General features: G+C 38.9%; 2 protein-coding genes across 6 annotated transcripts; one reads left to right on the top strand and one right to left on the bottom strand.

Annotated features, from left to right (window-relative positions):
- Positions 1 to 4808: 4808 nt before the first annotated feature.
- Positions 4809 to 113820, bottom strand: RALGPS2 (Ral GEF with PH domain and SH3 binding motif 2). 4 transcript variants are annotated; one of them, XM_014874766.2, is made up of 20 exons: positions 113587 to 113820; positions 90916 to 91047; positions 88180 to 88287; positions 79764 to 79814; positions 73712 to 73795; positions 67922 to 68011; positions 64665 to 64757; positions 60528 to 60654; positions 37079 to 37216; positions 36038 to 36128; positions 33637 to 33704; positions 32842 to 32977; positions 31853 to 32004; positions 22581 to 22635; positions 19282 to 19359; positions 17622 to 17727; positions 16775 to 16867; positions 9547 to 9652; positions 8239 to 8330; positions 4809 to 6450 (listed from the first exon to the last, which is right to left on the bottom strand). In XM_014874766.2, the coding sequence occupies exons 2-20, from the start codon at positions 90970 to 90972 to the stop codon at positions 6421 to 6423; spliced, it is 1755 nt and encodes a 584-aa protein (XP_014730252.2). In that variant the 5' UTR covers positions 90973 to 91047; positions 113587 to 113820; the 3' UTR covers positions 4809 to 6420. The 4 variants fall into 4 exon arrangements, with proteins under 4 accessions (XP_014730252.2, XP_088026458.1, XP_088026459.1 ...); XM_088170332.1 differs by lacking the exon at positions 113587 to 113820 and adding an exon at positions 113104 to 113238; XM_088170333.1 differs by lacking the exon at positions 19282 to 19359.
- ANGPTL1 (angiopoietin like 1) lies at positions 39524 to 57955 on the top strand. Of its 2 annotated transcripts, none has more exons than XM_088170336.1 (5): positions 39524 to 39906; positions 46330 to 47185; positions 52068 to 52261; positions 53733 to 54003; positions 54964 to 57955. In XM_088170336.1, exons 2-5 carry the CDS (start codon positions 46360 to 46362, stop codon positions 55149 to 55151), a joined length of 1479 nt encoding a protein of 492 aa, XP_088026462.1. In that variant the 5' UTR covers positions 39524 to 39906; positions 46330 to 46359; the 3' UTR covers positions 55152 to 57955. The 2 variants fall into 2 exon arrangements, with proteins under 2 accessions (XP_088026462.1, XP_088026461.1); XM_088170335.1 differs by lacking the exon at positions 39524 to 39906 and adding an exon at positions 43574 to 43699.
- Positions 113821 to 116533: the final 2713 nt, after the last annotated feature.

Genomic DNA, 116533 nt, shown 5'->3' on the forward strand with positions numbered 1-116533 from the left:
ACCCAAGGCTATTCGTTCATTCTTCCTTTTCGGCTTCTCTGCCATGCAGTTGCTCCTTAAGAGCCAATCTGCCTGATGACTGCTTTCAGTGAGCTTAAATTCACCACAGCTTTAAGTATAGGGACAACAGAAAAAAAATAAATCTGATGAACTACCAAGGAGAGAAGAAACACATCATTTTACAGAACAATCTCTGAGACCAGACATGCATCTCTTCAGTGAATTGTTCTTCCCTGCCAGTCTTCAGATTCCTCTGGCACCAGCAGACATTGGTATCTTTACGTGCTTCATTTCAGAGGTTCATTGAAAAATGCCACTAAAATTCCATCTCATCTCAGCACTATCCCAAAAGACAGTCAAATGCCACGTTGCAAAACGCAGCTGGAGTTTGGATGCAGTTTTTTTTAAATGAGAAATTAAAACTTCAGACACGGGCCATCTTTTAAATCCTTTATTTCAGTAGGAAAGATTTTTGAAACCTGTTCTTGAATTCGTTTAAACTAGCTTATGCAAACACACAATTTTCACACGCACACACAGAATAAAGTATTAAAAAAGGAAGCAAGGAAGGAAGGAAGGAAGGAAGAGGCCCGAGGACAGCCAAACTGCACATCACTCAGCAAGATCATAGTGCAATCCCTCCATCCCTGCAATGCCTCATGCCAGTAGGGAACATTAAAAATGGCTTGTGTTTACTGCATGACACCTTCATCCCCCTTCCAGTGATGGTTGGTCCTTACAGGATTATTATCAAACACATCTATGTTTCCTGGGGCTTTTCTCACTCCAGGACAGTATTTTTGAATGTATACACTCCTGCACACAAGGAGCCAGAAGTGCCAGTAAACCAGGCACCCCAGAACTCTTTATTTCAACATTTTATCGATTTTTACTGCTTGTCTGCTTTGCAGTTTCAGCTGTGAACAGCTTTGGAATGGTAAGAAATTACTTCAGTAAACACACATGAAGGCCAGAACCCACCTGAATAAAGAGACACAATAATAATGAAACACACAAAGGAAATGGAGTATTTCTGGTGGTTTTAGTCACTCAAGAGCAAGACCAGGCTGCCAGCCAGAACCGTGCCATGATCTGCAGGAACTTGCATTTCATTCCATTTTATACACCTCCTTTTCCTTAGCAACTCAGTAACTTGGAGAAAACTTGTCAGCTCAGCTCTGCCATAGCCAGAGCTACACCAAGTAATTTGTATTTTCTCCTTTGACCTTTCTGCTCTCTTTGAATATTCTTAGAAAGTATAAGAATAATTTTCAAATTACCCTTCCAACATGTGAATTTATAAAAAGACTATAGTAAAACTGCTGTGTTTTTATAAGGATGTATTCCAGGAAAACAAACATTTACTTGCTTAAGAACAACACATTCTTTCTTTCATTTCCTCTTCCAAAGCTTCTGAAGCCTTTGCTGCAAAAACAGTTCCTAGCAGTGATTTCAGTGAAGGACAGTGCTCCCTACACAGTGTCAGCACTAGAAATACAATATACAAAACTGAGCTTTTGGGATATTAAGACTAAGATTTATCCAAGCCTCCCCTTTCCCCAAACAGCTTTTTCCTGTGGTGTTTATTTTACATTAACAAAAGCTTGCAAGGTAAATTGTCTCCTAAGAATGGCCCTCAGTGCTCCCATCCAAGTGGGACAGACAAAAGCAAGCTCCTTTCTGACAGTGTGAGCTCTTGGGCTCATGTGCTCTAGACCATAACTGGGACTATACTCTTCATTCCCCCCACACCCCCCAACTAAATCTACTCCAGAGACCAAAATAAAAATAAGTTAATTTTTAAGAGGTCTGAGCTACTTCTGATAAAAGCTGAACAAGCCCAAGCTACCAAACACCTCTGCACTTTCTCCTAAAAAGAGGCTACTCAAACACAGAAATAATACTAAAGCAACTCAAGCCACAGCTATTTTATGCTGACCAAAACAAACGACTGCTGCAGAAATGCAATGGCTGTCAGGAATTCACCCCTGCAAGTCTGCCATGGTGGGACTCACCAATGAAATTAAGGAATTGGTCTTCAAGTTAATAATAAGGCACTGACAAAAATTCCCCTCAAATCCAAGCACTCACCCTTTTCACACAATACAAATTAGAATGATAGTTTTTAAAAGAAGGGATAACACCTAGGAAAGATTTCCATGTCCACTCGTACAGATCCTTTTGATGGCAACTTTCCCAAGCCAAACCATCTTATGCTCAAGCAGCTTTTAGAGAAAAATTAAAGAAAAAGGCTAATATTAAAGAATAATAACAAAACTTTCACAGCTGTCTCCTTGCAGGAAGGACAGACAATTCACTGATGTGATTTAGTACCAGCAGCACTAAGAGCTGCCCATGAGTAAGGTCAGAACTACTAGTGGTGGTGGGTAAGAATACCAAAAAATTAAAAAGGACAAGTAATGAAGAAAAAGGCCACTGACAGAGCTAGAAGAAAAAGCATCCCATGTTTTACCTTGATTTGGACAAGACTTGTTACAGTTAATCAGAACTATAAAATCAACTTGCCCTTTGTCAAAAAGGACCTTTACTCCTCCCATGCCTCACAAAATCCTGCAACTGCTCCTGCTGTGAGAGAGCACCTGCTGTCACCATGTGTTAACCAGTGCTGAAAATACACAAATGAAAATGCAGCAGCTGATGTTGCAAGAAACATTACATTAGACAAATTTACTTCTAGTGAGGAGTAGATAACTAATAAAACCCTGCTGTGTTTTTTTATGTTTCCTTGTGCTTCCAGTGTTTTCCAATGCACGTACTTCTCTAAACACAATTTTAAAGCTGGGTGCTAAAGCTCATTCATTAAGTATTTATGTGACTTCATTTAGTATTTGCAGTTTTAATGCCTAAAATGTGCACCTAAATACTTAATGAATCCTAATAGCTTGAGTAATACTCCTCTGGCATGAAATAGACATTTGAGAATGAGAAACTGTCTGGGATGAGCTATGTTTATCCAAACTATCAATATTTTTTACAAATAAAAGTTATAAAAATTATTTGCTTTCTAAGGACAGTGGAATAGAACTCAGGTTTGAATATCCTAGCCAAAAGTAGCACAGATTAATTAGATAAAAACTAGCATTAAGCAGTGCAATGTTATATATTTTTAATGCAATGCCAAATTTCTTAAACCTGACATTCCTCACTGCTTAATCTTTCCCAAAACTTTTAGTTTAGTTAAAAGGCTGGTTATCAGTCAGCAGATAATTAATATTCGTATTTGAAGTCTTGCTAGAAGAGCTACTCTAAATTTTTGCTCAAATGCAGCCAAAACAAGGAACTGCAAGGGTTATCTTTAGTTTAAAAATCAAAACATTAAGGGATAAAATGACAAATACTAGCTGAAGTGGCTCAGCAGTTATTAACAATATAAACAATTAGAGCAACACATTACAAATGAAAATCAAAGAGAAACTGCCAACTGTCTGAAGCAGTCTGGATGAAGTCTTACCTGAACACCATGAGCTCGCTGCTCTCCTTGTTTTCTCAGCAATACTTTCAGTTATTTAACTTTTTAAACCCCCCATTTAAAAAAAATAAATAAAAAGAGCATCAGTACATTCTTTACAGTGTGTCACTTGCCTTGTGTGAGTCTTTCCATGGCTTAGCTGAGGCAGCTTTCCCTGAGGGAACCAACCCAGCATGTCTGTGAGCACCATTTCTCTCCAGCTCAGAAATGGCAGTGTCTGTGTGCTGCCCTGTGCATGGCCATGGATAACTGGAAAGGACTGAACTACTCACTGGAACAAGTGCCAAAAATACTTCCTGTGTTGTCATTACTCACTCCAGTTATTCTGGCTACACATTTTAAGAAACTCCTACCACAATATTAAATCTCTCCCACAAAAACCCAGCAGATATGAGGGCAGTAAACAAGAGTAAGAGGGCTAAGAACAATGAAAGCTGGTAATAGAACAATTCATTAAAGGATGATTTGTGAATTGTTTTCCCCACCATCCTCCTACCAAAAAAAACCTAACTCAAAACAGCTGGAAAAAAGCAAAAATCCAGTAATAAATGACACGTCCTGACCTGGCTCTGTCCTTAGCAAAGCTGTGGCTCCCAGTTGCATGTTAACTTTTATTAACAAAAGAACAGATACAGTTATGCTGCAATGAATCTAGAATAGCTTATTTAAAAATTCAAAATCCACAGGCTATTATCCACAATGCTTAAAAAAAGGGCACAAATTGTTAAAAAACCCTAAACAAACACTTAGTCATTGAGAAGAAACAAACGTTAAGAAAGTTTTAAAACAGAAAAAGACCAAACTCAACTTGTGCAAAGTCTACTAAGTAACACTGCTGGCTGTGAGGATGTTGTCTTTACTATACACCCAACGTGGGTAAACTTGGGAGATGTGTGAATTGCAGAGGGATTCAGCACAAGCAACTCTTCCCAAAATTCATTACTTCAGAACAGACTATTCATTCCCTATACACAAAACAGCAACAAAAGAACTGCAAATTCTCATAGTCCTTGTGGTGTAATTTCAACAGAAGCATCATTCCACTGTTTTTCTTTCTACCAAGAGCCAATTCAGAACAATTCTTGGAAACATAAACCACCCTAATACCCTTTACATCACCAAGTGGTTGAGGTTTTTGTGTTTTGTTTTGTTTACTGTTAGACTGGATTATCCTTCTTTTTGTCAGCCAGAAATCAAAAATTAATAATTTCCATTGCACGATTAATTTGACTCTGGAAAAAAAGACAACCCTCAAATGTGAATTTATAGGCTTCTACTCAGATGCAATAAACAAAGTATACATTTTCAAAATAACAACTACTTAGTAGAAACCTTTATTTGATCGTCAGAGAATTCTGCAACAGACTGATAGGTAGCTTGTATCTGTTTAAAACAGAGAATTCATGGTGGAATCTGCAAGCATATTTATGGTCACTAAACCACAATGTCAATGGAACAGTTACTACTTTTTCACAGACTTCAAAGTTCCAATATCAGAGTCATATTTTGGACAATGTTTCCTTGCTTTACAAAGATCATATTTTTGAAGATTAAAGAAAGACCATCCAGGAAATGAAAATCATCCAGGAAACAAGGTGATGTCAAGGAAACCCCAATAAAGCAAGAATCAAAGTCTTCAGCATCAAACGCACATACAAAGCACAGCTCCCTTTTTACAACCATTATGGTTTTCTCTGTGAGTAATTTCAGTGACCAAGAATGATTCCTGTCAAGGATGGAATTTTGATGGCCTCACACCTTTTCTCTCCTTAGATTATCCTACCTTCTAATAAATTAGTTAATTGCCTGAAGATCAAAAGAGCTTCTGTATGTAAGGTCTGCTTTAGGCCATGTTATCAACACCACACAACGTCAACTACTTTGACCAAGACAGATACTAAAATCAATTATTGCCCAATGAGAACATGAAAGCTTGAAATTGTGCCTCTATCTTTTTAAAATGTCCATCTGAAGTGATATTATGAAACACCACACACTAACAAGTGGTCCCTAGCTGATAATTAGCAGATACCCAAAGTCAAACATCTCAGTGAGCTGTACCCGGGTGTTGGTGTTTTGTCATTCAGCCTTTCTGTGTAGGAGAGTCACAGGCAGAGAAACAAACGGGACAAAACCACTCAGTTCTGACCCAACAGTGCTTTCAGTTATGTCTGGTACACACACCCCTCCCCAGCTGCCCAAAACACGTGTTTTTAACCAGGAATTAGGTCAAAATGTACCAAACCCATTTTTGGCTCAGCCTCTGTGCTGCTGTCGGAGTCTGGCTCCCATGCAGGACCAAGGTTTGCAAGCTCAGTGCTCCTCTGAACTTGCAGTTGTCTTACATTTCTTATAGGTCTGAGAGAAATAACACTGCAGGCTACATGTGCCTGGGACAAGCTCCCCTCCAGGACTCCTGGTATAGCCTAAACAACATCTCCAGAACATGTAGTACCTTTTACCTGGTTCATACACAGCTTTTGATACAACTCTTAAATACCAGTTTACCTGTTTTCTTAAGAATGCCTAAAAAGGTGAGTTATTTTCAAAATTAGTATAAAGTTTAAAGAAACTCAAAACTAGCTACAATCTATTTAACTCAAGCACAGCACCGCCAGAAGTTTCACACACGCTATTTGGTGTTTCATGTTGTTTTTCCTTTCACTCTTTAAGGCAGTGGTTTCCACAGGTCAGTTCTGAGAACATAATGAAGCATGGTCCATGGCAATTCATGTTGCAACTCCATTTTTAATTTGGGGGACTCCACTCCCCACCCATTAGTGGTTTTGTTCAGGGCTCCAGAGTTCAGAGATTGAGTCGATAGGTTCTGTTCTGGCACAGAATACAGCTGGCACATTTTTCATCAGGACCTTGTTCTCAATTATGAGGTGGTTCAAATTGTCCTTTTTTTATTATTTTGAATTTGCCTGCTATTCAAAGGTCATCAAGTTGGCAGGAACCTGAAAACAAAAACATAAATGATAGAAGAATTTACTTCAGGTAGTAGCACTTGCGTTCAACTATTTCACAGACTAGACACCTTGCTGAAATGCACATCATTCTGTCTTCAAAAAAGGGAGGAGGACTGCAACTATCATTCAGCAGTACACTTAGAGCTGTAGAAATCCCAGGTATAATAAAAATATCAAACTGCTATGAGGTTTATAGTTTTCTTATATGGCCATAGAGCTTCCTAATTTTGATGACATTTAAGATTTGAGCTGTCAGTGAAACAACCTTAACATGATAAAGCTCAGCTCTGCTAGACAAGGAGAACCCTCTCACCTGAGTCCCAGCTAGAAAATTCTTGGCACACAGATGAGTGATTGATGTCGGCCCCTTACACTTCTTAAGACTAATTTAAAAAAATGATGCATAAACACTTGTTTGGGCTTTTCCCACAGCAAACCTGAATGGCTGTTGCAGATTTCACTCCCTTTCATGAAGACTAAAGCTAATATTTGCAATACATTGGTTTATATCCCCATTTTCTCTCCATCAGGAATCTCTCTGACAGCAACATCTCTTATTTAGTCGAGTCATTAAAGAGCCACCAAATTCCTGACAACTGCCAATAAACAGTCAGTTTGGTCAGCATGAATCAAGCATTTCTTGCTTTGCATTTACCATTTACGTGTAGAAGTGAGAACGCTCAACTGGGCTAAAGCTGCACCATTAAAATCACAAATAGTATCTATTAAAATAGTTCTTACTATTATTCAGCTATTACTATTAAACAGACTAGGTGTTCATATTCCATTGAAAACAGACTTAATCATCCAATTTTTCTAAGGCAGTTACACTGTTAACTATAAACAGTATTGCCAACCCTTCCTGAACCAGGTCTGTCTCCAGAGAAGTTTATCACCACTTACTTGCAAACTCTTTGCCACTATTAGCTACTATCCCCAATTTCTCCAGCCATGAACACAATTTATCTCCTTTGCACTGTCTCAAATACCTTCAGATGAGCTTCTGCAACCCTCCTAACTTCTTAAGATCCCTCTGAGGCAGAATTGAACAAGAAAGCACAGAAGGATCTGGAAAAGCCTTTTTGTTTCCCCTTGAAATTCAGTACGATTTCTGCTCTGGGAACTCCATAAACAAACGTGTAAAGAGAAGAAAGAGTTCAGGGAGATAAAATAACTTAAAAAGGATTTTGCTGATGAAAAAGGTCAGTAAGAATTTATATGAGAACAGCATTTAATAGGGGCTGGAGCAGTCTTGTCTTCCTTTTTGATTCATGGAAAATGCTACTTTTGCTTTCAGAGACTGGAAAAGGTACCAAGGGCTAGACTACTTTCTATATATTTTAGGAATACATATTTTCTGCTGTGTATGTATTTTGTATGTCCATGACCTGAAAAAAAGGCACTTTAGGAGAGTTATTTGGAATTGATATTGAATGCTGTAGTTTACAGCTTTTTATATGATTGTGCAATTGCCTTTTTCAGATGGGCAAGACAAAAATACTGGCACTCAGACAGATATTTTAGAGCATTCCTTGTATTTCTGCAATTGCTTTAAATTAGTCTCAAGGTAGCCCCAAATCTTTCTGCATTACCCCAGGAGCTCTGAGGACCTGTTTGCAAAGGGCCAAACAGAAAAGCCAAGGCAAATCAATCATGTGAAACAGTGGAGTGGCTGCAGGGGGAACACACAAAGCCCTCAGTGACAGCTTGGTCAGCTCGAAGATCCATCAGGTTGGAGCTTTTAAAGCTCCTTCCTTTCCATGGTCTTGCTCTCACCTGTTGTCTGTTGCTTTGGCAGGCAGCACTCAGGTGTTTAAACCAGAGCATGGCATTCATTCTGTTTCCAGCTTGAAATTTATACGAATTTCCTAAGAAACAGAAAAAAAACTTATGAAGAAACATAAACAGCGCTGCTTTTTAAACACTTAAATCCTACCAATATTCAAGCACCTCTACATTGAAATATTATGAGAAGATTTACTAGCAGATGGTTCATATAACTACACTTTGTCTAGAATAGCTGCAATTGCTTGACCTATTGAAGAGAAGTTTCAGCTTGCCTCTGTTCCTTTCAAACATTCAAGATTTCAACAAATGCCTGGGTCAACTAGGAAAGAACAAAACATCCCTCAAGACAAAAGTGGTTTTGTTCATTGGCATTACTGCAATTTGTTTGTAGTATCGTGATTTTTTTAAATGAAGTGCAGGATAACACTGAAATGCACCCTGGAAAGATTTTTGAAAAGATTTTTGATTATTTGAAAATATCTGAAAATCACTCCTAAATGTATTGATGTATTTCACACTAGTATTTTCAGTGGCTGGAGTTACATAGTGTTTGTTCAGGGTTCAGGAAGGTCAAATGTTACAAAAATATTTCAGATTGCTGTGGCAGAGTTTAAGCTGACAAGCACTCACAATTTATACCTCATATCAGTGGTGTTAGGAGAGGTGTTTGGAAATAAAACCTATTAAGACTTGAAGCAGACAAAACAATAAATAATTTTAAGCACCTTTATCAGAACTTCCAATAATGTTCTTTCTGAACAATTTGAAGTGCTATGAAAAGGTAACATTTTCTTCAGTGTTTTAGCTGAAAGCAGGGACTGTGTTGAGAGTAATGGACATCCACAGGCTTCTCCACATAACAGTCAGAATCTCTGAAGGGTTTTTCCTGGCAATGGCACTGCATTTGAACAGATGGTTTGGGTTTGGTTTTCATTTGGAGAGAAGGGACTGCTTAAGCACCTAGTGTTAGCTGAATCTTTCTTTTTTATTGTTATGTACATTTTCACAAGTGAAAATACCTCAAAGTGTTCTAAATACAGTTTAAAAGAATACAGATGAATGCTTCCAATTAAAAGCACATCTGGGGTTGTTAAGAGTTTGGAGAACTCTTACAACTCAATGAAGACACTAAGGATTCTCCATGGGTTACTGTTCCCATACCTTTCTGAAGGCAAAGAGGACGTGTTGGACAGCAGCTGGAACTGGAAGGATGTCACTTGTCACTTGCTCATTCAGTTGCTGAAGAATGACCTCAGCAAAGAAAATGTTTGTTCTGGGAATCAGTGCACTGCTTACCCTTCTCAGAATCAGTCAGCAGGAAGAGATCTGGATGCTCAGGGTCATCTGCCATCATCACCATCCAGCCCACCACCGAGACGCTCTTACTCGGCGTGGATTTGAACTGACAACACAGAGATGAAAATGGAATTAAAACAAGAGATCTGCACAGAACAAGTACCCAGCAGGGCAGCTCCTCTCAGGGACAGTGTTAAAGACTGGGTAACTTCAAATGAAGCAGAGCACTTGACAAGATTAAGACAAAGGCTGTATGAAATTAGAGAAAACAGAACTTAAGACAATTAATGCCATTCAAAACAAATTAAAAGGAATATCACAATCTGCAAAAGCTTATTAGACATCTAATCCACACCACATGATTCCATCAGCATTCCTCACCACATTAGTGCACATTTGAATGTACAGTATAGTTCAAAAGTGTATTAAAACTATTCCCTCCACTGTTCTCAAATGGAAGAATTGAACTTGCCTGTGCTATTCACAGTTAGCATGCAGCAATTATTATGTACACTCTAATGACAAATAACATGAGTCTTGGGGACAAGATAACACAACTGTGTAATTAAATATGATGACCTGATGAAATAAATGGATCAAGTGAAGATGTAAATTCAATAAACAAGTGCCCAGAAATGGGCAGTCAAGCTCATTTATCAATAAGATATTCAAAATGATGGTGTTTTCCTGTTTCAGGTGTTATTCATGGACTGACAAGTAACTTAGACCTAAGCACAAACACTTGTCTTTGCTACACCAGTCCCTCTCCTGACAGCTCCTTCACCCCACTGTTTTTCATTCCCCTGATCACAGTATTATTTTCTTCTTCTCATGCTTCTCTCAGTTCCAGGCTCTACTCACCCATTCAATCTGACTTATTTCCAAAACATAAGCTTCCTTTCTCCCAAGCGTTCTTTTTTATCTTTTAGTAGACCCAGCCAATTCACTTCCCCTTGCCTGCTCAGGCACTCCCATCCACACCCCAACTCCTGATTCATCCAGCTGCTCTCATGTCTTCAGCTGCCAGGACTTCTCTTCCCAACAGAGACTCTTCCAACAACCCCTGCACTCACCCTCTGCAGTGCTTTACCTCACTTCTCTGCCCAGAAAGTCTAATTCTGGCACATGCTCATCCTCATCAGATGCATCTTCCTCCTATCTTGGGAATCCATATTCCAACCTCTTTATTAACACAGCAATTTTGATCTCTCTTTAATTGCATTATTAGAAACAATAAAACATCACTGAGATTGTTGTGGCTTGAAGTAATTAAAATTGATCTACAGTTCTAAAATACCTTTATTCTTCATGCTAATGTGGCATGTCAACCCATTACATAATGCCACAAGGCAGATGTACAACATTAAGCATCAAGTTACTTTTGTTTCATTTAAGAACTATTGCTTTAGTATTACAGTCCTGGAACTCTGGTTCAGCCAAGGAAAGAGTTACTGGTAATAAATTTGAAGGTATCATGAGTAAAGTAAGAGTTTATAAGAATGTGCTGTGCATGGGAATACCAGTTGCTTTATAAATAAAATTTCACTGCAAGTCAGTTATTCTAATCTATGCCACAGATTAATTGAAGACCTAGAAGGTCACAGAATCATCACAAAATAACAGAATATTTTGGGTTGGAAGGGACATTAAAGATCATCTCATTCAACCCTTCTGCCACAGGCAGGAACATCTTCCATTAGATCAGGTTGCTCCAAGCCCCATCCAATCTGGCCTGGAACACTTCCAGGGCTGGGGCAGCCACAGCTTCTCTGGGCAACCTGAGCCAGGGCTTTACCACTCCCACAGGGAGGAATTCCTCCCTAATATCCCATCCAGCCCTGTCTTCTGTCAGTTTGAAGCCACTGTCCAGGTAAGCTTATCTGCCTGGGGACTTGCACAACTGGTTACATTTTAAATGCTAATTTAAAATCCATTAGAACTTGGAATGAACAAGTGTTAAACCAGCAGTTGAAAGAAAAAGCATTTAAACCAAGTTCAAAATAGTTTGAGTCCAGGCTCTTTGTATACACACACCAAAGTTAAGTAACTCACAGAGGTGGAGAGATGTAAAGCCTCATAAGAGGAGGAGGTAAATTATAAAGCTCTATCAGTAAGATTTCATTACAATGAGGGCTGTAACTTCTTTTCAAACAGAAACTGAAATTTCTTTGAGGAGGCAGTAAGTAATGTCAGCCTGTATTGAAAATTAAGACATTTTATCTGAAAATAAGTCATAAAGACAAGGAAAGGGAATAAAGTTAAGGATATAGCTCCTGAGTTCTTTAAAAAAAAGGAAGTACATATAAAGGATTTGTTATACTCACTGACAACACTGCCTCAAAAAGTATGATGACACAACTTAACACTTAAAAGGGACTTGCAAAATGCAAACTTCCTATCAAAGTATTAATAGACCCTTTTCAAAGAGATGAAAATTTGAGTCACAAAGCAGTTTTAATGGATTACAGATCAAAATATACCTCTTGAACAACACTTATTTCTAGAGTTTCATGGAAACAACACATTGGGCTTTCCTATCTTAGCTGTATATCCCAACAGGTATCCAATATGTGACACTGCCATGAAATCCAAACTGCTAGAGCTTCTTGCCTTTTCACTCAAAAGCACCAGTTAATCATGGTGCTTCTCCATAAAATGGAAAGCTCCACACAAGGAAGGTGTTTCCTGCCAGCATCAATCCATCATTGCTTGAAACACATGTCAGCTTTCCTGTGCTCAGCTGGATTTGTGTTCCATATGTACCCAGTCCCCCAGGGCAGCTCACTCTCTGCTGATGCACAGAGCCTTGCTAACAGCAAGTCGGCTTTGTTAACATGAAGGGAATGAAAGCGTCATTGTAATTTAATGTTCCTGGTTCCTATTTGCTTTTTGTAATATAGGCCACTGGAATGACTCTTATTATATACATGGAAAACTGCACAGCTCTGGAACTAGGTTCACATAATTGATTTTTGCTGCTTTGTTGTTGTTTTTCTGAGCTCAAAGGCTTCTATAAGTAAATCTTTGAATCAAAAACTCTGAATTAATCTGTGAACAGACTTTTCACTCCAACATTTTGATACCTATAAATCTCCTCTTCCACATCTCCTGTTGAGATTCTACAACTTTCTAATATTCAAATTATTCTAATATTCAAATAATTTTCTCAGTGGCCAAACATCCTTACCAGAATGGCAGCATTCTTCACCAAGGTGTTTCAGTGAAAGTGCCTGAGCCACGAGTACCAAGTTTTCTAGACTGCAAATAAATCTAATTTTGATCACAGCATGCAATGGAAGGCTTAGAACTAATCAGAGTTTGTGCTCAAGCATGAAGCATAAAAAGTCTCTGTTGTTTCCAAGTACCTACAAACATGTAAAAATCTCTCATGCATGCGATGTTGTCACAGAAATTGGCAAGGCTTTCAGACCAATCACTATAAACAGTTATTTTACAGGTGTATTCACATTTTTCAGGGTGCTTATTTTAAGTCTAAGCTCAAGTGGCTATTCTTACTGTTGTCCTTTTCTAAATGTGCACAAGTGCTATAGTTTTTCACAGAGGCTTCTCTGTGAGTTCCATTTCAGCATACTAGACAAAACCATTGTCCACACATTCCTCTCAGATGGTGCTGTACTACATCTCTGGGCTATCAAGTTCACATGCTCATTTATAGACAATTCTCCATTACTGTAGTAATAACTGAAACCTGTTCACTAAAGTCAATGCCAATTTTATGCTGTTACTCTTAGGAGATGCAGCACACAATACTGGATGCACTGCTTGGCCTTTGACCACAGGCAGAAGAGCTGGCTTGTCTGTGCCTAAAAGGGAGGAGATTTCTCGCTCCTTTTGCTGAAATTACTCTGGGATTTTTATGAGGTAATTTTCCAAAGAGGCTGGCTATTATAAGCCTGGAAGAGCTCTGAGTGTCAGTGCATTCCAAGCTGCCTGGAGCAATTGCAGCAGCAGAATGGTCAAAAGCATGCCTGTAATCAAGACACATTTACCAGGAGAGCTCCAGCCAGGAAACTTTATATAGCAGACTGACTTTTGTTGCCAGCGCTCCTTTCCATGTCACAGAGGGCTTGAGAAAGGAAGCAGAAAAGACAGATGTTTAAATGGCTCCAGAAGATGCTTGGAATATTTTTCTGAGGTAAATCTCCGATGTATCAATCTCTGAAAAAGAAACCTGCTTCAAAGTAGATGGATCATCCTTTTTATCTGGGAAGTAAAAAAAACCAAAGCCTAAATCTAGCCTTGGATCTTGGATTTTGCAGAGTGAGCCTCTTGGGAATATCACTGCACAGTATTTGGAGCATTTACTCATGCTCCAGCTATCTAGGGAAGATTGACCATGTGCAGTTCATTCTCTCCTGATTAACTTTTCCTGAAAATGCAACCAAACATGAACTGAAGCATGACCCTTGACAAGACATCTCCACAGACTCCAGAACCAAAGCTGAAGCTCTATACAGTAACTCTGCAGTGCAATGGGGATGGAAAGCTAAGCCATCAATAGCCAGCCTTAAAGTACAACACAGGCAGAGCAGCTGAACAAGTTACTGACCACCTGCTACTGACCTGTTTAATAAACTGGAAACCCTCAACCAATCCCTCAACCTCAACAGCAGTTACAAGGTTTCCCACCCTAATTTCAACATAAAGGTCATACTCTGTTATAACAACCTCTGAAGCAGAGGTTCACTGTGACTGCTCACTGAAAACTATTTGTTTAAATAAAAGACAACCCAAACTGTAGTAAATAGTTATTAAAATATTTAACCTCGACTGCACCTGGGAAACCAAATCAGAGACTGAGCTCCATGATAGGCCTGGCATCCCCAAACAGAACACAGACTGTTTGCTGCCCTAAAAAGCTGAAAGCAAGACATGAGCTGTGGACAGCCAAATCTAAGGTTGTGCTGGACAGTTCAGCCCAACTTCATAGAGCAACTACTAAAAAGAAATGAATGTTCTCCAGCAGTTATTGCTTTTAACTACCACTCCTCTTCCTCCTTTCCCTGGTGATTGCCTTGCTCAAACTCCTCTCAGGATCTGCAAGTCATGGGGCTGGCAGGCTCCTAATGGGAAATCCTGCAAGCACCCTGGACTTCAACACCTCCTCACCTCTCTCTGCAAACTTCCTTGCTGGAACAGCCTTGGACAAAGAAACACAAGCATGTGAGACAGATTTTGGCTTCTTAAGCCTCCATTCATGAGCAGTTTAGATTTTGTAGGTGTCACAACATATCACTGACTTGGGGAATATCAGAAGTCAATTCAAGAAGTTTAGAAAAGAATCTCTGGAAGAACATTCTAAATGGATGTGACTGCATTTCCAGGCAAAGTAAAGGCTTTTGTAGGAACAGAGACTCAGAAGGATCAGGTACCAGACTGTTTACCTGTTTCCTTCATTTACTTTTGCAAAAAAAAAAAAAAAAAAAAAAGGTAAGACTATTTCAATTATTGAAATTGTTATTCTGAAGGAAATGTGTAAACAATGTGAATTCAATGTACTTAATTTCCAATCAATACAATTCCTTGCTAAGCAATTTTTTCGTGTTCTCTAAATCTGTATACTATTTAGATTGTTTTAAAATGCTAATACAGAAGGGTAAAAAAGCTTCTGAATGAATAAAGTCTGATAAAGTCCTCCATAATTTTGTAAACAACAGTGAACCAGGGAGACTTAAAAATACATATTCTATTTCTAAAGAAAGCAAAATGCAACTTTGGCACAAAGCCAAAGGAAGGAATCACAGCAGGAACAGGAACACAAAGTCTGACATTACCACAAAAATTTCTTTTCCATTTCTCAATATTTCCAGAAAAAACAGGCGACTAGCTGTGAGTGACATAATGCCAGGACAAGTTCACTCCTGGTTCCTTCTTTTTTTTTTAATATTTTGCATTTCTACTCCTAATAGCTTACAAGTCTGCTCTTTCCTTTTAATGAGGTGGAATCCTTCCCTAAAGTTTTCACTGAAGCCAGAAACAAATGCATCCAAACACACACACTTCTCCCAAGAAACCCAGAAGTCAGAAGGATTGGCTAATGAACCTTTAGCCTGGGCTAGACAAATTAAGTAGGATCAGTTTCAATCTTACCTCAGCAAAGCTAGTAGGGGTGGATGGCCAAGAAACCACATAAATAGTTCTGAAAGTAATTAGCTTTTATTAGCTACTTTGAGTATTAGAATAGAGTTTCCTAATGAACTTCTAATAAAAGTGGGAAATAATCTCTTAGATTAAGAGAACTTTATACACAAACTTTCCACACAGCAACTCCAAGTATCTAGAAGCCTGTGAACCAGAAATGTTAAGCTTCAAAATCTCTACCCTCTGCACATAAAAACGTTAGGATAAGAAAACATTATTTTGTACCAAGGAGAAAGTCTCCTTTACAAGGATTCCCAAAGCACAAGTCAGTTTGCAAAATTCCATAAGCTCTATGCAAAGCAAACGCTCTACAGTGACTGCTGTCACAAATTAACCTGAAATACCTGCCAAGGCAACCAAGTAAAGATTCTCAGTAGTGAACGAACTCAGATTCAAGTATCTAAAATGTTACCCAGTTTCTTAAGAGAATCATTATACTTAACCAGGGACATCAAACAGGAACAATGCACATCTTAACATCTGTGAGAAGGGTACAGAAAATTCTCTTGCTCCTTCCCCACATAAGCAAAGCAGTTTTAGCTTCTTTCAGATCAAGTTGCAGAAAATAAAAGGAACCCCAGCATCATCTGACATCACAGCTCTCTGCTGAGCAGATGAAGTTTTTGGTACTCCACTGCAGTTAATGGATTACAGGACTATACAGAAAAATCAAATGGTCTAATTTTACCATATAGATGAAATTAGCACATGTTTATTTGTTTTATCTTGTGACTCCTCAATAGCATGACAAACTGCTGCAAGACTCAAACCATCCAAAGACAGAACTTCTGCCTTCAAAAATGGACAGACCCATGACACAGTTTCTTTCCTAAAAGACCAGCAAAGTCAGAGACACACGGCAGATGCAAAGCAGATGTTTTTGGTGTAGCATATAAATGTAAATGATATTTCCCTGGGGTATATCCATATGAGGTGACTGACTGACTGGGAGACAGGCTAGTGCTGACTAGAAATCAGGCAAGGCCTGAATTACTCTCAGTGTTTACATCAGGAAATCCCATTTTCGTTTTGGCAGGTGATACTGGAACATGCCTGGTTTACATACATGTTTTCTCTCTGTAGCCTTCAGGGATTTTGCAGCGTAGTAGAAGAGTTGGGTTCCACACAGTGCTACCCAGTATTTGGTCCAAGATGCTACCTGGAGAGAAAAAAAACAAAACCCAAACAAACAAAAAAACAAACCAAAAAGTGCAATGGATAAGTGAAATGCTTCATAACACTGAGCTGTGAAAGAGGAGGCACCATCCTGCAAGAACACGAGAGCACTGACTGTCCAGCCAAGCATCAGTCATGTGTCCAAAGCTGCTGTTGGTTATTCATGCAGGCCTATGAATGCATGAAAACTCCAGAAAGCAGAAAGAACATGTGCCTTTCCTCTCTACTCTGAGAAAAATGTTCTGCATCTTGCTCTACACTTCCTGCAATCCCTACAGAACACTTTGTGGAGTCAGAGTACATCTGTCCCTTTCCTTTTTCATCTTAGGTGCTGCCATAAGGTATCCCCCATTGTCCTGAATACGCATTTTGATTTAGAATTTATCATCAAGTATTTGCAAGGTAAATGCTAAGGGTTATCATCTATTGATAGATTGCTGGGACTTCCCTACTGTTAAGGAAGACAAAATAAGATTCTCTCAATTTCAAATCAGTAATTGTAGAAAATTTCATGCAGCATTCTCTTCTGCTTCCCAGATTATGTGTATAGCCTTACAAACAGAACATATGCACCAAACAGAAGAATCAAAACTCTGTCAGTGACCCTAAATCTTAATCAGCAAGACAGAGGAGATCTCAGACACTTGAACTAGTTGCCCAATGGCCATTTTACTGTATTTATAACTGGGCAAAGGAAGAAGGTGAGAAAATTAATTTATTAAAACAAAGAATCTTACTGTGGGTTTTTTGCCTTCTTTCAACAAAGTCTTCCTCCTGAGAACACCTTGAATAGTAACTGCTCCTGGGTACAAATGAACAGCCAAATCTTCAGATTCTAGGGAGCTGAAAGGAGCATGTGAAGAGTTGTGTGAAAAAAAATTTTCCTAAAGTAATTTTCGAATGATTACCAAAAACTAATGCAAATACCTTTATTGTAGTTTGAAAATGTCAACTTTTTATTTATTTGACTTCATTGTGGAAAAAGACTTTGGCTGTTACAAGGAACTGCTGTTGTGGAATTAACACTCGCAAGCAAAAGTGATCAGAAAAATTAATTAGCCAAGCAGGTAATCCTTAATTATAAAATTAAAACTCAAAACACGACTGAAAGACAAGAACAATTAATTTTAAAAAGCAAACATCTGAAGTACCTTGGTACAGTTGCTGTACATGTTAAACCTCTCCTTCGGCCCTCGCAGGAAAGATTTGACTACTTTTTGGTTAGAAACACCAGAACCATTAGCACATCAAAAACAAAGCACAGCTCAAACATGCACAATCCTTATAATATCTGAAAGCAAGGAGAGTGGGCAGGAGCAGCAATAAAGAGTAGAAACCCAAACCACAGCTTTAAGGTGTTTTAATGCAACTGGTGCTCTACTGAGCATTTGCCCTATGAACAATCAGAGAGCAACGGGCTGAAACAAAGGCCAGGTACAGCACTGAGCAAAGAAAACTGAGCTTGATTCAAATTACAAAGCTTGACTGGCTTCAAAAACATTTCCAATCAGAGAAAAGTTACAACATGAATCATTTTGGTAAATGTCAATCAGAGCATGTAACTGAAGTGCTGAACCCAGCAGCTTTCTAGAAAAGCCAAGAGATTGAACAGCATCCGAAAATCATTTGCCAGGATTTGCTGTTTCATCCATCCTCTGTCCAAAGTAAACTGGAAACATGGCAAACACTTTCACTGCAGCACCTACTGAGAATGATGACATGGAGACGAGTTTGGACACTGACAGATGTGAACATGGGTTTAATTCTGTGAGACAATGCTTGCTTCTTAACATGACAGAGGTTTCACAATTAATGGCAATTTCTTTCTCAACTCCAGTGACACAGCTGGAAACCGAATCTGTATCCATGAGGACATATATTATATAACTGAATAATCAGTTACATTACTCTGTCAGTTTGCAAATATTATGTATATTAAATTGGGGGCAATTTGAATGTGTCATTCATTTTAGGCATCTCTCTGATTTCAGGGAAGAGGAGCAAAGAAATTCATTACAGAACTGCCAGCAAAGCAAACATCTGGAATGCCATCCATTAGCATCAGAAACAGCTTTGTTTCCCCATGAGAACTACCAGCACTGCTCCACAGTGACAGGCAGTTCAAAATGTACCCTGGTAAAACATCTTTAAGCCTTGATAGAAAGATCCAGTGCTTCAGAATTTGGATTTGCAGACTGGAATGCACAGTCCTTATGCTGATATAGAGTAAGTCATTGAAGGGAAAAGTTTTAAGTCTGAAGAAAAAGGTCTCTACCTTTATTTTGACACGTAAGTTAGAAAGGTAACATCAGAAAACACCCACTTAATTATTAAACCAAACCAAATCACCAACAGCAGAGGGAAGGTTTGACACCTCTGTGTGCAGTGGGATTGTACCTGCTGGCCTTCATGTGGCCTCGATGGCCATTTCGTGACACTCTTGTCCCCGGACCGAGAGAATGGTACAACCTGTTCCTGTTGGATTCCATTATAAATTGTATGTATTACATATACTTTCATTCACACAAACAGCACGACTGCTAAAACAGCACAGAACGTTTTTTGTGTGCATATATAACAAAGCCACTTCTTCCATGTAAGAAAAAGCGAATAATTTTATTTAGAAAAATGCATGCAGAAATCAATAGTATTGTTTTTCATTTCAGCAGATGTTCTCGTTTGTCAGAACTCACAATACTGAAGTGTTTTACTGGCACTGAAGAATAACACATTTTTAGAGCAAAGTTTGCATTTACCTTAGACTAAATAAATGTAAAGGAATCATATTGATAAAACTTATTTTGAAATCTGACTTTAGATGTTACTGCAAAAGCAGTTTCATCTTCTGCAAGTATGAAAACACACAAGCTGTTGGGCTGAAAGGAACTGCAAAATACACCTGACACTGTTTAAAATCCTGTTGAGCTAAGTAACATTGAAATCAGCTCAGCAATATTTCAATTTTCCAGTTTCATCTATGCTATGCTATTCACCTGTAAGCTCCACATTTTAAAATCATTTACCTGATCCATACTGTGATGCCTATTCAGGAATTGTGCCTTTTGAACACTGCTTTGCTACACTGAACCTTGTTTTTCTGAATCAGATCCCCTTAATCAACTGAATTCCATTTAAGTCAACATAAGCATTTGTTGAGGCACCTTGTCCTCATATCCTATTTTTTTACCCATTTTTCTAGTTGCTTGTATTCTGTTTAAAGACTGAAGCTCAGCAATTCTGTGGGAGCAGGCAGTTAAGTACAAGCCTTATTATGAAAAAGATATTAATGAATCACCATCAAGTAACCTGTTCCACAATTTGTCATCATTTGCTTCTCAACATAACAGGTATCTTTGAACTTATGCATTATTTTTTAGAACACACTCAAGATATAGGCATATAAAACAATAAAGAAAAAAAGCAATATAAGCTGTTTAATTTTGTATCCATATTTTTGGCATGCAAATCCAGTACGTTTTCTTCTTACCTTTAAGCTTGTGGTTTTTTGTTTTTTTTTTTGCATAACAAGGAGTCTACCACTCTTGGAATCCTGCTATTTCCTTCAGGGAAATCTATTCAGAGATTCTCAGGATGACAACCAGTGAGACTGAAGTGTCACTCAATACACTGCCCTTAACAGGATATATAAGGACTTGGAATTTTAGTCCTTCCAGTAATTTTGATTGGCCTGAAGGTACACCCCAGTGCAGAAAACTTTCTCAAGTTTCAAACTAAGATTCTGCTGCACTTAAAAACATCAGTGGCTCTAGTTCTCATCCCTTCTGCATTCCCCAGCTACAAGCAGAAAAGCCAGGAAAAACAAGAATATATTTTACATTTCCTTCTTTTACTTGGGGAATCTGTGTGTGGAGGAATTGTTTTCTTCCTCTTAAGGCATATGATGCAGATTTAAGCCTTCCAACCCAACGATGTTCCCAAATTACAGATAAGTACTGAATTCTTACTTGCACTGCATAGAAAATAGTCATTAACACTGGATGTATGCCAGTTTTGCTAGACTTGATAATTCCAGGCAACTAATGCCTCTCCTTCATTTAAATATCTTTATAAATGGAAAACACTGTGCTTCACTTTACAGACCAAAACCAGAGAGAAAGACCCCTCTCTAGTTACCTTAAATTCTGACACTTGCACCTCAGTGTATTACCTATTAAATTTTAAAACATGCCTTATTATCTTATGAACCAAGGAACAGACTCAGGGTGCCACAGATCTCTAGGAATTTCACACATGGTGTTGGGAGTGTCTGTAAGGAATTCTACCCCTCTCCCTGGAAGCAGGCAACAGAACTCACCCTGAAACAACAGGCAACTTCCAACAGGATTCCCAGAAGCTCTCTCAGGAGAGAGGGAAGTGGAATTTGGAGGAGGAATCTTCTGTTTGACATGGAGCAAAGCTTTTAACTGGGGGAGCCTGGGGCTGCACAGGGATGGAAAGCCCCTGCTTTGTCTCAGAAGTCCACACAAGAATTCTCAAGAGTGTTATCATAAGTTTAAACCTAAATTTTCGTTTCTTATGGTGCTCTGGGTAAAAACACCTAGCTCACCGTTTTTTCTAACTTAATGACTTTTTATCTTTGAGAAACAACTTGATAACAGTACACAATTCCATAAGGCAGCAGGGAAGGAAAAGAAAGAAAACCTTTTGAATGTTGTATGTGCTTTGTGATGCAGCCTGCAAGTTAAGTCATTGCCTTTCTGACCCCACTTGTGCTCTCTGCTCATGTGGAATGTTACCTAATGAAATTGTTAAGGGCCTTTCCTCATGTATGTGTTCATATTTAGGGCATGAAGCATCCAGGAGTTCACCTTTGGCACAGAGAGATTTTCAAAGACCTTTTCCAAAATTAACACAAAATTAACTGCTTTGATGAGTTCAATCAGAATATGTTTGTGGTAACAGTTTCCAACTAAAAAGACAACGTTTTTTGACAAAAATTCCTACAAAAATGAAAAAAGCATGGTAGCAAAAGTCATCCATGGCAACTCTGAAGCTGTTGGATCACCTGAAATTGGGTTATAGAAGCAAGCAATACTGTGCATCTTACTCAGCTGTGGGAAGGTGAATATTTCACCTTTTTCTGAGTTAAACTGTTAACTTTACAGCTGTTTGTCTTTTTCCACATTCACAAATACAACATGAGAATGGGCTGAAGTGGTCAGTGCCACCTGAACACTCGCAGGTGCTGGATAAGGAACAACTTGTTAATCCTGGACCACAAAGTCAGACATTAGCAAGGGGCATTGTTGTGTCTTCCCATGTAACAGTGAAGGGAAAAGAGCATGAGAGAGACAAAAGAGGTGACAATGTCAATGACAAGGGAGCAAAGGGACTATGAAGTGTCTCAGGGCAAATGAAAATGAAAGTCAGACAGACACAAACAACACATGTGACATCCACATATGTAAAACCTTTGGGGTCTAATGGTTCTCTGCCTCAGCTCCTTAAAGGATGTGTGCACAGAGTAAGCACCCAAATAGATAAAAGCCCTATTAATCATTAGTGAGCAGAAGGTGTTTCTGTGCTGCTTTAGCAGATCCAGTGAACTTACTACAGCTTTTTAGTGTTCTTACATACAGAAGATCTCTAGTGCAGTAAAAAAAAGCATCATTTTTCAGGACCAAGTGAGAGACTCTAAGTAACAATGTGAAGAGAGAAACACAAGTTTTTCTCACCTTTCAAATGCTGGCCAGGAAGTCTCTTCACTGAGTTCAGAACCATCACTGCTACCTGGAGAAATATAACAACAAAATGGTACATTATTTCTTCATCTACAAACCATCTCTGTCAACTGCATCTGACCAAATCAGAATACCTGAGATTCTGAATTTCAGATTATTTAAGATGAAATGCCCAAAAATACTTTAGCAAAATACTACAAAGAAAACACTTTGTGATTTGCTTCAGGAATTTCACATAAACTGAGATGGAGATTGAAGGGACAGGGTCTCGTTCCACATCAAGAAGTTGAAGAAAAGAAGCACTAGTAAATGGGAACCACATTTTCAAAAGATAAAGAACATCCTAAACACAGATTTGCCTGCATTTAGAAAAACAGGTCACTTATTTAAATGATCTTATCAAGTCACACACAGTCATGACACAGAAGTGCAAATTCATTGCTGAATCTCCAATACATGATTTTTTTTAAGGTATCTCCCACTTACTTGATCAGATCACAACAGTATTATTTCCTTCTGTGCTTTGTAAACTAATCCAAAAACACTTTATTTTCAACACTTAAAATAGAGGAAAATCTCAAACTCCAAAAGTCTGACGCATCCACTCATGGCAGTCCCATAAATAAGACAGTAACTTTACAATTCCAGTGAACACATCAGTCTGTAAAATGAGTATTTAAATATAGATACAAGGTGGGTATTATCTGTAATGTTAAAGATCAGTAAATAATTATCAGTAGAGATGCTGTTAACAGAAGTCAGTAGCCTCTATCCACAATTCCAAGCTGTTGCCTTGCTGCTCTCCACCTTTCAGACCAGCCCAGCTGCCCACATGAACTTTATCCTTGTTCACCACTTCACACCAACATTTTTGGCTCCAGATAATCCCAAAGCCTAAATATTGGTGCAATTCAGTGTCAGTCAATGCTTGAAGCCATCTTTTGGCACACTAACTTGCTCTGCTTGCTCTTGTTTGTTCTGCTGCCTGAACACCCATATATAAAGAGAAGAATTTATTCACAATTACTCTGAAACAAACCAGAAAACAAACAAACAAACAAAAAATCTGAATCAATACTCCTTATTTAAGAGTCCCCTCAGAGAAACAGCAGCTGAAAACAGGAACCAGTTCCCTGTAATTTTACACAGAAATTCAGCAGGGAAAAGTGGTGCTCTGAAAAATAATGTGTACAAAGTAGGTCTGGATATTCACTGAGTAAACACAGAGTAAAGATGGAGGCAATAAAGATTTACACACAGCAGGGGCAATTCCAGCCAAGAGCCATGAAAATCTCAGCATGGGCTGAAGTTCCCTCTGTGCAAAAATAAAGAGAAAATACATGCCTTTATCTGCCAGCCAATTCAACTGAGATGCCTCTTTTGCAAACATTAGCTCAACATTCACATATTAACACGATCTCTATGGGATACTAGATAATTTGGTCTCAGCTAATTCTAAATTTTTCCTAAAGGAAAGTCCTAATCTGGTTCATACCACCACTACAGTAAAAGCCTTTTGTGCAGTATAGAAGTGATGTTCCAGTGGAGGCATAAAGGGCTGCAAGCAGGGAGGTAAAATATTCATCAGGTAACTGGCACTACTTTCTAGAAGAGCCTTTAAGTTTTTAGGACTTCCATTTGCAGATCATTGGTCCTTAGGCATCCAGCAGCAGGTAGCTCTGCCCACAAAGAGAACACAGTTACTCCTGCTGTGACTTACACCTCCTCTGGAACTGTGGGGACAAGGGACCAAAGAGACCCAGTCACTACAGCTGAGTAAGGGCTTGCACTTCAAGTGACCCTCTGAGACTGGATCTATCAGCAAACACTCAGGTGCCACAGAGCAGGTGAGCAAAGAGGTGACTATAAAAATAATCAGAAGTTCTGCTCAGCACAGTTTACACCTGATCTGCAACGTGGAAAATATAATGTGTGGGTTGAACTTCACATTACACCAAGCACTTCTATACAGAAAGACTACCAGGTAAATAATGAACTACCTCAGGAAAAAAAAGGAATAACAAGTGGAGTAACCTATCCAGGTGGAGTCCTTATCATTTCCTGGAAGAAACAACTGTCACTCAGTACTTTCAGCAAATTCTACAACCCACATCACAGTGAAAAGCTCAGTGCTAATGAAACCACAGCTGCATTCTCTCTAAGGCAATACATGAAGTCTCTTCAAATTAATAAGTAGCATGGTTTGGGGATGAGGAGACAGAATCAGATGCAACAGTTTAGACAACTTTAAGCAGGCATTTTGGGTAAGACCTCCCAGCTATTTGTGGTAAAATCTTTTACAGTAAGACCTTAAGGGGCTGAAATCCTTTTTTGGAATGACAATTAGGATGGCAGACTGCAACCCAACATGGAAATAGCTTTCCTTACATATAATTGAAGTTTTCCTTGTGATTACTTGGACCAATCTGTCCTGCAAAATGATGCAGCAACTTCTGTCAAGTCATCCAGCCAGCACTGAAAGTATCAGGGATTCTTAGAATCTTATTTATTATCTTACTACTATTAGATTTAGCTTTATATTATCAGTAAGTGCAGATCTAATATGACTAGAGCTCTACTTAATTTAGGCCCATGTGAAAAATCCACACAATTAAAATCCCCTAATAAGACAGTATTATTAAGTTATTGTTTGCATTTAAAGTAGGCTGATACATTAAAATTCTACCTGAAATGACATTTTGATGGTAACTGTATCAGTTTAGCTAAAAAACTTATATTCAACTGCAGTGCTAAGTACACTACAGAAAGATTTAAAAGCAAGTGTTGCTTTGTAAAAAAGCCATCTAGAACAAGAGCTAAAATGTCACCTGTCACAAAGTGACAATCCTTGGTATAGTATCAGTACAGTGAGAAAACCTATAGGAACTTGGGGGCTTTGTATACCAAAAGTTTCACTTGAAAAGTTAAAACTATACAGAAATTGCCAATTACACTTAAAAGGAACATCAATTTGCAAAAAAAAAAAAAAAAAAAAAAAATTGGGCAAAACATCATAGCAATTGATTTAACATATACATTGATGCCTACAGGGGTTGTAAAAATTGTAGCAAAAACCTGGAAAAGGTTGAATTTTAGTGTGTGACTATTCCTCTAACATCCATATAAAAACATCTCCAAGAGGATTCTTTAGATTCTAAAACCCTCTAGGAGATATTTGCAAGACACAAGTTCTGATATTAAAAACACCCCTTTCCTGAAAAGCAAAAGAAGTAAGTGATATCCCTCCTTCCAAAACAAAACAGAGGTAAAAGGGACTGTTTTGAACTTAATAAAAGTTAGATGTCTAGCTGAGTTCTGTTTAAGCATTAAGTGCACTATTTGAGTGTCACCTCAACTGGAAATATTTCATTCATTCAGTACTCTAAAAATCATCTTCTTAATTTTTTTCTTAAATTTTTCTCAAGTATGTACTCAATATTTGAGTTTTTCCAACAACCTCAAGCAAGTTCTTCAGGTTAAACTTAAGAACAAATCCCAGGTAGTATAAGCCTTTTCTGTTAGTTAGTTCTAAGCAAATTTTGGCTTTATGTAAGAAGCCACTTAACACAAGGCACTATCTTCCTTGTTTTCTTCATTGCTAATAAATTTCTTGTGCAGGGGTTGAAATCAAATAAAATCTTTATGAAGGTTTTTTCGTATCTTAGGAGTAACAGCATTTGGCAAGATGGCTTTTTTGCTAACTGTGCTGGTGATTATCTGAGAAGGCTCAGGATTGTCTGCAGAGCCCTGGCCCTGCAGCTCTGCTCAGATGTGAATTTCTGCTCACATCTGCAAATATCTGTGAGATGTCTGTGCTCCAGCCACACAAACAGCATGGGGTTCCCAGTTATGGCACAGGGAATGCTTATGCTATCCCACATCCACTCCCCTGGTCACAGCACCCACTCATTGCCCCAAGTTTGGGGATACTGAACACTTAACACAGGCTTTCTTTATCCAGAAGTTAGTCCCCAAAGTTAAACAGGTGTTAATATAAACAAACCAACCCCAAAGAGTTTAAAAAGTTTTCAGACTAAAAATTCTTTCCCCTTCCCAAATCTGTCATCGACACTCTCCTGACTCAGGTTACACCGTGTTTCCAGAGCTGGTGACGAACCTGACAGAGTTTGAAATTCTACTGTGAAAACAAAACTGGTCAAGAGGCCTGAACATCAACAGCTGCAGCACAGCACAGCCCAGATAACACCACACAGAAGGGCTCCATGCCCTGAAAGCTCTGTTGGGCTTTGGTGAGTTCACAACCACACTGCAAGTCCTCATATATAGCTCATGACCATTTAACTATTGTAAAGTTTAAGCAGCTTAACCCTGGCTCCCCAGTTAACCAAATAGAGATGGTAGGAACTCTGGCAGAGAACTGATAGAAACCTTTAATACCATCACTGAGTTCCACTGTGAAAATCAGCAAAAGCAAATAACCAAATGGATAAAGATGGGGCAGAAACAGGGGGTTTGTACAACTACATTAATTTCAACACATTCAGAGCATGAGCCTTGGACCAAACAGTACCAGGAAAGACTGGGGAAGAACTGGAGTGCTAAGACTATCTTCTCTCAAATCCAGGCACCACATATGCATTTTTAACTTCTAATATTATACAGTTCTTAAATCTATCCTATCACTAAAGATGTAGCAGTTCACAATAACAAAACTGGGTTTTAACACAAGAGATAGGCACCCATATACTCATATAAAGAAAATATATAAATAAACTCAACATACTTCTTCTGCCTGAAACCCTACCTGAAATCTGATCAGATGACTCACACCTTAACAGCACAGTACAGGTTAAAGAATCAAACAAACACTGGCTGTGTAAAGGTCTTCTCTACTCTACAGGCTGCCAAGACCCCTGAGAGTAAATGCACACACTGTATACCTACACCTATACTTCATTTATTTAAAGAGAAATATAATCCCATGTAGAATTCAATAACTTCGAGGTGGTGACTTAATAGAGGAATTCATCAAAATGCTGATATTCTCATATGTAAAATATGTAAACCTAAACCAGCTTAGGTTTGGAAATGTACTGCTCTTACAAAGGCACTTTCTTACATTAATTCACGTTGATTTAAAATACCTTTCTTTGATTCTGCAGCATTAATTCCTCCAACTGCATTAGAATGAAGGCTGAAGCTATTCTCCAGTGATTGCAACACACAAACAAAGGCAAATGTTCAAGAGTATTAGATTTTTCCAGAGCTTTCATCCATATAATTGTAGATTAGGAAAAATAAGTGGGGAAAAAAAAGCTTAAAAAGAATTTGCATCCAACACTGCTACAAACATAACCCATAATTGTTTCCTTTGAATTTTTGAACATCTGAAGTTACAATCTCAATTTCAATAGTGTTCCTGTGTTCATACCTTGACATCTGTTTTTAAGTGGTATGCATGAGACAGCACTCTCAAAGAATAACTTCCTTAGCAAAATGACTTTGCATCCTCTAGGTTAGATGCTCTAAAAGGAGAAAAGCCACACAGAAGCAATACATAAAAGAGGGGCCTATTTTACATTGTCCCTTTTCTTCAGAATTATCTGAACAATTTGCCATTGGAAACAAACTCAGCTTAAGAAATTCAGTAACGTAGCAGAGCCAAATTGTAAGAAATGGTGGAAATCCAAAGCTTGAGATCATTAATGTAACAACCTGAACATTCCTGCAAAGATATTTAAACGCACATTTAAGCAACAAATACTTAAAAGTGTAAGAAAATTTGGAATTAATAGAGAACCATGTATTCTTTAGAAAAATATCTTAAAAATTAAAGGAAATTTCATGCTATTTCTGAGTGTAATCATCTTAATTTATCCTGCTTTCAGGTGAGGAGGTGACAAGAGGCAAATACAGGCAAGAGAACAGGTGGTACGAGTGTGCAGGTGTTCCTTGGACCCAGCCAAGAGCAGTGCTCACACCTCAGGAGGGCAGAGTGTACACAGTGACCTCATCCAAACACAGCCCTCCGAGAACAAAACCACGTTGTAGCTTTAGGTCTGGCTGATAGCAGTGAGTGGTGGCTCTCAGTGAACTTCCACTGCAAGTAAAAGCATTTGTCCCAATTTACTGAAAGCAGATATTCTGGACTGTCTGCACAAAACAGACATTTTCAGCACTATTCATCTGTCTGTATTTTCATGTGTTGTCTCTCAAAAGTGTCTGCAATCAACAGAAATAAAGTGAAGTTGTAAAGGCTCAAGCCATATAACCTCTTTTTAGCCACCCATCTAAGAATGAGATGAATCATAAGCTTGAGGATTTCAATTCTCTATGTGATTACAAAGAGCTCCAATTGTAACCAGCTCAAATGCAGCCATCTACATTATAAATGTCTAAAACTTACAAGATATTATTTCCTCTTGTTACATTCCTGAATTCAAGAGAACATTTCCCATCTGACACTGTATATAAGACTGGACAAGTGTTTCTTCCTTCTTACTAGACTAACCCTGGCATTACTGGAAAAAGATTTCTCACCTTTTAAAATCGTCTGTCCAGAAAACAAGCCCCTATTTATAATAAAGGAGGATGGCAACAGAACCAGATTCCAGCACACACATGACCATCAGCTATGGAACACTGTCCCACAGCACCAGGAACAACAACTATTTTGACCCAAGCACAAGAAATCAATATAAAAGAGGCTGTATCTTTAATATTTTTGATTTTGTTTGTTGTTTTCAGAATGAGTTGAATGTACATAATCAGCCTCCAATTGCTGGAGAAATTAAGAAGAATAATTAAGAAAATAATCTGATAAAGGTCTCTGACCATGGCTGTCACATCACAGATTGGCCTTTTTTGAGCAAACCCCATACCTGTCTCAACTTTCTGCATTGCTACTGCTTTAGGAATCATTCATTGCAATGAAAACCACTCAGTATATTCTTCATATGTGAAATATTAATGACATTGATGTAAAAACTGTGGCATGCTCTGCACCATTCCCAGAACGGACTGTCAGCCTTTCCCAGCACATCACAGCCAAAATGTCCATCATCACCTCAATGTGTGTTTTAGGTTAGACTTGCTGATGGATTCCTACTGACAGTGTTATTACATTGGTGGTGTTTTTATATTTAACAGAGGCAGATCCTATCAGATCCTCCAATATGAAAGGACTGGAAAGGTCTAAACACCTCTGAGCCCTCAAAACATGGTGATCAAAAGCACCATTACAGTTGTCTTTAAAGGCACATTCAAGGTGCTGACATAGCAGAAACTCTGTCCATGTTTTAATTTATCTGAAAAGTTAAGTCCTGCATAGGCTTATATGTAAAAAAGGTAGTCCTGTTTCTAGAGCAACAGGTTTAAATCCAGGTTTATGGGCAAGGTGAGGAATAACACTCCTTTCAGTGCACACATTCAGGAGACATTTTCCCGACTGTCTTTTGAAGCTGTGTTGTAGAATATCATAAACCTCCTCCCTGCTACAGTGACTGTACTAATTCCAAGTCCTGAGTAAACAGACTACTTCAAACACGATGGAGGAACTCAGCAGCTTCAATCAACTTCCTTAAATCCTGCCGAGGCAGCAGCACAGAATGCCAGACAACTTACATTTCCAAAAATTCTGTAGTAATAGATACTGCAACCCTCTAGAACTTATCCTCTTCTTCCATGTCTATTTCTAGCATCTCTATCAAACTTTTTGTGCGTTGAAATTTTCATCATCAACAAGCAGCAAAAATAACACCGCTGTTGGACTGCCAAAATAGTGATAAAAGTGAGTATGGGGAGGCTGGAGGTGAAAGAGAATGGGAGAGGGGAATTTCTAACCACAACTGCTGATCTTGCACAAAATGCCCAAGGTTGTTGCTTTACAAGTCATTTATACAAGTCTTCTAAAGTGGCAATTTTGTTCCAGCTTGTCAGGTCATGCTTGAGCTAGAGAAGAGAATTGAAAAATTCAGAGAGGAGACAAAGTAGGAAAATCCTATACTCTCCAAAATATATAAATGGTGACTGGTTCTCAACTGTACCTTATGAAAAACTGCCTGCCAGCTCTGGCAAACCTTCCCTGCTACGCTCTAATGGAGGTATAGAATTAATTTACCCAGGGAAAAAAGGACCGACTGCAGAGAGTTTCTTAGGCATTTAGATAGAAAACATCCATAAAACATTGCCCTGAGAAAAGGGCAATGCTACATCTCAGCTTGGTTCTCCTGCACCATGCAAGCCCTGGGAATGGAAGCTGCCTGGATGCTGAGGAGAAGCACCATTCCTGATGGATGACTTTGAAAAGCAAAACTTTGCCACAGCAAAGAACCTGCAGGAAACAGAGAAAGGCAATGCACATTAAATAGTGGAAGCTGTCTAATGTGAACAGGTTCACTTAGACCAACTACTCTGGTCTAATTTCATATGGCCTTCTCCTCAAGAAAATATATGTACAGCTCCTGAAAGCAGCATCATCTGACAATCTGTGACCTTGTTTCCTTCCACAAAGGCTAAAAAGCAAACCTGCTTTTAAAATTCAGTTATCCAAAGAAATGTGAAGCACTACAAGGATCTTTCATCACCATAAATGCATAAAAATTGAACACCATTGAATTCTATCAAACAAAAGGACTGCAGTGAGAGAATTTGTCACCCCTAGCTGCAAACAGGTGGATTTGAGAGGCACCTGTGTCCTGTCATCCCTCCACTTAAAAGATCTATGTGCAAAAGGAAAAAAGAGCACCTCTTGTCACAGAAGAAACTCAGGAAGCAGAACTTCTCAAAGAAAGCACCACCCTGAACATATAAAGATAAATAATTTATCAAAATTTAGTAGATTCTGACATTTTGAGGTATTTGAGAATTAGATTTCTATCTTCTGTCAAAGTCAGAAGCATTTAGAAATTATGCTCTTTAAACGGTCAGCAATTTGCACCGTCAAGACAATATGGCATTTTACATAGAAATCTCACTATAAAACTTTGTAAACTTGAATTGATTTTGGGGGGGGAAAGATAATAGAAAATCATATCCTGCACTTTTTTCCACCTCTATTGAGGAAGAGGAGTGTCAGAAGCTGTATCACTAACAGGGATAGGAAAAAACCAAAACAATCTTCTTTTTTGTAATTTCTCAGTTCATGCTGTATAAATGAAGTCGCCCTCCTTCCCCTACACTTCTCACATTCGTTCTACAACAGAAGCAGTATTTTAGAACAGCACTGCTGCAGGCACAATCACCACCTAATTGTGCTGAAACCTTTATTAAAAGCCCAGGCTTTTGGGTGTGTTTGCAGCTCCCACCTATTGAAATTCCACTGGAAAGGGTGGAGCTCTCAGCCTGCCCTCGGGCCGGGATGTGGGGCTCCATGACGCTGTCATCCAGCAGGTGCCGCGGTCCCGCGTTGGGGAATGTCGCACTTTTAAATTCGGCCGTGTTCATTTTGTGTATGAAACTAGAAACCAACAAGACACAACTGTTACAACCTCACCTTTGCTGCGTCTCAGGACTTGCTTTAACATCTTGCAGGATTGAGTGCACCGAGCTCCTAAAGCCAAATTAAATCATGGCCAAGCCATAAGCAATTGTGCACAAATAAATGATTGGTAGCAACTGCCAGTTTTAAAACTGCGCAGAACTCGTGTAACAAAGAGGAAGTCAGGAGTACATTAACAATTATTTTCAAAATCTTATTTTTTCTTTCTATTTTTGTCTTCTATAACACATAACTGAACTGCAGCATTGCATTCCAGCTCATTAAAGGTAAATTTACATAATAGAAGTTATTCATTACTGGGTAGCTACAATCTTGCATTTTGAAGACATGACAAGGGAAATGATGAGATAATGATCAAGACATTATTAGAAGTACACTTATATGGAAAAAGCCTGAAGCCATTACTAAACAGAGTTAGTCTACAAAGAAAGTCTATAAAGGATGTCTCCCTGTAAAAATATCAATAAAGCAGTGATATAATTTTGAATTTGAAATAATTACAGTGGCATTGACTTACTAAAAAGTGATAGTTTTCTCATTGAGAAAGAGCCATTCTGGTTAACCCATCAACTAGTCTTATCATCAAAACTTCAGCCTTCCTATTTTAATTCTCTTTGGGTGGGATACCAGCATTATAGTTCTGAGCTTGCTCCCTGGCCGCAAACTGCTCTGTAAGTGAAGCACTGGGTACAAGTCATGCTACTTTTAACAAAGCAAAGCTTTTGTATTGAGAGATGACATATCACTTCAAAAAAAAAAAACCCTCAGGATTTTTAGGTGAAGTAAAATGCTGACTTGTATCCCAGACTGTGACATTTCCTATGTCCGTGGGGTATCAGGTTCCGAGGTGAGGACGGGGTTGGTGGTAGCAAAGCTCCTTCAGCTGCAGCATTTTTCCGTCCACTTTGTGGAGATGCTCCGACTTCAGAGCCTGGGAAGAAAAAAGCCATTACTCCCAACTTGCTTCAGAATTACTGTCAGGGGTCAGGTTTTCTTAGAAAATCATGGAGAAGTTGCAAAAACTGCCTAAACTCCCTTTATAAATGATAGCTGCAATAAAACTCATTGATCTATTGATAATTAACCCCCCTGCACTGCAGGGTTTTGCACAGGATTAAAACCAAACACACTTAGTTCAAACAGATCATCCAGTGAAAATATTTTGCAAGTCCTAAAGGTGGCTGCATTCACTACACCAACACTGGGCACTTCTTACTGATTCTACATTTTCAGACTCTTGCCTTCAACCACTTTTGGCATTGACCAAGAAGAATGTTCATTTTTGGAAGCATATTATGCCATGAAAAGTTTAGATGAAGGCTCTTCTGTCTAGACACAACAAAGAATGAATATTTAATAGCTCTTCACCCCAAATGACATTAACAACTTAGTGCCACAATACATACAAGAATCTAAAAAAAAAATTACTCAGTTCCTTCTTTACAGATCACCTTTAGACTTTTTATTGCAAACATGCAGTGTTTAAACTTCACACTTCTTTATAGCCTCAGGTAAATATTTTCCACGTCTGCAATTCTAAAATAATGCACATGACAACCTCAAGTCTTCTTACATTTATTAAGCATTTACCTACTAAATCTTCTCTGGAAGCAGCAGAGTGAGGGGTGCTGGTCCCTGGTTCTATCTTTAATGAAAGTCTGCATTAAAGAAACATTAAAAATTACTTCATCAGGATATAAAATTGTAAGTCCGTGAAGAAGAATTTTTTAAATTCATGATTGCAAGCTGCCTGATTCTGTGATTGCAAGAAATACTATGAAGGTAATACAAACAGTGCAGAGTTATCTTTAGCACACACTATATCCAAACTTGATTTTTCCTGCCTAGTGCTTTGGTTCAGACCACCAGGACCTCCAGTGGCCCGGGATAGCTGCCACACACATGAAACTGCTACTCCAGCTAAAATTTGGGAAAATAAAAATGAAAATAATACAGAACTTCTCTCCCCACCTTGGCTGAAATATTTATTCTTGGAACACTTCATATTTTAAATTTTTATATGAAGTGCACTAGTGTGCCAAGCACCAAGCCTTTTGTCTTTACTGGTCCAAAAGCCTCTTTTGTGTTTTGGAAAATATATTATCAACTAGATTTCAGCCATAATTCAGGCTTTTTCTGTAACTTTTTAATGCCATTTCCAGCAGGCCCACAAAGAAGGCGGACTATTGGAGCAGATAATTCCAGGAAGATGAAGTGTATCTTGTCCACACAGTTTGCAGAACTAAAATCTTTGAAACTACTAACACTGAAAAAGCATCTACTTAATTTTGAGGAGAAGTTTAAGTTTGACAGGTCTCTCTCTCCCATTCCCAGACAGTATAGCAATGATTCATTACAATTTTATAATTTAATTTTTAAAAATAAAATCTTTTAGGAAGATAAAACATGCATTCAAGTCACAGTCACTGTTCTCTAACTTCGACCTTTTTGCTGACAGACACCTTAGGAGATAAAGAGTAGAAGAGCCAATTGTTCTTCAGTAAGAACAATTCTTCAAATACACTCCTTGACCATAAAAACATTCAGCTTGGAGATGTACAAAGCCCATCGATGCAAAACCAGACACTGTGAACAGCAGCCATCTTCTGATTTATGTGCCATTGTCTCCAGTCACTGCTCTGCTACCAAAACCTGGACTGTACAGGATGAAGAGACTGCAGCTCCTTCAGCAAGCAAATTCCCTCTGCTACTGAGTCCTACCCAGTGAAGACAGAGGAAGGTGGAGAGTAGAATTCACGGATACAATGTACTAAGGAGACACTGCACGTAAGAAGCTTGTGTTTTTGTTGGCTTTTTTTTCTTCCTTCCTTCAAATGTTTCACCAGAGCTTTAGTCTCAGTGATAGACAAGTGACACTTCCCAAATCAGGCTGTAGAACATCCCAGGAAAAAGGTAAAGCTAGATGCTTCCAGAGGGACATGCACAGAACAACTTACCAACCTCAGAAAGAAGGCAAAGGTCTTCTTGTTAACTGAGTCCTGTTAACTGTTCTCTGACATAAACTGAAGGGTCCCCATTTGCTGTCTTTCAGTAAATCCAAGTTAGGGGCTATTAAATGGCAAAGCACAGCTGTTCCTAAAGCGTGCATCCCCCTCCTGCTATTCCAAGGGAGCTGCACAAGCAACCAATTCAAGCCCTGTGAGGTGACAAACTTCCCAGACGGGCAGGATGGGAATGGGTGGGGAACCTCCTCGAGCACATCAGCCAATGAACAAAACCTTCCTTCATAGGCAACAGATTTGCCTTAGGGTGTTTCCTATCCTCAGTTCCTGTCTCTTGCCAGAGATTTCCATCCCGCAGTTTTGCTGGATGCCAAATCACTTAATACAGTAATAATCTTTTAATTAAGGACGTAGAAACCTTGGGTGGGAGGCTGGGAGGAACAGGAACTTGCCTCTCAAAAATCAAGCGCTTACATTTTACTCACACTTTATAACCTAATCAAAGAGAAAAGTATAAAATGAAGTATTATCTGCAAGTGAAAGCTTTAAGTCACCCTCAGTAGGAATCTGGGACTGGATGCAGAGATAGTTTTACTCTGATGAAGAATGACTTAAGCCATCTCCAATCATAGGATTCCTCCTAATGACAGAGCAGTGTTACAGGTGAGCCACGTGTACAGAGTGTTTCTCAGCAGATCAAACTGAAGCAAGGCCTTGGTGCAGTCTGGCATAGAAAAGGAAGCAGATCTGCCATTCAGCATGTGGGAAAGTGCCTTGAGCACAACATCCTGCTGGAAACACAGGGGCTCGCAGCTGGTGTGTCTGAGGCACATGACCATAGAACCACAGAATTGTGGGGGTCACAAAGAACCCTAAATCTCATCTAGTTCTAACCCCTTGCCGTCAGGGACACCCACATAGTATGATACAATTCCCCAGTGCAAGTGCAATCTCATAAGTGACAGGCTTTGAGCTACAGAAGTCATTTTCTAATAAGTTATGGTCAGTTGATAGCATTTTGTACTTACTTGTAATTGTCATCTTCTACAAACTTTTGTAGTTCTTCTATGTACTGAACTGAGTTTAGATATTTTTGGACGTGAGGCAACATAGGAATATCTGGAAAAGAGACAGCATTCACTGACACTGTGCCACTCATTGGTAAGCAAAGCTTTTCCCAGAAACTATTTGAATAGATTCACATCTCTTGCCTTTTTATGTGAGATGGAGACAGAAACTACAGACCCTAATGATGCTGAAATTTTAGAACTTGATAGCAATTCTCATGCACTGAGCTGACACTCCCCATACACGTGTAAGGGAAAAGTAAGACAACATCCTTGGCCAAACCCAAGGCCCAGAACTGGAACATGGAGGGCTGTCTGAGAACTCCTTCACAGCCCACATTGTCCTTACACTGAGCTTTCAGGGAAGTCACAGTCCTGTGCCAATTCACATTCCACCACCACAAACACAGCATTAGGACTTCACTAGGATGGGAAGAGGACTGTGAGGGAAACCATCTCTGAAGATAAAAAATACATTACTTGATCTATGGACACAACTATAAATGTCCAAAAGACAAACTGAATGTATTTTATTTCTCCAGTAAAAGTACTATTCCAAAAGCAATCCTATTTTTAGAATTCAGTCATAAAATTATGAACACAGGGATACAATACCAGTAAAACTACTCTTGAGTATGATGTACTACTACACATTTATCATCAGAAAATATATACTGCAGTTTGCTCGATATAAGGGAAAGGCAATTTAATTCTGTCTCCTCACCCTGATGCTCTGTCTTAACCAACAATATTAGAATAAATAATAAATTTAAATAATACCAAATTTAAATAATAAATTCAAATAAATAATACCTAAATTTAAATAATAAATACTAGAATAAATAATACTAGAATAAACAGACTTTTGGGCTGAGAGGATGAGGGAGGGTGTTAATGGCATTCAGATGGGTCCAGCCTTACTTAAATCACATCACAGCAGACAAAAATTAAAGCTTCTCAAGTTCTTCTCTTTAGCACTATGATATTTACACTCTGGCTTACCATATTCACACGACTGCTGCAAATCTGAGATAATACGAAGAATGTTGTTCATTAAATTTGTTCTCTGCTCATTTTCCAGAATGCTTGCTGTTGAGGGGTAGGCAGAGTCAATATATGTCAAGTCTGACAGATAAATACCTGAAATGAGATTGAATGAAAAGTTTCTTTGTTTAATGTCTTTCATTGAGCAGAAAAAAAAAACCCTCATCAAGAATATTGTGAAGAATTTTTGCTTGCACTAACATTAAAGCAGGTTGACAAAAGCATTGTCTCAGAACAGGATTTTCAATTTACCTGGGAAATCATTTTAGAAATCCAAAAGTAATTACAAGGACATGCACAGCTACTCATAAACCTCATCTTCTCCACAGCACCAATTTACTACTCCCTTGACAAATATGAAGCATACTAAACACATAATGCTAAAATACACCATCAAAATTAATTGTTTAGGAAGTCCACCACTTCATTCCTCCAATGCAGCAATTAAAATACAATAGAAAGATAAATCATACCCATAACTCTTCAAGCTGAATAAAAGCTCAAGCTCAACTTGCAGCAACATGGGAAAGATTAACTAGGGAAAATGGGCACCCAGACTGGAATGAATGAATCCTGCAGTTTGTAATAATCACAGCTCCAAAGATCCTACAGCCTCCTACATGTCACTTCATATTCCCTACTTGCCTTCTTCCCCTGCATTGCTTGCAACCTTACTGTTCCTTCAATCCCCTGATCACACAGAGGAAAATCCTCCTCCTTACACACTAATGCTAGATAACTAGCATTTATCTACTAATGTAGATAAAACGTTTATTTTATTTCTAACCACAACTCCATTTCTTGAACTTCACCTGTTTGTTTCAACTAAGTGAAGCATATCCTGACCAACTCTGCTGTTCAAAGGAATTGGTCTGCATCCCTTGCATCTTTCACAGATACCCCAACTAAAAAATTACACAAACTTTAATATTATTTAAGAAGCTTGTCTGAGTAACAGGGAAAATTTAAAATTATATTTCACTACACCTCTCAGCCTTGTACAACCAAAATCATAACAAGGACTTTGGCTTTACAGGTGGAAGACTATTAATACAACCTCACAAGAACAGCAGTTGTGTTTGTATAGCACCTAACAAGTACAGTCCTCAAATGTGAGCTGGGAAACTCTGGGCATCCCTCCAAAAGCAACACACACACACACACACGTGTGTGCGCACACACAGAAACAAATTAAAATACTTGTGGTTGAAAGGTGACATATAAAAAAGTGAATAAAAAGGTATTATACATGACCTGATATACTACTAAATCTCCCAATTTTCTGTTCTACTAGAAACAGTTTGCTAAAAACCAGAAATGATAATCAGAAACATTGGGTAGTCACATTTAATTGCTAGGCTACCTAGAGTGCATAAGCTGTCCTGAACCCGAATTTACTAACCCATGTGCAAACAAGCCTTAAAAATCCCAAACCCACTCAGTCTTCCACTGAAGGAAGTAAATCATACTTATTAACTATATATAAGGAAATTCCCTGTAATAGGCACCTGCACTATTATGCAGGATTTTATAAACCACTGTATTTATAGAATTACCTCTGAATGACTTGTACTGATCTTTCCTTTGAGCTAAATCAAAAACAAGTCTTCTGTAAAGAGCAGTTCTCTAAATCTATTGGATGCATTTCTATGAAATCTAAAATAATTTTCAAAGCATGCAAGGGTAATTCTCTTTCAAATGTAATTGGCACTGCCTTTGTGAAGAAACCAGAAAGATCAATGGCAGTAAATCGAATGCACCCAAGTGCTGGCTGAGTATGGACAGAACCAAACCCAGATCCTGTATTTCTTGTAGAGCGTAATCTCTGTGGCTTTTGCTACTTTTAACACCAGTCAGATGTTATCAAATATTCTGATACCTACCCAAAATCATCACACACAGAGTTTTAACATGTTCCACATGTATTGGAGAATTCCTGCCTTTAACAACTGGAACTGTTTCATATTAAGTGAACGTCAAGAATTGAATGCGGCATTCTGTTGAACATTCTTCTAGACTACAAATGCTTCATTTTTCCTGTTGTATCCAGCCAGGCTGCCCCTTTTTTATTCCCAGGAACACAAATCGAGTTTTATCAGCCTGAAAGAATCTTTCTTCTAAATGAAGCCCAGTACTGTAATAACTTGAAAGGCATCTTTAGGCAGCATAGTAAAAATGTTTGATTTGTAATTGCCTGCTGAACTCTTGCACAGTCCGTTGCCATATGGTACCTCCCTTCTACTGGCAAACAATCTTTCCTTGTTCCTAACTTCTCAGCCTCCCTACCCCCTCCTTTTCTGGAGGGTATGGATAGGAAATCCGAAGGAGGAGTTTCTTCTGCTCTCCGAGTGCTCGTGGTGACATCATAGGTGGGCTGAACGGCTGAGCCGAGTGTGTGTTTGTTTAAAAAAACACTGTCCAAAAGTGATGTATATGGAATCTGGGTCAGCTGTAGCTAGTTAGAGCACTTCTGCATGTGAGAATTAAACACTGCAGTTTCAAAAAACATTTCTCTTTCTCTCCTGGAATAACACATACTGGAGCATTACTTTTTTTCTTCTCTTTTTTTTTTTTTTTTTTAACTGATCAGTTAGCTTGGTTATCGTATGGAGAAACCCAATTCCTCAATACAGCTTGGATCTAACAGAGAAAGACAAAAGCAGTTTTCAGCTCCAGCTGCAGATTAACACTCCACACCATCGGGTAATATAGGAAGCAAAAGCAACTTGGCCTCTGGATTTTCCATCTGCCACAGAAGCAAACCAGCTGGAAGACTTTATTTCTTGGTAAGTTTTAAAGTTATTCTTACTTACAAGTTTAATTTTGAGCTATTTCTGAATGCTACATACATCTCCCTCAACATACAATTGTGGAGAAACAAATCTCTCTCAGCCTAAGAAACATTTGACAACTAACATTAAGACTCATTTTTGTGGCATTTGGTAGACTTTGGAATAAAAAGGCACTGCATAAGAGCACAGACTAACTTGTCCCGCTTGCAGGGATGAACAAGTTTCAGTTGTTTAGCTGTATTGTTATCTTCAGCTACAGAAAATTAGCACTACCAGATTCTTTGCTAAGCATGTAATTTGGGTACTGTGAACATACTCATGTGAAATTCTGATCCTACCAGAAGGCAAAAGCCAAAAATCCTATTGATTTCAGGGAAGCTGGATTTCACCCAACACCAGAGCATAGACCTAGCATTACTAGAACTAGAAAATGGATACCTCAATAAAACCACTGTGAAAAGTCCCAAGCAAATCAATGCACATCTGTAAGTAGCAATCATTGTATATTGTTTCAAGTAAGTTTTTATTTATGGTACTTCTGAGGAGCTGAAGTTGCCTGAGTCCCAGAGCCAACCAAGAAACCAGAGTCATACACTGATTGAGAACATGATCGAGTCTGCAGCACAATCAATTGTGCAGCTGAAAATTCAAAGATATCGCTGCAACAGGCACTAATACCTTCCTTATTTGTACCTCAACTGAACGGCAGTTTGTTTCTAAATAAAGATCCATTTCATAAACATGAAATGCAGTGTACAAAGCAACACTACATTAAGCGGGAAATTGAGGGTTTGTTACAGTTCATTAGAGGAAGGAAGGGAGAAGAATGCTGCTGCTAATCAATGATTAAAACAAAGTTGTTTACAAACAGAAAAGCACACATGAAAACCAAAAAACAGTTGCTTATACATAGGAAAAGCACAGAAAACTTTCTTCATGCTGACTTGGAATTAAAATACAGTAAATAATCCAGAACAATGCAAATTAATTTAAGTGATGTATTTGCATTTACAAACTCAGAGCTGCCTGACACAGTAAGAGAGAAGGGGCTGATGCTAAAAGGAGAGACAAAGTGTAACAGAAGACAAACTTAAGATTTAGTAGCTACCAGAGGAAAAAAAGTCTGAAGCAGCCCTGATAAACAAGATGGATCCTTTCCAAGTTCTTGAGCCCTTTTCCTTACTATCCTTTTGTGCTGATTTACATAAGGAAAAGAATCATCTAAACAACAACAACACCACAATCCCCATTTGAAGCACAATGTGCTTTGGACACCAGGCTCCATTCATTCATCATCAGCCAAGGGTTTGATTTACTCTGCTTAGAACAATTCCTAAATCTTCCACAAATGAAAACAGCTGAGTCAATAATTTTAAAGCAATAAACTGGCTGTATATAAGGTTTTAACTCTCTCTCCTTTGCTGCCTTCCAACTTTAAGAGTTCAAATTTTGAAATGTTTATTTTAAAACAAATAATGCAATACTAATATTATGCTGCTGCCAAAAGAATGATCTGAAGTACAGTGAAAAAAAATACACGAGTTGAAGTTTTAAAGGAACTTACCAAAAAGAATGGAAATTCTGAGCCTTTAAACTTTAGCAGTAACTACATGGCTCTGTTAGGTATTAATCATTGTTTGACTGGGCTTTGTTTTTTGTAACGTGCCCTATTGGTTAGGTCCTTAAAATTTATACACTGGTGAATGAAATACAATTTCCAAGCATAACTAGATGCTTAATATCTTCAGTATCTGTTCTAAGCAGAACTGTGGAGCCCCAGAGTCACACATTTCCAAACACAAAATGCAGCACTGCCTTGTACCTGCCTGCTCAAACAGTGCAAACACACACAGTGGCTGCCAGCAAACACAAAGGAACCCCCATACTAAAAAAACTTCACGAAAAAATCTGGAAATGCCATGAAATTTTGCTGTGCTTTCAGAATATCTACTATGATAAAATTAACAAATCTCTTCTGTGGAGAATTTCTAAGAAGTTATTTCTAAAAGGGGCACATTTTCAATGACAACCTCAAAACCCCTTGAAGATTTTTAGATTGCCTTTCCTAAAAGGAATCAGGTTCATGGCAATGTCTGAGAAGCAGAATTCTGTGACTCAATATATCACGTATCTGACGAACAAAACCCATTATTATTCCTGGATCCGAGTCAATACAATTGAAAGTAATCTTGTTATTTCAGCAGAGGCAGAGGGACTTGCCGGAAAAGCTCTTGTTTATATAGGGAGAAGTAACTTACTTAAATACAGAAATATACTGAAATCCATGGCAACATTTCTCCCATAGAAAGAGGGTTTTCTCTGCATCAGTATTACTTCTAATGCCATGGACCCGGTTTTAAGCTAAAAAAATCTACAAAAATCCTCACTTAGCCTGTGCAGACATAGGGGAACATAGCTGGGTTTACTGATTTCAGCTGCTAAGGAAAAGCTCAACAGAAATTGAAGTCCATGTAACATCAATAACAGAGCTCCCTGATCAGCTGGTATCATGGTCAGAGCATCTTTAGTCTCAGTATTGTAATTTACTTCCTCAAAGAACCCAGTCTTTCTCTTCCTGTTACAGTATGAGGGCACTGCTGACCTTTACCACTTGACCATATTATTTTAATAAATATTTGGAATAAAAGTCAGTGCTGATACTACATTTTCCATACAAAAGGAATCCTACATTCCCATTTACCTGTAACAGCTTCATTACATTCAGCTGTATCACCCTACACTGCCCAAGGAGAACGAGCCTTTGTCACCTCTGGAAGAACAGATTCCAATTTGTGTTGTGGGTTTCCAAATTTTGCATCCTGCAGTACATGAGCCACAGCAGTACAACAAAGAACAAATAGTTTGTTGCACAGAAAACTAAAAAATGCCAAATATATACCAGATTCCCCACATTCTGATCCATGCAACTCTGTATTTGTGATTCCAATATTTCTCAGGAGGATAACACAGTCTGTGTTACAGCAGTTAAAAACAGTAGTTACTGGCTTATTTTGCTCTTTTAAATTGGAATTTTGTACCTTTAAACGCTTTTTAAAGTAATAAATCAAAAACTAATTTTGAAAGCAAGTTGGGTTTTCTTTTTTTGCACAGGGATCACTCTGGAAAAAGAAAGAAATCAGAAGCCCTATCCACAGCTCTGAGTGTTTCTGACAAGCTGACGAAGAAGCTTGTGTTGCTGTGAATAACTGCACATTTTCCTCTGCAGAAGCTATAAAACATCAGCAGGCCAGAACATACATAATGAAACTTCTACAGAAATCTGAGACTCAAAACTGGGTGGCACAGAAACATGACAGAACCAGCTGAAATGACAGTTTATTCAATCTAAAAAACATGGCATTTAATAAAGAGTTCAATAATGTATTTCAAAGCAATGGTACCTGTAGTTACAAACTCCCTTGCTGCATTTCCATGGTCTGCACCAGCAGCCCCACTCAGTACAGGCGACTCCAAACCTGCAGGGAGGGTTGGAGACCATGGTTCTGTCTGAGCTGCTCCCTGAGCCTCAGCTGCCTCCTAAGACTTCAGTTCTGCCACTACCTACATTCCTAAACCTGGGAATCCAGAACAAAATGTGTCTGATCTAAACCCCCTAGAACTATTTCCCAACTCTAATTTTAATTTGTCATTTAGGTCTTACATATTAGGCTATCATTCTGGGATACTTTGGATAAACAGCTGCTATTTTTTTAAGCTGCTTGCCCAGAACATCAGGAAATTTCTGAAACAGTATTTTCATTTCCTTCTAAGCTGATTAAAACTCCAGGTAAATATCTTGCTCAGAACCTATTCTTGTATAACAAGTTAGGCATTAAGCTGCTCAAACTTGACAAGCAATATTTTAAGACATTTAATTTTTTCAACATCAGCATTTCCATGGAAGTATATACACTCCCTACCAGGCAGATTCTCAGAAGGAACTCATCCCTGCTTATCTGAATGTCTCAGTTTACTACAAGATATTTCTGAATTTCAGATTCCAGGGCATAATATTATGCTGGATTCGGCTGTGCTATATTAGACCCTTTAATTCATTTAATGGTCTGACAGCACATGTATAGACCCAGAGCTTGAAACTTTAACACATAAGGGTAAAAGTTCAAAAGGAATACATTCAATACTAAAAAACAATGCAGAAAGCAGACTACAGAAGAATACATAGCTAGAATGTAGACTGCATTACAAAGTGTTTTGTTTTGAAAGATTAATTTAAGTTCTATGAATTTCAGGGGAAAAATGTGCTGTGTGGGAAAAAATCCCCAGCCATTCATTATTTCAGTAATTCTGCAGGGTCTTTAAAAGTTCCCAATAACTAAAATGTTATTCACTTTCTTGGACTATGAAGTACCTATTATACACCTTGAAAACAGCAAAATATGGACTTGTACTATGGCTTCATCCTCAACCATATGCCACAAAGTCTCTTTCCCTCAATCTGCAAATAGTAAATGCAAAAGTATTGAAAAATAAGTTAGGAGATGAAAAGAGGTTTTAAACCTCAAACAATTAATTCAGTTCATCCTTGTCAAGTTGGAAACCACACACAGACCAGTATCCCATGATGCATGTGAACATTTAGCCTAATGAACTACCAAATGTGAGCACTGTCCAAATGATTACTATTTAAAATGTCTGGAATTACGGAAGAAAAACACACAATCAGCTCTGGAGAAAAGTGATACTTTTTCCTAACATTTATTTTTTCCTTTTAACAGAAGTTACAGTTTCAGCAGAGAAATATCAACAAAACTATTTAGATTTGTTTTTGATAAAAATATTTACTAGTAGACACAGAAATAGCTATTAGTAGAAACTAAGAGAAGTAAGTATTTTAAAATATATTTCCTGAAACTTATGTGCTCCCTCCATTTATGCAGGGTAAGAAAGGGTTTTTAGTTCATGTTAAATGTGTTTTCTTCCCCTTCTGGAAGCAGGGCTTGCAATACAACCATCAGACAAACAAAAACTTACCAAATATTTAAGGAGAATTCCTAGCTCTTAACTCCTGATTGCATGTACCTTATGGTTTGAAACTTGTAACCACTGCTGTAAGTGAAGCCAAGAAACAAAGACTTGACAGGTTTCCTGAGGCTGAGCAGACACCATTTGTTGCCGTAATATTAATGCCAGTAACAGAACTGGGAAAAATGACCTGACCCAAAAATCACCTTATCATTCGTAATGTGAATGCAAAGGAAGCAGCACAGCTCTGGTTCTCCTTTGGGATCACTGTGACAGGACAGCCAAATGCACTTAAACATAGCAGGAACAGCAGGATCATTAACTTGCCCTGCTCTTACTTTTCTCTTCTTATTTCTCTTTTTAATTATCCAAAGGCTTGCAAAAGGAGTCTGGAAAGGAAAACCAGATCAACAGCTGAGATAAGAAGAGTGATCTGCTTCAAAAAGCAAACGAACTATTAAAAAAAGAAAGCTTTTTCCCTTATTTAAATGCTACCTTTGTTTATCATCTCAAATATTTAAAGCTAAAAATCAGGTCTCAAAAAACATTCCTGGATCTTTATCACTGCACTTTAATTCTGCAGAGTTAAAAGACATTCCTAGTTTTCTTTGAATAATCAATGAAACATTTCAGTATGGTATTTATAACGACAACACACCTGATACTCCAGCATTATTTGGAAAAAGGTGTTCTCAAAGACACAAAAATAGTGTGACAATTCTAAGTGTTCATCTCAAGGCAACTAAATAGGGACATATATGCAGAGCAAACAGTGCTCTAAGCTTTTCTTACAAATTCAAAGTCACTTGAAAAAGTAATTTTCAATGTTTGCAACAGGATCTAATCTCCTGCCTTCTGCCTAACACTCTTGTCCAAAAATAATTTTAAAGATGCATTTTTCAAGTCTACTAAAACTGTGTATATATAAACTTGAAAAATGGGTGTATGTATGAATCAGTATGTATTATACTATTTAACAAATTATATCTATATCTCTCTATATATAAAGCTAAAGGAGGACCAGAAAAGCTTATATAATCCAAATTCCAACATCTATATAAATAATTTCATCTCCCTACTTCCCTTCCAGGAAAGTATTCTGAAAGCACTCCATGTTCTTTAACCTCGTGCAGGTAATTGCAGTGAGCAGAGATCTGAGAAGTCCAACTGATAATGGAGTATAACACAGAATCTAAGCACAACATTGTTTCTGAAAACTCAGCCATTTCAACAATTCCTTTACTAAATCCCCCACCTAAATTTTAGTTTGCTGCTCAAAACAGCCAGCCAATCTCATGGAATCTAACTCCAAGCAAGAGATTCCAAAGGCTTGGCTACATACATGCAAGCATGGCAAATCCATCAGTTTAGGCAGTTCAAAAGTCCAGGAGCCTTGGCTGTGCCTCTGATTTAATGACTTTATCTGTTCAACAGGCTCCTGACAGCTGTCACACTTGCTTTAAAATGAAGCTATTGAAGTGGACTTTGGGTGTCCTGCTGTTCCTGCTGCTGTCTATCGGGCGCTGTATGGAGCAATCCACGCCGAGTAAGACGCCCCAGCTGAGGCAGCCTCGTTCAGCAGACGGGGGAGGAGAAGGGAAGAAATGTGGCTACACCTTCCTGGTCCCAGAACAAAAAATCACAGGGCCAATCTGCGTGAACACCAACGGCCCAGGCACTGGGAACAGGAAAGATGAAGTCACCAGGATGGACATCGAGAACCTGAAGGATGTGCTGTCCAAGCAGAAGCGGGAGATTGACATTCTGCAGTTGGTGGTGGATGTGGATGGGAACATCGTGAACGAAGTCAAGCTGCTGAGGAAAGAAAGTCGGAACATGAACTCGCGCGTGACCCAACTGTACATGCAACTCCTGCACGAGATAATTCGCAAGCGCGACAACTCGCTTGAGCTTTCCCAGCTGGAAAACAAAGTCCTTAATGTTACAACGGAAATGCTGAAGATGGCAACAAAATACAAGGAGCTGGAGGTAAAATACGCGGCGCTAACCGACCTGGTAAACAACCAGTCCGTGACTATCTCGCTGCTGGAGGAGCAGTGCCTGAGGATCTTCTCGCGCCAGGACCCGCACGGGTCGCCGCCCCTGGTGCAGGTGGTGCCGCAGCACATCCCCAACAGCCAGCCCTACACGCCCGGCCTGCTGGGAGGCAACGAGATCCAGAGGGACCCAGGCTACCCCCGGGACAGAGATGTACGGCCACCACCCGACCCCGCCACTTCTCCCACAAAGAGTCCCTTCAGAGCACCACCTCCGGCTTTGATTAACGAGGGTGAGTCACTATTGATCTAACCTGAGATGTCTCCACTTCTGAGAGAAACTGTCCTGACCATAGAAAGAGCAGGAAGAATTGAAAGTACCTGGTACACTATTGCTCCTGATATTCTCTCCCCATTCAACCTCCTAGGGAAAGCTTTTAGTTTGCCACATGGGCTAAATCTCCCCAAGATGAATTTGTTGAAATGTCTAATACTCAGAAATTCAGTCTGAACAATACTGACCTTTAAGTCACAAAGTGTTGGGGGTTCTCTCTGCAGTTGGATTTGAGTTACAAAAATATGAAAATTCAGTATTAGCATAAACTTTCTAATATTTATCCATTTCTTTGATGATGCCTGCTAGGTACATGTTACAGTAGCTGGCAAGAGTGAATAAGAGGAGCTAATTAATCATAAACAACTTAGGTAATTTCAAGTTTTTGTCCTTAATACTTACATTTGTCAAAAGAAAACTCTACTAGAAGGATTTTCATCCTTCTATATACTGACCTGCTTTAAAATGAACATCACAGTCATGCAATGAGTCTCTTAGTGTTTAGCTGAAATATTCAAGAGTATTAAGTTTGAAAGGATAATTGAATCAAGGCTGGATCCAATTAGAGACAACCAGCATTGAAAATTTAAAATTAGTAACTACATCTCCAGAAACCTATCATCAGTATGAGATGGCAAATTAAACTAAAACCATAAATATTATGAAAATACATTCACGAGACTGTATCCCACCTTCACATGTTATACTCTTTAGGTCATTAGATAAATTCATGTATCACTAAGAATCAAAATTAGTGATAAAACAATTAGCTACCTCTGAGCTGCCCTGAACTCTATCATGTTTCTTACTTTATTGAAATGTTGACAGAATTGCTATTGAAAAGAAATTCAAGGACTCAGAAAAACAAGTTTTTCTCAGCTATCCCTTTGAGAGCTTGCTCTTGGCTCCTGTTTTGCACAGCAAAAGGTTTTGGTGGGGGGTTTTGGGTTTAGGTGGCTGTTTTGGTTTTGTTTCTTTCAAATTCCCTTCAGTCATACCTGAAAGTTCGACTTGGTTCCTAAGATGAAGCCAAACATTCATTTGTGACTGTTCTGCAAGAGTACACCCAACTAGCTGCTGATGTGAAGAAGAACTATTTTTATTCAAGGTCTGCAAAAAATTCAGGCATGAGCCCAAGCAAAATGCCAGATGTCATGCAAATTTCAGTGGCACATCATGACAGAAAGGAAACAGTTCATATCAAAGAATTGCGCTGATGTCTGGTCAGACAGCACAAGTATAATTCTAAAAAAAACCCACAACTTCCCAGCAAACCCTTGCTTCCAAGTTCTGTTCTAAATGCATCTTTTTCTCAATACACGCCTGCTGCACATACTAAGTGAGGCAATAGCACTAAGTATTATCCTCTAAATTACCTACCCCCATATTCACTGACCCCTCTACCCCTGAAAGTTCAGACTTTGAATCCATTTTTGGAAGAGAACACAAAGAAATTTTAGGAAGCTTTATTTAACATTATTCGCCTTCCTTAAATACTAGATTCTTGAGTTGGAAGTTTAAATGTTTCTTGCAGTGCTTGGGAAAAGGATGGTTGAGAATTGCTACAGCTGGTAGAGGATCAGGAGTCACATCCAAAACTTGGACATCCAACACAATGCCTATCCCTGATTTTTAAAATTAAGGTAAACAGATTTCATGGTGCACAGAATCAAAATTATGTCAAACAAGAAACATCTTTATGGTTACAAGTTAAAGATCTTTTATGTATAAAGATGTCAAAGAAGATCCATGAAAACCAGACAGTCCCAATTAGAAATTGGCCTGCTAAAGACTGATAAATTAACCTGGACCTCCTCATAAATACTTGGATGCAGCAGATGGGTCAGAAAGGTCAATGTGCATCTGAATATTGTGAGTGGGAGAAAAACGCAAAATATATGGGGAACAAAAGGATGAAGTTCTGTTTTCTGAGTATGGTGGTTGTTTTATACAAAAATTGCTCTTAAAATTGAGGAAGGTTAATGCACCTGTGAATTGTAGTTGTCACAATTACCCTTAATATTTGGAATAATAACCAGTGACCACCAAAATTACTGCCACTGTTTCTGCAAAAGGTAGTTTCAAGTTAGTTAAGTACTTAAAAATTAGACACACCCTGCCCCATATAATGATTTCTAATACCTCTGAGTTAACAATATACCTTCTTTTTTTCACTATATGTCCAAATTTATTTTGGATTTTTCCTCTACTAATGTCCCCAAAAAGCCTCTCTACAAAGCTTGCACAAGCACAACTTCTGTATCATCTGCTCAAGATAAAAATCTGGCATCTCAAAATGGGATTCAGCCATCAAGTTATCAAGCTTTCAACTTAAAATATTTAATCTCTTTCCTTCTGAACTTCACTTAATTTAGCACAGAATATGATCTGCACTAAATCATACATGTAAGCCACAATTTTGGAAGTAAAATATTTAACAGATCATCTTCTTAGAGTATTTCTGACTTATCACTGTCTCAGTGATTTAGTGTACATAGACTCTTACAAAAGACTAGATGTGCATGAGATCCTTATTCCCTACATAAACTACAAAACCTGCAAGATTTTACACAAAAAAATCATGCTTTTTGCATCAGTCAGACCTCTACCCACACCAGCACTGTGAAGAATCTCTCAGTTCCACAAACCTGAACAAGATCAGTTCTTATAATGTGAACTTGAAATAATTACAGAATTTACTTCAGTAAAAAGATTCAAGGGCTATACACCAGAAATTATGGGATATGTTGGATTTCCTTACATTCAGAGCAGAAATCTCTTACCTCTACACAACATTAATTTATGTTAATACATGCAGACAAAGCTCAACATCAAAGCAGATCAGTTGCATGCTGTGAACTTAAAGCCAGTTGAAGTCCAAAGTGATGCAAGTATTACATGAACAGACTGGTACAATTCTGTCTGCCTTAAAAACTACTTAAAATGACCCCAAACATCTGTTTGGGTCTCTCATGGAAAAATGAGTGCTCAAGTCCTCCTCCAATAATCATAATGTGGGATAATACCAGATAACAGCAGATCTAATTAAGCTATTCTTAATCTTCACTTAACATTACAAAATACAAGGCTTATTTGTTTATACTTTTCCTAAAGCAGTAACGATTTCACAAAAATACTTCTGGAACAACGTCCCAGTTCAGTTATAAAGCACCCAAATTAACTTCAGACAGTTCAAGGAATGGGAATGAGACCCAGCCTAGTCCAGGAAATTCTCTCTCCCCTGGACAAACTCCACAATATTCACAATCTACCTGGGAATTTTAATAGTGTACAAGAGGGGAAATAAGCACATGTATATCAAAGCTACAGGATGTATTTCCTAAGGTGCCACTGCCTGCACTGGAAGAATGAAAAAGCCATGCCAATCCACACAGTGTAGTAATACTTACAGCAATGGCTCAGTGTCTGTGACTTAGAGTCCCAAGCTCTAAGTACTCCTCATTAGATACACAAGCTTCATGCTAATTATGCTTTATGGACTTATTGCTAATTACATACTTGTCCAACTGGCAACTACTACCCAAAAATCTAAGAAAAGTGCGATTTCTCAGCCTGCTTTTGTCACACAAGCTTAATCAGCAGTGAAGGTCCCTTTCCCTCAGCCTCTACTTTTGATTAATGAATAACCTCAACAAATGTCTTCCATGCTGTCTTGCATATGAGCTGTTTCTGTGACTGATGGGTTGTCTCTGAATTTCCAAGGAGATTTGAGAAAATAAACCCTCGGGAAGGAGAGGAAAGCTGTAGTTGATTTGTTTTCAGATGTGCTGAGTTTTCAAATACACTTAGGGCATCCACTACTAACTAGTCATCAGAAATCACTTTGCTTTTCATTAGTAAATTACCAGTTTCTTAAAAGCAACTGAAATAATGACACGCAAACAATTTTTTTTTTTAAAGCAGAAAATAAAAAAATTACCAAAAATTGAAAGGCAAACTAGGCAAGGTTTTCAGAGACATGTAAGCGGCATCCTTCTCAGAGAATTACCAGATGGTCTTCTCTAAGTATTATCTGTAAAACCACTATTCACATGGACTAAAATAGAGCTTTCAAGCAGTACTCAAAACAGCAACAGCAATTTTGTGCAACCACAGCCCTGAGAACAAATATGTGAGTCCTTTCAGCTGCTCAAAAATCCTTCTCCATTGCTTGCTTATTTCCTTCATCATTATCCATCTACACATCTCACACCAGGATGACACATGAAACTTTAAAAGATTCCTATCCACAGTTAACAGCCTAATCCTCAAACTGGCTAAGTACTAATAATAGCAGAAAATTATGCAGTGTAAGAATTCTCTCTGACTAAATTCCATGTCTGTAGACTCTGGCAGTCAATATTTCTTACAGCAGTTCTCAAACTACTTATATATTCAGAAATAGGGAGAGTTAGTTGGGTATCCTGGGTCTGTTTTGGTTTTCACTTCCACCATTTTCAAACTGGTGCGCCAGAAAATGAAGGAAATTGATGTCTGCCTTTTGTAAAAAGAAGAAAATAATTAATGGAAAACAAATCATAATGTTTTCTTCAGTATCAAAAGCCAGAGTATAAATCTTTCCCACAGCAGATAAAAAAGTCAGGTGTTGGTAACCAAAGTCTATAATTTGTTTAGCAAAACGAAATTTTTCTTCAAAAATATATCAAGACAGGATATTGACATTTATTTATATATACAATTAATCTCAGTAACTTTTTGCACTGTTTTCCATGGTAGGTTTACACCTTGATTGAATAACTGACTTTCCATTACTAAATATTCCTGGACAATGGGCACTGCACAGCCAAGCTTGAAGGCTTACAGTATTTCTTTTCCAAAAGGTCCATTCAAAGACTGCCAACAAGCCAGGGAAGCTGGGCATGCCAACAGTGGCATTTACATGATCAAACCCAAAAACAGCAACGAGCCAATGCAACTCTGGTGTGAGAACAGCCTGGACCCAGGAGGATGGGCAGTTATTCAGAAGAGGACAGATGGATCTGTCAACTTTTTCAGGAACTGGGACAGTTACAAGGTAAACTCTAGAATGCAGAAAATCAGTGGGCAAAGAAAGATAACTGAAAAGAGTGATCATCCCTCAGAGGCAAACATATTTCAGTGGGAATGTGCTATTTCCCTGAATGCACAGTTAACTTTGTATGAACCAACCTGGCTGAAACACCCTGGGTTTGTAATGCACAACACAACTGGGAGACATGTTATTCTAGACACTGGCTGGGAAGTAATTTATTACAAAGTTCTAACTGAACACATGATTTTTATTAACACACTGAGAACTACAGTGAGTACTTGTAAAGCTTCATTTGTCTCCCTTATGAATAAGCAAACTCAGCCAGTGAAATTATTCATTTAAACACACTAATCGATTTGCTGGATTGGGGGCTCAACTTAAAAATAGTCCTAATAATGAATTAAAGGAAGCCATTTCCGCCCATTAATTTAGGCTAGAAATCTAAAGATGTCAGGCTGATGAAAGGAAACACATTGCTGTGTGTTACTGTGATATTATGCACTAGCAGTAGAATGTCTAGGCTGAAAAGAGGAGGCTGCTTTGGAGTAATTACATGCTAAAGAGGAAACTTGAAGATCATTTGATTGGGGTAATAATAACAACATATAGCACACAAATTAACGTGAGGATTTTTGCTTCATGCATTCTTGGAATTTTCTGATTCAAATATTAATCCCTAAATCAATAAGAATTAAAACAATTATTCAATAATCAAACAAAAAGCCCCCAAATTATTATGCAAATTATGCAATTATCTTCTCAGAGCAATAGATAGTTGGTTCTGAAGTTCTTAAGTGTTGTAAAATGTTTTAAGGCAGTTATTGAGTGCCTTATAAAGCAATAAACATTTTGAACCTAATGCAACACCAAACATTAACAACACTGGTTTACTCGAGGAAAGAAGACAGCAGATAGGAAATATCACTTCACAGCTACTGTGCTGGTAGTCTGTGATTTGAAAGAAAAGGTGTCTTTATATTTAATTTCTAATACATCCTGTAAAGAACACAGAAGAATAGCGTGATTAAATTCACAGCAAAAACAACACCGGTTGCAACAAGGAAGCAAAAAGAAGTTATTTGCCTTGAACATTGAGACTGTTGATCCATAAATACCTTTTTCAACCTGGAATTATAACATAAAATTCCATTATTCACCCATTTTTACAAATCTCCTTAGCATTGTCAAGAAATATTTTTCAGTTTCCTTATTCTCTCTCCCTTTATCTTAAAGAGAGGAGGACAGCAAGAACAGAGCTGCTTTGCCACCATTGCTGGTGCTGGCAGCATCTCGTGCAGCTTAGCATTCCCAGTGCAGCAAAATAAAGCACTTAAATGCATGGGTTGAAGTCATTGAGATGTTTAAAAGGCTTTCAGCACCCAAGTTACACTGGTTTATCACACTCCTGCTGATGAGTGTTTTAACAAACACAGAAAACTAAGCTAACAGCACCTTCCCATCTTCTTTTGCACAGAAAGGATTTGGGAACATTGATGGAGAGTACTGGCTGGGACTGGAAAACATGTACATGCTCACCAATCAGGATAATTACAGACTCTTGATTGAGCTGGAGGACTGGAGCAACAAGAAGGTTTATGCAGAGTACAGCAGCTTCCGCCTGGAGCCCGAGAGCGAATTCTACCGCCTGCGCCTGGGCACGTACCAGGGCAACGCCGGAGACTCCATGATATGGCACAATGGGAAGCAGTTCACAACACTGGACAGGGACAGGGACATGTATTCAGGTAAGCAAAGCAGTGTGCCTGTGAAAAGTGAATCATGCACGTTCCACCAGTGACACCATGTCAAAAAATACAGCATAGGACAAACAAAAAGTACATCAATTCTGATAAAATAACCCTATTGGAAGACGCTTCGAATCAATGATGATAAAAACCACGTTGGCAGGTCCCCCTTTGAGTCCCTACACTGTCAGAAATTCAGAATCTATTACCCTCACTGACAACAATCTGCAGCAGTTTTCTGTTTAGCTCATCACTTGCACGTGACTGCAATCAGAGTATCTGTCCAGGCGATCTCTGAGTAGTGCTGCTGCCACACAATCACCAGGTACTAAGGCCTTTGAAGAGCATGAAGGGAACTGAAAGTGTGCAAAAGTTTAGTTGTGTACCAATACTTAAGAAAGGGGCACATCACTTGGTTTTTGTACTCCTTAAAGCTCCCTTATTCTCGTTCCCAGCAGTTTTTCCCTTGCAGTAACAGGAAGGTCGGGGAGTGCTTTTCCTCAGCTGTCAATAACCATAAAGCTGGACAAATCCTGCAAACTCTTAGACAAGCCTGTAACAGCAAAAACACAAGTTACAAGCAACTCTTTGTGGAACCGTGGCCCCGTGTGCTGCTTGGGGCTGTATCAACTCACATTGCTTCCGCTGAGTATTTCTAAACAGCACATAATCTGAGTTCCTTGGGTGTTAGCTCATGGACAAGCAGTGCTAGCAGGCTGAGAAGAGTTCTCTCCTTCATTTTCTGCTGTCACATTAAAGATCATGTCAATAACCACCCCTCCAGCAATGGCTGCTGTTACAACAGAATTTATAATTTAGCAAGAACAGCAAGATGTGACCACAACAGGCTATGAAGTCCTTCCAAGCTGCCTCTGAGAATAAGCCACAATATGAAAACATTTAGTAAATCCATTTCTACTGCCTAAAGCTGAAGCTCACCCATGTCCTTCTGTTCCACAGGAAACTGTGCTCACTTCCACAAGGGCGGCTGGTGGTACAACGCATGTGCCCACTCCAACCTCAACGGGGTCTGGTACCGAGGGGGCCACTACAGGAGCAAGTACCAGGATGGAATATTCTGGGCTGAGTACCGGGGGGGTTCCTACTCCCTGAAAGCAGTTCAGATGATGATCAGACCTATAGACTGAGGAGGAAAATCCCACAGCGCTCCCATATAAAATTCTCAGTGTTTGAGCTCCAGAAAAATAAAATATTACTTTTTAATCATTATTTTGCACAATTTGCCCCTGCAAGAAGCAGGTCTCCAATCTTCCTGTCTTCTTTCCCCTGTCATGTTCCCCTCTCCTTTATTAGGACCCTTCTCTACTGTGACAGAGAGGTTTTTTTTTAAACACACATTCACAAAATAAGGTGTTTGTGCTTGCAAAGCATATTTATCATTTTTTCAAGATCAACATGCTTGATGTAAACAGTCAAAACTGGTAAAAAATTCCAGATCTTTGACAAGATATAAGCTTTTCCAGTTCAAAAAGCTTATGCTTTTTCAGGTCAGCTCAACTCTTAAATGTAAATATGTGAAATGACATTGTCTTGCTTTAATATGAAAATTGACTAGTTATTTAACGATTTATTTAAAAATGTTGGTATTACTTTTAATGAAAAATCTGACTTCACATTACTGTTCGACATTTACTCCAAGAACCTACATATAAAATTGGAGACATTTTAGCTTTGCCAGCAGAGAAAGATTTTTGAAACAAATAATTATTCAAAATGAAGAGGCAAATTTAACACAAAATACAAAATTTCTTCGGGAATTCTCTACACTGCTAAGATCTGCAAAAGTCCTACCTTCTGTAAAAATTTAGGCAAAATGTTCCCTGCATAAGAAAATTAATTGTATGAAATTCTTTATAAACTTGAGACACCCAAATTACTTGGTATTTTTTTTACTTTCAACCTCCATATTCAAGCTTTCTAATTAAACTTTAGACTTATATGGCAAAACTGAAAGTCCTGGTTTTAAAATCGTGACTTAACACTTCCCTGCTCCAATTAGGAGTGGTGAGGGCTGACCAAGCATTCCCACGTAGTTATCAAGATAAGTCTCTGAATATTAGAAGTTTACCTCCAACACAGCTTTCTGCTCCCACATTAAAACAAAGGTTAGAAATCAGCTCTGAGAGCGTTCTCCCTGACACGCCAAACTTGGGCTGCTCTTATGACACATTTCCCTTCCACCTATACAACTTCTGATACTGTCTATACTAAATTTTACCTTCTAGATATCAGATTTCCACTGGAATATGTAATTTAAGAAGATAATTAGAAAATACTTACCCAAGATTTAACAAAAGCTATACCACACACTAATTCAAAACAAGGTATTTCCAAATTAAGATACAACCAAACATTTGCTTTAGGTACCAGAATCTCTGAACTAAAGCTTTCTTCCTGTTATATAAAATTATTTAATAACTGCACTTATAGCCACACAGGTTGCCTAATTTAATTTTATATTACATAAAACTGAATATACTGTTCTGAACTGTAACCAATGTATTTGCCATCAGGATTTTAAGGAACTTTGTTCCTATTTAAAATAAGAAACCATAATAGCTAAAAGAGTAATCTAGTATTGTTGTTAAATTAGTCAATATCAATTACTATGCAAAGCCTTGTATGCAATTCAGAGGAGAAAAAACAGCATTTTACTTTCAGAACACACTTTCTGGAGTAGAGATAAAGCTTCATTGATAATGTATGGGTGCAAGGCCTGTAGGTAAATCTTTGGTCAGAGATCAAAGCAAACCAGTTCCACCAATATTTAATTGGGGTTGGCAGTGGTGGGCCATCAGTCCCAGCATATTCCATTCCCAAATTCCAAGAATTTTAACTGACACAAATGTTTATGATTACAATTCTGAAATTGTTCTTCATATAAGGAATATTTGTTTGTTACAAATATCATACAGACCTCATTGATTGAGTGTCCTGCAAAACATTTTTAATTGCAAATGCTTAAAATTCAGACTCTCTATAATCTGTCCTTTTTTCTCTATGGTAGCTGGATAGAAGAGCAGTTCAGGTAAACTTAAAAAAAAGGAAAATGCACTCCAAAACATTCCTTTAATGATCACTTCTGACAGCTTTTAGTTCATTCAACCAGCAGATTTCCTCTCCTTGGCAGAGAACGTATTTTACCCCAAGAATCTCTTGCCTGCTACAAAAACAGTGTTTGTTTATTCAGGGCACTCAGTGAAAAGTGTACTTTGCAGAAACCCCAAAGTAAAATTAGCTTGCATTCAGCCTTTTAATTAAATCTTATATATTAGACATTTTAAAAATGAACCTTCCCCAATTTAAAGCTGCAGGATGACGTTAACTAAACATTACAAAATCCACCCAGCAACCTTGGACTGTACAAATGCTGTGCTCTGAAAGGAAAGAGTTAATTAAGTTAGCAATTTAAGATTATGAGGAAGGAAAGCATAGCAGTCTTTTTCAAGTCGGTTTAAACTCTGTACAATAATTCACTTTCAAATGCTTGTAACTATTAGTTTGCAGCTTTTGGGCCGAATTTTGTAAGCAGGGTGAACAACTTCTAAAGTTCAATGTTTTCTCTCACACTTTCTCTTTTGAAAGACTTTCAAGAGAGGCTGTAGCATCCCTCAGGCTTCTTGCCCTGGCATTCAGAAGCAGTCTGTCTGGGAAGGATAAACCCTTCACCATTCCTCTACCATCAGTCCAAATTTAACCAGGCAGACCTCAAGAAAGTTCAACTTGTACAAAACCTGAAACACAGTTTTCACATCTATTTCCAAAATCTATTGCAAGCACTATCACTGAAGCAGCTGAATATTCCTCACATGAATAATTAATAACCTGTTTTCAGCTTTTCTCTTTCTGGATATCACTCCTCAAAGACAGCTATAAGAAAAATATCTCACAAGGTAGTACTGCTTAGTTAAATAAAAATCTTACTTCTCAAGATATGGCTCAGTTGTTTCATTGTGCAATCTCAAATGGATCAAAACTCCAGAACAAGACTCCCTTAGGGATCAGGGTTTTATTCTAAGGTGAAATATAACATCAGACACACAACTCCCATTTCTCCTGGCTGCTTTAGTTGCCTGGGTGATGCAACACTGACGATATATCCCACACTGTGTATTAAGGGCTTGGTAGTGAACAATTGGTGTTGCACAGCTTTTCACACTCACATGTAAGTAGGTGAGTCCACACTGATGATGTACTGCTCTCACCTGCATTTCTAGAATTCTGGAATCACATCACAATCATTGCTGCAAGGACCTGAGAAACATTTTTATTTCCCACCTCTCCCCCCCTAGTTAAATGTGGAAGTACATCATTATCTTGTCCACAGAGGGTGAGCTGTGGAAATAAGACAACAGTCTGTACTTCTGTGGCTCTGCTCCTATTGCAAAACCTTCCCCCAGAAAGGATTTAAGATTTCTCTTATAATGCCAAGATGGCCATGAAAAAAAATCTATACCCACATCTGATATTTGGCTGCATAAGGGTGAAACATTCATCCTTGAAATTGCAGCTGAAATTCCTTTATATGCTCACTTTCCTATGACATTCCAAAGAGAGGTCTCCATGACCAGTGCCAGTGTTTCTCTACAAGGGATTTGCAATGCCAAAGTTAATTGTGTGGCAAGCCTGATGCTCTAAACTCTTCCAAAGAGCATTCTGAGTGAGCTGGGCAGCTGCTGGCTCTCCCCACCAGGAGTGAAGAACCCCCCACTCCTCCTTTCATCAGGAGAGGGAATGGTCCTGCTGAGGAATCCCCTTCCCTGTACATGCCACCATCACCATTTCCATCTGCAGACTTCTAGGTAGGCTTTCCCACATGTTTTAAACCAGGAGCAGCACTACTCCCTTACAGAATCTTATAGCAGAAGTATTCCTTTTAGGAATTGTAACCTGTAACTGATAAGCTTAAAACAGTAAGTTAAAAAAAGCAATTTAAGTTACTTCTGTTCCAAATTATATTAGTAAAAAATGCCTTGGGAAAGAAACTGAAGAAATAACAGATCTACTCAGGTCTTAGAAGAGATTAAAGCTTTCATCAAATGAGAAAACTTGGACTCGACTATCAATCCTCCAAAGTGGATCTAGATTTATCATGACTGTATGTTCAAGGCAATTTTTTCCTTTTTTTCACTTTTTTTAAACCATAAAAAATTAATTTTAGAAGGAGTGCACTGGTGGGAATTTGCTATTCCTTTGGAGAATTAAAAAAGAACTGAGGACATTCCTTATGTCACTAGTAAGAACTGGTATCACATAAACCCAGGGCACAACAAATGCTTTAACTACAGCAGGTCACAGTAAAGAGCATTTCTTTCTAAATAGAAAAGAATTATATATTTCATGAAACTTAAAAACTGTTTCCCAATATTTGGCTTGGGATTTTTATAACCAGCAAGAAAACAATTTGATGCTGGCTTCATGTTTCAAAAATCATGGCATACAGGTAAAAAGCATCAGCATAAAAAGCATTTCAGAACTATGTATCAAGTCTCTATACTGTCCATGTAAACAAGGGGGGAAAGCTCCATGGTTTATCACATTACATAATGCTTGGTTTCCTTTTTGTGCCTTTCAATTCAGGCCCTGAATGACAAACACTACAGAGCATTAAAATCTGGTCCCCACAGTGAAGTATTTTTTCTATTTCTGTAGCAGCATGCAAAATTCAACCAATTAATCCTGGAAAAGTTAACAGCCTATCAGAGTAAAGGAAGTATCAAAATTCAGGAACAGAGATTACAGTTTAATAGGCCTTAATGACCACAAGAGCTCATCTTGAATTTAGGTGTAAGAGTAACTTATTATCTGCAAAAATACAAAGAATTGGATAGAGTTCCTTAATTTTGTGTGATTATCAGCATCTCATTAAACAAAAGCTACTTTAAAAACACCATACTTATCATTTTAATGTCTGTTTAGTTTAAATAACACTAAATTAGCTTGACAACAAAACCAACACATATTAAATGCATTCATCTAGTTTTCAGATACAAAGGAACATAATTTACTAATAATTACTCCATTAGGTTGTTATAACTGATTCAGCCTTGTTTCTCTTGTCACATTGGTGTATATTAAATGCAGCAATATCTCCAGATTTTACCAGATCTCCAGATTTACTCTAAGATCTACATTTATTTCTCTCAAAGGCTTGTGATTTATAGCTTCTCATAAATGAAAAGCCATCATTACTAGAACAGTCAAGTATTTAGTATTCAGGAGGATTGGCAGGCATAACAATGGAAGTAATTCTCCAGAAGTCATTGTATCAGTACAACATGTGGCAAAATAGTTTCCTAGAAAACTGATGCTGGATGTAAAACTTGCAGTGATTGTGAGCTTTAAGAGGTTTTTTCTTTCTGAGGTTCTGTCCTATCACATACAGAGTGTCCAGAATCAACCTTGTCTTGCAGACTCTCCACTGAAATACTCAAGAGTTTCCTGAATGCTTCAAAGATGGTGTTTAGCTGATGTAATTACTGGAGAAACAGGCTACAGCTTACCTAAGTAGGGAATACAAGGAGTCATCTTCAAGCTGCTGATATAGTCTCGAAGCCTTTTGTAATTATCTTCTTTACTCATTACATATTCCAGCTTGTCAAAGGTGGCTTTATCCTTCCGGCTCAGTAACTATGTAAAGAAAAAAAGAAGGCAAAACCAGATGAGTTTAAGTTTGATCATTATGATTTCCTCTTTTACCATTACAAGCACAGATCTCCACTTCCCCACTGTGGTTGCTGTTATTGGTGTGCTGGCTTTTTCTGTTTATTTTTTTTTCCAGCTGCTTCAAAATTACATCCTTTACCTCTTAAAGAGGAGCACGTGGAAAGTTTACAAAGAAAAACAACAATTTTAGGTGTTAAATTTAAAAATACTTCTAAAAATTAAACACTGGTGTCCTGAAGGATCCTTCTGAAACAATGTAAGTTACCAAAAAAACAAAACTAGCTAACACACATCACAACTTCATGTGCTGTCCACATCAGCAGTATTCAAGCCAGTAACATTTTCACTCTGATTGTCTCTAAGCGTGTTGGCTTGGAATGGGATGGAGTCAATTCTCTTCACAGTGGCTAGTATTGGCTATATTTTGGATTTGAGTAAGGATTTTATCTATCGTTTTTTACAGAAGGCTCATGGATTTGTGTTTGTCTGACAACTGGCAATTTTACTGGCTCTTAAATATTACAGAAATGTTCACTTTGAACAGAAAACTTAAAAGTCATGGTTCTCCTTCATGATCCATTCCTCCTGTCTCCAATTCCTTCCTTTGATACAATTAACAGCAACCAGACTCTCTTTGTAAGATGGGGAAAGTAAGTTAAGATATTTTCCAAACATCTTGCTGAACTGCTGCTGCAAAACTCCCTCAAAGTCTTCACTTCAACTCAGAGTCAGAATTTAACAAAGGGTGTAAGATCTTCCCACCAAACATTTTGGCAGGAGATTCAGTGTTCCAAGTCCCAGTCACAATTTTCCCCCTACAATGCCATTACAAGGGTCAGATCACTGAATTTCTACACATATTCCCTCTTCACTTCAGTTAAAGATCAACCTAGGTGAGCCTGACAGAAGTGAAGTCTCCCTTGTGCAAATTCACTGTTGAAATAATTTATTTTCACTTCCATTTCCTATATCCAACTCTTCATGAGGACAGACAAACTAAACACTGGCTTTCCAGAGAAAGCCACTAGTTGAAAGTGAATTGTCTCCCAAGACATACTCATCACTGACATTCCAGCAATTAATTGCATCCCTAATTCAGGTTTGGTTCCAACACTGAAATGAACAGAATCTCCACTCATCAGAACTGCAGACTCTTCCAGGAGAAGGAAGCAGTAGACTGACATGACTCCTTTCCAACCACCCTAACATGACATTTATCTTTTGAAGTTCATCTTCTCAAAGCTGGCTACAGTTTTATCAGCCTGGATCAGCTTGCTTCTAATAATATCCTGAAACATTCTGCCATCATTTAGTGTCTGAAAGGTTTTTGTAGTTCTGCAGACTGAAAGGTAAGACAAGACTAACAGATATAATAATAGCCTGATTTCAAACTTGAATGAAATGAACTGCATTTTCCTCAAAACATGCTGATTTACACACTCCTATTCAAGTCTGATGTATCTTTTCAGGCTCTTTGGATCATCTCATAACAAGCTGATCCTGCATGACTTCTCCTGGTGCTCCTAGGCCAATCCATGCCATGCTTCCACTTCCTGCATTCAGGGAGGAAAGTCCAGAGAAGCCAAGCACATTAGAAGTGTTTCTGTAATGGCCAAGTAAGGACCTATTTCTTAGTCCTTCAGTTTTGGAGCTGCTTCTTTTTTAAATAATGTTTCTTCTTCTGTCTCTTGGATGAAAAGAACAGTGAAGAGCTGTACATATGCAGAGAGAATAAAAGCTAAGGCTGACTGTTTATAGCAGCAGGGAAGAATTTGGAGCCTTCTAAATTGCTCTTGGCTTTCTAGCTATAGTGTGCCAGCACTGAATACAACCTTCTTGAAATGCCAGCAAAAAGAGATGAGGTCTCAGGATGGCTTCACCCCACTTCACACGTTTAATGATTATTTGCTTTATTGCCTAAACCCTCGCTGGTCATCTAGAATTCCTATAACATTAAATGGAGAGAAGCTGAATATTCTATTCTGTGATCTTTCTTGGAAAGGCTCACAATTCTTCTCAAGTTTTGCATGGGGTAAATCACACATTAAAAGCAGCACTTATTATTCTCCAGAGTTCAGAGTGTGTGCAGGCAATGAGCGAGACAAATTTCAGACAAATTCAGACATACTGTCAGAAGACATGCATTTCATCTTTTTTTGGAGTATTAGATTCCAAGCAAGTATTTAATGGCTCCTTTCAACTCTAGATTCCAAACATTTAAGGTGGCTTTTTTTTTTTAGGGAATGAATATACCTGCAGCTATTTTCCTGACTTTGTAAATTGAGTTGATTGAGGGTTGCTACAAACCATCTCAGAAATGGAGAAGAAATTCTTCCTTGTTGAACGTTTTGGAGGGTTCCTGTGTAACTTACCCAAATAAAGGCTTGGTGTGCCTTTTCTTGCTTTTAATATACAGAAAACCAAAGGCTTAGAATTACCTTCATGAATGTATATGCTGAACTTCCAAGAGAAGGACAACTAAATCAGTTTGCAGTGCACATTGCTGGGAGCTACCCTGCAACTTGAATTTGCAAGGGCTTATGTAAGATGATGAAAAACACAGACTCACTTGGGATTGCAGGAGGAATCCAACACCTGCAGAAATGTGGGAGAAGGTACCTGGACTTTCAGAGGTTGGAAGAGGGATGAACTTTAAAGACTGATACATATGTCAAGTGCACACAAATAAATCTGTAAGTGCAAACTAGTGCATAACTCAGCAGCAAAACAAACTGGGGAGTCCCAGTTCTGAATGGCATCATCATGGTAGTAATGAATGTGGTTATTATTCATATATGGTAATAGTTACATTTAATTTGAGCCGTGTACAAAAAGAGATTTAAAAATCAACTCGGCCTCACAGTTACATAAAACTGTTGATGCATCAATTCCTCAACATAAATCTGAAAACCAGAAGTTCTCCTCGAGATCATTTTGAAGTGTTAATTTCACTAAGATTTCCTCAGAGAGATTTTTGGTATTTGGAAGCAATGTCTAACTCAACTTTGCATTTGCAAAATGTGACCAGAATTCTAGATGAGTATCTTGACAGAAGTGAATTATATTCAATTTTGGGAATATTAATCAACTGAACAACATTTTCATGCAGTTCTCAGACAAATAAACTTTTTGCAACATCCAAGGATGCACTGATGTGTGTTCAGTGAAAGTTTTCAGCTTTTCTTAGTGATCTACTTATATATATATCCCTTGCACAGAAGCATCTCAATCATCTCATTTTTTCTGTCACACTGAATGTCACATTCATCTGAAACAGCTGAAAAACTACATAATATATGGCTGAATAAGGACTGTCTTCTAAGCTCTAAAGTATCAATGAACAAAAGTAACTCCTAATATTCTTCTTATCAAAGAACAAGAATACAATGATAAAAAATATTAATACCAGTCAAAAAACAGATGACAAATAAAAATTATTCCAAAGAATACTGTCCTTTCACAACTGTACAAAGGCAGAACTACAAATATACCGTCTAATGGAGTTGTAACTATGAAATGAAAATGAAAAGTGCTAGAGTTAGTTATCAGTCAGAGAAACAACAAATGTCTTTATGGAAACTGAATAAAGAATTTCTGAACATCTGCTCTCCATAGTTAAAAAAAAAAAAAATTCCAACAGTATAAACCCCTAAATGATTCAAGTATGACCCGCTCTGGCATTCAGAATTTTCCAGCAACTAAATACAAAATGGCTTCTGGCCACATGAGAAGCCTCTGTATTTAGCAGAATCTGCAGGGAACTATTTTTCAGAGGAAAATATTTCTACAGCAGAATGGAAAAAAAAAATTAAGAGGAAACCATAGACTTCAGAGGAACTAGAAGCATTATGTATGCAGCAGAACAAAGTTAAAGCTGTCTGTAGTAACTGCTGCATCCTTGAAAAGAAGCTTCAGAATTCTGTATTTACCTGAGAACAGATTAAGCCCACCCCCTTGTCCTGCTGCTTACTTACCGCCCACGTCTTGGTCAGCCTGAAGATGGGAGCACTCTGGAGGCCTGACACCACTGCCATGAGAGCATGGAGGTTATTCAGCTCATACAGTTTCTGAGGACAAAAAAAGAGAAAAATAGTAACAATAAACAACATTCCAAGTGCTGTCGATAATGCATACAGAATAAATAACAATATAAAGATGCAGAAATCTTGCATGATCTAAAATGAAGTGTTAGAGTGAACTGCTGTGTACACAGACCACTTTTATGGCACCTCCTAATTTTTCATTACTGCATCTCTATGGTTTTGGATAAGACTAGCTGTTTCATAGCCCATAGAGAACCCTTAAAAATATCTATATAGACACGTATCTTGGGGAATATATTAGAAGTGCCAGAAATTTTCTGACATTCAAACCCAACAAATTCCTTTCATAGCATTCAATAGTATTTTAAAATAACATGCCAGAAAGGACAACCCAGTGGTGAATGATGTAATCATGTCAGTACCTAAAGTTTATGCAACTACCAAGGGTACATCAAAGCACCTAGAAGATGTCTTGGCAGGATGAAATGATGGAGGTAGATTTCAAAAGCCACATAGCTGGAGCACCCCTCTTACTGAAAGGCCATTTCTAGGCTATGACAACTAACTAGTGGAAAGCAACAACCCAATCAAAATTGAATGGCAAAAACATTAGGGTAAAAGAATTACCTTTAAAAATCTCTACAAAGCAGTGTGTTAAGTGCATTTGGAATTTCCCTCCCTTTTCTTTTTCCTTTCTCTCTGTCTCAAAACTATCCACTGCCTTGGCCAAGTAACTACTGGTACTACTGTCATGAAAGCTTAAAAATAGTGTGGAGGAAAATGCTCTTCCTGAAGCTCTTCTGCAACATCAATTGTTCTGATAACTGTGAGCTCCCAGAGATCCAAACTACATTCATTTTTGGTGCAGTGCACCCCATTTGAGGCTTTACCCCTAACAGAGAGACTTTGCTAAGGAGAAATGATACTCAATCACAGCATTGCAAATCTTGTTTAATCCATTTGAAATATTCACCAAGGTAGGTTAGCATTCCAGCAAGAAAAATAAGGAACCCTTCCTATTAAAAAAATAGTGGAAATCCTTTTTCCTATTTGAAACTGAGCTTACTTCTTGTTAAGGAAGCCTTTCAAGAGGCAAAAGGACAAAAAAACTAGACCAAAGGAATACTGACTAAATGCTGAACATCAAAGAAGAGCCTCTATTTGGAAGGATGAAAGCCAAAACCAAGCATGATTTTTGGCTAGTAGTTTTGGAACAGAGCAAATTATTATCTCTCCACTTAACACACTTGCCAGGAAACTTACGGCCTTTTATGGAACAAACTCCTCTCAAGCATTAGTCAGAAATGTCACTTTTAATGGCACCCCAGTAGCATTTCCAGTCTGGGTGATCAGACTGCCATGATTCCAGCATGTCCTGCTGGGGAAGTCTGGACAGTGGAAGTTTGCCCACACCTTCTATTGAAGTGCTTCCCTCTCCTCATCCTCTTTTGGGAGGATTCTTTAGTAACCAAGTGTAATCAGTATTTTGTGGGGTATAAGGTGGAAGGGGTTGGATGTTTGTCATACACCACAGTCCTGTTATCCTTCCAAGTAGTCCTGCTTAAGTTTGCCCCTCCACTTACACAAAAACCTTTTTTCCTCACACACACATCCCAAGCAAGGTAATAAAGTTCACTGTCCCAAAGGATAGTGTAGCTGATCAGAAATGAAAAAAGGGCTTTCCCAGCTGCTGCAAGCAATGAAACAGAAGTCACCACCCATCAGGACAGTCTGGGAACTTCAGGGGAATGCAGCTGTTAGGTCTAATTACTTCATGCATTAAGAACTGTAGGTGAGATACCATTAAAAGACTACCAGGGATACAACAGGCTGCCAGCACAAGGAATTCACTGTGGAGTGCATTTACAGCTTCTCTAAAGAAAAGGTAATTAGTGAGACCTCTGGCATCAAGCTGCTTTGATAATAGCTCTGGATAACAGAAACTCCTTCCAACAGCCCCCACTGCAGTAACTTCATGTCAGCAGCCATATGTAAGCAAAGCCAAGGTAACAAGAACAGAGCTAAATGAACTGATATAAAAAACACCCCATACGGAGCTTCTTGCTTTTTGTAACTTATTTTTACAGCTGACAGATAAGCAAAGCTCAATTATCTGATTCTTAGAGCACATAATTGCCTCCAAGCCGGCAGCATTCCAGCAGACACTGCAGCCTGCAGGGCACTGGTCAGCTCAGGCACGTTCAGGGGGCTGCACCCAAAGCTGAGCCTACAACACCCAGCACTGGCCAGTCCCATCCCAGTATGAACCAGACCCGAGCCCACCTGGCTTCCCACATCTCTTCTGCACTATGGCCACTGAGCTAAACCTCCCTCTGCTGTGGAGGGACATGGATCATGAAGCCAATTTTTTTATGTTCGTATTTCAAACAAAACCACAAGAATTGACTTTTAAAAATACACGAAACGAAAATACATTAACTCACCAGATATCAAAAAGATGTTTAAGAGAGCTCATTAACACTTTATGACCACAGCATGATTACTGAGCAAAGCCTGCAGAATCCTACAAAATCAGCTCTTGCTTTGCCCAAAGTTGAGACTCAAATCCCACAAGAGCAAAATATTGCTTCACTAGAAAGGGCTTGTCAAGACAGGGAATGTGCTTGAATATAAAATTAATTAATTAACAAATATTTTACATCTTTTTTTTTGCAGGTAACCTGGGGTAGTCACAGCAGTCAGCTATAGTAAAAGGCAGCCACCATTTGACAGCAGAAACTTGAAAAACATCCCCTTCTCACTACTGTGAGGCAGTTTCACTCTATTTGAAGGGCTACATGTCACTCCAGATTTGCTGACCCTTTTCTTATGAATGTCAGTCCAAAAAGCTTAGGAAAGACTGAGAGCTCCAAAATGTCTTCTGAATCAAAGTCTATTTTTCATACCCCATTTAAGAAGTTGATATTCTTTGAGTAAGAGATAAAAGATGCTTTCCTTCCAATGGTAAAAGCAAGCAAACCATTTCTGTTCTGACAAATGCTGTTTAAAGTGACTACATTTTGTGACAACACAGAAGCCAAACAGCTACTGATGTCAACAGAAACAACCACAGCTAAGTGAGGTATCAGACAAGTATTTCCCCACGTGTATTCCTGAACTGACCAAACTGGGTATAAAACCTCTGATCATGGTGAATCCCACACCCCCTTCAAAATACAAATTCTTACCTTTGCAGTTTTGATGTAGTGGCTCAAAACCTCAGCTCGTATTTTTAAAGTCTGTGCATGCAGAATCTCTCTAACAACCCAGAAGCTTACCTAAAATATAGAAGAAAAGCCTTTTTAAAAATACAAAGTTTCAACACTATACTTTTAAAAGTTTTATTTATTTTTGTTGAAGTATGATCTATGGAAACAGACTTGAGCTCAGGGTAAGCTTGAGGGTGAGATCACACATAAAGCAAACGGCAAAACACTCAAACTTCAAACAGTGCTCTCCAAGGAAAATAAAATCATAAAGAAATGTTATGAAAGGCCTACAAAATTAAGGAATATAAACACTAACATTGAATCATATCCATTGGTTTGCTTTCCCATAACATCAAAGCTGTGTTAGTTAACTCTTACATGAATTGAACAGCTTCAACTATAATTCACTGCCATTCCCAACACCTCAAAACAAATTAACCCTGAACAAAATTAGAAGGTAGGATAGGAAGCTCTGCCATAACCTAGCTTCTAGTTTATACCCTTATTTCTGGATATGCCAATTACCTGCTGATGTACAGCACAGGGTCATACTCCCAGTTAACTCTCTAGGACTGACTTCACTGCTGTGTAAGATCCCTGCTCAATTCACTATAAAGAATGGCTGCTGCATTTCATTCTTACATGAATGTCTAACAAAGGCTGTATTTTAAAAGTGTTTGGTACTATGTCTAAACTCCACTGTTTTCTCTTCTCTGCTCCCTCCCACCCTCTGCCCTCACAAAGACTGATAAAAATTAAAAACTTTCGTAATTGTAATAAAGGAGTAGCAATGAACTAGCAAAGGGTAACAAATACTGCAGCTTTTATTCATGTATTTGCTATGAGTTAGGAAAAAAAAAATTATCATCAAGATACAGCATAACTGGTATTTACAAAACTACTGAAAACGGTGTATGAAGAAATTTACTGTAAGTTTACTCTCATAGATGAAAACTTTTCAACATGTCATATTGCTTTGATTTTTAAGTGATGCTAAACTACTTCTTGTAAACTAACTCTGTGCACATATTCAGGTTCCTGGCCAAAATCTCAATGAGAAAAATGAAATATCCTGTTCCACTTTGTACAGTACAATAACTCCTAAGACAGAAAAGAGCATATGAAGATCCACACCTCCAAAATTATTACATTGACAGTGAAACTACAGAGATCTGATGAAAACTGGGATGTTAAACAGCTCTTTGGAACTGAGAAATGGAAGAATGACAAGAAAACCCTCCAAAAAATCCCCACAAACATCTTGCATACGAATCACTTTCTTTTGGTCTGTTTGTCTAAGATTGTATTAGCCAGGAAAGAATTAACCATGGAGCTCAGGTTTCTGTTTCCTTTAATTTTTCTTCATTTTCTTTACTCTTTTTCTTTTTCACAAAGCAAAATATCTGCTGACAAACTGTCCTATCCTCACAAACAAGAAGTGGTTCCATGTGATTAAAAAAATCTCAGCATGTTGCCATGCTCAAAAATGGCAGATGTTTTGAAACCACTGTTTAAAATTAAAAGGAGAAAATATGAAAAAGTCTCATTTTTAATGGTACATCATCAAATTGTAATAATCTGAAAATCATAGTGACAGGACCTGTATTTAAATGACAGAGATTGCCATTCCCTTTGTTTAGTTATAGAGTAATTCTCCCTTAAGGACGGGGCTCCAACTGCTGAGACAATCTCAGGAGTATTGAGAGAAAAAGAAAACTTGAACTCTTGCACTTTTCTTCATTGTTTAGAAAACAAAAATACATAGATTGTTGCCAGGTCTTCTCCAGTACTTTCTTTAATTAAATATTCTGAAGATGTCCTTACTGAGTCCTGCCTGGAGCAGGGATTTGCACTTGATGATCCTTATGTGCCCTTCCAGCTTGAGATATTCTTCAATTCTATCAAATACAGAAATACAGAATACCTAAAATATTTGACAGTACTTCAAAATTTTGTCCAGTCCGGTGCTCTGCTGTAGTTACAGAGCTTGAGAAAAAGAACTTTTTTCCCCTGACTGATCAGTGAGTTTTTAAGGAGACACTTTCCTGCTGAAGATCAAGGGAATTTAAATTTTTAACACAGACTTCTGTATCATAAAGAATCAGGTAAGGACAACACACAGAGCACTGCACCTTAAAATCCCAAATCTCTGATTTTAAGTTCATGAAGTGCTGATGTCACAGGAGAATGCCTGTGATGGGCCAGACTGTGACATACTTGCTCAGAACACAGAGCAACACTCCAGCATTTTCATCAGGACAAATATCCTCCAATCTTCTCTGTCAGTCCTGATTTCTGATTTGTGGAAGTTGGCAGCTGTCTCTGGCATCACAGAGACACAAACACTGTGATACCCAAGTGCTCTTGTTTGCCCAAAGAAGCCTGGTTTCTGTCCCACTCTGAGCCAGACCTCACCTCAACACCTCCATGCTCTTGCAGGAAAAGAAAAAAGCTAAACAAACCAGAACAAATTTCCTTCAAAGCTAAGAGCCCTTCAGTGACACAGCAGGAAGGAGATAAAGAATTAAACACACTTAATCACTTCTCCTTCAAACACTTGCAGTCTTCTCTGATGTGTTTTTACTGACATAAACACTGGCTTATGGCTGCTCTTGTCTATTAAATGGTATCTTTAGAGAGCACTATAACCTAATGGATCACACATATTGAAAGAGCAATAAATTAAATAAATATTTTGTTTCATTCCTTACATGAATAAAATGTATTTGTTCCATATATTCTCTTGCTGCATTTAAATGTTATTATACCAACATCAATCAGCTACATGACTCCCAGCCTTTGGGTATCAATACCTTTGATACCAGTTCAAGGCAGCATTTAGAGCCTTAACATATAATTGTATATTTATAGTCTTCCCTATTAAGGTCAACTGAGAATAACAGGCTTAACTTTGAATCTATCTACTTGAATCACAACTTAGGATTTTTAAATTATCCCATATTTGCCTTATCTGAAATACCAATTCTGTTATACTGGTGCTTTTAAGTTCATAGTCATTGCTTCCAAAACTATCTTTGCTTTCTGTGCTAATCAAAAGATAGAGAAATTCAAGAATATCCCTTTAATAGCTTCTGGATTTTTCTTTCAGATATCTTCCATGCCTACGAACCACTCCATTCCTTAATTTCCAATAATCCCAGTTAAATCCAATTCAGCAACACTACAATATTCAAGAGAAAGTTCTTCATACAATGTTTGCATTTGGGTTAAAAAAAGGATGCAAAAAAATCCAAAAAACACCCATAAACACAGTCATCAAAACATAAAAGTTTCCTTTTGCAATCTCTTCCTTTAAGATTGTTCTAATGTACTGAATCTAGCTGACAAGTTTCTCTAACATTTTAAGCTCTGTGGCAGCACAGCTCCAGTCCCATTTAAATAAAAACCTCAAGAAAGAGATTTTCAGCTGAGAGACTCTGATAACCAAGAGACCAATAGCGACCTTTATACAAAAAGTTACCTTAAAAAACCTGTTTACTTGAAACATATGATAAAAGTTTATTTTCAAAAGGTAAGACAATGATTTCGTAAGTGAACTTGGCAATTGTGCACTTTGACAGGTTTACCAATAAAAGCAAGTGTACAACTCATTTTCAGAAGATATCTGAAAAATGAGAGATTAGAGTTCAAAAAAAAAACAAGTGAAGAAGTTACATATTAAAAAAAAAATTAGGTACGTAGATCTATAGGGAGTACCACTCAACAGTGAATTCTCCAAGAACAGGAGAGTCCTGGCATGGAAGGATTCAACTCATTTCTCTTCCCTGAACTGATCTGTTTTTACAGACACCACATCCAATTATCCCACAACTAATGCTGCAACTGCTCAGCTTCATCCTCAGTGGAATGTAATCAGCTGCACAGAATCATCACTGCTTCCAAAATGCTACCTGCACATCATTTTGCTGTGAAGCAGCTGTTAGTAATTTAATACTAATTTATTTAGAAAGTGAGAGCTGTTCATGGTTTTCCTTTGGCAAGCTGGGGGCAAAAAGGGAAGAGACAGATGCATAATGCTTAATTTAAACCCAATGAAACTTCCAAGGTTAACAAAATTTTGATGACATGTATTCCTGCCTGAGAAGGCCACAAGTCCCTATGACTTTCCCAATTATTTATTTTAGGGCTAAGCATTAGAACCCTCCCAGGTAAATGGAACAGAAACAATATCTGTCCTTTTCCCTCTCTACTCCTACACTGATGGCTTCCTTGATGCCAGAACAAAGGCTGATATAAGTCCCTTTCCCATGATAAAGTTTCCCCTCCCTCCTTCTGGCTACTGAGCATATTTTATCAATTCTTTAGTATGTCTGAAGTTGACTTCAGGCAGTTCCTGCAGTTCTTCACTACAGCATGTAACAACAACTGAGAAGTGAAGACCTTGATGAGTTACACTGCCTAACATGGTTTTTACTACAGAATCATTCCACAATATTCAGCAAAACAAAACATTTCTTGGAAGAGTCAATTTCCATGAATATGTGAGGCAGCAAATGCTGAAACCAGTGGTGTATCCGTGAGATTAGAGTCAAAACCGTGAATGTTTTTGTACTAGCTTATATATTCTAACAGAAGCAACTTCAAAAGCTAGATCAGGAGAATTTCAACTAAATGCAGAACAGCAACAACAACAAAAAACCCACCAAAAAAATCCCAAATTTTTGACCAAACACCCCAAATCTCAATAGATGGTACAGTCACAAAAAGTCTGCAGTGTAACATTTTCTCTTTAGTCCGGTGCAGAAGCAGGCAAGTGTCCAAAACCCAAACCCAGACAAGCATTTCATTCAGTAGCTTAAGAAATATTCTAACTGTCAGCAGTGAAAAATAATAGGATTTGATCATATCCTCAATGACAGCAATCATGAAAAGTGAGAAAGTACACAAGAATTTAAAGGGAAAAAAATCCCTGAAAAGTTGAGAGGTTTGGTTGGAGCTTCAGATGATTAACAAAGATCTCTCTAAGTCTGAGACTGGGTACACAGGTTAAGTTGGCAAGATGGATTGTAAATTTGACACATGATTAAACATTTACAAGAGGAGAAACGAGAGTAATAGAATTACTTCAACTGAGAGAGAAAATATGCCATTACTTAAAAAGAGCATCAAAGTTTTGAGAGATGATTGGGTAACTACACAGCTGGACTCTTCCAGCTTTAATTGTGGAGAATGGGAGAATTCTGCTAATAGTTGATTTTATACAGAGAAATTGTTGGGTAAGAAAACCATAAATCTCAGACATACTACCTAAAATTATGCCAAATAGAGAGTTACAGAACAAATTTTTTACAGAAAAATTGTTTGGAATTTTTAAAAGTTTGCCTCAAATCAACTTAAAAAGATACCTATGCTGACAAGAGGCTTCTATTTCTAGGGACAAAAATATCTATGTGAATCATAAGACACTCAACTAACACAGAAGAAAATTACATCTAATTACTAACCCAGAAATCCTGTATGGCAAGCCTATAACCTGTAATTATGATTCTGTCTCTATATAAAAGACAGCCAGCAGTTCTGGGGAAAACATGCACTTTTCATCGATTGCTGCTATTTAAAACAGAATATTTCTTCAACATTGGTTAGGTCTTTCTGCATATCCTGTAGATAAAGTATCTGCAAAAAGGATTTCCTTACGTTGTCAAGTAATCAACTGTGACCCAAAATAAAAGTGATGTGCCAGAACACTTAATCCCACAGACTTTCTAAAATGTGTACATGTAATAATGCTGGAAAAAAATAACTCACATGATTGAATCTTCTGGTGAAAGCAACAGCATTTGGTGCAGAACTGTATTTCTCTTTTTTATTCCAGCCACAGCTTGCCAGCTCCTGGGAGAACAAGGATGAAAATTGACTTCTTTAATTTAGTGCATAACACATGTTCAGAGCCAAAGGCATATGAAGACACAAATCTTGTAAGTTTTGAAATAACAGAGCAACAACACATTGAAGTAATACAGTTATACTTGTTCTGATTCCTTCTGCAAACTGAGATTCTACAAGTATTATTTCTGAATTGTGTTGAGTTATTGGACTACTACAATTCATCATTTGCTTAATTAGAGCTTTCCTAATTTTGTCACCACAGAAAATCCTGCTTCAAACGTGAATCTGAGCTAGAGAGCCAAATGTCCTTTGTTTTGAATCACTTTCTGAAGATATTTGGAGATGATACACCTAGTTAATTCAATCTAAGAAATGTCCCATATTTTTAACTTGGCACGTTGCATTAAAGAAATAACAAAAAAGTGTCATCATTTGCAATAACAATAAAAGAAACACTATTTTCAGTTTTCCCTTCCAAAGGAGCCTACTTTGGGAAACTGCATCATCTTGTTATTTACTATCACTTAATTTCAACAAATAGGTTTTTTATTGAAATCACAAATAACTAAATGTACCAAAATAAGCTTTTCCACTTGTATACAACAGCACATAAACAGATGCAAACACAGCATTCAGGACACAACCTGTTCCACAGCTCTACTATGAAAAATAATCAATATAGACACAACTTAGTAAGTAGTGTAACAGCAAAGTACAGCCCTTCCTTTTTACCTCTTCATGTCTTCCTTCCAGATCATCCACTCTGAAGTGCTCTCAGTTTTACCACCAGGCTGAAAACTGAAGCTAGATTCACACTATACATCCAGCTGCCATATAACCAAGATAAGATGACTCAACATGTAACAAATAATTGTGCCACTTAAGACACAGTTTAAAACAATTTAGTAACTGGATAATCTAAGTTCTTATTTTCTAAACTTTTTTAAATGAGAAACTTCTTAGCATCTTTCCAACCAATGTCCCAAAAGTAAAGAATCTCATGTCAGTTAAGAGGGACCCTGAATTCTTCTATTTGAAGTTTGTGGTGTGCTGGTACTTGTTAGAGAAGATCCAGAGATTCCTGGCCAGGCACTGGAAAGAATGGAGAATGTATGGCCTTGTATTTAGGGCCATTCCTTCAAATTTCAGTAGAAAGCCATGCCAGCTAAATCTACCTTAGAAAATCTGGCATATTCAGAACAGGGAAGCACTTGCCCCTGTACTTACACACCTTCCCCTCAATGAGTATGCATGAGACAATCACACAGCCCTGAATTACCCCTGTTCCAAAGGAGAGCAGGCTACTGGAGAAGGGAGCCATTCAAGAGACTTGATTTCATTCTCTATCCCTCAGCATCTCTAGTTTCCACTGGAATCACAGCTCTGTACTAGGAGGAACACAAGGGAATTCATCCACTGGCATCTGATAACCCTTCCTTAACAGCAGGGAAAAATTAGTTGTCACCTCAGGTTTAGGGAAAACAAAAACATGGGAATTTCTTACAAATTCAGGCCATGTCCTTCAATTGCAATTGTCATCACTGAGTGAAAAACTCAAAATTATTCTGAGTAGAAGCTTCCCACTGCCCTGGCTCTGTACATCTAAGGGTCCACAGGGTATAGACATCAGTGGCAACAAACTTGAGAATACTGCAAAACAAAAGATCCTGCTCCTTCCTGGGAAAACACACATCCAGATCTTCTTCCAGTGCTGCTGAGGCACAATCACACAGGAACTCGTGACCTGTGCCAGTTCTGATTCTTCAACAGCTTAGAGTGACATCCACACCACCGTTCAGGGACAGACACAGCAGAGGCACAGAGCTTCGTGATTCCAAAAGCATTTTCCCCCTCCCTTCAGGAAGTGCAGCTTCCTCACCACACTTGTAAGACTCCTCTCCCTCATGCAGCCAACTTTCTTTTCTCTCATCTTCAAACTGAAAGAGGAGTGGTTTCCCAGCATGACCACCTGATCCTTCTGCCTCGGGGGATCCCTGATCATAACCCTCCTGCCCCTCTCTGTGTGAGCTCACTGCCCAAAGATGCCATCAGCAGAAGAGCAGCCACCATGGATTTTGCCCTCCCTGGATTTGGCCTGGAGTGGTCCCACGCAGTCCCAAACAAGGACACATGGGACTGCACTCAGGATGGCAATAACACACACACCCCACACTGCAACTGAGAAACCACTCACATCCTCCTATGAAAATACTCACTTCTCTGCTAAACAGGCTTTGCTGTCTATTTCTTACTTACTCTATTTCTTCATCATCCTTTAGGATTCCACTTTTTCCACAAGAAATTTCAAATCTGAAGTATTCCCCAGAATTATTTCTTTAGTCTGCCTGTCAGCTTAGGAACAGGAGCTACATCACTACAACCACCAATTTCTTATTTAATGTGGTACATTTAAACTGATGTGGAAAACTGAAAGACATAGGATCAAGAATACAAAAACGGAACCTTCTCTAACTCATTTTGGTTTTCATTCCCTTTTTAATACATAGCATTTTATTTTCCTTAAGAAAATTCTGTGGGAACATTTAAATTATAACCAGTACTCTGCTGTGAGCAGAGAGTGAGATTGTGAGATTGCTCATAAAAACCTTTATCTAGGTCAAAGGGAAAGTTTCAAAACGAGGAGAAAGAGGAGAAGCAAAGATTAACAGTGGAACCGTTCTACAACTTCAGAGTAAGTAGAGATTAAGAATACTCAGTAAGTGAATTTTTTTTCACTGCTTAGCCTGGTGAAACAGGGGACGAAAAGGTTAAAGACAATAACCCAGTAAAGATTTTCAATATGAACACATATGGGCAAATAATTTTGGATGACGTACTAAAACATGTAAAGCAAGTAATCAGATTTTCCAAAAAAAGCAAGCTGATGTGTTCTGCAAGGGGTCATGTGGCTGTTATTTAATGTTAACACAAGTAACAGCAGCACAGCCAAGCAAATCTAAGACTCCCTCCTTTTACAGTAAAGCAGAGCTTTACAATCACTGCCCTCTAGAAAGTCACAACCACTACAAGAGAGAGAACAAAAACCAACACTTGCCATTCCCAGGGAATAGAAGGAAATCTCACAGACTGACAGGGGGAACTCCACATTTTTTTTCCCCTAAAAATTAAAATGCAAATTGGCTGCTTTCATACAGATAGATGTTTATGTCAAAGAGGTGTGTTCTTTATAATCTTTATTTCTTATACTGCAGCCCCCTAACTATTAACTAACAAACAAACTGTAATTCCTTCTCCTTTCTCAGAAGTAACTTGCAGATGTTTTTAATGAAGGAAGGTGGTTTCCAGAACCCAGGAGTGATACAGCCTGCATGCAGCTCAGGCAGAGGATCATGTCACTAAAGAGTATCTAAGCATGGTAATGGTTCAAGTCCCTGCTTCTGGCTCACCCCAAATGTAAAGGGATCCACCACTTTCCTCAAATGCAGATTCTGTGAGCAAACAGTAAGCTTCCAGTCTGTTTTCTCACCAAGCATGAAATGGTAAATTGTAGTGGGCAGTGTGCAGGAACTTGAACAGACATGTGAACACACAATATTGCTGAGAAATTTGAATATAAACAGAAATCATTCTATTTACTTGCCACAGACAGAGGCAAAAAGCTACCAAAGTATGTAAGTGAGCATGTGTATGTGTAAGCATGTTCAATGATTTTGATGCTAAAAGAAAAACTATTACATATAGCAATATCTAGATCTTTTTTTTTTTTAAGATAACCAAGATGAAATTCTGGTATTGCTTCTTATTAAAAAAAAAAGCCACTTGTAATAATTTAAGAAATATTTTAACACAATGAGGAAAGTGTAACACAGTAATTTAAAAAATATTTAAAGAATACTGCTCACACAGCCTAAAGATGAAAATTCATCTCCAGCAATTAAAAAAATTAAGCATCTCTGAGCACATCTTTAAGAAGCCTTATTTGAGAAAATAAATGAACACACATTAAAGGTTAGAAAACTTCATTCAGGTACCATTCTGATTCTGCAGATTGGGAAGCAAAGGGAGATTCACAACCCATGTAATGAATTACAAATTGCAATAAACACCTTTTTTTTAAATCACAGCACACTGGGGGAAAATACTGCTCATCATCTCCCACCACGCATACAGATGAGAGCTGTGAAATTCGGTATCAGTATTTAGAATGAAAATCCCCAAGTCTATCAATGCCTCAGTCTCTCAATGAAGACTCAGTTTAGGAGCCCTTTTATACAGGTGAAATCAGCTCAATGGTGTTTTGTTTTCTAATTACAAACTCCACAATGCCCGAGTGTACACACCAAGGGATGGATAAAGATTTCCAAGTTGACTGAAGACACGGATATGGCACAGGCTGGTAGAAACTTGAAGGAAGCTCAGAAATCTACAACACTTCATTAACCTACTGTCAAGACACCTTGAGGTAAACTAAGCCTTCCATGTCTGATATTCCCTTCTGCAAACCAGGAGAAAAGCAATTTATTGTTTAGCCTTTTCTGATGTTACAGCTGATCTTTACAGCCTTTTTCCTCAGGGGATTAACACAGTTCAGACACATGAGCCACCAGCCTCTGGGTCGTGTAAAGCACCACTGATGGACAGGTAATACCTGCATGCTGTCAGAGCCTGCAGCTGCTTGTGTGTAGAATCACAGCCACTCTTCCTCATGGATATTTTCCACTGAAGGCATCACACCAATTTTTCTTATTCTTATAGAGAATAAGAATAAATAATTACTTTCCAGATGTATCTGCCTACACTCTCATATTTTTTCTGAATAGCCTTGGAGTGCCTTTAAATGGCAGAATATGTTTATCCTGATCTTCTCTTAGGATCTGTCTTTTTTAAAAGCTCTTCTCCAACGTTTCAAAGCATTTTTCCCTTTTATCTGACTCTTTTAAATGTTTTCCACATATGTATGTCTGTGTACTACTTTTGCTAATGTTAAGTACTGCTGTGATGTAGGTTCACATCAGATCAAATGGAAAGCTCTCCAAAGGATTAAACCAACAAAAAACTGCAAAACCCAAACCAACAAACCAAAAAAAGAGGCAAAAATCACACACAGATCCACAAGTGCTGGGAAATACCTTGCCAAAATACTATGAAAGCTGAATCATGGCATCTTCAAGTACAGCTCAAACAGCAGCCTTCAAAAAAATCCCCAGGTAACACAAACAATGAAGCAATAATCACAGCCAAGAGATTGAGCAGGTTTCTCCACTTGAAGCAAAATATTCTTCAGCATGGCACAAGAGTGACATAACAAACCTGCTGCCAGTGAAATAGTTTGTGATGGACTGAAGTGACTGATGACCTGAGAAATACTTTCACAGTACTGATAAAATGGACAATAAACTGAAAAATAAACCCTCAAAAGTGCAAACCAATGCCACAGGAAAATGCTAGTGATACAGAAATGAGGAGAAACAAATTCATCATTTATTATAGTCACTGGGAACATGCTGAAATGAGCTCAAGCCAGCTAAAATCTGAAAGGAATATGGCATTACATAAAAACAAACAGGAGAACACAAATCATCAATGTATTTTCCCAATGTATCCACAGATCACACACATCTTGAATGCCATTACAACCATTTTCATTTTGCTAAAGGAAAAGTGAAGCAGTTATGGAAACATGGGAGAGGACGGAGTATTAAAACAGGCATCAGTAGCTGAAACTTAGAACACTATGATCAGAATTATCAAATCAGGATGTTTGTCATTCAGAAATACTAAATCCCACATGCTTCATCTACAGCACAAGCTGAATTAAATATCAATTTATCAGTCCCAAAATAGACTATTAGTTCCACATATTTCTCTGTTAAAAAACCATATGCTTCAGAGCTGTATGAACTGGGACAAAAATTAAGATTTACAGATATATACTTTGCAATTCCAGAATTTATACAGTGGCATCACTTTTCTTAATTAAACTGAAAAACAAAGCTAACGAAATACTTACCTCTGGCTGAATTGCTTTAAATACAGGCACATCCATTAATGTTATTTGACCCTGGAAAAAAAATTTCAAAAAAATGTAAGTTAAAAAATCACACTTAACCTTGCATTCCATTCAGGTGCTGTGCTGCTTAAGAACTGCATTGTTCTGTTTCCTTTTCTTATTTGGCTTTCATTTTGTACCTAATTTCAGAGGTTTCAGCTTCTATCACAGGGTAATCCTGCAAAAGCAAAGAAAAACGTGCTCCCAGCTTTACATACACTAATAATAAACAAATGATGAGAAATTATTCTCAGGAGCATAATCCTGCAGTTACATAGGCAAGGAAGAGCTTGAACTCAGAAACACAAGAGCCTTCCCAAGAAGACAAGGAACTGACTGCAGTTGCTCAAGGGTAGCTTCTCTCCAAACTCTGAATGTCAGTCCAGCTACACAATTCTACTGAAACATCCCTACAGCTTTTCAATCAATACTCGAACCATATCTGAGTACTGAAGCAAAGCAATTGTTCAGTTGCTCAGCAACAGTTCAAATTAAACACAGTCATCTTTTCCAGCAAGGCCGGGTCAATAAGTGCATTTTCATTCCGGGGTGTTTGCTTAGCTTTGAACAGAGTAAAGTCAAAGACCAAGTTTTGCCTTTTGAAATATATTCACAGAGCCTTATTTTAAGTTTATTAATCCTGCACATTTTAGGATTGCTGCAGCCTATGTATCCAGAACAAAAGACAATTTCTTTCGAGGGTAGCCCAGAATACCAATGCCATCCAAGCTGGATATCAAATTTTCTCTTAATCATGAATTCAGGGACCTTGTTCTGTTCCCCCAGCTGTCTGCTCCATGGCTTTATTCCCATTTCCTTGAAAACAGCAGTGCTCCATATATATACTCCAAGGTACACACTGACAGTTTTGTGACTCTCACAAATTGCAACTGCCACTGGATGCCACCATGGATGGTGGAAGAGTTCCTCAGAGAAGGGCAATCTTGCAGGAAAATTTTACCTGGAATGCTCTAGATGAAAGTCAGCGAGTACAGAGATGTACCCTCTCTAATGAGGCAAGGTATGTTTTGCAAAGACACCCCAGTGTATACTTGGTAGCACATCTTGACCTTTAAATGTGTTTTTAGATAGGAATTCTGACAGCCAATGATAAAAATAAAAAAAAATATATATATCACTTGTCTGTAACAAACACCCTGACACAATCATCTGGGTATTTTGCAGTACAACACCAGGCAAGTAACAAGCCCTTTATAGGTTTCACTTTTACACGTTCTCTTTCCTGGGCTCTGCTCTAGTGGGCTGCTCTTTCCCCCAGACACCACCAGTGTGCTGGAATGTCCATGTGCAGAGGGATCTGGACAGGCTGGATCGATGGCCAGCAGCATGAGGGTCAACAAGGCCAAGGGTTGGGTCTGCCCTTGGATCACAACAAGCCCAGGCAGCACAGCCTGTGAGGTAAGGGGAAAGGAGGAACCCAGTCCTGCAACAGCAGCCACAGAACTCCAGTCTCCTGTTTGTGTGCTTAAGTCTGTCAAGCTTTCTCAGAAATGCATTATTTTTGATGAATATGGGGGTGAATGGGTGCATCATCATGCTTCTCAGTAAAGCAAATCAATAGGAAACTTGGTTCGGTTTGGGAAGGTGAAATGAAAAGAATGGGTGCTTCAATAAAATTCAAATAGAAGTCACATTAAAAGATCCTTACAAAAAACACTGGCATTTAAATAGTTATTAATGTTTCATTGCAAATCCTCCTCACTAAAACAAGATTGCAATAACAGCACAATAAAAATAAGACAGTAAAGTGATTCTTTGTTCACACTGAAGAGATAAGACTTAAATGTTGTCTTTATTGCTAGCCCTTCAGCATCCATTCCCTTCATCAGCCTGAGCTCCCTCAGCTAAATTTGACTTGCTTCAGTAGTGATTCCTAAACAAATTACTACTTTAAGACAAAATCAATACAAAATACTTATGAAATAAAAAGTATTATTAGAACTTCACACCATAATTCATATATCAAAATAAATGCATGCATTTTAAACGGGATATTAAAAAGGAGATTTCAACACGGAAGAAACACACAAATGTCAAGGTTCAGGATTAATGTTCATTACTAAAAATCTTTGAAATTGCTATTAAGTACGTTATGATATCTTAAAAAGTCTGACAATTAAAAAACCTCTTGAACTTTTAATAAACCTCTTTCTTCTAGCACCACGTTGATACTTGGCTGACGGGTTTTTCCCTTGCTTGGTTGACACATTTTTGCTTTCATTAAAAGCTTAAGTAACACTGTATCACAGAAGGACTTGTTCAAGAAACATCCCTTATTGCAGTTGCTTTCTAAGAGAGCTTGAAATTTCCATTATGAGTTCCCAGGGCTTAGCAAATTGCTCATAATTCAAAGGAATCAAGCCACTGAGAGCTGAGTATCTAAGCTGACTGCTAAAAAGCCATTTGAGTTTGTAGATATGACAGTGTAACTCACATTAGTGTCTAAAACTATGTTTAACAAAACAGATTTTTTTTAATCATTAACTTGCTCATATTTATAAGTCTATATTTATAGGTCTAACAACTGAATTTTTATTATTTTAAAATGTGCTCCTTCACTACTAAGTAAATAAAGCTGACTGAAATGCTGGCAGTCTAACTGAAATGACACTTGAAATGACAAAGCTTCAAAAATTGGAGTTTCATGTTATGTGCCATTGCCCAACTCTTTAACAGCAACGAAAAACTTCTGCCTTGGCCGTCACAAGGGAAATTTAAACCCCAATAAACAAAGCCCCTAATTTGGTTTCTGCAAGTGAGAGAGATACAATGCACTAACTTTTCTCACTTCAGCTCCTTAACCCAGCCAATACAAATTCTTGGAGAGCTTCCCTCACCCAAATGTGGTTTAACGCTTTAATATTCAAACCAAAAATTATAAGTGTTCAAATCAACTTGTTACATGAAGCACGCCAACCATAACTTCTCTGGTTTTAGAGCTGCCAGCTGCACAGATTTTAGAAAAATAAAAATAATTACATGTGCAATACAAAACTGTGAACTTGCCCTTGCTTACCATTTAAATAAGCATTCTGATTAAGCAAAGACAGGGAAACCTGACATTTTCTCTTTCCAGATGTGACATCTCTACCAAGTTCATTTAGATAATAAAGTATTTCATCATTGCACAGGGTAAGCTGAATGGAGGTTTTGTTTCTGTTTGTCCTAGATCCTAGATAACTGTTCTAAATATGAGTAGAAAAGGTATGTTTTTAATGTATCACAATTATATTTCCCAATTCTCAACCACTTGAAAAGCAGTACAAGACAAAACCATCTTTTAAAAGTTGTGCATGATCATTTTCCAATTCACACACTGGAATGGCTGCTGGAAGACAATTCCTCACCCCTTCACAGCCATAGGAGTTTTCCACGTATAGGAGACCTTGCCTGGGGAGTCTCCAACAGCCAAGTGTAAAAATATTTTAGCTCTTGTGAGTGTTGAGAAGTTGGACTTGTTAACAATTAAGTACTTCAAAATACTAAAATTATTACCACATAGCTTCATATAAAGAGATTTTACCCCTCTCTCAGGGAGGTCTGCCAGGTCAGAAATTTTACATTCAAACTCAGAACTACATTTCTGCATGCTGCTTCTTTGAGGAATATGAAGAAGCTTAATGAAATAAAATTTTAAAATATTTCCTGATTTTTTCTCTTTTCTATGAGGATATATGAATTACCCCCTTTCCACAAAAACTTGTAACTGAAGAACTTCTAGTTCCAGTTACAAGCACTGCATTAAGCTCCTCTCCACATTTCTATATGAAAGCTCTTATTGGACCTGGGCTATATTCCCACTTTTCTAGTCCCTAGTCCTTCTCAGGCATGAACTCTTTCTATCAGGCCACTTGCTGTATGTACTGCAAGTTTTCCTGCCATGTACCTACCCTAAGGACAGGGCATTTCCCCCACTGCTCCCTCCCAGACAGAAAACCCTCAGTGTGAAAAAGAAACCCAGCTTCTGTTTGAAATGAAAGAAGTCAAATGTCTGCATTCTGGTCATTGAAGAATACTGCCATCACCTGATTTTCCTTGAAGCCATGTTGGTTCAAGCAGCACTTCATAAATTGTTCCTTAATCTGAATTTCTAGAAGGAATTATATTTAAGCCTTCCAACTTGGCTTAGCATTTTCTCTCTGGGCTGCCAGGATATTTTCCTCACTGAAAAAATAGCTAAGCCTCTGTTAAGCACAACATCAGTAGAAGAATAATTCTGCTGTCCAGAATGAACAACAGGGGATTCAAGTTCCTGTGTCAAAGTTCTACTTGTTTTCTCACAAAGTCCACTCCAAAACTTTTATCATTAATAGTTCCTCCACACACTACAATTAAGTTGCTGGTTTTTGCTCTCATTGGGAACATATTTACTCTAATATTCTTCTGCAAAGTAAAGCTAACAGGATGTAGATAATCTGATATTTCACTGTCATAAGAACACCTCTGAGAACGCCTCCTTGTTACATTGAAACCATTTAAAAATAAACTCTATTTGTTCCCAAATAAGCAGTATTTTCTTCCAACAATCATTTGACAAAGCTTCACAGGAATGAAAAAGAAAGAAATACACATACATCTCAGCATGAGCTTACTCCATTGCACTTCCAGGGACTAGGACAAAGAATAAAGAATCCTTCTTAGATAACTAGGTGGGGAAAAAAAAGCAATGGATTTATACAGCTGCGCTTCTCTTAATTCTACCTCAAATATTTACACCACCGTGGCTAAGTTGAAGTATAAAATGGAAAAGTGAGTCAAAAAGTAATAAACAGTCTAATAATTAAACAGTAGCTGTCTAAGGAATAAGAATTTACTGTAAAGCAAAAAATAAATATTTCCTCAACCTGAGGTTGGCCAGCACCTTAATTTGGAGCTCATGTCCCCAAGCATTCTCCTTCTTTCCTTCAGCCTCAGTAGCCTCCCCTTTCCACTGCTACTGCACCACGAACAGATCCCTCCCCCAAGAATTGTGCCCTGTGTGCTCAAAACCACACTTCCCCCTTGGATGAGAATGGGGAGCATTCACTGCAACCATGCCGACCCTGGACACACAGTGGCCCCCCCAGCAGGGCCAGACACCACAGGGCAACCCTGGCACCAGCCTGGCTGTGGCTTCCAGCCCAGGAATAAAGAACTGAGCAGTGACCAGCCTAAAAGCAGGTCTTTAAATCAGAGATGGTCTCCTCACTAGTTACATCTACAAAGCTGGCCATTGAAGCCTTGAATGTGTCCTACTTCCTACTCATTGAATGGGTTCTTCTTCCCCAAAATCTATGCAACACTCAGGTATTCAAATACATCTCCTGGAAGCTTTCTGTAAGCTACAAGGTGATAAAGCAAACTATAAATTTGTAACAGCAGCAGTAGAGCCTGAAGATCTCACCCATTTCTGTAACTCAGCCCTTTCTAAAGCAGCCTTCAACCTTAGGAAGAATTAAAAACCACCCAGTTGCTAACAAGGTTATAACAGACTATTACAACCCTATTACAACAAGAATTTCCATTACTGTTCAGACTGGTCCCCTTGAAGGGCTGGAAGACTTTTGCTTATGAGTCAAAGAACCATTACATGAAATAGCACTCCTCCTGTGTGCTCAGGATAGTGTTAGATGACTGCCAAAGGGGAGAATATGGAAATAAAATCACCAAAAATATCTGCACTCATGTTTCTCTTTGGCTTGGTAGCAGCTTCTTGAAAATATAGGATAACAAGTGATAGCTTCTGTTGTCCAACTTGTCTCTTACCCACTAAACGACTTAACAGATAGAGTTGTGAAATAATAATGATGTCTCTGAGACAGTGGGAACTGAAAATACATCTGTCTCTCTCATTGGTACTGAAAACACCATCGTGGATCTTATTTTCAGCATATCTCAGACATGATTATCTTTCAGATTTTTGTTCTTCCTCCTCTGGAATAACTGTACTTCTCCCATCTGTGCACAGTGACTCGTTCTGATCAAAATGTAACAGATCACACAAGGTACAGGACGGGACACCATTTTGCTGATTTGATCAGTGAACTCTCACCTTTACATTACCTCTGTACAGGGACTCTTTTCCATTGGAGCCAAGGTTTCCTAACCATTATCTAGACAGCTGTCTAACTACCTCTCATGCAGCAACTTGCTTTTATTGCTCTTTTACTGTTTTTTTTCATGTTATCTTTCCTCTCGATCAATAAGCTACTTAGGTAGCCCACAAATGATTTCATCAGTTTACCATTTTAAAATAAATTATATTATTTTAAACAGTATTCACTCAGCTGTCACAGAGACATGTCTGTAGCCTGCACTGGGTCCATTTCATAAGAGCTACCTCTAAATGAGAAGCTTTCTCATAGTTTGAAAAAGCAACAGACAGCATATCCATGTCCAACCCAGCAGCTACTACCCACCACCAGGAAACCTCACACACTTTTGCATCCTCAAGAGTCTGGCCCTATTGCATCAGTCTGGTGGCCTTCACATCCACACTGAAACCCAGATGAAGATTTTACACCTCTCTGTTATAGCAGGACTAAACCCAGGAAGAGTAAGGAAGTGGCCAAGAAAATGAAAACAATCTTAAGGGTCAAAGATACTTTTCTTCCAGGGTACCGAAGTTTTTGGCAAATTTACTTATTTCTACAACCTTCAACAAGAATGATCAGAAAAAGACAGCACTCAAAGCAAAAAGATGCTACTGGAAAAGCAGATATGTGTGCCTGGGGAAACAAATATTAACAAAGAAGTGCAGCTGTGTAAAGAAACATTGAAAAATAAATGAAATTAATTATTTCTTTGCCAAAGACTCAATACTGATGATTTTGTTCAATAGTTTAGAATTCTATATGCAAGGTATTTCATATTGATTTACAGTATATCAAACCTGGTATGAAGTACTAGATATTTTAAAAGCAAAAAAGGTTAAAAGCAAAGTTGTTTCTTTTGAGGGACTGAGAGAACAGTAAAATTATTCTTAGTAATAAAACCAAAAATACAGGCACAGCTTCATAACTGTAATGTGAAATGCTTAATTAAAAGATTCCTGTTGGTGAGTAGAACTCTACCCACTTCAAGGCATAACATGAAAACAGGAAAAGCACTGAATTTGAATACAGATTTTTATCTAACAAAGATTCCCTAAGTGGGTAACATTTAGAACACATGGAGTCAAAGATTGCTGCATTAGAGAGGAGGAGGATTAGATGGTGGAGCAAAAGGATTATGAAATGTGATTCTCTGACAAGGCACCTCTGTATATTCTGCTGTCCAAGTGAGTGACAGCAGCTCCACAGAGACTGACTGACCTATTCTGCTGCCCAACAGCATCCACCCCTGGTAAACAGTAGAGCCATTCAACAAACTCATTCTTACCTGAATGCATAATTCCACTTGAATGCATGTCCCTAGCCCCAAATTCCCTAAGTACTTAGATTTATTTTATGTACAGGAATCATAAGACAAAACTGGAGGGGATAGCCAGCCCTAAAAAAGTCTTCCCATGGAAAGTAAGTGATTTATTGCCCAGCTGTCCTGACAACAGTGCAAGGAAGAAGCCCAAACCACATGACTTGAACCTCAGTCAGGAATAAATCCTGTAATTAATTATCATCCCGAGCCAAGGAGAATTTAGTGTGTAAGCACCACTTCATAATCCAGCTGCTTTAAATTTTCAGTGTTCGCATTAAAATCAATTGAGCCATTAATAATTAACTGAAATACTTATTAACAATTACGAACCAGAAGAAATGAAACTGGAATATTTTGTGACACGTATTACTCTATATCAATAATCTCCCCAAGACAACTCCTCATGAATCTCATTACTTGAATTAGAAATACATTAAGAGCTTAGCAATCTTTCTAGTAACATACTCAAATCACTTAGAGGAACCATCTGCTGTCCTCACCTCTATAGGGAGTGAAAACATAACAATCACTCAATGTTTTGGTTAAACATCTCATTATTCTGTGCACCCAAAAGAAGAAAACTAGAAAAGCTTCCTAGAGCAAGAATTAGCAGAGTTAAGAATTAAAATGCCTCCAGGAAAAAAAACAAAAAACAAAGTACAGATCAAGTATAGCCTTGCAACTAAAATATGCATGTCAGAATTAAGCTGTAACACATAGATTAAAGAATCTTTGGTCTATACTACATATAAGAGTATGAAAAATACCAGGACAGCAGAGCCCAAAAAGATCACTTAATTACAAAGAGAATAGAGACAATGAAAAACTAAAGAAGAGGATCTGTTTTCAAAACCCATGAATGACAGAAGCTAGGCAAAAAAAGTACATAAATAGAGAAGTAGAGGAAAAGCTGCAAAGGAGATTCACACACAAAGTAATTAGAATTCCTGGGCTTGCTTACCGCATATTCCTCTGGTGTAACCTTTAGAACATCAAATACCACTGCATCAAAGCTCTTCTTCAGTTCAGCTGAACCCTTGTCACTCAAGGACTCAGAGCTGCTACTCTTCTGCAGAAACAAAAAAAACAAACAACCACTGAGGATATTCTGGACCCTTCCTCTTCTTTTTGTCTTCTCTTTTTTACACTCCCAAAAGCAAAATTTCTGTTCAAACGTCATTGATCACATAATTTTTCTATTGAATAAATTACCAATTCAAATTGAGTCACAGAACGCACTTCATCCTGACACGGACTGCAAAACATCAGACCCTCAAAGTGACATCTGGATTTCTACGGATTTCCTTCTAGCTGAGGGAGGGCAGGGCTAGATTAGATATTAGGAGGAAGTTCTTTGCTGTGAGAGTGGTGAGGCCCTGGCACAGGGTGCCCAGAGAAGCTGTGGCTGCCCCATCCCTGGAAGTGTCCAAGGCCAGGCTGGACACAGCCTGGAACAGTCTGGGATAGTCGAAGGTGTTCCTGCCCATGGCAGGGGGTGGCGCTAGATGGGCTCGATCTTCTCTTCCAATCCCAGTAATTCCATGATTTCAAAGCAATTCCTCCAAACACAACAGTTATATTTCAATGCATAATTAAATTCCAATTTTATTGACAGGAAAGGTAATAACAGCAACAATATAAACAAAAGCAATACAGTCACACTGAATTTCAAACGGAAAGAATATCACAACGGTAAGGAAAAAGACAAGGTCTGCCTCAAAGGAATAGTTATCAATTCTCTTCCTTTTTCTCTTAAAAATGTGGAAGCTTACAAAAATTACACTGGGCTACATGTGTTCCTGTTGAAGACATTTAGCAGAAGGAATTTAAGCATTGTTTTTAAATTCTAGTAATTCACATCTGCAAAAATACCAGATCCTAGGATATCACTCTATGAACATTTATCTACAAAATAAAGATTTTGCTTCCCTGCAAAATACAAATGTGATTCAAAAAAATTAGCACTTTATATTGGTTTCATATATGGTTTTCACATTAAAGCAATACATCTATGTTATGAGCAATCACTTCCTCTAGCACATGGATGCAGATCTTCATTGCTGAAGTTGTGTCAGGGGAGGTTAGGCTTGGGTAGTAGGAAAAGTTTATTCCCCCAGAGGTGGCTGGGCACTGAAGAGGCTCCCCAGGCAATGTCCCCAGGGCTGCCAGAGCCCCAGAAGGGTTTGGATAACACACCCAGGGATGCACAGGATAGGATTGTTGGGGTGGCCAACACAATCAAGGTCCTCTCTCTGACAGTCTGTGACATTTTACAGCTCATGTTGCAAGCGTTCAAGACCGTGGACATGGATCCTTGAGAATTCAGCCAGCTGAAATAAACTCATGTCCATTTTCAAGCACTTTTGTTATAAGGACACATTGTAAAGAAAATGCTTATTTAATAATGATGTCCACTTTTAATTAGATTGTGAGAGTACAATCTCTCTGAAAAATCTGCCTTTGAAAACACCACCAAAAACTCCAAACAAGACAGGCATTTGCAATATGATTAACATTTCAGTTACAAGTCCTCTTTCCTACTTCTTAGTCAAGATTTAAAATAAAACCAAAAAACACTTGCTCAAAGTAAATTCATGTAATTTTGCCAAAATATATTTTAGTCAATTTTATCAGACATTGCATAAACATTCAAGACTATTTTGCTATGTAAAAAGGTTGCTTTCTGCCAAGAAAATTTCTCAGGTGCACACCAAAAACTAGTCAATGATTCACAAAGGGGATCAATGTCAAAAGTCAATGATGCAATTATAAGGGAAGTAAAGAATCTATATAAAAACAAACAATGGTCTTGGAGACTGATGCCAGCTTTCTTGACAATAGTTGTGAAATTGTGGTGGAGATTGTTTGGTTCCTTTTGGTAACACAAGGCCCCAATTTTCTTTTCACCTTGTTTGTGGTGCTCCCCATTTCCATAGGCAAGTGCATACCACACATAGCTGCTATCAAAACTCATCTGTAAATAAACAAAACATCTTCAGTACAGTCCAGAGATTTGGGAAGGAAGCAACTACAGTCAGGACTTTGTAGCTCTCATCACACTGACTTTGCAGTATTCTAATTTCAGCCCAAGCCTCTTCCTTAACAAGTGGATGACAAATGGAAAACTACATTTGCTGCAAACTAACAGGCAGCAGCAGCAGAGGCCAATCTCCACTGCTTGGCTGATGCACACACTCAACTCACAAGCTGTTTGTTTCTAGAGGGCAGAAGCTTTGACGGGCAGGAGGGACCCCTACCTATACCAGAACATAGCCCAAGAGATTTAGGGAACAACTTTATTCCACTGCTGCTGTGTCAGACTGCTCCTCAGTACACACACACAAGTACCTGTCAAAGAAAAGAACATTTCCCACCGGCCTTGCCAACCCAGCTTAACGTGCTAAGAGCATCTATTCTTGTTAAAACTTGAAAAGAAAAGCTTTCTTGTCTAGATGTGATGGAAGAGAACATGGAAAAAGACAGCTTTGGCTATGGTATATGCAAGTTCATGCTCTACTTTGGTATGCCAAGTTCAGGACTTAATATTTTATTCACACTAAACTGGAGTATATGAAAACAACACACAGAACAAGAATCTGTTGGATGAGAGCTGTTAAAAGAAAATCTTACATTTCAGTGCAGTTCAAGTGAAAATTGAGTACTTAGTTGCCCAGTAACTGAGGTTTTCAGTCCTTACCTCTGAGGCAGTGGCTGCAATATTAACACTGCTGGACTGTCCGTTCATTAGGTCCATACTGCCCACACCATTAATCTTCGGCCCTACATTTACAGCAGCAGCATCATCTCCAAGGCAACCGAACAACCATTCCTACAAAGAGCAAAAAGGTGTCAGAAACCACTTCCTGCAGGGGTTTTATTCAAGATTCAGTGCCTAAAATCCTTAACAAAAACAAAGGACTTCCAAAATGGCTACACCACTCTGAGGTCCAAACTTTAGATCCTAATCTGTATTTTAAAATTACCTACATTAAAACCAACATAAACAACTGATGGTTCCATTAAGATCCATCAGTTACTGGCAGTATTGACTTACCATATTCTTTTCCCCAATTATTTCTCTATGCCAGGAATCAATATGTAAATATATACAGTAGCCCTAACAAATTGAGATCTGGAACATCAGTTCACATATGATGTTTTTCCTTCTTTAAAAATCAACTTTTACCAACTTTAAAAAGTATATTCCAGATGTTAACTCTATTAGGTAACTTCAACAAGGTATTATCCAATCACTTTCTATCTTACAGGACTCTTCACCAGCTTCAAGCCAAAATTATTACATTGAAAGCAATTAAAAGCACAAGTGGAATTTATACTTTTCTTCACAAATGTCCCAAACTATTGCTTAGTAAAAAAACCCTAAACAGAAAAACACACAAAGGAAAACTCCACACACTGACTTTAAATGTATCCTTGCATGAATATTATGACTTTTCAGAGAAAAGGCTGCAAAGAAATGGAAGCCTTTGGAGCTGGGTAGTGTTACTGTTTTTATAGTGGATGCCAGAGTGTTACAGAATAAAAATTGGTTTGTGCTTAAATTAATGAGCTGTTAGTGCCCTCTAGTGTGAAAACTATTATAAATCAGCTTCCATGGATCTGTCTATAGCACACATGACTGCTTCCAAAGTTGCTGCTGTTTATGAAATTCACTTTTGGTTTGTAGTTTAATTCAGCTATTGCATGGTCTGAAAATAAATGGACAGTGACAGGTAACTGGGTAATTCCACATGACAAAACAGTATTACAGCAGTTCATACTTAATGCCTCTATGGCATTAAATAAACTAATCTGAAAAGCTGTATCTCCAAGTGACCTAAACCAAGTATGTCAAACAGACAAGCCTGGAAGGAAAGAAACTGCAATACTTAAATAAGAAAATATCCTAAAATAAATCAATATTAGGCAATAAAATATCCTCAAATTTTAAAGTGTCACATTAAGAATGCAATACAGAAAGGAAAGCAATGAAAGACAGTAATGTGGCAAATGTCAGTCAAACTCTACAGCTTCCAGGTATTTCTGAGTATTACCAGTTCCATCTGAGCTGTGCTTCTGCAGTTCAGGAAAGCCACCCACATTCTACCCTTTATTGTTTTGGGAAAAGTGAGGGAACTGCCTCATTCCCAGGACAGAGGATGCTACATTTCACTTTCATGTTACACTCCCCGCCCATGAGGTTTAATTAACACCGATTCCTCCACTACAAATGCAATTAACTGCACATAAGATTTAAGTTACAGACCACATAAAGAAAAAAATCTCATCTCTGGCTTCTGAGCGTCACTGCTGTCCTGTCCTTCCCTATCTCAATTACCCTTCAGATTTTCTTGTGGAGTATTGCCAAATGCACAGCTCCCCAATGCCTTCTCCTACAGCTTTTTCATTTACTGAAGGAAAAAGCACAGAAATAAAACTCTGATGCGTTGCAAGTTTCATTTATGCAGTGACAGTAGAGGACAGAGGTATCACATCTTCAAAACCAGTTTCAGGTCTCCCACATGCTCAAAATGGTACATTTATCCCAAAGTAATCTCCTCTGCTAAGAAACCTCTACTCTTTCAAAATTTGGGGTTTTTTTTAAACACTGCTTTTTTTAGGAAAGTTGATGCTTTGTATGATACAGCTATGGAGGGTAAGAGTAAATTGTGTAATCTTAAATTAAGGTTATATATTCCACCCTTGGCTCACATTGGTTTCAATTGTTCCCCTTCCCAATATGAATGGGAGGCAGAAAGGGAAAGAATTAATTAGGGATGTCCTTCTGTGCAAGGAAAAATAAAAACCTGAGCTCTGGGGGCTTTTTTTTTTTTTTTTTTGAGGTATTTGGATGGTGCTAATTAAAAGAAATTACACACATCATAGAAGCCTATGGAGTTGGCAGCTCAGCCTCACACCAACAAGAGCAAACTAATTCCTCCATCAGCAATTGTTAAAGCCCAGTTCCCTCCACAATGACTCTCACATCACCCACAGAACTTCCTCCTCATGATTCCTCATGATTCCAACTTTCCACCTCAGAGGATCTGCCTGGAAGGCACAGCAGTGCTGCACACTGATCCAGGTTTTCTTTTTCTACCTGGTTACTGTGACGGGAATTGAGAGAACTCTGTCTCTTAGTTAGGTGTGGGCCACCATGCTGAGAAGTGACTTCTGTGAGGCACACAAACATTGGTTTGTTTTTAATTTCTTTTTTTATAATAAGTAGAAAATCACTTAGAAAAAACAAAGCTGTCCACACAATGATAATTTTGTGCCCATTGCTGCATTACAAGAGTATGTCTGAATACATATATACTTTTTCACACTTTGTGGAGATACAGTAAGGAGCTGAATTAGTACTCAACTGCTATAAATATATATTTATCAACTGTAAAGTTCCCGAATTTGCAACCTTTACCATGTTTTCATGTCCAGCAGCTTTTGAAAGTATATCACCACTCCCATAACAGAAACAGTCACAGCAACAGTTTTGGTCAATGTGCCACTTGAGACAAATACTGAAAAAATCCTCACACCGGAATAACTACATCATTTGCTTCCTATACCATCCTTCCGCTCAACACCAAAATATTCTGTGAACAGCAATACCAGAAAGTGATCAAGAGCAGAGAAGTTCAGAGCAGCACAGCTGGGTCTGTGGAATGGCTGTCACCACACTGCAATAGTGAGTCACAGTGTTCACTGCCTACTTGTATATCCAATTACCAAAACTGAATTACACTGAGTAATTTAAACATCCAGTCAGTTTCTTCTCTCCAATTTAATAAATGCCTTTGTGCTCAGAAATGAATTACATGTGGAACAGAGAGTGTTTTATACGATGCACAAAGCATTTATGCCAACCTGAAGCCTTGACACACTGTGTGGTATCTTCCTACCTCGCCATGCCATTCATACTGTACAGTAGAAAGCAAACTACTGATACAAATATTCATCACACCCAAACAATGAAAATATCTAGACTGTTATTGTTGTTTAGCCCCAGCCAGCAACTCAGCCCCATGCAGCCACTCACTCACTCCCCCACAGTGGATGGGGGAGAGAATCAGCAGAATAAAAGAGAAAAATCTTGTCGGTTGAGATGGAGACAGCTCAGTAGGGAAAGCAAAAGCTGTGTGCTCAAGTAAAGCAAGGAATTCATTTGCCCCTTTGCATGGGAAGGCAAGTGTTCAGCCATCCCCGGGAAAGCAGGGCTCCATCCTGTGTAACAGTGACTTGGAAAGGCAAAAGACACTCCAAACATCATCCTTTCTACATTCTTCCTCTAGATGTATATTATTATATATATGGCCTAGAATAACCCTGTTGGGGTCAGCTGTCCTTGGCTATAGCCCCTCTCAATTTGTTGTGCACTCCAGCCTACTTGCCGGCGGGATGAGGAGCAGGAAAGGCCTTGACTCTGTGTAAGCCTTGCTCAGCAGTAACCAAAATATTCCTGTGGTATCAACACTGCTCTCAGCACAAATCCAAAACACAAGCCCACACTAGATACTGCGGAGAAAATGAACTTTATCCCAGCCCAAGCCAGCACAACTAAGCAGGGTCTGTTGCCTTCAGTGAGTTTTTCTGCAAATTCACCCAAGGCTGTGCTACCGATCATTCCCTTCCAGCGACTGACGCCCTGCAGACCCCCCCTCCAAGGGAAGGCAGCTCGGCGAGGAGCCGCAAGGGCAGCAGCAGGGTGTGCCCGAGCACAGCCCCTGCAGAGCCGACCTGAGCCCAGCACAAAGGGGAGCCGAGAGTGCCCTTTGTGTCACATCAACAGCTCCGTCAGCGGAGAGATCAAGTGACTGCATCCCAGCCGAGTGAATCAACTGGAGGTGTAAATGCTTCTCCCCCAGCTCTCTGGAAACACTGATTGTGTCCCGGGGTTAGCTACAGCAGCACGGGGGAGCAGAAACGCGCCTCTACAAAACCACAGAACCAAGGCATTTCAGAGAGCTTCAGCTGGCTTCAACCCACGAATTCCTTCTTGGTGACTGGGGACAGCAGCATCGTGACAGTGAGCTTACTCCAGAGACCAGCAGTGGGATCTCACTGGTACGGTGTTAATCTGTATAGTGCAATTGCTGGAGTTGGCTAAGCCGAACTTGCATTTGTATCGCGATTTCAGTGTATTTTGTATCACACTGCTAAACCAGAAATTCTCTGTAACATCACCTATATTCAAATGGTTAATCTAGAATTAAGCAGTACACACCATCCACGTGCGGAATATCTGAAAGAACCTGAGCACAGAGTACTGGACTCTCACAGATGTCTAACACAACACTTCCACCTGACTCCCTTCCACAGCAGATGTTCTTGACTCAGTTTGGGTCAAACACAATCCCAAAAATACAGCATTTTACAGACAACCCTAAAATTACATTTGAAACTTTCTGTCTAGAAGAGTACAAAAGCTTTGAGGAAACAAACACAGTGAAGTTTTAGGAATAGCTCGAGAGTCAAGATGACCAGTATTCTCTTTGTTCTTATTCATAATGTCAATACAATGTGTCACTTATTTTGATCACAGATCCCCATTAAAAAAACAAAAGTGCATGGATCATCATTAACTATAAATGCAGAACCACTACCAAAGACTTTAGGGACCAAAAAAAAATATTTTCCAGACACAATGAGTTGCGCTCCTGATCTTGTAGAAACTAGAAAGTGCAGGAAAACTTATCATCTAAAAGGTAAAAGCTGAGGTAACTGCTAAGAACCAACACAACCCACAACAAAAAAAAACCTAAGAAACCAAACATACTAAAAAAAAGCAAAGCACGCACTCCAAAAAACGACAAGACAAAACGAACATAAAAGCCCCACAATGAAGCAGAGTCACCAAGGAACAAGCAAAGAACAACGAAGAAAAGACAAGCTGCACCTTCCAAACTATATCCATCAGTTTCACATTCCAGCTGCCAAAGCAGAAACCCACCCAAGTTACTGCACTGTAAAATAAAGACAGTATGTACATATCCTTAAAGAAATGAAAATCACCTAAAGCCACGCTTTAATTCAGTTTTCAGTAAGCATGATATTAAGACAGTAAAACTAATAAAAATAGTAACTTGCACGAAAGAGAATTAAAGAAAGCTCAAGCAACCTAATACTACTCCATTCTCTTGCAGGAAATTTATCGCTGAAAATAATAAAATCCCAGACCTAAAATCTCACACATTATGAAATCTCCAGATACATGAATCTTGGCAAAGCACTGCCCAATTTACTACTAGTGAAGACTGAGATAAGAGACACAAGAAGACAGACGTTGGGTAGGGACATTACAAAAACAGACAGGTGAGCATAACATTAAAAAAGCAGATTACTAAGAGTTATTAAATATGCAATACCACTACAATATGAGAACAAAAACCATTTAGAAATGCAGGAAAGCAATGTAATACAGGACAAATAAAACTGTGTGATAGACAGAAGAATGAAAGAAAAAAAGTCAATCATTAAAGTACTCCTGTAGCTGACTCTCGTAAAATTTCAGCTGTGAATTTCAGCTGGAAATGATGCCACTAAAGGTGTAAGCATGAAGTAGCCACATGAGACCCAGATATCTGCATTAGTTATGGACCAACACTACCTGCAAAACATTGCAAAAGAGACACTGATGCTGTACTCTATGTAGTTCTGGTCACTGGTCATTGTTTCCAAATAATTTTTTCCATTAAATGCATACACAGAAGGGCTTGCAGGTGTTCTGCAGATATTCTGAAGACAGTGAAACTTCTTTCCTAAGTGGAACCCACAAAACCTCAGTTTGCTTATGGTGCAAAACTGAGATCTGCACGAGGACACACTTGCCAGGTTTAACTATCAGGAAGATAAACCAGAAGCATATAATGCAGATAAACCATAAGAATAAAATGCAAATTTAAGCTCAAAACCTGAATAATAGCAATTGGGTTCTTGAACAGTTTTCAGACACACCACCACTAATAGCACATATCTCTTAAGCTGTTTAAGTTCGTGCTGGACTCCTCGCTGACAGAAACCGTGTGACACGGTGCTGCAGGAGCAGCACAGCTGACCCAGTGACACAGACTGCTGCTGCAACTTCTGTGCTCACACAGCTCACTTCTGTCACACATACATTCTTCCCCTAAGCACCTGTTGCACAACAGTCACAGCAATATCAGCTGGTTAAGCTCTAAGACAGATGAAATCAGAATCCACAGAACAGCAAGAAAGGGAACAAAAAATTCTTTCAGTAGGTTTGACACTGAAGTTTTAGATAAAAAAAGAAGCTTCATTTAAATATCTTAATTTAAAGTCAGATTCTCTTTTCCTACCTTAGAAAAGGCTTTACCTGTCAATTCAGTAAAATTATTATTCTTTAAGAAGACGCTATTCACAGAGCACTTTCACTATAATTTGTTCTGAATAAATCCTATTGTTGCTTTTATGCACCTCGCTCCCCAACTCTGGGAACTGAAAGAGGCTGGGGGAGAAAGAAAGAAATAGATAACATTAAGATAACAGCAAGGCTCTTTCTCATTCATATCTTGGTTTCCAACTATCTAAGCCTCTTCTCCACGGTTCTCCAGTACCCAGTGCTCTCCTTTTTAATCTCAAGAACTGGTACAACTTGTAGCTCCCATTTCCTCGAATGAGATAAAGAAAAACCAAAACTGAAAGCCAGAATATCCTTCTCCAGGGCACAAGCTACTCATTTACCAAATCCCATCACAAAATTCAAACCATTATCTCAGTCTGTCATCAACTTGGAACAACAATCAAGAGGTTCAGCTCAAAATGGAAATTCTTCCAGGTTAGTTACATACAAATAGGAAGGAGTTCCTTACCACTTTGTCTTCCACCACTCAATAGTAGCTTTCTGACTCAGGGCCAAGACTTGACTGGGAGATATGGTAGCAGAAGGCAACAAATTTTGGTATGAGAACGGGTACACAGCTGCAAGCAGTGGCAGATCTGGGCCCTCACAAAGGCATGAATCAAGCAGAAGGAAAAGAATCATTGCAGGCAACAAATGGAGTAAGGCAAAAATGTGAACACGTGTGCATGCTATTTAGGTTTAGCCTGAGGTTGTAAGAGGTTGGTTTCTGCTAACAAAAGGCCTCTCCAGCAGTGTCTGAGTGTTAAAGACAAAATCTAGGCGCACTATGACAATAACTGCACAAAACCTGAAGAACTTTCTGCTCACAAACTGCTTACAAATCATCAGGTTCCTGGCCCTTCTTCCTTCAGAGACCACCAAGAAGCCTCTGTTTGTAGTTCTCAAGAAGAGTGCACAGAAGAAAGCTTTATTTCTTTGGATCTGCCTATTACTTTGCAATTGCTACCAGAAGAGAGAAACTCTGAATTTATGAGACACAGTTTGGTCTCCTTCCCGTATGCTAAGCAGTAGGGAATTCTTTTAGTACAGAAAGTACATCAAAAGTGTAAGGTTCTACCTTCCTCAACTCCCTCCCACAACCAAAGCCAACCCGAAGTTTAACCTCTTTGAGCAAAATTTGTTCTCATCCTGAAGAAGAAATCCAGGTTTGCTCAGTGAGGAACTTGGAGGGGAATCCCTCCTTGCCCCAAAGACACACAGCAGAAGACATAACCTAGGGACATTTCTGAAGGAAATATTTCTTTTCAAGAATAAGAAGTAAAAGGATGGCAAATAAAAGAAATAGGATTTAAACTAGAAGCAAATATATTTAATTAATTAGGCAATTCTATAAGATGATTGGATTTTCCAAGACCTCTACGACATAGCCATACAGTTGTCAGTTTTGTTGGCAAACAAGAGGAGCATGAAATGATTTATGTCCTCTTGATTAACTGATGCTCAGTTTGCAAAGTGTTATTATGGCTAAGAAGTGCAGGCACGATATCAGTGGAATTAATAAAAGAAGCACACATCTGTGGACACCATTCTAAACGAGGAAATCATACTTAAGAGCATGCAACAGGGGAGCACTGAATGCTGCTAACATGGACTTCAGGATCCAGAAATTCTTTTCAGAGGTAGTTAGATCTGGTTTTGCTTTGTTTGAGGACGATACAAACAACACACGAATAGGGTAGAATTAGTAAGACTGTGCATCAGCAAAAATATCACATCTCACAGTGGAAAGTCTCTAGAACTGTCTTCTATATTCCTGGCTTTTTAAAAACTTATTGTCAATAAAACAACACAAAGAATTTCAGCAAAAGGCAGACTTCAAGAAAATCATTGTAGCGATCTGCAAACGGATCCATGCAGGTGGCATGCCTTCTCTCAGAACAGAAAGTGTATCACAGGAAAAAGATTTGGGAAAAATACAATGGCACATTTTAAAGTTCTGAGACAGGAATGACAACTGACAGCCTGAGTTTTGTTACTGCAAACAGACTACAGAGACTCTGATTCCAGCAATCACCACTGCTCACATGCCAAAAGCCCATGTAAGAAAAAACTGACAAAAACTAAGCCTGAGGATCCACACTGAATTTTCTGTGTAAAACTACACATCACACACGAATGTAAAGAAAACTCAAATTTCCATGCCTACTCCTGTAGGCATTAAGTGCTAGAGTCAAAATTGCAAACAGCCAAACCAAAATTAAGATGATCAAATTATCCTAGGACAGATTTTTAACAACAGAGAAGTAAGAAAGTCCCAACTGTTGCTGAGTAACAGTCTCCAAATCCCCAGAATTAAAGACTTGGTACATCCACCAGCCTTGACTGCAGCCTTGCTTTGTACAGTAAGGCAAAAAAGACTGATGTTTATGGAAAAGAAGACAAAACTCCTCCCCTGCTGAATGCCTTTCTCACTCAGAAGAAAACACTGTTGAGAAAACATTTTATTGTATTTCTTTATTACACCACTAATAGACACTAAGGACCTTTCTCAAAGAGGACGCACAATATCTTAGTCTGGTTTGAAATTCAGCTTTCAGAGATTTGAGTACAGCCCTTATCAAAAAAATTTGGCATAGGTTACCAACATTTCAGGGATGGTCTCTATAGTTATTCTTTTCTCAACATCATGCATCGATATACACTGTTGCTATAGAAATGGTGCTAAGAGGAAAAAAAAAAAAAAATCTATCAGCCTATGAATTGCCTGTTTGGTACGATGACCATGATGAGAAACTACAATCGACATTTGGGGAAGAGAGCTGGATCTTCTGCCTGTGTCACTATCTGCTCATTCATTTATGGAAGTGTGTCAAGCCCAAGGTAGATAGCTTCAACAAGCAAGCAACACACAAGCCAGTTACTTATCTATCTGAGAATCCCATTCACCTCTTTTCCATATTTCTGACTCCCTTTGGAAGGGCCTCAGTAAATCAACCGACTCACTAGAGAACAGATAAAGACCCAAATACCCATCGTTTAATGCTAAATACCTTTCTCCACCCAAGATCAGTCAGCAACTGGTAACTACCAAAGCATCTGCCTGATAAAACATGACAGAAACCAAGTTACATAAAAACCTAGAAACCAAGTTAACTCAAATACAGGACTCCAACAGTCAGATGACCTGACCATTTACCAGTGACCCACTCAAAGTGCCTGAAACTGTTGACCAAGAATATGTTTGCTTCAACTGAAATAATTCAGAGTGAATGTTTTCATGAAGGAGGACCATGTATTTTTAAGATGGTATCAGACCTTTTTCTTGTTATCAAAACAGAAACTTATAGCAGACCACAGGGCAATGGTCTCTTTAGATACCCAAGGTAGACTGGAATTTATTTGAAGGCCTGAAATTCTGGTAAACCCATTTACTGTTTGTGCACTAACAACAACAATCCAGTCACCAGAAAAATCTCAGTGTGATTTCAGGTAAATAGGCAGTATAAATGAGAGCCCTGCTGGAGCCATTTCTAAGCCATCTATCTACATTATTGATGAAAGGATCTGCCTTAAAGAGGGAATGACATAATAAATATCTACAGAACTTGTGTAACTGATGTAGAATACAATGCTTTCCAGAAGACATCAAAAAGACATTGAGATGTAGCAGCACAAGCATTAATTTGAAGAGCACAGCTGGCAAAGAGTAAGAACCAGCTATACAAAATAATTTGTATACCTCTAAGGGCAGTAAAGGCAAGCCTTAAATTCTTGTTACAAAACCAAGAGAAAGACACTGCAGGGGCAAGATTAATGACATGCCTTCAATACAGACTGTCAAGAAGGAATTTTAAGATTATTCCAGCACCATGAATTCAGCACAGTATGTTCACAAGTGATATCCTACCCAACTGCTTGGATATGTGAGCTATTCAGTGGATGACTGGATAATTATCACTCAAACATATCCTTAAGCTTAAGAAACACAGCTGCGTCCATTTCTGCCAAATCAATGAAAGCAGACATTAAAGATTGATTTAAGTGCAGATATGTGCAAGCTGGAAACTTGGATCCAAGAGTAATGACAGAGGTATACTGTACATAATATAGCTGAGACAGATTTGAGGGGAAATGGTGTTTGGAATAGAAATGACTGAAAAGAAATGACAGTCAACGAGAACACTTTCCTTTTAAGGAAATCATTCCATTTTACATTTCATTTAACTAAAAAGAGAAATATATTCATCTTTCTGTTAATCTTTTAACTGATAAAAAGTAAACCTAGAATGCTGTAATGCAAGAAAGTGCAGAGCATGACAGGGCAGGTTATCACAAACAGGGATATTAAACCCACTGTCATGTGAGCATGAGGTGATGGTAACTTTATCTGTAAAAAGCTCACAGATTAGAACCTTCTGAAAGAATCCCCATCTGCTACTTCACTAATACTAATACCCAAAAAATCTCTAATCTTAGCAAAATTATTGGAAAATGCTGAGCTTTCCTTTCCAAGTTCACCAAAACCACCACAGCCATAAAGTAGCAGAAAGCTCAAGGAAACCACAATTAGAAGAACTAAAACAAAGATCCCCAGATCCTAAGACATCTACCAGGTAAGGATTTCTGTTCCCTGGCAACTTCTGGCAGGAAATCCTGCAGGAATTTGGTCCTAAATTTTGCACAAACATCTTTTTTCCCCCCTTCTGCAGAGAGGACATCTTCTGACCCAGAATAACCAACAACACTGGCTTTTTCTAAAGCAACAGACATTGGTCATTCTAGACAAAGCAACGGAAGCAAATTCTTCACCTCATCTAAATGAAAATACAACACTTCTTTGAACCCTGTATGGCTGCTGTAAAACAAAATTTCAGTCACATAAACATGTAGCTTAGCTAAGGCAAGTATTTTTGCTCTCATGCAAGATTCGCCTTGAATAGGAGGAAAAACTATGAAAAAATGCCCATGACTAACACAGAGAACTGAAAGGGTCTGAGCAATTTTTTCTAAGTATTTTAAATGAGTAGCCTAAATTACCTAAATTATAGTTTGGACGAGGATTTGATACTGCTTTGTCTTTACTGTCATTAAACTGTCCCTGTTCCAGAGGTACAAGGAAATCTTATCAACATTAGAAGAATGAGTGGATGCTGCACACCAAAGAGGGAGCAGCCTTGCCCGAGCAACAGAAAAGCCCTAGTGAAGAGAAAGCTGTGCTGGGAAACAAACTCAGCTGGGAGAGATAGACAGGGAACCCCATTAAATATATGGATATAACGTGTGTGTGTATAAACTAAACTAATTAAGAGCTTTCAGTATTGTCTCAAAGTCAAGATCATCCATATCATCAAACTGAAAAACCAAAGCAAAACACAAATTAGTAATGTATTTCTCCATCCTACACTAGCAAGAAGCAACCTACCTCTTAAAAGAATGGCTGAAAAAGTCAATACCTTGGCTGCACTTTGAAAACACTTAATCTTTTAGTTCCATGTTCAGCTTGCCAAGTAGGGGGGGGTTCATGCTGGTCCTGCTGTTATTTAAACATAAAAGAGAACCAGCCACATCATAAATAGGGTATTACTACCTTCCTGTTGAAATACCCTGAAGTCACCAGCCCCAACATGGTTAGTGCGTTTTGGCAGGTGATGCTTTTGAAACAGCTTTATCATTTAAAAGCAAGATATTTTAATGACCTATACAAATTTATCTTTCACTACCTCCACGACAGCCAACAAAAACTACCTAAGCAAAAACAGGCAACACAACTACCAATTTAAATGCAAAATTCATATAAGGATTTACAAGGTCTTTCTGACAGAAGAATCTAGTTTATTCACAAACAACAGAGCAGGGTTTTCCAGGAGAGTTTGTGTGGCTAATAAACATCATTAATCTGACAGAGGTGGCAAACATGAGAGAGCAGGACTGCTCCACCAGAGACTGCTGCATAAACCAGCTCCCTCGCTGACACATGGAGCCAATTCAACACTGGCACCCGAGCACAGGCTCAACCCAGCCCCATACTCCGAAGAGAACACAATTCACAAGTGGCATCTCCAACCTAGGCAAGATTCCTTTATCTCTTCCGTGATATGTTCTCTGATTTTAAGTAGTATTATATTAAAAATCATCAGCCTCCTCATCATCAGGGAAGATGTTAATTATGAATTCGAAAAAAACAGCAATATTTTTCCTGTAAGCAAAGCACTTCGACCAACTTTAGGAGAACCAGAAATACAGAAAAAGCCACAAAGAAACAGTGATCAGCAAGTCTAATGATAAGATCATAGAAACACACCCTACTGCCCTGGGGGAAAAAAAAGATATCCAATTCCATTAACGGGCTGGAACATAATAGGGAAAGATGAAACCAAGGAAAGAGACAAGCAACAAAAACTTCACTTGCGAAAATCCATCACTTCTCCTCATCTTCCCTCCCTCACTTCAAGTAAAATCAAGAAGATATCCACCACATTCAGTACCAGACACAGAAATCTGACACCTGAAAGCAACACAGAACTCCAGCAAATCCCAAGGCAGCAAGGGAAGCCTGTCTTTTCTGGGTCCCTGGAGAGATCTCACCTCTGTGCATGTCCTTTAACTCCACTACTGCCTGATTCTGTTTTCCATTTAAGATTATTACTTCATAAAAAGAGACAAAGTAAAATTAAGTAAAATAATTTCCTAAACCAGGAAAATAAGAGTTACCTTTAAAAAAAAAAACAAACAAAAAACAGGTACAGCTGAAATAAAGGTCTAAACTCATCTATAATATACCTTTGTTTACAAATGAGGGATTTAACAAAAGTTTTGTGGTTGCAATAGCTTATCAAGACATCTCTTATGTTTATCTGATAAATAATGCAAGGAGCTATCTTCCCTTTTTAGCAGTATCACTTAACAGATGCCAACTGGATTTCTGTCTGTCTAACAGTGCAACACAAATACAACACAACTCTGAATTGCATCAACATACAGATCAGCACAACAGATTTCACATTTTCCAAACCTACCCTTTATAAAAGACTTTGGCCTCAACAATGCCCTTTCAATTAATGTCTTTACTGTCTTATAAAATTCAGATCAAGAATTATTCAACAAAAACACATCAGCCTCAAATCCGTAGTGCATATTGTTTACTCCTCCTAATCGAAGCATGCTTAAGAATTCATACTCACTTTGCATACTTGCTAAATTTTTCTATAAGCCCTGATATGTCATCTTAAATACTTTAAAACTTTCCATTGTACACACAAAAAAATAATTTAGCAATGTGCAACAACAAATACATGGATATTTCTTTCCCCCCCTCCCTCCTAGTCATATGGCATTCATGACTAAAACCAGAAGAAATTAAAAATAGTTCCAACTGATGGTCTCATTAGACTTCTCTTCTTAACCAAACTGTGACCCTGAACACCACCTTATACACAGCTATAGAAATACTTCTTTGAAGATAAATTGCTTTATTTGAAACACGAACTAGGTCCTAATTGAAGAAGCCTTCTCACCACTAAGACAGCTTCACAAAAGAGTCAAGATTGACTTTTCAGAAGTATTAAAGGCAAGTCACAGCATGAAATACAGTTCAAGTTCTGTCATTATATAGACCCCATCCACATTTTTAAAAAGCCAGCAAGTTCATTAAGTACAAGGGCAAGTCATTACATGCAGGCACTAAGGAAGCGGCTCACAAGCAGGTCCTAGAGCACTCGATCTGCTTACCTGCCATTTCTCAAAGGTAAAACCTCAAAAGTAGCTTTTTTCACTTCATATTGCTTTAATGTGCCTTCAGCTTTATAAAACACTGTGCCTCTGGCATCCATCTCCAGTGAAAACTTGTCAAGCTTGTCTTTTTGTTTCATCTCCTGACTATAATTTGGTTAACATCATTTTCCTCTCCAAATTCCTTTAAAATTATTCCAGGTAGGCACCTGACCACTTTATTAGATATTGGCAGTAGAGCTGAACAACCTCCACAAATAAAATCATCTTTTCCCAGCATTCCTACAGCTACCTAAAGGTACAATAGATAATCAAAGAATCATAGTTTCATACTGTGATTAGATTTGGTACTGCTACCTTCCTTTGTCCAATGTAACACGATATCTACTTGTTTACAGCATCATTAAAAACTTAGCATATACCAAAATCTATTATCAAAGAGGTACCTGGCAAAATCTGTTCAATATAGATCCAAAAGAGGCCCAGCCTAGGAGGGAAAAAAAAAATCTCCAAAGGAGAATTGTAAGAAATAGTGTATTATCAACAGAGCAAACAATCAGCAATAGGTGGTGAGCAAAGCATTTTTTCAAACATGAAGTAGCAAAAACATTTCTACCACAGAGGGACATTTTCTATTATATAAAGAACACAGAAAACAGCTTCCTAAGAAACCACACACCTGACAGCATCAGTGAATGACATATTAAAAGGTAACAATAACAAAGACCTATACCTAGGTAATGTTTAACCTCATCTCATCTTGAGGCAGACCTGCAAGGGCCAGGTTTTATGCACCCTAAAAAAGGACTCAATTTTTAGGCTGCTCACTGTCCACCACACTCGCGTCTCTCAGAAGCAGAGGGCTCGTGTGTAGCTAAGCAGAAATCTTGCTAATACTTCAGTAATTTTGCACTCTGAGCTCCAGAAAATACTTGCAAATCACTCCAACTGCATGGAAGGACTGAACTCAATGGATTCCACTCTTAGCCATTATTCTTTTCCAAAATGCCTCTTGGCATATTTCTGTAGCAGTCTGATCAATAATAATATCAAAATTATTGAGAGGTACTTACCAGACAAGCCTGATGACTAACGCCTAAACAACCTGGTCAGTCTAAAAGTGCATGACTAATATTCTAAAAATAAACGAGATAGCTGCCCCTTCTCAGGTAGACTTACCAATAAAGCAAATAGGAAAAGTGGCTGTTGGCAGAGTGGTCTGGACCTGCCAGCAACAGCAGCACTGTTCAGGTGCCCTTTAACCACACAGGGAAATTAATTACATGACAGAGGGAAAGGAAGTACAACAATTATGAGTCATCCATGTAACCATGTGCTTTATCAATACACTTCATAATATTAAAGTCACTAATTAGTGACAGCACAAACCAGTGGTGCAGTAATGGGAGAGTGAGCAGCTTGAATCTTTGGACCTTTTTATCTTTTACTGATCTGGCACTTAGAATTTATGTGCATTTTGAAATCCACAACGAACACGTAGGAAACTATGCAATGCTTCCAGCATTCTAACACTTCACATCTGCTAACTGCAGATGCTTTTGGAATCCCCAAAATACTTTTCAGACTTCTGGACATGATCAGTTATATTACCAAGTTTCCACCAACACCATCATCACTCTCAACTGACTTCACCAGCCTACTGTAGAAGATGCAAAAATTGTAGAGTTTAGCTCTATGTTCAGAAGTGCCACAAGGATCCTAAAGTGCCTAAAATTTTTCTGCATAAAATCTGAAACAAAGTTTATTCAAAGCTCCCAGACTTGCACACCAAGCTAGGGATACAAGTGTCATTTGATCCACTTTTGATTTCAGCTGGTTTACAGAAATTTGATTTTATACTTGCCAGTCATCTCCACCACTAATGCTTTTTCCTGTTCCTTTCTCAGCCATGACATTAGCTCAAAATTTTGTATAACTGAAGTGAACAGTTTGGAGGAACTATCAAACAAGGCAAGGAGGGGAGAGGGAGGGGAAAAAGCTTCATTTCTTAGCTGGGTAAGTTCCCTGATACAGTTCTCTGTACTGCATTATCTCTCTCTTTCTGCCAATACAGGGTGAGAAGTGAGCAGTCAATAAATAAGCTGCCTCGCTGCACATGGGGTCACAACCAAATTTAATTACAAACCAACTTAGATTAGTTACAACTGTGGTGGACCCCAAACTTACCAAGCAAGCAACAGAAATTTAGAGCAATTAGAAGATTACACAAACAACCTGGCAGTACAAAAAGTGAACTAGAAAAAAACATTTACAGAGTTTATAAATTTGAGTTTTACAAGAACTCACAAGTCTACCTGTGCTTACACAGCTCCTCAGACAAATTAATATATGAAGCTAATAAAGAAAATCAGTAATTTGAGACCTTCAGCTTTTCACTGGAGCCTTCTGTCTGCCTACACATTAATCTGAAAAGGATGTGTCACTGCAGAAAATATGTTTTGTACTAGTCCTGTTTATTCACTTATTGGTCTGAGTCCAGTCACTCTGTGACATTATCACTAATTCTAAATCTAAATGAAAATATAATACTATAGTCTAGACAATTACCCCAAACCCTAGGCACATTAATAATGTGATAAAAGCAATCCAATTTACAAACTGCATTAAGATTACTTTTTTCAGGATCTCTGCCAGTTTTATCTAGCCCCTATTATCTAAGAAATACACCTTCAACTTCTGGAAAAGATCAATATCCTCCTTCCACAGCACCATCAATCTGAGCCCACTTCAGTGAGAGCAGATTCCACAGTCTCCAAGCTGTTCCTTAATGAATAATGAGAGAGGCACAAATCAAACAGCTTTTAATGCCACACTACTATAGCAATAGTCAGAGCATGGACAGCCAGACCTAGGTCACTTCAGACTTAATTGATTGCTGCCAATAGCACAGCTCCATTAAAGAGGAAAAGAGGTGACACATACATATCCCAAAGCCAGCAAAGCCTTCTGCACCACATTCTGCACCCAAATCCTTCAAAATGGAATTACAGCATAAGAGCCAGGGTATCTCAAGCTTCTCCTCTGCAAACCCTGCTACCCATTTCTTCTCTGAGCACTTCAGCCCTCAGACAGCCGACAAACACACAGGACAAGCAGCACAGGTCAAGAGATTCATGAGCTCCAAGAAATTAATAAATTGAGCCAACCACTTTTTGGCAGAGGAGCTCATAGCAAGTTTGACAATTAAATACCCTTGCTGGCAGTTCTGCTTATGACTTGGGTATGCTGGTTTCAACTTCTTAACTGACCCAGGCTTGTTATACTTCCTTACATGCACTAGGAATTACAATACTATCTAAAAGCCATGGGAGGAACAGCAAAGATGACTTCCAGTCAAATTTTCCAGGTCTAATCAGTGGAGGGGGGAGGGTCACAGTCTTCCAGTCAAAGACTTAAAAAACTGATTTTACTGCTTCAATATGATTGCTAAGAACAAGTAATAAACGTGAGTCACCAGAGGGCACTAAAGCTTCTACCAAATGGCAAATGCAGCCCTTCAATTAGGGAGGCTGATAATTACATCCACATCATCATGTATATTTTATCTGGATTGAACTTCAGCCAGCTTGTTCTAATCCATGTTCAAATCTCAACTACATACTGATGAGGCACTGAGCTACAGTAACTGTTGTGGTCACACTTGAAATACAAGGGAGAGACTCACAGTCTCCTCAGAAAGACCAGGAAAAATAGGGTAGGCACATGTTCCCACGCAATCTCAAGCTTCCCTTGCCTCCACAATGTAAGTCTAAATACAAATGAAATTCTGAAACAGGCATGGAGAACAAGCCACAAGTCCTGCATCTCAAAGAAAAAGAATAAATAATCATTCTTAAGAGTTTCAATCAAGATCATATCATAGGGGACTGCAAGCAGCATCAGCCTGCAAAAGATAAAAGGGAAAGGCTTGCCCCAACCATCTAGCAGCGTGTTGCTCTCTCACGTCTGGCATCAAATCAACTGCCATATTACAGCCTTAATCTTTACCACTGGGAAATAGGCAGGTTTTTAAACCACATGTACGATGCTCAGGAGGGGCTGATAAGAACATTTCTTGATATTCTGATCAAGCAGCTCTAGAGCTTCTCAATGCCAGCCAAAGCTGCACACTGCAGCACATCCAGGGAGTTTTTGGGGCAGGAAACCTTGACTTGTTGATACAGTTGATACAAAGAGCCAAAACACACCTAAACAGAGCAGACCTACAGAAAGAAGGGCAAAGCCTCCAGGCACTGCAAGGTACACAGCTGCTTCTTTTCCCAGTTTTACCTAAACTGTCATTCTTGTATTCAGGACTGTAGGGCAATAAAGATATGGGAAGAGAAAGGGAATCCTATCCTTATGGAAAAGTACACCTTACACATCCAGCTGTTGTTTGTGCTGAAGTTATTGACATGTAAAACGTTACAATGATAATAGGGCAGGGGTAGGAAGCACTCTGTAAGCAAACTCAGAAGATCTCCATGGGTTCAAGGAAGACACTACTTGTGGCACATGACAGTCTACAACCCATCTGGAAGCCCGTGGGAGTTTTGAAAACACCAGCTGAGAGTGTACTAGAGTGGCACACTTCAGAGCAGTGAGTCCAAGAGAGTAAAGATCAACCTTATATGCAGGTCAGGAACACTGCATTTTAAAATACTTCATGGTGACTCACTAGACTTCCCAGTGTTTTATTTGCTGTACTGTAAGATTTACCAAACAGGTCCCTTTTTTGAGATAAACTCTCCTATAAACTGAAACACAGACTGGGAACAGCCTCCCTTGGCCACAAGCTAGTTCAATGCCCATCATTTCTGCCATTCTAACTTCTGAGTCACAGCAAGCATCTCTAGTGCTCACAACACACCATGGTGCATGACACACCCTCCCTGTTTCGGACTTCGGGTCCCTCTCTCCCTGTTCCCCACCTTCTCCACTGCACACAGCTCCTCCCGACTGCACAGAGCCAGCGCTGGGAGCCCTCCCACACCTCACCCTGCCTTGCTCCAGCTCCGGTCTCGGATGGCCCCTTCCTGCTGGGCAGAAGCCCAGGTGCCACCAGCTTGCCCACAACTAGACTCCAATGCCATTCTCCCTAGAATCCTACAAGACTTCTACGGATCTTTGTAAAGGAAAAAGAGTTGCAGTCACACATCCACACGTTCCAGGTGACTGAGCATACGGAGAATCTACTTAAAAAGCCCAACTGCAACATTAAGAAACACTGACTTCAGCAGTTTTTTAAGGTGATTAATTCATAAACAGACAAAACATGAAGCCCACAAAGCTTCTGTTCATGCAGTAACTATGACACACAGACTTATACTAAAAGATGATTCCTACTGTAGCAGTTCCAGGTATTTAAATGCAAAGGTTTTAAACAGAAACGTTTCCTCATTATTTTGAAAATACATTTCTAAGTCTGTTTTCTAAAATGAGCTGTAAACCAACACTTAGATAAATATATCTTGCCTTTGGTGGCTTATACTTTGAAAAAAGTGCAACCAATTACACTCCCCATCCCTAAAGACTATTTTCAACTCAGCTTTAGTTATTGAATGAAAGGAGGAGCTCAAATGACTCAGCTTCAAGCAAATATAAAGGAAAAGATTAACCCCTAATCTCAATGAAAAAAAAAATCAGTGGAACAAACTGATTAAGATGGAGGTGTGGCTTGTCAATTCAAATCTTTGAATATTCGAACACATAAAGCAGAACATTATCACACTATGATTGCATTACTTTTCTGTACAAACACAGTCAATTTCAAAAATCAAAGTTTACAGAAGTAGTCGAAGTTAAAGTTAGCCCTGTATCTTCATTCTTGTTCCTTAGTGCTGAGCAGCATAAAGATCGATAAAACATCGAAACATTGGCATTCTTAATTTACAGTCACCAGGCAAGACAGAAGTGTGAAAAGGAAAAGACCTCTCCAAAATTCTGCAAAAAACTCCCCACATTTATACAGGAAAAAAAACCCCAAAACCAAACAAAATCTACTGCTGAGTAAACAGGAAAAACCTCCTGAAGGGGGTTTTCTTCGGGTGGGGGGGGGGGGGGTATTGTCTCCATTAGGCTGAGTAAAACATTTCTTATTAAAATGCAGCAAAATAAATTACAAGGGAGAGTATTTCACAAGGGGGCTCACAGACACCAAGGCACTGCTGTACATCCTCCACATGAATACAAGTGCTTGTCCCCCATCTCAGCCATACCACACCAGCATCTCCGTGCAGAACACACCCCCAGCTGTGCTGGGGGAAATATTTCATTCCAGACTAGCCAGAGCATTCCTATTCATGCAGCCCAAACTCCAAATACAGATGTCACCAGAGGGCACCCTCTCAATTCCAGTGACCCAGCTTTAGCCAACTTCTGAGCAGGACTGCAGACAACCCATGAGCAGGGATGTGCAGAGGCTGTGGAAAGCAGGAATAGTTCTGCTTCTGCATGGAATTACTTTTTAAAAACAAACAAAAGAAACACCATAGAAATTAAATTTAAAAACAAACAAACAAACAAACAAAACAAAACCAAAAATCGGAATTTATATAGCCCAGAAACATAAAATAATTTCCAGGGTAATCAGAGACACTGCGAGGAAAAAAAATCACAATTATCAAGGTCTGTACAACATCATGCTGTGGCACTCGATGGTGCCAACTCAGTCCAGCTGTTTTGGCACCCATGTGCCAAATCAAGTTGACCATATCAATTCCCAAAAGCATGGTCCAAGGCAGTACAGCTTATGCAGTGGTGCATATGTAAGTCCTCTCGCTCTGCTAGCAGATACTACACCTTCCAATAATACATGAAAAAATACATCAGTAGCTTTCAGGCTTTGGTCCATGTATTATTTCTAAAGCCTGCTGAGAGTTAATAACGTTTTAAAATTAACACCTGGTATGTTGAAGTTCATGAAATAAAATTATGCACAACCAGTAAAACATGCAATAGGTCTATATACCAGAAAGAGTCAAACCACCAGCTGATATGAAGAGACTGTTATATCCATTTTGTTTAGAAATAAACACCAGCATAGTACAGCTAAAATGAAGTCAGCTGCAGAAGCAAGTAGTGATAAGAGAAAAAGAGGAAATAATGATTGTGCATCCCATATTTTCCAATCCTGAGAAAACCTAAAAAGCTGTAGGCCTATCAAACATTTGATTGCCTGGTTATCTACCAATCCCATTTGAAAAGAAATAGTCTTCCAGCCATCTGTGATTGTAAAGCTCCTTAATTCAGCAGAAGCACAGAAGGAGGGGAGCAGGAATAAGACCTGTTCAAAAGCACCTTTTTTCCAGCAGAGGGATCTCTCCAATAGTGTCCATATAGGAAACCTGCAAACAGATCTACACATCCACGGAATTTCAACAGGCCTGTAACTACTACTAAACCCACAGGGCAAGTTACTCCAAACTATTACCTATCATCACCACTCATCATGGTTTATAATGTATCTACGGAATTGTTTTTCCAGCAAAGAAATAATGCTAAACATGCCTCATGCCTAAACAGCATCTATTTGTCCATCCTCTAAAAGCAGATTCCTGTCTACTGGGTGCTCTGAAATTACCCTGGTTTACATGAAAGTGGTGCGACGTAGTGCTCATCCCCTGCTTACAACCACTGTCCATGTTGTTGTCTCTCGTATCCTCAATCCCGGGCACTACCCTGTCGCTCGTGTCCTCATCCCTTCGTGCTGCCCTGCCCCTCGTGCCCCGGTCCCGGGGCCCACCCCTCGGGTAGGACCGATGGATAGCGGTATCTCACCGCCACAGCCTCCGCTCCGCCCCGGCCGCCCTCCGGCCCCCGCCGTGCCCCACGCACCGACACCCCCGTCCCCGAGGGCTCCACAGACAGCAAGGGTGGGGTGTCCACGTTATAACCCACTCTTCAGCCCCGCAAGCAGGCACTGGGGGGGCACACATCTCTCCCCAAGCTCCGCATCCCTCCGTCCCGCAGCCAGGCTGGTGCCCCGCCGCGTACACACCGGCGAGAGGGGGCTCCGCTCCCCGCCACCCCCGCGCGAGGAGGAGGAGGAGGAGGAGGAGGAGGAGGAGGAGGAGGAGGAGAGGGCGGCAGGTGGGCGGCAGAGCCCCGGGGGGGCCGGGACCCACCCCGGATCTGGGAGGGGACGGAGCGCCTCCAATCCCCGGCCGGCAACAGCCCTGCAAGGCCCGGTGTGCGAGCCGGATCGAAGCCTCCTTTTTTCTCTCCTCCTCCTCCTCTGAAGAGCCGGACAATAAGCCCCGCGGAGGCGGGCGCCGGCTCCCTCCTTCTCCTCCTCTCCGCCGCGACAGCGCAGCTCACCTGCAAGAGGGCGGATGGATGACGGCGGGGCGGCCGCTCGGAGGTGCTGCCGGAGGGGCTGCGGTGTCTCGCGGGTCCCTGCGCGGCCCTGGCTCCGCAGGCGCGGGGCGGCCGCGGCCTCACTGCCCCACTCACTCCCCCACTCACTCACTCACTCACACACGGGGTGGGGGGGAAGCGGGCGGAGGGGGGGGCGCCCGTCCCGCCCGCGCATGCGCGCAGAGACCCCCCCCCGATCCGCCTCCTCCCTGCGCCGCGCGCGGGCTGCGCACGCACCGCCTCAGCGCCCGCCCCGCAGCCGGCACCCAGCGCCCGGCGCTGAGGGCCCGCGCCTTCGCCGCTTGCTCTCTCACGGGACCGGTGAGGATGGGAAGGATCGCCGGGATCCGCGGGTCCAGCTTATGGCCAACACCGCCGCGTCAGCCAGACCAGGGTACTCGATGCCACGTCTGGAAACACCTGCAGGGACGGTGACTATGCCGCCTGCCTGGGCAGCCCATTCCAGTGTCTAATTACAGAATCCTAGTATTTTTAGGGTTGGAAGGGACCTCTGGACATTATTCATTCCAACCTCCCTGCCCAGGTAGGGTTACCTGGAGCAGGTGACACAGGAACGCGTCCAGGCGGGTTAGGAATGTCTCCTAAGAGGGAGACTCCACGCCCTCCCTGGGCAGCTGTTCTGCCACCCTCGCTGCAAAGTTTACATCTTCACCTTTTCTGTGAAGGAATTCCTCCTGCTGTCCAACCTAAACCTCCCCTGGCGCAGCTTAGAACCATTCCTTCTTGTCCTGTCCCTTGTTCCCTGGCCGCACCCTCCTGGCAGGGCGTTGTGAAGAGCGAGGAGATCCCTCCTCAAACTCCTTCAGTCCAGGCTGAGCTCTCCATAAGGCGCCGCTCCCTGAAGAGCGAAAAGACGGCAAGGAAAGGAACTATTTCCAAAATCAAAACTATTACTTTGCTAAGAATTCTGTTCTGAAGGGATGCAGTGCAATGACTCTTAAGATTTCCTTCTCCGCTCCCACAGTCGTTAGGGAATAATTAATCAGCTTATGGGGAGAAAGCGAAGCCTTCAAGGTGTTCGCACCATTTGTGGCGTGAAAGCTTTTGGAAAACCACAAGGTGTTGCAAGAGATGATCTTCAGTCGCCAGAGCTGGCAATGGGGACAGGAGTCAGCATTGCCACCTTCCCATCCACAGCCCCAGCCAAGCAGGCTCTGGCCCCAGTGAGTTATTGCAATAATTAATAGCTACCATTTATACATATACTGAATGCTTTGAAAGCAGTGCCTAAACTCATTAAATTCTGAATTGACTTATTTTCATCCTGTTGTGGAGTTAAGACGGTCACTGCTTCCTTCACATCCGTGGGAGATGGAGTTGGTAATTTGTTCGTATACTGGAACTGCTGCCCTTGGATCTATGGCCACCTGCTCTGGGTTTTAATGAAATGCAGAGCCACCTGCTATGCAGAATGCCTGATTTTTAATAGGCTTGCAGACTGGTGAGAATGCAGGTACCATGATCCAGATTAAACAAGTCCAGCAGGCTGGAAAGAGAGTACCAGCTTTTAAATCTGTGACAGGGAAACAAGGCAAGAAGGATTTGTGAAACTACAGGTACAAGTTTGACAATAAGCATAGAAAAGCATTACTTTTAGGTACAGTGCCATTTCCCCAATTTTAACAAAGCTTTGTGCCTAGAAAGAGAACGCTGTTTCCTCATGTTTTGGGGTTTTGTTGTTTGGTTTTTTACCACGGTAATCTGGCACAGTATCAAATTCATTCTGAACCAGAATAAATGAAAGGAAAATAAAATGCCAAATGCCATCCTGCTGCAAGGTTTTCAACAGGTGAGTCAGTGGATGGAAAGAATGTTGCACCAGATTTGGAAACACAACAATTAAAGAAATATAGAATATATGGAAATATATAAATAAGAAAATATATATAAATATAGAAATAAGAAAATATACAGAAATCATAGAATCATTAAGGTTGAAAAAGAGCTCTAAAATAATCGAAGAATAAGAGAAAAAAAAAGTTTTAAAAACCCCTCAGAAGGGGGAAGCAATGGGATATTTTTTGTAAGCTATTCTCCCTCACTAAATCAGGAGACAAACTACTTTATCTTGTAAAACAAGCTTAGGGGGCTATATATGGGTTAAGTGACAAATTTTCAAAGACATTCTACAATCCTCTCACTAAATTTTTCCAGACAAACTGCATAATGGGTTGTGAGGAAAAAAGCAATATCATAGACCAAAAACTAACAGAGATTGAACAGGAGAACGTCTAGTCATTTATAATTGTGGTGAAAATCCAAAAGAGTAAGGTGGTTTTAATTTTGTTGTAAATACCCTTAAAATAATCTAGAAAAAAAGTGGTACAGAAGGAGGCAACATTTGTAGGAGATACAACATTACTCCGAATTTTGGGGCAGATTGTGAAGATACTTGGAGTGACCCAGCTGTGTAGGAAAAAAATACACTGACATTCAATATTGATAAATAAACATCAGTACAATGCAGTGGATACTGGAGGAAAGAATTCTGAGTAGGCATCACAGAGGGGTCTAAACTAAAGGAAATAATTTAAGAAATGCTCAGGCATCCTAGGCAGTGCTTCATTAGAAATCTCTCCTCAGTTTATGAATACAGGCATGCATGCAACACATCAAGAGACAAAATGAGAAAATAAGAAAATGTTGTCTGTCTTGCCATAATTTCATATAAAAAGTTTTATAGAATGAGCAGGGAGGAGAATGTACACTAGACTGTGAAACTGAAATGCCCAATTTCACTTAAGTTTTACACCAGAGCCCCACGTTTAGCTGCTTTTCACCTATGATTCCAGAATCTTTTCCAAGAAACCACCTTCCAATACTCACTTGCCAACTCTATACACATAGCTGAAGTTCCTTATTATTTTATAGGTACAGATCTTCTCCA

Source organism: Sturnus vulgaris, chromosome 9 (assembly GCF_052056855.1).
Source record: "Sturnus vulgaris isolate bStuVul1 chromosome 9, bStuVul1.hap1, whole genome shotgun sequence".
NCBI lineage: Eukaryota > Metazoa > Chordata > Aves > Passeriformes > Sturnidae > Sturnus > Sturnus vulgaris.

What these genes read in the sequence shown, in the direction of transcription:
- ANGPTL1 (XM_088170336.1), top strand. Translation starts at nt 46,360, where the DNA reads ATGAAGCTATTGAAGTGGACTTTGGGTGTCCTGCTGTTCCTGCTGCTG. An exon ending in TCCGGCTTTGATTAACGAGG is followed by an intron (nt 47,186 to 52,067) that starts GTGAGTCACTAT and finishes CTTTTCCAAAAG; the next exon opens with GTCCATTCAAAGACTGCCAA. An exon ending in GGAACTGGGACAGTTACAAG is followed by an intron (nt 52,262 to 53,732) that starts GTAAACTCTAGA and finishes TCTTTTGCACAG; the next exon opens with AAAGGATTTGGGAACATTGA.
- RALGPS2 (XM_014874766.2), bottom strand. Translation starts at nt 90,972, where the DNA reads ATGGACCTAATGAACGGACAGTCCAGCAGTGTTAATATTGCAGCCACT. An exon ending in GCAGCAGTCGTGTGAATATG is followed by an intron (nt 36,129 to 37,078) that starts GTAAGCCAGAGT and finishes TCTCTTTTCCAG; the next exon opens with ATATTCCTATGTTGCCTCAC. An exon ending in TGTCACAGTCTGGGATACAA is followed by an intron (nt 32,005 to 32,841) that starts GTCAGCATTTTA and finishes GTTGGTTTCTAG; the next exon opens with TTTCATACACAAAATGAACA.